Genomic DNA, 144179 nt, shown 5'->3' on the forward strand with positions numbered 1-144179 from the left:
CATTTAAAATTTAAGGACAAATTGGTCAATTTAAATTTTAAAATAATTAAATAAAAGGTTGAATAATTAAATGGAGATAGAAGGAAGAAAATTGAGTTTTTATGGAGATTTTGGATATTATAGTGTTTTCATGAAAAATTTGGTTATTTAAAAGTTTGCATGGTACACTAGAAATTTTCATTAAAATCTACCGTCTCTTCTCCAGTGATTCTCGACGGCAGCTTGATCAACCCTCATCTCTATTGGACTCGGCCATCATATATATTTTTCACTTTGACAAATTTTAAAGGTAACCTGAATTCCTAAGTTTTATTTCAAATAGAATATGTGTATCTCTATGGCAAATGTAATTTGATCCTCGGTATGTATTGAAATATGTAGAAACCAATCAGTCTAATATATTGGAATATTTTTGGTAGTTCTAATTTTTTTCTCTTTTTCTTTTGCGTAGGAAAGCTCGCTTTCTCTATACTAGATCGAAAAAGAGATAATAATATGTCACAATTGTAAATTGTAGTTGGAAAAAAGTATTCACATATAGGCTGGTATTTTATTTTTCTTTCACATTTTCATGTTCGAATATGTGCTTCCATTTCTCTCTCTGATTTTTCACTGATTTGGATATTACTTAATGATAAATTAACAATTAATTTGTCAAAGTTAGAAATATTTTTCATTCGTATTCATTATTAATATGCTTACGTAACATATCAGTTTTTGATCTGTTTATGTACAACTTTCGCTTTGTTATACATATGTGAACTGAATAGTTTCATGATATATATATATGTTAAATCTCAATCATCCTAGCCGAAGCAAAGCGAGGCTCATTCCTAAGTATACAATTAATAGCCGAAAATATATATAATTTTTTTTTAATTACCTTGGCCTCATTCGAAATTTTTGATAAATTGAAGGTTTGAATGATAAATTAGGCTAGTGGGACCCACAATTTTTCCCCATCGGCCCATCCTCACCTCTTCCTTTATTTTTCTTTTCTCAGCCGTGAGCCATGAGCCGTCCACTCTCTCTCTCTCTCTTTCCAGGCTCCAGCGAATTGAGTTTTCATCTCTCTTTGCAACAAAATCTGAGAATTGTTTTTCTCTTGTCGCTAACAAATTGATGGACTGGCTTGTGCTCTCTTCTCTTTTCCTCTCGGTTGGGTACAACACTTGGGTATCATCTCTCCCTCTCTTTCTCGATTCTGATTATTTTCTCTCTCGTTTTAAGGTTGGGTAACTTGTGACGGACCAAGCAAGCGCGGTATATATTACGGTGAATATGGGGTAGAAAAGCTTACTTCAAAGTTAAAATTGATGAACTTTTGTATTTTGTTTTCTTTCCCTTTTCCGAACTTGATACCGACCATGAATAGCACTGTACTATTGTTTCTTCACTTGCTTGCTGGTTATGATACTCGCGTGAGATCATGGATGAAGTTCTGACCCTGGTACTGATTGGAACCATTAGGTATTACCTACTGTTTTGGTCTCTAGGGATTGAGTCATAAAAACATATAGAAATAAGGGTGAATATGCTAAATATTGGTGGTTTGGTAAAATTCCTCTGTCAGAGGGGTTAAATTGAAAAATGAAAAAGTTAAAATTCGGATGGAAATTTAGAATGGAGATGGAAATTTGGATGGTGGGCTTTTGGGCTTGGTTCATAAATTAAATTGGAATGTGAATTTTTTTTTTTTTTTGATAACCAGGTAGCGTAATGTGAAATTTAAATTGGGCTTTTCGGCCTAGTGAAAATAAATGAATTAAAAGGAAGTAAATTGGACTTGAACTGTTGGATCCGGACTTAATTGAACTTGGTGATTGGACTTGGACTAGAAGCAGCTTTGAACTGTTGGACCAGATTCGAATATGGACGAAATGAAACCAAATTGAAATAAAGAGATTAACAAAATGAATTAAATAATTAATCTAGAGATGTCATTATTTGAAATGGATATTTTTATTAATTAAAAATGATTTGGGTGGGTTATAAAAATATCTTATTATAATTAGATATCTATACTATATATTTAATTTTGGACGGAGAGTTTATTGCTCCTTTCTCGAAAGGGTCTCACTGTCAGAGCACTCCTCTTTTCTTTCTCCTGTCTCGAAACTTCCTCTCGGACGCCTCTCTGGAAATTTCGGAACTTTCTGGGTGCTGATATTCACACAAAAAATATTATTAACACAATAAGATTTAAATATTTTAATAAATAAACAACTTTACTCCTCATTTGTTTCTCAATCAAACTATCATTTATTTTTTATTTTAATTAACAAGCTTCTTAAATATAAACTTTTAAATTTGTTATTCTTCATTCATGTTATCTTCTAATTGCATGCTATATGGTAAAAAGAAGAAATTATCTAGCAAGTTATCAAAACAAATTTTGAAATAATATGTCCCAATTGTCACTTAGATTTGTTTTTTTTTATATGTAATTACTTCCTACTTTTTATTATGTTACTCAATTAATTGAAAATTATTTTGACAGTAATTTTTGTTAATTTTATATTTTATTATTTAACTAAATATCTAGATAATTTTATTTTTAAATTTGATCATTTCAATTAATAAAATCTACAATTTGTTATTTATTAATTTAACTATAAGTTTTCTTTTTTTTTTTATTGGTAAATTGATTTTTTATCTTTTTAATTATGAGTTTTAATTTTTGTGTTCCGTTTTTTAAGAAAGAAATGCATATAAAGGGAGATGTTCTGATTTTGGAAACAAAGTGATCATAATTTTAAAATAAAGAAAGTGTTGATTGCATAATCAAATAAGACAAACTATAGCAACAATAAAGTAGGGATAAAGTTGTCTATACACTTGAAAATTTTGAAACCGTTGTGTTAATAAAAAATATAGTTGTGTTAAAATCATTACCCTGTCACACCCCGCGGCAACGGGTTGCAACAGTACCCTGCCGTAAGCATACAACACTGTGTATGCTTACAAGGCAATTAACAATTCAATCAAAACAATAAGCAATATAAAACAAGGTTCTAAGTATAATCAGAGTACACAGTCTGGTCAGAGTATAATACAACCAAGTATCTCACCCGGATACCAACTAAAAGGCTAAACCTAGGATTATACAACAAAATATCTCTAGGGTCATATAAGGTAAACTACCAACGGCCTGCTACTCGCGTGCCTCCCCAGGATCGGATGCACCAGAACCTGTAAGGTAACCCGAAGGGTGGGGGTGAGAATAAATTCTCAGTGCGAAATTTGCCACAGTTAGATTATTGGACTTGCAATCAAGCTCCATATTCAGAAATGAAATCCATACAACAGCAATTCAAACAGATATATATATATTCATAAATAAAAGAATACATATGCTCGACAACAATTCAACTAGATGAATCACAATTAACGGAATTTCCAAGATGAATTTCAAACACAATACATATTTGGCTTAACTCGACTCATTAGGGCTTGTAACAACTACATATGTTCTTTCGAGCTGGACCCTTTATCAAACCCTCGTCTGTAGGGTTACTAACAACTACAGACGTTCCACCGAACTGGACCCTTTATCTAACACCCATCTGTAATTGCTTGGCTTAACCGTTTACTAAGGTCTGGTTCAAGTCATATAAAGAAAATCCTCTTTGGAATCATTCCAATGTTCGAAACATTCAATTGACTGTCCAAATGCATTAACACGTAGGAGAATGTCACCGAGCCACAGACGTTACACATGTCACCCACGACTCCAAATCACACATCAATACAATAACCCACCCCTCGTCCCAACCGGTACTGGAAAAACTGAGGGCCATTCACCTAAAGCGCTAGAAGGATTCCGGGCTCAAAGTCAGCTTATACAGCTCAACTTTGCAAATTCGTTGGATCCAAGTGCTTAACTTCGTAAATCCATTCACTTATACATTCTCAATCAACAAGTTCGTGGTGATTCTCAATCAAAATCATATCATAATAGATCGACACAACCGACAACCATACCAGCATGCAAATCACTCAAGTCACATCAATTCGAGTTTACTTTGATCGGGCTATGCACATGATTTACACAATTCAATGATGCAATCAATCAGATATTCAACATGACAAACGAATAAACAGTTTAATTCCTGAAGATGAAATATGAAACAAGTCCATGAATCTCGCACCTGTTTACGACGAGCGTATCGCGTACTTATCGATCATACGTCTCGAAGTGTCCCGCAAAGTCTTGCTCAACCGAGCCTACGCCTATATTACACATATAGTTGGTTTAACATTGGTTCTCATAACAATTCGATTTACCGATTGGTTAAACCCTAATTTTGTCAAAACAGCAAATTAGCCGTTAATTGATCTAGAAATTCAAGATCAAGAGGTAACACTACCGATTACAATTTACAAGTCTAATCGGCTGGATTAAACTAATCAATTCACGATTATACCCAATTTCAATTTTTGGCACCAAACCCTAGAAATCGATATCTGAAATCGAGATGAAATCGGGAAAGAATCGGTAAATAAACAATCAAAGAAGTTCAAGGAGCTAGTCTACAAGCAATTCGAATACAAATCTCGGGTTTAAAACGAAAACCCGAGAAATTGAGAAAATTCGAGGTTTCGAGAGAGAGAAGGAGAGAAAGAAATACCGAATAGGAGGGCTAGGAGAGATCTATGGCCGCTTGCTCGGTTCCAACTTCGATTTCTCGCAACAATCGGGAGTTTGAGAGGGAAAGGAAACTCTCTCGCTTTTTTTCTTCTCTCTTGGGTGAAAATCACTAAAAATGAGGAAAGGGGCGGAGGGGAAGAGGGAGAAAGGAAAGAAAATCTGGTGTTGGTTAAAAAGACACCTTCAGTGCGGGTCGGCCACCCGTACTCAGCACTTGGACAGATTTTCAGCAGTTGAAAATACACAGAATTATACACGAGTGCGGACGCACTCATTTTCAGTGCGGGTCAATCACCCGCACTCAACACTTGGGCAGAATTTCAGTAGCTTGGAAAACACATAAAAGAATATCCCAGTGCAGACGCACTCAGTTGAGTGCGGACGCACCCAGGACTTAGTCAAATTTTCATGAAAGCAGCACTGAACAAGGGAAAAGTCTGAGCCTAATGCGGACGCACTCAATTTCAGTGCGGGTCGGTCACCCGCACTCAGGACTTGGTCAGAATTGGAGAAAAAGAGAAATTGGAGTCAGTGCGGATCACCCATCCGCACTCACACCAGTGCGGACGCACTGATGAGAAATTCAGAAAATAATATAAGGCAAACAGAGGCCAGTGCGGGTCAGCCACCCGCACTCACCACCAGTGCGGACGCACTGAGCCTATAAAGTCTCAAATTCTCGAAATTTCAATGCGGTTTCGATTCACACTTGACTTACTTATTTAGAGAGGCATTAATTAAGGTTTAAATTTCTATTTTGTTAGCACGATTTTCGATTCTTGCTTTCAAATCATTCGGAATTTAATTGTTAAAGTTCCGTAACGTAACATACCCGAACTTTGTCCTCTTTCTTCTCAGTAAACTTCGACTAATCCATGCAATTTTTTTTAGGTTCCAATCATCTATCTGTTCAAACAAAATCTGAGCCGTTCATTCAATAGATCTGAGCCACTCATCAACATACATTTCAATCTCAGCCTTTAATCATAAATTTATATTTTATATATCTGTTTCATTTTGTCAAATATATAGAAATCTAAACTTAGTTAGTTTTTTTTTTTGAGAATTGCCCGCAAACCCCCCACACACACACTATTTCCTGCCGGGATCGAACCCACTCTCCCACAAGAGAAGTGGGGTGTCTTATCAAGCTGCTATAAGTAGCGGTGACCTAAACTTAGTTAGTTAGATCCATACTATATACAATGCCGCACACAGAAATTGTATCACCTGAATCTCTTTTTTTTTTTTTCATTCCCCGAGACAGAAAACGCGTAACGCGTCCCTTTTCTTCTTTCTCCTTCCCCACGCACCTGCGCGTGTCCCTCCTTTCCGACGACGCCAAAAGAGACCGCCGAAAACCATCCATCGCTATCTCCTTACCCATCTGGTTTGACCTTACAAAAATTCGCCCTGCTCCTCTCGGAAAAAATTCCCTCCATCGCTATCTCCTCCAAGAAAACACTAACCCTAGCTTGATCGGCGCGCGGCCTGACGACAGCGACGCTGCCACCGCTCCCGTACGAGTACGACGCGCTGGAGCCGGTGATCAGTGGCGAGATCAAGAGGCTCCACCGCCAGAAGCACCATCAGACGCATGTGACCAACTACAACACGGTGCTTGAGCTTCTCGATTCAGCCATGGAGAGGGGTTCTTTCGTTCCAGACTTCGCCGTTCCTTGTCTAGGTTTGAAGTTTTTTGTCAATTCAAAAGAGTAAAACGCATTTAAATTTTCAGCGTTGAGATATCTAATTAATCAACTGAGTTGTGAAGATGTACTGGAAAGAATTGCATAGCTTAATTGCATCATATTTAGCATAGTAAATGTTCAAAAGGGCAGAACGACTATCTTTTTCTTTTTTTTTGAGGTTGAAGCCCATAGGCATAATGGTTTACTCGAAAAAAAGGATCATTACATGGTTCATGATAAAAACTCCTGCCTATTACACGAATTGAACTAAAAAAACAAAGCTGAAAAGAACTAGCTGGTACCGTACCAGTACTGGCAGAACGACTATCTCTAAAGTTTATCCAATGTAAAATTTCATTATGTTAATTCGCATTCATAAATTTATACATAATTGACATTGAATTCTTGGAACACCACTCCTAAAGTAACAAAATGTCATAGTTGCTCATACAAACTATACCTTATTATAATATACTTGCAAAAGCAAAGAGAGTGATTTGTTATTTCAAAGAAGTTAAGAGAGGGAGTTATATGCAATTTTCAATGTTATAGATAATAGATGTTTGGGACTAAAGGCTTGGTTGTTGTTGTTGTTGTTGTATAATAACAGGTGTTTTTCATACTTTTTGCACTGGTACCTTGGTGTTTTGATATTTCTGAGAGGCATATCATCAAGTTCTAATAAATAATACTTCATGTTTTAACTAAACTACAGAGACCACAGCAAGTTCTAAACATGACTGACGTGCCTTGTGATGAGATTGTGTACCTGGCCAAGCTCGTTGAGCAAGCCGAGAGGTATGAAGAGATGGTAGAGCAGATGGAGAAGGTTGTAAAGACAATCCAAGATGAACTGACAGTCGAGGAGCTCAACCTCCTATCAGTGGCCTACAAGAATGTGATTGGCACCCGACGTGCCAGCTGGCGCATCATCTCGTCGATTGAGCGGAAGGAAGAGAGCAGGAGCAACGTGTCACATGTGGGGCTCATCAAGGAGTATCACAGGAAGATCGAGTCTGAGCTGAGCAAGATCTGTGAAGGCATCTTGAAGCTTCTGGAGTCTCACCTTGTGCCGTCAGCTGGCGGGGCCGAGTCGAAAGTGTTCTACCTCAAGATGAAGGGAGAGTACTACATGTAACAAGTACCTCCATGCCAGTATAAAATAACAAATAGTTGGTGAGTTACAAAATTTAAATACTTTTTGCTGGGTATGCTGAAACCTGAAACCAAGTATTGGTCTGTACCTGGTACATGGTACTATAATTCAAAAATAGGTTATTTGTTTTGGTTCGGAATGTATTGTGTGTGTGTCAGAGACCAAGTATCAGGTGTTTCCAGCATTTTTGCCAGACCTTCTACTTATTTTGTGTATTCTGTTTTATTTTTAATGAAATAGGTAGCCTTTTAGTTTCTTTTTTTTTTTTTTTGCAATAGAAAAAAGCAAAATTTCAATATGAATTTAAAGGAACTAATTTAACATTGATGGTGTAAAAATGATTGAATTTAATTTATGATGTTTGATGGTGTAAAATTTCAATTTAAAGGAACTAATTTAACATTTAAAGGAACTTAATTTATGATGTTTGATTTTTTGCTGGGTTGAGGGGTGTGACAGGGGTATAGATGGTTCTTTTAGATTTCATGGGCCTATTGAAATTACCCTAGACTTAGTGTGATATTGTCATATTGTTCTCTCTTTTCAGGAAATTGCATTTTCTGAACTGGCACCAACTCATCCAATCAGGCTTGGTCTGACACTGAATTTCTCAGTGTTCTACTACGAGAATCTCGACGCCCCTGATTGTGCTTGCAATCTTGCCAAGCAGGTTTGCCTTTCTTGTTCTTAGATTCTTCTTTGATTAGTGCTACATTACATTTGCATTGTTCTAATATATAAATGAATTGAATCGATGACGGAGACATCTGCTGTTGCACCATGCTTGCTGCCTCCGCCTCCAGCTGCTTTACTGTTCAAAGAGTCTCTATTAGAGTGCCCATGAGCACCGACAGCTCAATATTGTGTTAATCAATCAATCCATCCATCCATCCAAGACAACGCATCCACTCCCCACGACTACTCGAGGGCCAATAAGGAATTAAAGCAACTCGTCTCTTCTATCCAGTTTATCCAAAACTTACGAGCCAAAAAGGAGGTAAGCTGCTCATTTCCTCTCCTTTATAATTCATCTTCTCACATCTCTTCTTCTATAAAATTTCTATAATTATCGCATCCTAAAAATAGTAGGGCATTTTTCTATAAAATTGCTGAAATAGTGTACACTCTTCATGAAACACGCCAGGTTTTCTTTAAGTTGCAATCTCTAACTATCAGAACTCCTACAATAGCACCTTGATATAAAAGGGACTGAATGGTGTATCTGTCCAGAGACGATCTCGACCCTCCATGCAGCAGATCCAACCATTCTAAACTATTGTATTGAATATAAGATTTTATGCATATATTTTATGTATCCATTTGTGTAGAAGTTTGAAATTAGTTATAAACCAACCTGCTACGTACAAAATCACATGGATTTTTTTCTTCTCCCTTACTCACCAGCGAATATGGATCCTCCTCTCTTCCTCCGTCTTCGCTCCCTCCCTCTTTTCTCTTTTCTCTCTTAATTCGTTGCCTCCCTCCTCTCTTCTCTCTTCACTGGCCAGCCTCCGCCAAATGGCTCCCTCCTTTTCTCCTTTCTCTTCTCTTTTCTCTCTTCACTCCCTCCATCTTTCCTTTTCTCTCTCCGCTGCCCTCCCTCCGCCAGATGGCTCTCCTTCAGCTTTCCTCTCTTCTGTTCCACCTTCCTCCAGGAGATGATCTCCTCCCTCTTTTCTCTCTTGACCTCCCCCTCTTTTCTTTTCTTTCTCCGATCTCCAAATGGAGTAAAAGGTAGTCAGAGGTAAACCCAATCTAGCCACCCCCTTCTATTTTTTCAGCCTCACATTAAATGAACTGTTATGAAGAACAAAGATTTTCCCAAATTAACTGTCTAGCGTGTTAGAATTTCCTGGTCAAAATCAGCGTGTTAGAATTTTCAAAATGGTAGAATTTTTATTCAAGTTTAAAAAAAAATTTGGCAGTCTTATTATTATTTTTTTAATCTTCTTATTTTCAGGTTTACCGTGTTCAGGAATGTTAGAAATTCTTTTATTTTGTAATATATTATTTCTGATTTATTGATAGTTAACTTTTATGTCTTTTGGACAGGTATCCATTACTCCACTTCCAATCCTTCTGCCATGGTCAAAATCGTTTGAAAGGATGAAATCAAACCTCTTGTTTGCTTCTGGATGTCCTCCTTCGATATCTCCTCCAGTGTGGATGAAAAAGGTAAATGTTCCCTCCCATTCGAATTTCAATTTTGTTCAAATATAACAGACCATACTCTCTATATATATCATATCAATGAAATCTCCATTCTTTCAAATTGCAGTTGCTTTATTCCCCTCTTTTCACTCAAAACCACTGGTACTATTCAAAATCGTATAACAACAACAAAATTTTATTTTGATCATAGGAAGTAAGGTTTACTTGATAATTGATATGCATATTACTATTCTACTGTTATATTGTCAGTGACAAACTTTTTCTGCCAATTTTTTTTTTTTTTCATTTTATTATTGTTTGCTCTCAAGAGTGTTATAGGTCACGACATGAGGCTGAAGCCTTTTAGAAATCATGTCACCTAGAATATCCAGTGCCTTCTCAATTTCAGCCGTTTTTTTACCCAATCCATCTATAAGAGTGTTGTAGGGCACCATCTTAGGAGCAGACCCTTTAGCATTTGTTAGGGCGTATTTGTAAATTTCTCTATAACAAGGCAAATACCAATGACCAATTGTTTTGTTGTACCAGTAATAACTCAGTATTGTACTGTGCATCTTAGTTAGTCTCTTCTCAACATGTCTAAATTTGTCTCGCCTTTGATATTGCAATGAAATGAGATGATAAAATTATTTACCTAATAACCATTTATGAGCTCGAAATTTGTCTATATATTGATTTCTATATACCATCTCTAAATATAGTTTCATTCTCTATACCAGATGCAAGAAGAAGCAAAAGCTTCAATTTCAGTAACTATTTGTTTTTCATGATGTATAGTACGTCTTATTGTTTTTATTTATTTTTATTTAGTGGTATAGAAATGATCTTATATGATCCTGAGCAGAATAGTTTGCATATTATGGAGACAAAATATTGACTGTGAACTGGTATGTTTACAAACATGGAAGTTGTATGCTTCTTCTTGCATCTGGTATGCAGTGTATAGTCTTTTCTGGGTATCAGGTGATATGCACACACCTCTCATTCTGATTTTGCATGCTTTAAATCTGCAATTACAATCTATTGAATTTTCACTTTCTGATTTGGTGTCTCAGTTCTCACTTCTGAGCAACAACAGACATTGTTCGTCCGCCAAAATTTGAGATGGGTATGACTAAATCTGAGGCCAATTCAAAACCAGTTCTTTCTTCTGACGATGTTCATATTGTAACCATGTAGTTTTCTCTTGACATAGTCTTCTATTATTTCTGTTTGCTCATAGAGTTCTTAAAAAAATGATATTTTTTTTTATGTAATTGTATTTGTTTCAATTACATAACTGGCAAAAGAATATTATTTTTTATGCATCTTAACATGTCTGGAGTAAGATCTAGACCTCACCATTATTTTCACAGTAGATGTTAAATGAAGGTTGTTTTCAATTATACCGGACTCAAATTTGTCTCTTATTTAGTTTGAGACTAATAGTGTTAACATGCTTTGAAATTTTAGGTAGGATGCTCCTTTGTATGAGAGAGAGGTCTCGGCTGAGATACACAAAATCACTCATCTCTTTGGAGGCAATTCTGCTATAGCAACAGCCAGACAGAAGACAGCACTAATAATGGTACACTAACTAATATCTCGAATTTCATGCCTACATCTCGATGTATTGTTCAATTCTCAAATGGGAAGATAATATTACCATCCGCCTAATTTTTAGGCTTTCCATTACAACAAATTCGGATTCATTTTGTTAGATGATGAAAATAATTCAATGCACGGTCCAAAGTACTAATCTTTAGATAAATATTAGTTGAGACTTGAGAACTCATATATTCTTCCTTCAAATTCTCTTGCATAATAAGCATTTTCAACCACAACAGATTGAATAGCAAACCATAAATAACTTATACATATATTACAGTGAGCCATGTTGTGAACTATTAAAGAACCTGTTTAAATACAACTGATGAGACCAAAAACAGTTTATGAGGATTTGCCCAGGCATTGTTATGTCGAAATTGAAAGTGAGTAGGATGTTACACTAATGTTTATTAGCATTGTTATGTCGAAACTGAAACGAGAAAGTGGGAAGTGCTATGCATACACCAGCTTAGATTATTTCTCATTGTTTACTTCAGCTTGGATTAGCATATTTAATTAAATGGGTTGAATAATTTATTAAATAACTTTACTTTTTCATGAAAAGAATGGTAGTTTTTTATTTGTAAATTTTTTATGTATGTTTGTCGATACATTGAACAAAGGCACAACTATTCTTTTCTGTTAATTTTACAATGCAATATTCATGTTTTATAAGTTTTTTATTTATTTATTGTACTTTCAAATAATTTACTGTTTTGACTGACTTTTGTAATTTAGACACATTTTGTGTTCTTATAAATGAAAAGGTTTGAGAACTAAGAAACTAAAAAAAGAGGAAAAGATAGTTATTAGAAAAGAGGAAGTGAATTAGTAAAGACCTCATAACTTGTAATATGTTATTTTTATTTTCATCTAGGCATATTTTATATTTAACTAATGTGTTTTATATTTAACTTCTTATTGAAATATTTTCATGGATCTAGCACAAGTTAAATCCTGTAGAAAACTAATATAATATTGTCAATTCCCACCGCAATGCGTGGGCACTTGACTAGTCTTTTTACTTCAGATTTAGTTCATAACTCAGGTTAATATTGTCAAATGTTCATTGTTCAATGAAATACGAGAAGAAATTCAACCATCATCACTGGATGAGGAAGCATGCAAAAATGTTTTAGTTAGTTTAATCACGCAAAAATTGTGCTTTGTTCCTCAGGTGGTTAGTTAGGTCCTATTTATTGTATTTTAATAGTAGTTGTAAGCAGGGGTTGTGTTTGGTGTTGCATTATTTGGTTATTCTTTATTAATGATCTGTATTAGTGCTACTAAGTGCTGGTATTGTACCATTTATGTATTGTTTCAGTCCTGTTTTGGTTTTATTAGATGTTTAGTTTTATTAGGTCTTCACTACCAAAGTGACCGGGTTCGATCCAATTTGTTTTGAATTGCAAGGATCACCAATTTCAAATCTTTTTTGTGAAAAAAATAGTGTATCATCTAATCATAAATGTAATTATGTGTAGCCTTTTCTTCGGAACGATGATCGTTTGTTGTGCGGCTCCTTTGTAGAGAGCTGGAATTCATGGGGATCATGGATGAAGATGAAGGTATTCACATTTTATCTCCTCTCTTTTTGTTTGCCTTTTAAAAAATATCAACTTCTGCACCAATGTAAAATTAGTTACCAAGTAATTAGTAAATTTTTTGAGGGTGCAATTTAATTTTGTATCATTATTTCAACCAACATTCTAATTAATTACCAAATTAAGTACCAAATTCATTAAGTACCAAATTAATTGAACTTTGTGGGCCTTAACCTAAGAAGGAGCCGACTACTTGATCATATTTAGCAAAAATCTGTGTTATCATAAATATTGGTATTGCAATCAAACTGTAGATTTGTTCTCCAGCTTTGCTTTGCACATTTTTTTCCTTTTCTTATCTTTTTGGCTATATTTGCTTATTATATGAGCATTAATACATTGTTGCTCCGGTAATGTCAGACTATGGATACACATGGCAGAAGCATGGTCAGATTACATCAAAGAGAAACCAGGAGGTGTCATCCAACCGGTTCCATACCAGACCGAAAGTGATACTTTACGTTCCTAATGCGGTCATTCAAATAACTCTGCAGGATATACATGTAAGAATCAACTAATGGGGGTATAACTTGGAGCTAAGCGCAAGCTACTCAGTTACCGAACCCTAATTCAGGTATTCCTCAATCAATTTGTAGTTCTGGTATCAAAAAGAAATTCAAAATTTCATTTTAATCAGTCGTTAACCTGCCCTTCCCTGGAGGCACTGACAAAATTATGAATCCATGTTTGACTGGTATTAATATTAATAAGTTCGTGTTTCTATTGCTGGTACAAGCAGTTGCAAGAACATGTATAATCTTCACTAGCACCAGGTGAATTGTGTCATGTCTAGATAACCGAACAAATCTTCTAATCGGCTGTTAATCGAACAGTTCCAGGGAGAATTGATTTACCAGAACCAAACACCAACATTCAAAAATCTCTATCAGCAGAATCTTTGAGCACAAAAGCCCTCCTGCACGTAACAATGATTTCTTATCATACATCACAGTGTAGCCATAATATTGAAAACATATTAATGAAAACAAATGTTTCTTTAAGTTCTTATTGAGAATGCATAAATTTTCATTTTTTTAATTAAACTAATAACTTAAGCTTCAAATAATTGGAGAAAAGTATTGTGCACTGAAAAAAGATGACACAAATCATAAAAAAGGAAGATGAAAATAATGTCTACTCATTGTAGAAAAAAGTTGCCTTAACTGTATACGCTAAATGTGGTTCTGACCCCAGTCCAAACATTCTCCCGAGTTTTATTATACTTCTTATTCAACTCATATTATAAATATTGATTCTAAGCCTTGTGTTATAGTCAGCTCAAATTAGAACTACATGAATTGCTGATTGATTTTGATCAAGTCCAGTTGACTCAAACAAAATAATGTATTATATTCTCATTTCTGCAGCGGTGACGATAGCAAGACAAAAGAAGAGAGAGTGACTGCACTATCCCATTATAATTGTACAGTTTTTGTTCACCAAGAGTTAACCATGCTTATATACAGTTTTTGTTCCTTATGTATAGTCTATACAATTATCTAAAATCATGTCCTATATGATCTATACATATTTTATATTGTGGTTCATCCAATATCTAAAGTCATGTTCCATTAAAACCACTTATTTTGTTTTTCTGCATTGTCTCAATCGTCACTGTCGAAGTGAAGCGAGGCTTTCTACTAGTATATATATATACTAATCTTGGACGGGTTTGGTACTGTAGATATACAGTAGTTGCTACAGTATGAATGACAGATGGGACCCACTGCTCGGTGCAATATCACTGTTTTCCAATTTCTCTTGGAACTTCTCTGTTTCTCTCCTCTTCGCTCCATCTCTCTTCTCTCTTCGCAGAAATTGCCCAACTTCTCCATTACAACTTCTGTCTTCGCCATCTCTCCTCTCTTCGCAGAAATCTCAGAAATTGCCCAACTCTCCTGCACGCCGTCTGACATTGCTTTACCTCTCTTTCTCTCTCTCTCTTGGATAAGGGATTGTTCTTTGTTGCTAATTCTCTCTCTTTTTCTCTTGCCACTCCATTTGTGGTTTCGTTGATTATGCGACTGACCTAACCGATTTAAGGTTTAGGGTTTGTCTTCTTTTCTCAGAAAAATTGGAACCATAAAACTAAATTTGTACTTTTTTGGTCGTATAATGCCAGGTTGGTCAGTAGCAGAGCTTCAATTTTTGGTTGTCTCTTGCTGTCTGTATGTCTGTCTTTGGCTTCAAAGAGGTATATTACTGTCTTTCCGTTTCTTCTTTTATTGTTCTTTATCAATTGATTTACTGCTTAATTTGTTTTAGGCAACAACGGAGCATGCAATCTGTTTTTATTTCTTTTCGTATTTGACTGACTACTTGACTGATTTTTAATGGCTTTTTGTGGGTTTTGATTAACCCTGCGATTTAGAATTGGGGATTGTAAAAAACCCAAAAACAAATACAATAATAAATCGGATGTTAGTTTTGGTTTTGTTATCAATAATTGATTGTATGTTTTGCGCTGCTCTTTTTAAAATAAATAAATAAATAAACCAATCTATATTATACTGAAATTTTAAAAATACTCCAGGTAAAGTACAAAAACATTGACACCAAAAGCAGCATTTGAGCATGTCAAAATAATACTCCCGTGTGTATTACTCGCTCTGTCTCGGTGGAAGGTGCATAATATCTAAACATCTAAACAAAATATGTACTGTATTACTATAGGTGTGCCTAATAACCAACAGTTTCTCATACTTGCCAATGATCAGTGATATATTTTATTACATGGTTATAGGGAACAAACACTCGATAATTATTTCTATTTTTCTTTATAAGACAATTGAATTCCATTTATGGATTTTCTCTTCTTTTGAAATTGACAGCTCATGGATTGCCTCGACTAGAGAATTTCAAGTGAGATTGACAGCATCTTATCAGTGAGTTGCACTTCTTTAAACTTTTCTAAAGGGAACAACTTTGTTTAGTGTTTAGTGTGTGAGAGGCCACACTTTCTGATGCCACCATTAGATAAAATAAAATAAAGATATTGGTCAATGGGAAGGCCTAACTGTTTATGTACTTGATATGCTATTTAAATTTATAAAATTTTATTCTACAAATTCTATTATAAAGTTCCGTCTCAGATATTTGTTGCATGTTTATTGCATCTTATAATGGTGTGGTAATGGTTTGATCTGGAACTTTTTTCTGTTCTGTTATGGTTTTCTTCAGTAGATACCATAGTGGTCAAATCTGGTAGAAAACTGATTTTCTTTGTTTATGATATGTGTGTTAGAGAAGCCACATTATAATATTTCTGTGAAACCGATTGGATATGGATTGGTAAGTGATTAGACCATATCTATGTCCATTTTTTATTTTTCAGATACGAATCAAATAATATCCAATCCATTTTCATCCCACACATTATAATTTGCAGCTGTGATCATTTTTTCTTTCAGTTTTTCCTCTTTGCACAGAAACCTATTGTAATGGTTGACTTGTACCGATCTTATCGGGATTCACAACTGGTTGGAATGTCAGGATATTCAAAAGAGGTAAATTTTCTATGCTTGATTAAATTTAGTTAAACCCAAATTTGTAGTCAATGACCATCGGGGACATTGTACTGTTATTTCCAATAACACCTGACTATCATAGTTTATAGTATTCAGATGCATGCAATTAACATAAAGCCAAGAGGGAGTTTTTGAAAAGACTTTCACTCTTATTGTCTTCTTAATTGCAGAGTTTATTGGAGAGAAAGGGGTTACATGCAATTAACAGAAATAATGATAATAATGACGACGACATGATGATGGTTGTACAGGTTACATACTTTTGTTATTTTTTGTCCAGTTGATTTTGAATTAGACAAGAAAATCCATGTATTACCTTTGGATTCCATCTCAGCCTCTGCGAAGATTTAAAAAACCTTCGGATTCCATCATGGTATTATGTGCAATTACTTCATTGTTTATTCTTGACTGATTTCTACCATCTTCTCTAAACTTTATCATTTATCAGATCACACTAAAATCATTTTTGAGTATCTTGATTTCAAAATCACTCTTGCTTTTATGTTCTACATTGCTTTTGGATCCTTCGTGCTTGCTCTGCTTATTACCTATTTCAAAGCGTATGGCTTCTGATATGAAGAAGCGCATGCTGGATCTAAACAGATGGCTGATCAGGAGCTCAAAAGGCACACAATTCCAGCTAGCCATGACTTATGTGGATACTAATCTTGGAAGGGGTTCGTACAATAGCTGTTACAAAACTCACAATACCGTCCTTTTTACAATTTCAAACTAATATATAGTACAATCATAAATAATGGGTACAAGTCCGTTATATTTGTGAACCACTATTTAATCTCAACATTCAAGTAGTTGTTTGTGTTTTAATTTTGTGTTTACTGGCACATAAAACACATAAAACTCACAATACATAGACATATCATTTTGAATTTTAATTGTGCATTTACTGGCACATCAACCTATACTTAAAATGTATGTATTGCATTAGTCAATTCATTTTTACCAATCTCAACAGTTTTTCTACTTCAGTTTTACTAATATACTAGAAAATAATGTTACATTCTAATTTTACACAAATCATATTTTCATTTGAAAAGTTTTCATAGAGGTCCAGGGATGGAGCCATGGAGGGGGAAATGACCCGATGGCAGGGAGAGCAGCAGCATCAAACAGTCATCTAAAGGATGAATTTGTGAGGACACTCGCTTCTTGAAAGCATTAAGGCTGTCTGATATATATATATATATTATCACAGGGTTATCAAGAAAATGTATATGCGATGGCATTTATATTTATATACTATTTTAATAATTTAGGTTTGATCAAACTAGAGAATTTTAAAAAAAATGTATATATTATTGTTGGATTTGCAACGTACACCTCTGGGCTACTTCACCATATGTAAGCTCATACTCTCCTGATATGTACTTGTTGTTTTGTTATGTCACCATAAACTCATGCAACATAAATTAATTGTCTTTGCCGAGGCAAAACGAGGCACACCTATAGTAACATCTAAACAAAATATAATATTAATTATGAACGCCATAATTTCAAATGAAATGTAAATAAAACACTACTAAATGCTTATGAGAAGTATGAGAGTGCATAAATTATCATAGTACATAAATTGTTATGTTATATTAAATAATTGCAAGTATTATGAGAGAATATATATATATATACACAATTGCATAAATTATCGGAGTAAATAAATTGTTATGTTATATTTAATTGTTAATAAGTATTATGAGAATATATATATATATAGAGAGAGAGAGAGCTTTTGGCAGTCACTATCAAGTTTTTCAAAAAAAAAAGAGAGAAAGAGGGGGCTACCATGCTTTGCTGCAAATTAAAGTGAGTGTTTTAATTTGTGTTTATATCTCTAGTTTCAAAGTTCAAATAGTCAATTTGAACTTCTCAACATGTTCTTCATATTGAAATGTGCTTAGAGACCAAATTTTACATTATTTGGAAATTTTTTACTATTTTTTTAGAATTTTTTACTATTTTTAAAAAATAATATATTTTTTTGAAATAATGTAAAATTTGGCTTCTAAGCACATTTCAATATGAAGAACATGTTGAGAAATTTGAATTGACTATTTAAATTTTGAAACAAGTGATATGAGCGCAAATTGAAACACCCACTTTAATTTACAAAGCACGGTAGCCTCTCTCTATACACACACACACAAAATTACCAAAGAAATTGATGAAACATTGTTCAGGAAGAATATGCTACTAGTGATCTCATTTGTTGCTCTACAATATCAGGTGCGGGGTTGTTAGATTTGTTTGAGGTTCATGATTTGGATTTAAATCGTAACTTGTTTGTATGTTGAATGATTGATTGACTGCATGTTGAACTGTCACGATATAATTGAAACTAAATATCAAAGGTAAGTTTGTTGATTTGTCATTTTGGTATAGTTTATCGATTATTTGTTTTTGTTCTAATAATTGATAGAGACTATAGATATGAATTTATTGATCTCTAAATTAAATAAGATTAATTATGAACACCATAAACTTTTTTTTGAGTAAAGAATACCATAAACTTCAAACGAAATGTAAATAAAACACTAATGAATGCTTATTAGAAGTATCAAAATAAATAAATTGTTATGTTATAACTAATTGTTATAAGTATTTATCAGAATATCTCTCTTTCTCTCTCTTTATCTGATATAGACATAATTACGAAAGAAGCTGATGAGATATTGTTCAAGAAGAATAGACTGCTGGTGACTTTACTTATTGTCTTACAATATCAGGTACATGATTATTTGGTTCATCTAAGGTTCATGCTTAGGAATTAAATATTAACTCGCTTTGCATGTTGAATGATTGATTGACTATATTGTTGAACTGATGCACTATATGCATACCACAATATAACTAAAACTGGATTTCATAGGTTAGTCTGTCGACCTATCATTTGGTATAGTTTATCGATTGTTTATGTTCTAATGATTGAGTGAGACTATAATAACTGAATTTATTGACATCTAATCTAAATATAAGATTAATTATGAGCACCATAAACTTCAAAAGAAATGTAAATAAAAGACTAATTAATGCTTATTAGATAAATCAAAGTACATAAATTGTTATATTATACTTCATTGTTATAAGTATTGATCCGAATATATATAGGCATAATTATGAAATAAACTAATGAGACATTTTTAAGGAAGAATAGACTGCTAGTGACCTCACTTGTTGCTCTACAATATCATGAGCGAGGTTATTTAATTCGTTTGAGGTTCATGACTAAGACTTAAATCATAATTCGTTTTGCATGTTAATTGATTAATTGATTGCATTGTTGAACTGATGGATTATATGCATACCACAATATAATTGAAACTGAATATCAAAGGTAAGTTTGCTGACCTGTCATTTTGGTACAATTTATCCATTGTATGTTTATGTTATAATGTTGAACTGATGCATTATATACATACCACAATATAATTGAAACTGAATTTCATAGGTAGTCTGTCGGCCTATCATTTGGTATAGTTTATCGATTATTTGTTTATGTTCTAATGATTGGGTGAGACCACAGTGACTAAATTTATTGACATCTAATCTAAATATAAGATTAATTATGAACACCATAAACTTCTAAAGAAATATAAATAAAACACTAATGAATGCTTATTAGATGAAGCAAAGTACATAAATTGTTTGTTATACTTAATTGTTACAAGTATTGATCCGAATATATATATATATATTTCTGATATAGGCATAATTACAAAAGAAACTGATGAGACATTGTTAAGGAAGAATAGATTACTAGTGACCTCACTTGTTGCCCTACAATATCAGGTGCGAGGTTATTTAATTCGTCTGAGGTTCATGACTAGGAATTAAACCATAATTCGCTTTGCATGTTAACTGATTGATTGACTTTATTGTTGAGTGCGAGGTTATTTAATTCGTCTGAGGTTCATGACTAGGAATTAAACCATAATTCGCTTTGCATGTTAACTGATTGATTGACTTTATTGTTGAACTGATGCATTATATGCATACCACAATATAATTGAAACTGAATATCAAAAGTCTGCTGACCTATTATTTTGGTACAATTTATCCATTATATGTTTTTGTTATAATGTTGAACTGGTGCATTATATGCATACAACAATATAATTAAAACTGAATTTCATAGGTTAGTCTGTCGACCTATCATTTGGTATAGTTTATCAATTGTTTGTTTATGTTCTAATGATTGAGTGAGGCCACAGTGACTGAATTTATTGACATCTAATCTAAATATAAGATTAATTATGAACACCATAAACTTCAAAAGAAATATAAATAAAACACTAATGAATGCTTATTAGATGAATCAAAATATATAAATTGTTATGTTATACTTAATTGTTATAAGTATTGATCCGAATATATATATATATATATAGAGAGAGAGAGAGAGAGAGAGATGAGCTATGGTGCATTGCAATGTATGGAGGGGTTTGTGCATCGGACCATAAATCTAAAATTCAAAATCCAAATGACCGATCCAAACTGTTCATCTTGTTCTCCATATTAATATGTACTTGAAGACTAAATTTTACATTTTTCTGAATTTTTTTACTATTTATGAAGTATTTTACAAAATTGTTGATCCAACGGTGGCTTAACAAAACAGTAAAATCAGCAGCCACCATTGGATCAACAATTTTGTAAAATACTTGATAAATAGTAAAAAAATTTAGAAAAATATAAAATTTGGTCTCCAAGCACATATTAATATGGAGAACAAGATGAACGGTTTGTATCGGCCATTTGGATTTTGAATTTTAGATTTATGGTCCAATGCACAAACCCCTCGATGCATTGCAATGCATCATAGCCCATTTCTCTCTCTCTCTCTCTCTCTCTTTCTCTCTCTCTCTCTCTCTCTCTCTATATATATATATTTCTGATATATGCATAATTACGAAAGAAACTGATGAGACATTGTTAAGGAAGAATATACTGCTAGTGACTTCACTTGTTGCCCTACAATATCAGGTGCGAAGTTATTTAATTCGTTTGAGATTCATGACTAGGAATTAAACCATAATTCTCTTTGCATGTTAATTGATTGATTGACTTTATTGTTGAACTGATGCATTATATGCATACCACAATATAATTGAAACTGAATATGAAAAGTAAGTCTGCTGACCTGTCATTTTGGTACAATTTATCCATTATATGTTTCTGTTATAATGTTGAACTAGTGCATTATATGCATACCACAATATAATTGAAATTGAATTTCATAGGTTAGTCTGTCGACCTATCATTTGGTATAGTTTATCGATTGTTTGTTTATGTTCTAATGATTGAGTGAGACCACAATGACTGAATTTATTGACATCTAATTTCAATATAAGATTAATTATGAACATCATAAACTTCAAAAGAAATGTAAATAAAATACTAATGAATGCTTATTAGATGAATCAAAATACATAAATTGTTATGTTATACTTAATTGTTATAAGTATTGATCCTAATATATATATATATATAGGGTCTGTCTAAATTGCTGCTGGCAGCATTTCAGCAGAGGTGCTGCCGGGGCTATATTTAGCCGTGTGATGTCCAAACAACAAATCCAAATCGTTAGATGTTTAATCTATATTATAATATACTTGAAGACCAAATTTTACATTTTTTGAAATTTTTTTACTATATATTAAGCTGGTTTGAAAACCGCTGATTTCAGTAAATTTCTGCAGCATTGAAATCAGCGGTTTTCAAACCAGCTTAATATATAGTAAAAAAATTCCAAAAAATGTAAAATTTGGTCTCCAAGTAGATTATAATATAGATTAAACATCTAATTGTTTGGATTTGTTGTTTGGACATCACAAAATAGAAAAATGGGCGGCAGCAAATTAGCCACAGCCTATATTTCTGATATAGGCATAATTACGAAAGAAACTGATGAGACATTGTTAAGGAAGAATAGACTGCTAGTGACTTCACTTGTTGCCCTACAATATCAAGTGCGAAGTTATTTAATTCGTTTGAGGTTCATGACTAGGAATTAAACCATAATTCGTTTTGCATGTTAATTGATTAATTGACTGCATTGTTGAAATGATGCATTATATGCATACGACAATATATTTGAAACTGAATTTCATATGTTAGTCTGTCGACCTATCATTTGGTATAGTTTATCGATTGTTTGTTTATGTTCTAATGATTGAGTGAGAACACAATGAATGAATTTATTGACATCTAATTTAAATATAAGATTAATTATGAACACCATAAACTTCAAAAGAAATGTAAATAAAACACTAATGAATGCTTATTAGATGAATCAAAATACATAAATTGTTATGTTATACTTAATTGTTATAAGTATTGATCCCAATATATATATATATATAGGGTCTGTCTAAATTGCTGCTGGCAGCATTTCAGCAGAGGTGCTGCCGGGGCTATATTTAGCCGTGTGATGTCCAAACAACAAATCCAAATCGTTAGATGTTTAATCTATATTATAATATACTTGAAGACCAAATTTTACATTTTTTGAAATTTTTTTACTATATATTAAGCTGGTTTGAAAACCGCTGATTTCAGTAAATTTCTGCAGCATTGAAATCAGCGGTTTTCAAAACAGCTTAATATATAGTAAAAAAATTCCAAAAAATGTAAAATTTGGTCTCCAAGTAGATTATAATATAGATTAAACATCTAATTGTTTGGATTTGTTGTTTGGACATCACAAAATAGAAAAATGGGCGGCATCAAATTAGCCACAGCCTATATTTCTGATATAGGCATAATTACGAAAGAAACTGATGAGACATTGTTAAGGAAGAATAGACTGCTAGTGACTTCACTTGTTGCCCTACAATATCAAGTGCGAAGTTATTTAATTCGTTTGAGGTTCATGACTAGGAATTAAACAATAATTCGTTTTGCATGTTAATTGATTAATTGACTGCATTGTTGAAATGATGCATTATATGCATACCACAATATATTTGAAACTGAATTTCATATGTTAGTCTGTCGACCTATCATTTGGTATAGTTTATCGATTGTTTGTTTATGTTCTAATGATTGAGTGAGAACACAATGACTGAATTTATTGACATCTAATTTAAATATAAGATTAATTATGAACACCATAAATTTCAAAAGAAATGTAAATAAAACACTAATGATTGCTTATTAGATGAATCAAAATACATAAATTGTTATGTTATACTTAATTGTTATAAGTATTGATTCGAATATATATATATATATATATATATATAGAGTTAGGCTGGGGTGCTATGGATAGCATAGTGGCATCTATGCTACGGCTCAATATTCGAGTTTTCAAAATCCAAACGGTCGATCCGAACCGTTCATTTTATTCTCCATATTAATATCTTCTTGGAGACCAAATTTTATAATTTTCTGAATTTTTTTACTATTTATTAAGCCACTTTGAAAATCGCTAATCCAACGGTTTTACTGTTTTGTGCAGCCACCGTTGGATCAACAATTTTGTAAAATACTTAATAAATAGTAAAAAAATTCAGAAAAATGTAAAATTTGGTCTCCAAGCAGATATTAATATGGAGAATAAGATGAACGGTTCGGATCGACCATTTGGATTTTGAAAACTCGAATATTGAGCCGTAGCATAGAGGCATCTATGCTATCCATAGCACCCCAGCCTAACTCTATATATATATATTTCTGATATAGGCATAATTACGAAAGAAACTGATGAGACATTGTTAAGGAAGAATAGACTGCTAGTGACGTCACTTGTTGCCCTACAATATCAGGTACGAGGTTATTTAATTCGTTTGAGGATAATGACTATGAATTAAATCATAATTCGATTTGCATTGTTGAACTGATGCATTATATGCATACCACAATATAATTGAAACTGAATATGAAAGGTAAGTCTGCTGATCTGTCATTTTGATACAATTTATCCATTGTATGTTTCTGTTATAATGTTGAACTGATGCATTATATGCATACCACAATATAATTGAAACTGAATTTCATAGGTTAGTCTGTCGACCTATCATTTGGTATAGTTTATCGATTGTTTGTTTATGTTCTAATGATTGAGTGAGGCCACAGTGACTGAATTTATTGACATCTAATCTAAATATAAGATTAATTATGAACACCATAAACTTCAAAAGAAATATAAATAAAACACTAATGAATGCTTGTTAGATGAATCAAAGTACATAAATTGTTATGTTATACTTAATTGTTATAAGTATTGATCTGAATATATATAGAGGTTGGTTAAGATCAAAGTGGTAGTTCCTGAGCTTTGGTGCTACCAATTTTTTTTTCAATTTCTAAAGTTCAAAACGTCAATCCGAACCGTTCAAGTTGTTGTCCATATTAAATTGTGCTTTGAGACCAAATTTTATATTTTTCTGAATTTTTTTACTATTTATTAAGTCACTTTGAAATCGTTGATCCAACGGTGGCTTAACCTAAACAGTAAAATCAGAAGCCACTTTTAGATCAGCTGTTTTCAAAGTGGCTTAATAAATATTAAAAAAATTTAGAAAAATATAAAATTTGGTATCCAAGCACAATTTAATATGGAAAACAACTTGAACAGTTCGGATCGACGTTTGGAAATTTAAAATTGAAAAATGAATTGGTAGCACTAAAGCTCAAGAACTACCACTTTGATCTTAGCCAACCCCTCTCTCTCTCTCTATATATATATATAGAGAGAGAGAGAGAGAGAGATGGGCTATGGTGCATTGCAATGCATGAACCCTTTTGTGCATTGGACCATAAATCACCGATTCAAAGTCCAAACGACCAATCCGAACCGTTCATCTTGTTCTTCATATTAATATGTGCTTGGGGACCAAATTTTACATTTTTTGGAATTTGTTTACTATTTATTAAGCAATTTTGAAAGTCGTTGATCTGATGGTCCAGAAAAATTTACTGTTTTTTACTGTTCACAGCAAAACAGCAATTTTCAAAAATGCTTAATAAGTAGTAAAAAAATTCCAAAAAATATAAAATTTGGTCTCCAAGCATATATATATATATATATATATATATATATATATATATATATATAGAGATAGGCTAATATACAATCGATTGCACCACGCCTCTCGTGCAACCAAGTGGTTTTCCGATTTTTAAAGTCCAAATGATCGATTCGAACCGTTAGATGTGTTCTCCATATTAAAATCTGCTTGGAGACCAAATTTTACATTTTTTGGAATTTTTTTACTATTTATTAAGCCACTTTGAAAATCGCTGATCCAACGGTAGCTTCTGATTTTTACTGTTTGGCAAGCCACCGTTGGATCAGCGATTTTCAAAGTGGCTTAATAAATAGTAAAAAAATTCCAAAAAATTTAAAATTTGGTCTCCAAGCAGATTTTAATATGGAGAACACATCTAACGGTTCGGATCGATCATTTGGACTTTAAAAATCGGAAAACCACTTGGTTGCACGAGAGGCGTGGTGCAATCGATTGTATATTAGCCTATCTCTATATATATATATATATATATATAGATGGGCTATGGTGCATTGCAATGCATGAACCCCTTATGCATTGCACTATAATCACGGATTTAAAGTCCAAAAGACCGATCCGAACCGTTAAATGTTTAATCCATATTGAAATGTGCTTGGAGACCAAATTTTACATTTTTTGGAATTTTTTTACTATTTATTAAGCATTTTTGAAAATTGCTGTTTTGCTGTGAACAGTAAATTTTTCTGGACCATCAGATCAGCGACTTTCAAAATTGCTTAATAAATAGTAAACAAATTCCAAAAAATGTAAAATTTGGTCCCCAAGCACATATTAATATGAAGAACAAGATGAACGGTTCGGATTGGTCGTTTGGACTTTGAATCGGTGATTTATGGTCCAATGCACACCATGGCCTATGCATTGCAATGCACCATAGCCCATCTCTCTATATATATATATTTCTGATATAGGCATAATTACGAAAGAAACTGAGGAGACATTGTTAAGTAAGAATAGATTGCTAGTGACCTCACTTGTTGCCCTACATAATTCTCTAAGGATTATGACTAGGAATTAAATCATAATTCGCTTTGCATGTTAACTGATTAATTGACTTCATTGTTGAACTAATGCATTATATGCATACCACAATATAATTGAAACTGAATATCAAAGGTAAGTCTGCTGACCTGTCATTTTGGTAAATTTATTCATTGTATGTTTCTATTATAATGTTGAACTGGTGCATTATATGCATACCACGATATAATTGAAACTGAACTTCAAAGGTAAGTTTGCTGACCTGACATTTTGCACAATTTATCTATTGTCTGTTTCTGTTCTAATGATTGATTGAGGCCACAATGACTGAATTTATTGAAATATTGAACCTTATGCACATATGGTGAATGGCATCAACTGTATCCAGCACCAGTTGGGTAGAGGATATTGTAAATAAATATAGGATTGTAAAACTGTTGTACATGTATATACACTGGTCACTACCTATAAGGTGTGACAATATTGATATTCTATTGAATCACATCACTGTAAACTGAATGATTGAATTGAAGTGTCTGATTATGAATGTCTAAGCCTAATACAACAAATAAATGATATGAGTAAAGGCAGATGTGGGTTGATGATGGACGTCTGCACATGCAAGCAAGGTGTTATATGTTAGTGTTACTTGACTTAGTGGTTGTAAAGATTATGTCTTAAATGTTTTTATTTATATTTATTTGATTTTTTATTAATGTTATATTTGTTGATTGCCGATTGATTATTATTATTGAGCATTTACATTCGTCATTATAGAATGAACTATTAGTTTCTCATACGGAGATTTCATTATGAATATGGATTTCTTTCAAATCAATAATATGAGTTGAATTTCATTATTTTATTACTCACTCATTCTCCTCTTGTGGGTTTGCAGGTTTATTAGATGCTAAGACAAAGAAACACTAAAAGATTATAATTGATAGCAGACCACCTAAAGGTATGGGATTTGGGATTATTATATCTTGCTGGAAATGAGTTCATCTAATAGGTGCATCTAAATGGGTTCATCTAATGGGTTAAACATATTGTGCTGAATGAATTATGCGGTATCGAATAAGTGCATCTAAATGGGTTCACCTAATGGGTGCTACTAGATTGATTCATCTGAATAGATGCAATCACCTGGTGCGTAGTATTATAAATATATGTGCAATAGTTCATTTTATGTTATCCATTCTGCTCATACTTCTTCAGAAAATCAAGAGATACTAAGAAAGATAAAATTGGGGGTTATGTGTTTGGTGCTATCACACCAACCATGGTTGTTGTTTAATTTTTCGTGTGGATACCGGTAGACATGTGACTGATGTTATTGTTATGTTCATTTGACATGAGAACGAAGAAGGTCATTACTTCTACAACTATATGAAGATCTTCGCTGCGCATTTAGTGGTAAATTTTATCTTGGATTAAGTTTCGGGTAGTAATCAATTGACCAAACTGAATTGAAATTGTTGCACCTATAATCTACTTGAATTCCCTGTAGTGATATTAGAGTCGCTTATGTTAATGTGATAAACGTCTGAATTGAATCAATCAAATTGATATGGTATACGAACGGTGTGATGAATTTATATTGGATTATGGAAAATGAATCAATGGGAACCGCCATGGGGGGGGGGGGGGGGGGGGGGGGGGGGAGGGGGGGGGGCTCTGCCCTACTTGGACCTCCTAGATTCGTAACGCCTTATACATGAGTTCATTGTTTAGAATTGGATTCTATGTCTAACTTTTTTTTGCAGTTACATATTATGTTAATAGTATGACCCAATTGCCTTGTGTTTTTTTTTAATGAATGCATGGATGATGTGCATAATTGCATTCTATGGTGCCTCGTGAATTAATTTATTTTAATAATTAAAAGTGACTTGCATATTGCTTATATGTATCATTTATGCGGTCTGCGAGCCGTTATTCTTAGGACTTGAATGTAATTTATTTATTGCAATTGGAGTGGTAGTTTGGTTAGAATTAAAGAAGATTACATGAAGGATGGATGACGACTATTGTCAAGTGAAGACCATCGTGCAATGGGTCATACTATTTCACTTATGCTTCGGGCTCGTGTTATTAATTTGATTGTTTATATTATTGCATGTTCTTAAAATAAACACTAAATCTCTTAAGAAAAATCAAGTAATTTTCATGTCTTTCTAAATATCCCTTACATATCAAGGATTCGATCACTAATTAATGGACTTACCCAAAAGAATGCATCATTACTCATTAGTCATCTTAATGAACTAGGATATAAATGTTAAACACTTATACATAGAGGATTGGTTTGACTTAACAAATTTATCAAAATAGTTTTGGGTCTTGAGGCATAAAGATTGAGGAGCTGGGATATGAGAAGTCACCTCAACAACCAAGAATTATATTAGATGTAATTAGAAAATTACTGCTCCTACTTGTCGAAGATCTTCGCTGCGAGTCTAATGGTAAAATTCTATCCTGGATTTAATTTTACACTTGAATTTTGTTTCTGGTAGTAATCAATTGACTGATTGAAATTGTTGCATCGATAATCTACTCGAATTATTGACAGATTAAAATTGTTGCATCGATGAGATGTAGAGAGTGTCTCTAACATCATCCACTATAAAATATCAAAATTTTCTTGTGCATAATTTGAAAATATTGCAAGTGTAAATTAGTGAAATTGGCAATGCATACAAAATATCCATACTTTACGTGACTTGTTGGGATTATACACGGTAGGTTATTATGCCCCCGGTATCCGGAGTGTGACAAAAACAATCAATACTAAATTTTCTACTTAAAATTTTATAATATACAACCAAACTAATTCATTCTTTTCATAAATAGAAAACTTGAAATGACTACCGACTATTAAATTTAGCTTACCAAATGCATGTAACTTGGAATTCGTTTAATATAAGGTAGACACAGTCCATCTACATAGTAGCGTACTACATATGTTTAATTCTTTTTGTACGAAAACCATGTGGCATGTGTTTCTTGAGGCTCGGTGCATGGACGGTTGAACAATAAATTCACAATTGCTCTGTCTATTTCATTAGTCTCCTTCTCCTCTGTCTCTATTTTGTATAGCCTGAAGTTAGCAATACATAATTAAATTAAAGACCAATGGCACACCAGTACTGAGAATCAATGAGAAATTGTTACAAAAAAAATAATGCTTTTGATACCTCGAACTAGTACTGAAGGATGGCTCAAAATGATTTTCAAGTGATTCATTCTTGCTTTCATCAAGTAGCAACCTTGAGTCATTAGCCAGCCTGTAGCAAGCATCTCTAAAACAAATCCGTGTCCTTCCATTTATCTAGAAAAAACCCAAAAAAAAGAAAAAAATATTTCAATTACTCATGTTTCTGATGGGTACCTGTTAGGCCTTCATTATTAAAAAATGAATGCAATCTCAGATTCCGGTAATGCACTGGTAAAAGACCATACTGGATCCAGGTCTATCAGTACCAAACCGAACAGTTACAGTAAAACCTGCCAGTGATTGAACATGATAACAGAGTCATTTGGTTTATACCAGATTCAAATTGATTTATGGCCTTGGGTAATTCGAGTTTGGTAATCTTGAGTTGTTCAGTTTGGCGCATTTCCATTATGCAGGCAGTCGATCTTGGGAAATTTGGTTCATAATCCAGTTTATTTCTAGAAAATTAACTCAGGTTTGGTCAAATTTGGATCGGTTCTGACAGGTAAAGTAACATATATTTTACTAGGTCAGGATACAACTTACCCTCGATAATATAGACTCAAGCTTGCGGAGAGCTGTTGCTTCAAAAATCTTTGATTTTTCCATGTCAGCAACTAATATGCTGCTCTGTGTGATGCTTCCTCTGGGCTTCATAAATAAAAAGAAACAAAATCCTCTTGGAGACAATTTAGAGAATAATTAAGTGACTTGCACTAGACAAATCAACATATTATTTAAAAATAGAAAACCATCTTAAATAAACTCTTACATTTACCAAGGTTGAGGAATCTAATGCCATAGACGCTTGTGACATCATTGAAGAATTTATTGGTAGGTCACCTGGAAGTTGGGAAATGCTCAAAGCATCCAGACCATTTTTAGCCTCTGTCCCAATTTGACAAAAGATGTTGTTTATAGGATCATTAAGCAATTTTGTCAATATATCATCTAAAGGCTCTGTCTTGTTGCATGGATCTAAAACCTGTTGAGATGGTTCGACTGTATGTAGCATAGCTCTTATGTCTTCATCTGATAGCGAATCCCTATAATAAGTCATTATATTCATTCAATTAAAAAATGTATCTTGTGGGAAACCAATCAAATGCTGCAATTTTGACGGACATCAAGTTTTACCAAGAGGTCTTACACTAATTTAACCTTATTTTAGCTATAATACCTTGATTACATTTGTCACCACCAAGCCTTCTTAAAAATCCAATAACCTATACTAGTAAAAATTGTTTAAAACTTAATACACTATCTCTGTGGATTGACACAATTAATACTACACGATAGGATCATACACTTGTGATTTGAACGTAAATTGAAATTAGAATTTAAAAATATTTAAAAGTAGTAGTTTCATTTGGACTCATCAAACACCCACTCAGTTTGAACTGGTAATCCATTTAGCAATTATGTTAAGCATGTCGCTAAACTTCTACTTATCGACTATTTTTGAATTTTTCATCAGGATAAAGATCCAATAAAACTGCTAAGTTTGAAAATGTCGACCAATCAGATTTCCCCAACCTGACCCAACCCAATTACTAGATCCACTTATAAATGTAGAATGCAGATCAAGGTTAAATTTCTTCTAACAAACCCATTGTCACCTTTAATTTGTACAATTGTACCTAAGAGCAATAACTGCCACTGGTAATTTCTATAAACACAAGTTCATGCACTAACATGAAATTCTCATCGAGTTGATCCAATCCGAGCAACCTACAATCTGGCACATCTTGAATGTGCTCCTCGAGGCAGAGAGAATCTGGGTCTTCACAACCTGACCCATTATCCAGCTGACACAAGCCCTTTTCCAGAGTATCCAATTTTGCGCCATCAAAGGTAAGGTCCTCTGACAAAGTCGGTACAGGATTGTAAGACGTGTCCATCAATGTCCAGTTGTCAAAGCTGGGATCCTCCAATGCAGTTGGTATGAAATTGTAAGACGAAAATGGGTCGAAGCTGGTTGATGTGGTGCCATTCCATTGGTTCAAGTTGCATGCCGTTAGTGGCTGTGCTGTGTCGAAACTTAGATTTACCAATGCGCCAGGATTGCTTGGGAACCTATAATTGCTTTCGATCTCTTTTTGGAGATTCCACTCCATTTTTCAATCTGAAACTAAGAAAAAAAAAAAGCAAGAAATTTGTTGGAAACTGGTATGTTTGCTTCAGCTAAGCATAGCAAGTATTGGAAGAACCGATTTATAAACAGCAGAGCTTAGAGAAAGAGCTTACTAGTAAATACGATTGATGGGTAAGTCGCAACTTAATTGATTTCTTTGGTTAACTTAAACAATTTATGATGCAACTTAATTGACAAAAAAATAATAAGAGCACATAATTAAAGACAATAATATACCTCTTTGAAGCTTGACACAGACGGATAGACAGTAAGAGAAGCAATCAGAAGCTGAAACTCTGCTATTAACCAACCTTGTATTAGACAGGAAAAAAAAGTAAAAGAGTAGTTTAGTTGTAAGGTTTCAATTTTTTCTGACAAAAGCGTAAATGCAAAATGTAGTTTCAAGATTCAATTTTTTTTTTACTTTACAAAAGACAAATGTTAAATGCTACAAATAAAAAAGATGAAAGGGGAAAAAGATTTAACTTTTTTATCAGTAATGTGTAAAATATAATTATGACGCAATTCCATCAAAATACAGAAAAATAAGGCACTGTATATTACATTTGCATATCCTTTTTTTAACTAATTAGAAGCTGATCTTGAATAATGTTTATAAGAAATTTTGAGAAATTGTCTGATGAAGTGTGAAGTTAGAAAAATATGTTTATTTCTTCTTAGGGGTTCTAGCATCTGACTGGTACAATACATTCTCATGCTGACTGGTATGAGATTAACCAGAAACAATATAACAAGGAAGCTTTGAGGTTCTTAGCATTTAATTAGACCATATTGCAGCTCATGATGAAACGCTGACCTCCTGTCATACAATTTACTGGAGCTCAATCTAATGTAATCAAGAAGTTACTGAAACCCTAAATCCTAAATTAGCAAGTAGATGGAAAAGAGAAGAGATAAAAAACAGTGTCTGAGCAACAAAATCAATAAAGTATTAAACCCAGCCGTAAAAGAGAGCAAAAGACTAAAAGATGATATCATACCTTGACTAATTAGTTGAATGCACCAAGTCAGAAAAGCGGTTTCCTTGGCAGCAAATGACCTTTGACAGAAATTGGAAGAACTTAAGATTAGGTCAGAGATTGCTTAGTCAGAAATCATGTGTGGCCTTGAAACAACAATGTTTTGAGGTTTTCAGTTTGTGTGATAAGTTGGGATTATGGAAGTGCCAAGTTGAAAAGGAGCGTTCTTGTCCCAAGATTTTAAGACTAACTTATCGCAGGGGGCTGGAGGGTTGCAAGGTTCTCACGGTTTAGTTCAGAGCAGAAAAAATAGTCGAACAGAAAAGAGGAACAAACCTCGCCTGGAAGATGAAGATTGTGTGAGAAGATACTTCACAAATGATAAAATTATTTCTTAAGAGCCAAACCCAAATATTTTAGTAATTGGCATGGATTCCATACTCTAACAGAATGACCAGATCAGAAGAAAGTGACATTTTAGTCTAATTACAAATTAGGCTTACATGGTGATTTCAATATCATGTGTATGAATCAAACATAACAACAAAAAAAAATACATAATTTTGTAGGGAAAATTCTAGTATGCCCATACAAACTTTTGAAATAGCCAATATCCCCATCAAAACAACATAATATTCAAAATCCCCATACAAACTTCATGTTATTTCTTATATCCCCTTTTATCTATTTATTTTTTTATTTAATAATTTTAAATATCAAATTTACAGGTATACCCTTCTCTCTATTAAGGAGGAGGTGTCCAGTGCTCTCCCCAGTTAATTTTTCCTTGTCCTCCCCCCCTCTCAATCACCCATGTCTATTCTCGCCATGGCTCTCTCTTCCTTCTCTCTTATAAGTAAAAAATCTTTTGTCCTACCTCTTCTCCATCGACTACTTTAAACATTTCCATTTCTTCATTGAACGACAACTTTATTAAGAACAGACAGAGAGAGAGAATGAATAGGTTTGCTTGGATCAAAATTTTGACTTGAAGACATCGCTCATTTGTTTCTTTTCAACAACAATAATGAAGTGACTACATTTTGCTGCTCCCCTCCATTTGAATCCAATGGAGAAGGATTGTGATGGTGAAGCAGTAGGTTTTCAAGAAAAGAGTTAGATAACAAGATATGTCTCTGTATTTTTTTTTTTTTCAAAATTGCCAGTTAATGAAGATTTTTTATTTTTAAGGTTTAATGAAGAATTATTTACACAAAAAACATTTCGTCTACTGCATCGAGAAAAACTTGTAATGCGTGCCTGCTTCAGCTGCCAACATTTTTCAGTTTAGTGCCTCGACCCTTGATGATAATCAGAGAGGAGATTCCTATCCATCGATTGCTACTCCCCTTCTTTAAAAGTCTATTATCCCTGGAACCAAAAAGAAAAGACATCCGGCCTCCCTTAATTAATTCTCTTTATATGTGTGTATGTGTGTGTTTCCCATCGTCACAGTCAAGAATTTTTGAAGAGTAGAATAAGAACAAGGAAAGTGTTAATTTGGACTGATTTAGCAATTGAATGCACAAGAAAGGGTTAATTTGGACTAACGAAGGTGAAGTGAGGAATCTTGCCAAACAGATTGTAAACGAAGCGAACTCAAAAGGGAAACGCACCAAAGCCATATAAAGGGTATATTTGTCATTGTAATATTTAAAATAATTAAACAAAAAGTAAAATAGATAAAAGGGTAAATAAGAAATAATATCAAGTTTTTATGGGCATATTGGCTATTATTCTGTTTTGATGGGTACACCAGAAATTTTCCCTTTTGTAGGGAAAATTCTAGTATGCCCATACAAACTTTTGAAATAGCCAATATCCCCATCAAAACAACATAATATTCAAACCAACAATATATGACATGTGTTGGAGTTTTACACTGCATGACCATGTCGGACAGCTACTGTTACAATTTTATTTTATTTATTTATTCTTAATTAAAACTGCAATTATATAATAGAGAGTTGAAGAACATACCTGGAATCAATCACTTGCACAAACAATTTCTTCAAAATCCTAAACAATAAAATTGAAGCATAATTAAAAACCCTGAACCCTATAATCGAACAAAGCTGCAATCAATTAATATTCAGTGGTATATGTAAAGAAGGGATATCTACAGTTTGATATCTTACCTTAAGAGAAATGCAACTGTGAACGATCAGGAAAGGGGTAATCGTGCCAAAGAAGTGGGTTTTTTTGGTTGTGCGAACTGTAGAGAAGAGAGAGCGATGGAGGCTAATCGCACCAAAGAAGTTGTTTTTTTTTTCACGATGGAGAGCAGAGACCGACGGAGGCTAAACCCGATGAAGTTGTTTTTTTTTTGTCGGACGGACGAAGTCTTCTGTCGCGATGAAGAGCAGAAATCGTAGGAGAAAGCCGACAATTTTGGTGGTGACGGAGAAGGAGAGAGAGATTTGGGAAGAGTACAGTAATTTGGAGATTTTTGGAGAAGCTGCGCAAGGAGCAAGGAGCAAGGAGGATAGAAGGATCTGGAAGGAGAGAGGGAAGAAGAGTTTTGTAGAGAGAAAGTTGATCCGGGTCGCCACTTGTCGAGGGGAGCTATACCTTTAGTTGCTCGCCACCTGTTGAGGGAAGAGAAGAGTGCCACTTGTTGCTCGCCAAAGCTAGGGGAGCATTTCTGAATATTAATTGTAGTTGGATAAAACCCAACAGATCATTGGGATATTTTCCAATACGACAGCTTTGTACAGATCATTGGGGTATTTTTTTATGAGGCCTGGCCACACTGCATTGACATTTGGAATAAAGAATATTTTAATTCAACAATATGGTTAAGGCCTTAATAAGAGGGTAAACATATTACAGCGTAGTTTTGACTTTATGCATCCAATGAAAACTGTCACACTAAGATAAATCTCGTGCGACTCTTTTTCTGATTTGGTGTTGATTATATTGTTTACTATAAGTTATATAAGATGATTAACATGGGCATCCTTCTATTTCGATTTTTTAATGATTTCTATCTACAGAAGCAATGAAATAGGGAAAATGTGTATTGACATTCTTTTAATTATTTGCGATTGGATAAACAACTGTGATGCTATGGTACTATGTCTAGTGCAGATTCGTCCGTACTATATATCAATATTTTTTTTTAAAAGTCTAAATAGTTAATCTAAAGCATTCAACTAGATTTTCATATGAAAATGAAGTTGAACTTGAAGACTAAATTTTAAATTCTATAATTTTTTTTCTATTTTTTATAGGTAAAAAATCACTATTTTTGAATGGTCTATAATTTTTAGATCAATTGATTTTCTACCTATCTAAAAAAGTAGAAAAAAATATAAAAAAATATATAAATTTTGATCTACAAGTACATTTTATATGAAGATAATGTTAAATGGTTTAGATCGATTGTTTGAATTTTAAAAATGAAAATATTGATTCATAAACGGATCATTATGCACTAATACCGAAGATTGACGGTGTTTGCTAAGTATACATAGTGTCATAGCCTCGTTTGTAATCATCATAATATTTGACAACTAATACCGAAGATTCAAACATGACTTGGTTGTTGCATCAACAGAAAAGTCCAATTATTTTGTTATATGATCAGTTAAAATTAAAAGTTTGGCATATTAAATGTGTAAATAAAATTTAAAGTTTGTCAAAAGAAGGATACTGAGTTCGAAACATGATCGAATTAATAGAAAAAATTATAAAAATATGCTGAAATCCAGAAAAAAAAATTATGTCATAGTGACAAATCAAGGTCCTGAAAGAAACAATTAGGATACAAGAATTCTCTTCCTTCATCGGAAATCCAATCATTTCTTTTAATGAAAATTTGTGATTTCTTTTAAATTGATAAAAAATATTAATTGTTCGAAGGACATTAAAAAAAAAATATGGCAAGCGGTACTTAGTAAATATAATTAAATGGCATGAAAAAATAATTTATTGAACCATACGTAAAAATCATTTTTTATTAGACTAGTTTTATCAGAATGAGACGCATGGTAGTTGGAATATTTGTATAGAGGTCTGCTAATAATTAATTGTCCAAGAAAATACTTGTCCAACAGTGCATTTTATATAAAATTAAGTATGAATTATATAAAAACTATTTTAATAAAATATGAATTTTATAAAAATTTAAGTTCATACATATTTGATTATTTATTTTAACTTGTTGTGCACTAACATGATGATTTTATTTTACTGATAAAGCAAAATTACTGCGTGAGTTAAACCTTTTGTTTAATGAGTAAAACATATTTCCTATTTCTTCAAGCTTCGACCATGTACTAAAAAAAAAAAAAAAAAAAAAAAAAAAAGGATAGAAGCGAAGAAAACCCGAATTCATATTGCCTAAGGTAACTCAAATTTTGGGCTTGGGTCTAGGCTCGGTTTTTAGGTGTGAGTCACTAGAAGAACTGATGTTGGATGTGCCTTACCCAGGAATTGAGCCTATACCAGCTCTCAGGCCCAAGTCGATAAATGGGCCCCTAAAAGCCTGTAAAAATAGTGAGATTAAAATTTGCTCATTCTTTTGGATTTGGTAAAGCCCGTTAAAACAACTTTACACATTACGACTCGTTTACAGTTAATTCCGTCTTGAACAGTTGAACTCTTGATTTTCCTTATAAATTATATCCCGAATGATAACTTCCAATCCGGTTAGGTAGGAAATGAACAAATTAAAAATGTTGTGTTGCCAAAACAGGGTTCTAGGCCTCATGTAGTAAAACCCTTCTGTTGAGGTTTTTTGTTTCTATCCTTACCAACCATCGTATATCCATCCAATTTTAAGTGCCTTTTTGTTCCTATAAATACCCTATTAACCCTCACTTCCTACTCCCATCCCAGAATTAAGTGTAGTAGTTACATAGAAATCAAATACAGATATGGCAGCTCCCTCTTTCATTTGCCTTTCCTTATGTCTGTTAGTACTGTGCCAAGGTTCTCTTGCACAGTTCAGCTTTGGTGGCCAGAGCGCATGGTCTAGTCAGCGTAGTTCTGCAGAACCAAGATGTCGATTTGACAGGCTCGATGCGCTCAACCCATCTCGACGCATGCAGTTTGAAGCAGGTGTTACTGAATACTATGAATGGGATAATGAGATGATGCGGTGCGCAGGTGTGGCTGCCAACCGCCATATTCTCGAGCCGAGGGGCCTACTTTTGCCTCATTACAACAATGCACCATCCCTTATGTACATAGTCCAAGGTAATATTTAGCTTATTATATTGATAATTACATTTGTAACTTCACTTTGTTATCTTTTTGTAAAAGAAAATAATTTTGTAAGAAAATTCTAAGTTTCTAACGGTGTTGATTTGGGTATAGGACGAGGTGTCATGGGAACAGTATTTCCAGGCTGTCCTGAGACTTTCCAATCCTTCCAACAACAGTCAGAACCAGAGCAATACATGATGGAAAGTGAAACCCAAAGGCAAAAAATGATGCGAGACGAACACCAGAAGGTGCACAGATTTAGAGAGGGAGATGTCATCGCATTACCAGCTGGTGTCACCTATTGGTGCTACAACGATGGCGATGTGCAGATGGTATCAGTACAAGTTTATGACGCAAGTAATGCCGCCAACCAGCTCGAACATAGAGAAAGAGTACGTCGCAATTTCATTTTAGGAAACTGGAAACACTCTATTACTAATTTCATTTTAAAAGTACGTCGCAATTCCATAATTTACTAATGTCTTAACATTAAAAACCAGAGGTTTTTCCTAGCTGGAAGGCATGAGAGCCCTCGTACAGGGATGTACGAATCCGAACAACAGCCTATTGGAATGAGGCAGCCCATGGGCAACAATATTTTCGATGGATTCGACACTCCAATGCTAGCTGAGGCTCTTGGTGTGAACCCAGAATTAGCAAGGAGACTCCAAAGCCATAACGATCCTAGAGGTGAGATGGTGTTTGTAAAAGAGGGACTTAAGATGCTGATGCCCACAAGAACAACTCAAGAGATGCAGCAGCAAAAATTCGAGGAGAGCATGCAAGAACCGAGTATGCAAAGACAATACAACATGACCAACGGCTTGGATGAGGCCTTCTGCACAATGAAGATAAGAAGCAACATAGATATGCCGTCCCGTGCTGACTATTTCAATCAAAGAGGCAGTAGGGTTGCAATACTCAACAGCCAGAAGCTTCCTATTATGAACATTGTGCAAATGAGTGCCGTAAGAGTTGTGCTCCAAAGGGTAATGACAAACCTTTAAAAACTAAATTTTCAAATAGGATACAAAGATTACTAATTCATCGCATTTACTCATGTTCTTAATTTAAAATTGTTTTTGCAGAATACCATGATTACACCATACTGGCAAATGAATTGCCACAGCATGATGTATGTAACCGGTGGACAAGGACGGGTCCAAGTAGTTAACCATCGTGGAAAGACTGTATTTGACGGTCTGGTTAAACAGGGCCAGATATTACTCATTCCTCAGAACTATGCTGTTTTAAAGAAAGCTGAGCACGAAATGTTCCAATGGGTATCTTTTAATACCAACCAGAATGCTATGATAAGTCAAATGGTTGGAAAGAACTCGATATTCCGAGGCATGCCGCTGCAAGTCCTGATGAACTCTTACCGTCTCTCCATGGAGCAAGCTAGGAGGCTCAAGTTTAGCAGACGAAATGAGATGACTATCCTTACCCCTATGTATCAAATGAAATCTGTTGAGTGATGAATTAGGAGAGTTAGCAGCATAAAAAATTCCACTGATAGGCTTTATTCAGTGGTGATTGTGGCATTATGATTTGAATAAATGTAAGAGCGTCGTTGTAGACCTTTAATAAAAAATAAAATTTTATTACTATATCTGCCTTTATTTTATTAAAACAATCTTTTTATGCCTTGTTATTAAAAATAGTAACTAGATCGTCATTTATAAGAGTTGTCTGGCTCAGTACAAATGAAACAGGCATTCGATCATGTTGGATCAAGTTTAGAAAAAATTGCAGAGAGGCTAAATGGGGGTAAAGATTTTAACAGAGTAGTTTTGGCTTCATGCAGTGCACGGACTATAAAATAAAAGAACATTGCATATGATTTGTGCGCTGCATAGAATGAAAACTACTCTGTTAATATATTTACCCTCTTATTAAGGCCTTAATTGTTGAATTAAAATATTCTTTATTCCAAATGTCTATGCAGTGTGGACAGGTGTCATCCTTCCAAAAAATGGTCATCCCCAATTTATGCCTTTGTTTATCATCCCCACCCCGCCCCCCACCCCCACACGCACACACACGGGGTTTGGTTCCTGCATATGAAGTGCTCCCAATTGGAAAAATAACCATGATATTTTCAAGTGGGTCTCATCATATTGTCCTGAAAGAGAAGTTTTGTCCTAAAAGAAAATTTATACTAAGATCAGGAATTATGTCGAATTACCGTATAATACAATGTCAACTTCTCCAAATTGGGAGTGCGCTTGAGAAATCCTGCAATTGGATAAAACGTATCGTCGGTCCAACAGTACAAGCTTCTCAGGTTTTCAAAGAAGGGGCAGTTAAGTATCTCCTTTTGGAAGAAAGCCTACACGAACAGGAACAAATAAGAACCTTACAACTGGTTCTATCAATTCGCATTGCAAAATTTTTAGTTTTTGCAACTTGATCAATATATGAAACTAGACATTAAACAAGATAAGTAAGATTGGATAGTGAAAAAAAATATGAACAGAAGTCACCTGCACCGCCTCTCCATGCAATTCAAGCTGTCTAACATTTGAAAGGGCTCCGAGCACATCGACATTATCCCAGGGATCGCCCCAGAGATAATCATGTTTATCCAAGAAACCTTGAAATTAGATCTTTGCTGTGACCAAGGATGCCATATCCTTGAATGTAAATCCACCTAACAAAGCCCCGTACAATTCTAAAGACAAAAGATTGGGGGTGTGAATGCAAATCATGTCACTGTGGTCACATGATCCGATTAATAAGCGCTTGAGCACATCAGAAGGAATCACAGAGAACTCCAATTTGCAGAATTCCAGGCTCAACTCCTCCAGCAATGCACAACCAGACATTAATTTAACCATGAAATCATCATCCAGTGTTACCACGCATTAATAACTAACCGCCTGAGGCGAGAAAGGCTTATCGACTTGGGCCTGAGAGCTGGTATAGGCTCAATTCCTGGGTAAGGCACATCCAACATCAGTTCTTCTAGTGACTCGCACCTAAAAACCGAGACTGGCAGTGCCACGGGAAGAATGCTTGACACCACAGAGAGAGATCTAGGCCGCAATGCCAGCACATGAAGTAACCATGGTTTCAAAATTTTCGGCCCGGCATTGCATGAGATTTTGAAAGAATCAATGTGTGAGTACTCTCTGAGGCAAAACAAACGATTAACAAAGTGCTCAAATTTAGATTCATTGCCTTTTGAGTCCAATACCAGAGAGGGGAGAGAAGCCCAGAGGTTGACCCAGCGCTTGGCCAATACACAGGTCCTGACAGCTTCTCTTGTGCTCAGAAAAGAGAGGATGTGATGAAGAATGGGATCTGGTAGGTTGTTTAATCGGTCTATCTTGTTCATGGCTGTTATATGTGTTGTTAGTATTTGGTGATCTTCCTCTTATATATGAAATCGGGGGCGGTCCAATAGATGTCATGTCAGAGCCGTCCAATTTGCATCAAGATTCGCACAGACAATATTAAGATTTGTGCAGCACGGATCTTGATACGGATCAGACGGCATGATCCCACCAGACCGCCCCTTACTCCCTTTTATATATTATATGCGTTTATACTATATATACAGAGAGAGAGAGGGGGGCTACCGTTGGATCAACAATTTGGTAAAATACTTAATAAATAGTCAAAAAATTCAGAAAAATATAAAATTTGGTCTCCAAGCACATATTAATATGGAGAACAAGATGAACGGTTCAGATTGACCGTTTGGATTTTGAAAAATCAAATTTGGACCGTAAGCACTTCGGTCCATATGCAACCGAATGCATATTAGCCACTCTCTCTCTCTCTCTATATATATAGAGAGAGAGAGAGTAAGGCTTGGGTGATAGCATAGAAGGCTACGGTACTACGGCTCAATATTTGAGTTTTCAAAATCCTAACGGTTGATCCAAACCGTTCATCTTGTTCTCCATATTAATATGTGTTTGGAGACCAAATTTTATATTTTTTGAAATTTTTTTACTATTTGTTTAGCTAGGTAGAAAATCACTTGATCTAAAAAATTCTGCACCATTCAGATATTTGATTTTCTACCTATCTAAAAAAATAGTAAAAAACTTCCAAAAAATGTAAAATTTGGTCTCCAAATACATATTAATATGGAGAACAAGATGAACGGTTTGGATCGACCGTTAGAATTTTTAAAACTCGAATATTGAGTCATAGCACCGTAGCCTTCTATGCTATCCATAGCACCCAAGCCTTACTCTATATATATATATATAGAGAGAGAGAGAGAGAGAGATTGACTAATATGCTTTCGGTAGCATATGAGCCGAAGTGCTACCGGTCCAAATTTGAAATTTCAAAATCCAAAAAGTCGATCTGAACCGTTCATCTTGTTCTCCATATCAATATGTGCTTGGAGACCAAATTTTACATTTTTCTGATTTTTTTTACTATTTATTAAGCCACTTTGAAAATCGCTGATCCAACGGTAGCACTGTTTTGTTAAGCCACCGTTGGATCAGCGATTTTCAAAGTGACTTAATATATAGTAAAAAAATTCAGAAAAATATAAAATTTGGTCTCCAAGCACATATTAATATGGAGAACAAGATGAACGGTTCATATCGACTTTTTGAATTTTGAAATTTCAAATTTGGACCGGTAGCACTTCGGCTGAAGTGCTACCGAAAGCATATTAGTCAATCTCTCTATATATATATAGGAATATGCTAGCATGTTATGCATAGCATAGAGCCTCTCCATGCAACGCTTTGGATTTCGACTTTTCAAAATCCTAACGATCGATCCGAACCGTTCATCTTGTTCTCCATATTAATATATGTTTGGGGACCAAATTTTACATTTTTTGGAATTTTTTTACTATTTCTTTAGATTTATTGAAAATCGCTGTTTTCAGCAAATCTGGACCATAAAAAACAGCGATTTTCAATAAATCTAAAGAAATAGTAAAAAAATTCCAAACAATATAAAATTTGGTCCCCAAACACATATTAATATGGAGAACAAGATGGACGGTTCGGATCGACCGTTAGGATTTTGAAAAGTCAAAATCCAAGGCGTTGCATGGAGGGGCTCTATGCTATGCATAGCATGCTAGCATATTCCTATATATATATATATAGAGAGAGAGAGAGAGAGAGAGATGGGCTATGGTGCATTGCAATGCATGGAGGGGTTTGTGCATTGGACCATAAATCTAAAATTCAAAATCCAAATGACCAATCCAAACTGTTCATCTTGTTCTCCATATTAATATGTGCTTGGAGACCAAATTTTACATTTTTTCTGAATTTTTTTACTATTTATTAAATATTTTACAAAATTGTTGATCCAACGGTGGCTTAACAAAACAGTAAAATATGCAGCCACCGTTGGATCAACAATTTTGTAAAAGGCCGTTATGGGGCATCACAGGCATAGGCCGTTATGGAGCATCACGGACATAGGCCGTTTTACCCCATAACGGACATGTTTTTTTCGGTTTTTTGTCCGTCCGGTTCAGTTAGATATTAACAGTTATTAATTAAGGTCTAAACCTGGCCGTGATAAACCATAACGGCCATTAGCCGTGATTTCCCGTCCCGTTTTCCTTATTTCTGAAAAAAATTCAAAAGTTTTCTTCAATCTCGGTATTTAATTAATATTTTTCCTATTAATAAAAATTTCGGGTCAAAAAATATTTCCTATTTCTTCAAGCTTCCAGACTAAAAATAAATAAAGAACAACTTAATTGACAAGGAAAGAAAAAGGACAAGCGAAAACCCGAATTTAAATGACCTAAGGTAACTCAAATTTTGAGTTTGGATCCGGACCGTTTGATCTGCTTTGGCACGAAGATTTAAGGGCCCTGCACCTCGAGCAGGATTGGCCCGGATTATGAATTCAAATTTGAGTTACCTCAGAGAATTCGGACTCCGAAGAACCCTTCTCCTCTCTTGCGCCTCTCTCCGTCCCTTGTTGGAAACGATTTAGTCGCCAGATACAATGAATTATCAGCGACCTTTTCCGTGAGAAAATTCTCTCTTCTCAGTCACTACCTAGTCTCTCACTCGCCACTAGTTAACCACTTGTAAGTTTATACCTCTTATTTACTATAGTTGTACTTACTATAGTTGTACCTGTAGTTTATACTGCTGTCTCCAATGGTTATAATCAACCCATCCACCTCTTAGTTCTTTCCCCATGTCTGCCTTCTTCTCTTTTTCTTCGTTTCTTTATTTTTTATTTATTTAATTTTATTGTGTTATATGTTTTCTATTGTATTTCTAGTATACTGATTCTTCTGGGGATCCAATGACAAATGTGGGCCACAACTTAAGCTCTTAGTATTTTTAGATGGTTGAAACAAATTATGTTGTGTTTTTACAATGAATTTAGATAATTAGGTAAGCATCTGGCTTCAGATCATAATAACACTGTTTTATATTTTCTATCTTCACAGGAATCATGCAAATCCTGATACCTGTGAGATTGCATGAATACTAAGAAACATATAGTCATGATTAGCACTGACTTACATGAACGGCGTCTTCTCCACATTTTATATATTTGTGAGGACAAAAGAAGCTATCAAAACATGCCGATTGGCCAAACTCTGGGCTTCTCTACCCTTGACTTGGAGTCATTTCACAAGGAACAGAATACTGTCAAGTGTCGATTTCTTCTGATGTGTTTGAGATTTTGTGGGTTTATGGGTTTTTCCCGGGCCCGTCTTCTTCAGAAGAATATGTTGTCCCTGGTCGAGGCAGGGATTATATTTTGTGGTTATTACTTTGAGGGTGCTTATCTGGCTAGCAAGACCAAACCTTAATATTGTTGCCCTTTCAAGGGTTGCAGACCTCACTTTTGATTTGGATGGAAGACCGAGGTATTTTATCTCTTTTGTTGTCTATTTATTTCCTTTACTTTTTAATTATTAGAGACTATTGACCTAGTACAAAAGAGAAATTTTAGCTCTTAAGGTAATTTGATTCCTCGTGATACTCTTTAGAAAGACTTATATTGAAGGAAGCTTGGTATTAAAAGAGGTCAGTTGATATTAGCATTTAATGTTCTCTTGTGAACCAGTAATAACAAAAGGTTACAAATATTAATAACAAACAACCACAACTAGTTCCAAACTAGCCAGAAAATGTAGAGCAGTACCTTGTTAGCAAGAAAGATACAGTAAGTTCAAGAATTGTACTACTGACTAAATAAGTTGTGGTAGTGCCGATTTTGTTCCTGAAATTATTTTAAAATAAGTAGTTGCCAAAATCTCGATTGACCAAGACACGAGAGTATTTTCGACATGTACCTGTTCTTTTCAACTGACACTTCACATAGAAAATCTGCATCATTCATGACATGCAAGCTTTTATTCATTTTAATGGCAGTTCAGAACTTTTGAGCTGAAATTGTTACTCGTTGAGAACTTGGATAGCAAAGAGTCTCATGGGGAAAATTATAGGGCACCTTGCTGTCTGCCTTGAGCATTTAATTTGTATGTTGGTTGTGGTGTTGTATTACCGGAAGTTTCATTTAATGCTTTTGGCAATTTTCTATAAATTAAACTACAATATTCCTACTGATTAATGCTAATTAATTGTATCCCTGGCTTTTATGAATAACTTACGCCTAATACTGTGAAATACAATGTTCCTACTGATACTTGCTACTTAATTATCACTATATCATTCACTGTATCAGGTCTCATACTATTGTTTGAGTTATTGTTTCCATTTATTTTAGAATATGCATAACTTCGGTTTGTTGCTGGATCTGACATGTCAGTTTCCACCCACTTTCGCTTTTATTTCCTTCTAGAATTGTTATTGTGGTTGTGACATAAATAAGATTTTCCCAATTTCACTTTTACGTCCTCCTAGACTCATTGTTTGTCCTTCTGCCTTTTTGGGTAATTACTTCTTCTGTTTTAGAGCAAATTCAGTGTATCACTAGGTTCCACCTGTTAGCACAAGTTTATATACTTCAGTTTTTATTTTATTTCTTTTTTGAATTTTTTTGGAGATATTTAGCGTCTTGTGTCCTTCCAAATGTGAGTATACTGAAAACCCTAGCCTCCTTTTTTTCTTTGTGGTCTCTCTCTCCTCTCTTTTGAAAACCTAGGCAGCGGCTGCCAAGTGAAAATCTCTCTCCCTCTCCCTCTCTCTCCATCTATCTATTGATATATATCTCTCTCTGTTCCTCCCTACAACCCCCACCTCACCCCTTTCTCCAGTTCACGTGAGCATATTTATATATATCTTTTGTATGTTTGGTTTGGTGGCTTATGATCTATATGCTCAAAATTATATTATTTGCTTAATTATTTTTTTCCAATTGTGAGTCCTTTTTTGTTCAATCTGATTTTTAAAGTTTTGAACAGGATCTGAGTCATAACTAACAGACATATAATTAGGTTTTTTTTAAAGAATTTCTCCTTAGGTCAATAGAATATTTGATTTTTGACAGCTTAATGAATAATTGAATTATTAATCATCAAATGACAATTTTTTTTAGGAGTAACAGATTAATGGGGGAATGTGAAGCTACAGATGTTGCTAATATGGTTAGAGAACTTCAAATAACAACTTTTGAAGGAAGTAAAGGGGCGGGTTTGCATTCTAATGACCATGAAGATCAAATCCAGTCTCAAGTTGCTTCTGCTGCTAATTACTTCGAAAAAAGTATATATATATATATATATATATGATGTGTTGCAATAATTTTTTTATTTATATTAGTCACTTTATCTTATTTTCCAAATTGTTTCCTTACAACAGGAGCTAGTAAGAAAAAGAAGAATAAATCCAAGTGAGCTTCCTTCTTTACTTCTCCTTTACTTTCCTTGTTAGTATAGGGATTGAGGCTCACTTGAGCCTATGTAAATATTTTTCTTATCAATGAAAATCCGTAAGATGGCAAATTGCCACCTTACCCTCAAAAAAATACTTTCCTTGTTAGTAGTCTTTGATTAGTTTGATCAACACTGGCAGATTTAACTGTATCAAATGATATCCAATTGACCGCCCAAACGTTTGAGAAATATACAGAATAAAAATATAATAATTCAAGTTTTACTCGTATATTTTACTCGTGTAATTTTGTAAAATTGAATACTCCATCGCAATTGTGATTTGCGGATGATAATACATTTTGTGAGATACCATGAAAAAAGTTTCCATATCCACATCTGCTGATCCATGTATAAGATTTTTATATATATTAGTCTATATATAATAAAACATAAAGTTATATCTACGATTACTATAGGAGGAAGAAAGGTCCTCTTGGGCAGACAGATCCACCATCAATCCCTGTTGATGAACTCTTTCCTTCTGGAGATTTTCCTGAAGGTGAAATCCAACAATACAATGATGAGTATGTTTCTCTTCTCTTCATACTCTTATTTCATTATTTTATTGAAGATTTTTTGCAAATTGCAAATTAATATTGTATTTGCACATAGCACCTGATGTTTTTCTTGCTTACAACTGAATCTTTATAGTAATTGGTAATTTGCAAATATGTTTTTTATAAAATTTGAAAATCTTTCTCCTACTTCATGAGCTTCTCTTTCAAGTATGTTGGATGGCATTTGCAAATGTCAGTTGCTGGTGTGATCTGGAACCTGATAAAACCATTACTTATATTTTAAAAGAAAAAATTGCTCCAAGGTCGTGATAAGAAGTTCAGTATTAATACTCTTCTTTTTAACATCAATCAATAGTAACTTGTGGAGAGTGACATCTGAAGAAAAGAAGGAATTGGAACGCCTTCATAAATCTATTTATAATTCTGTTCGCCGGGCTGCTGAAGTCCATAGACAGGTTCTGTAACTTTACTAAATCTATTGTCTCCTCTTAATGAACTTGTTTCTCTCATGCATCAATTGCGACACAAATTTGATACTCTTTTTATGTTACTTTTAGGAAACTAAATTTTCCGAAGACATCTTTTGCGACACTACAATAAATTCCTTAAAAATTTCTGAATTGAACTAAATTTATCGAAGACATCTTTTGCAACACTAATGGATCCTTTAAATTTTGAAGGTGAGGAAGTATGTTACAAGCATATGTAAGCCTGGAATATTAATGGTAGATTTGTGCGAGACTTTAGAGAGTACACTGAGAAAGCTTATTAAAGAGAATGGGCTTAAAGCTGGCATTGCCTTCCCCACTGGCTGTTCCCTAAATTGGTATTACATTTCTTCAATTTAGTATTATTTTTGCTTAAAATTGTTGTGTTCAATCCAATTTGTATGACTTCATCTTCTTTTCTTTGTTAGTGTGGCAGCGCACTGGACTCCTAACACTGGTGATAAAACTGTATTACAGTATGATGATGTCATGAAATTAGATTTTGGAACACATGTCGATGGTAAATATTATATTATTACTATCACTTTCAAGTTATCATTATTGTGATGATAACTAATACTCATTTGTCCTCTTGCAGGATATATTATTGACTCTGCATTTACAGTTGCATTCAACCCCACATTCAATCCACTGCTTGAGGCTTCCAAAGAAGCAACAAACACAGGAATCAAGGCAAGAAGTTCAATTTAGATTTACTCCCAATTTTGACCCTTTAATATAAGTTTGCTTCCTTCACTTGTGTGCTATTGTTGTTTAAAATCTAAAGATAGATATTTTACTTATTTTATAGGAAGCGGGGATAGATGTGAGGCTATGTGATGTAGGTGCAGCAATCCAAGAGGTCATGGAATCCTACGAGGTTGAAATCAATGGCAAGGTTTTTCAAGGTTAGTTTTTCATTCTTCCTTTCCACTTTTGTCCTTCTTTAGTGACTTGCAATAGCAGCTTAGCTATTGCATTTATGATGGTTTATTCTTTCAGTATTTTTATTTTATTTACTTTTGAAAAATAATATGCTTTCAAGAAGTCAGCATTTTTTATCATGTAGTGAAAAGTGTCAGAAACCTGCATGGGCACAACATCAGACCGTACAAGGTACATGCTGGTATAACAGTTCCAAGTGTCAAATGTGACAGCCAAATAAAGATGGAAGAAGGGGAGTTTTATGCTATTGAAACTTTTGGTTCTACAGGTTAACTTTTTAATATTTACTGTAACATATGTTCTGTTGTACAGAGAGTTAATTGATCATTTTCTTCTAGGAAAATCTACTGAAAGAAAAAGTTATATATAGGAAAAATTAAGTTTAGTTTGAGAGAAATGGAGAAACATATATAACTACAATGTCTCATTTGAGGGAAAGACAAATTAATGGTGGAGGGTTGGTCTTGCATCTCTCTGCCTCCTACAAAAAAGTAGAGACATCCATCAATTCAATGCAATTCGCATTATTGAATGGTTCATCTTAGCCACAGTATTGGTTCATTTTATACTAATTATTATACAGGATCATTTAATTTGTATGAATATAGTGGTATGATAACAATTTATGGATGTCTCCATATTTAATAGAAATGAGTAAAGCCATAGCTTGTAGAGAACAACTTCAGAAAAACCAATAAAAATAATTTAGAAAGGTTTGTTCCATAATCTGTGTTCCTTCTCGGTACTAATTCATCAATTTCCTTTTAGGCAAAGGGGCTGTTAGGGAGGATCTAGAGTGCAGCCATTATATGAAGAATTTTGATGTGGGTTATGTAAACCTTCGTTGGGCAAGAGAAAAACAACTCCTTACCACAATTAACAAAAACTTCTCTACTCTGGCTTTTTGCCGACGCTACTTGGATTATATCGGTGAGACAAAGTACCACATGGCTCTAAAAAATCTATGTGATGTTGGCATTCTCAAGGTATCTAGTTTTAGATTAGTTTTGCTGTTTTGTTTTTTCTTTTATATCTCTTTGCAAAGTTAGATCCAGGCTTTATGCACATTTGCAAAGAAGGTAACATCTTTACTTATTTGCAAATTAGTTTTTTTTTTTTTTGTTTTTAGTCCAAGGTTTTACAAGGTAAATATGAGTTGTACTGTTCAAACATTAATTCCAGTAAGTTTGCTTGGTACTACTACATATGTGTTCTGCTCGACACCTATGTCAGTCTTTTTTGCTTGTGGTTGTGTCAATTTAGGCTAGTGGATAGATTGACTATAATTAGGTATAGGGAAAAATTACAAGCATATATAGTGATGCATCTTGTAAACCATAATTATAATCCTACTTGTTCTAGTTATAGAGTTACTGAAGATGTTAGGAGTTTTTAGCCAATAGATAAACATAGGTGTTATTATTGCATTTTTTTCCTAAAATTCCTGTTATAAACTTTAGCATACTGAATGTCTAACACAGACTACTTTTTCATGTTATTGCAGGCCTTACCTCCTCTGTCTGATGCGGAAGGAAGCTATGTGTCACAGTTTGAGCACACAATCCTTCTTAGGCCTACTTGCAAGGAAGTTATATCCCGTGGTGATGACTACTGATCTTGTGGTATGTAATGTGGTTGTCCTAAAAACGAGAAGCTTAATTTGGTGGTCCGTGATGTTGATGAATTGTAGAAACTTTCAGATGTTTTATCGGTACTTTGAAATCAGTGTGTGTGACTTGTGTTTGCAATTGTTAGCTTTTGTGATGATTGAAGCTACTTCATTGTTCATAGCTATTCCACATTTCCACCCATATATTTTGTACAGGTATCAAATAGTGCTGTTGGAATTGGATTAGATTTGCTTTTGGTGCCTTTGTAGAGTAAAATAAAAATTGTCTGGTCAGGCTGTTTCGTGTTTCGGTTGCATCAAGGCCTACTTCCATAGGTGTCACTGGTTGTTAAGTTGGCTTAGACTGACTTTGGTTTGGATTAGAGTATTGAGGCAGCATAGTCTACTAGTAATGAGTGCACCGCTCAGATCTTCTTTCCTTGCTCAGAGGTTCATAAAGTGGTGGTGTTTTTTTTCCCTTCATTCGTTACATTTCTTTTCTGGTGTTTTATGCTTCTAACTAAGTACTTTTGAGTTTAATTTTTTCCTGATTTTCCCTTCAAAAAAGTTTTGATGACAAGTGTAAGACGCCAGCAAGTGTCTGTCCTTGTCTTCCTCTTTCAAGCTTGCACTGTATCGGATAGAGATTAGAGAGCAAAGTTAGTGTGTTGTGTTTTTCAAGAGAGTTTGGTAAGTACAACTTTAAAAATTTATTGAATTGGTTTTAAATGATGAGTTTAAATCATTGAAATCTATCTATTTCATGAGTGAGCGATGCATGTACATACAAAAATTTAAAAATTTATTAAGTACAAAGTGAGTGGTAAAAATAATGATGAAAAATAAATACGTAAAATAACTTGTAAAAAGTTTATTTTTTACTGCTTAACTTTGTATTAAATAAATTTAAATACTTCTAAAATTTTGTATGTATATACATCACTCGTGAAATATATGAGTTTGAACGGTTTAAATTTATCATTTGAAGCCAATTTGATAGATATTTGATAATGTACTTACCAAGTCCTCTTGAGAAGCACAACACACTACCTTTGCTCGAGATTAGATATTAAAAATAGATAAATTATGAACTACATCGAACTATTACCATATTACCACATGGGTCACATTTATATTAGTACATCCGTACTTGTTAGCAAGGCAACATAAACAATTGAAGAATGCACAGAGAGTAATATTATTTACTAATATATGAAAATAAAAGCCTGTAGTTGCCTGGAGTTCACTGAGAAACCAACTCAAATTATGAGGTATGATATGATAATAGGACTCGTACTCTGGTACTGGTTAATGTGATTTTGTCTAATTGATTTGTTATTTTAACATTGTTATAGATTAGGATCAAGGGAAAAGAATTTCTGTCTTTCTGATGTGTATTTAACCATAATCCATATAGTGTGCTCCGCCTATGGCTTCAAGCTTGATTTATAATGAATATACACAAATCTTGAATCTTAATATTCAGAAAACATTTTGTTCTTCGTTTTTTATTCGTCCTGAAGCAGACGATCAGAATTGCATGTGGGGGCAGTGGTGGTATTTTAAAACCTCAATCTCTCATACTAATTAGACTGTTATGTTATCTTGGGTTTCAATTGGTGCCTATTGTTTACCGGTCCTATAGCATTAGGCCTTTATGTGGAACAACTTGAATGCATGGCTTCTTCTCTGAGTCTCTTTTCTGCAGTAATTCTATCAGAATATTTGCATTATATATTATTCTATCAAAGACCATATGACCAAGTATTTAATGGTCTCGATTGGAACAAAAAAAACAACTCTTCTTCAATGGTCTACCAACTGTCAAGCGGGTCCGGATCCCCTAAACTCAATTTTTGGGTTTTGGATCGGGACCGTCCAATTCGAATCCATGGCTCAGGATCATTTGAGGATTCGAATCTGTCGCTCATAATGTATGCGCTCCACTTCAGAATGGATTGTCGTAAATTCAAATCGGGCAGTCCCGATCTAAAACTATAAAATTGGGTTACTTCACTGGATCTAAATTCCTGTCAAGCTGTACCAATGGCAATAATCAGAGAATTCCCTTTTCACTTTGCACTTTTCTGGTTGCGTACCTGCGGTATACCTTTTATGAAACATTGATATCTTCGACTGATTATATATTTATGTGAATTTGCCTTGTGAAAACTATTCACCGCTGTTTGTAATATCGACGGAAAGTAACTGATACTAGAACACTGCTACTTTAAAATTGCCCTAAAGCCCAAGAAAAAAACTAGTTTTGGAACTAACATTACACAATGAAGCACCACAAGATGCATATCAATGGATACCAACATACAAATCAATTTCTTTATTACAATGGACTAATATCACACAATTTCTTTATCAATTACTGCCAAGTGTGGCATATCAATGAATACCAACACAAATCAATTTTTTCCCAGTGGCTCTTGAAATTTTTTCTCTATTGATAAACATATTAAGTTTCCCTATGCTCTTCACATAAGTACGCAAAGTTTTCACCAGCTGATCTACTCTTTTATGATCCTCCTTGTATATGATCTCAACTAATGGAACGTATTCACAATGTGAATCTCCTGTCTTTATCTCAGTCTTTGAAGTATTCTTTTGAGCAGCATCTGGTAGTGGATGTGGCTTAAGCAAGAAAATAAGAAGAGCAACTAATTAAATTAGGGTAAAAAAAACTAGACAACATTGGTTCTTGGTGATAATTTCTATTTTTAAGAATAAGTTTCAACTTTTAAACCTACTTTTACCAATAGTATGTGCCTTACCAGGTTTAGTCACAAAATGGGACTAAGCTTGGTTTAGGTCGGTCCCAAATGCAAATTTGATTGTTGGGGAAAAAAGTAAAGCCAAGTTCTTCACAAAGGAGGTGATCAGTAACTAAAAGACTTAAAAGGAAGTTGAAAATGTCAAGTATTCCTTACCTCACGATGAGTCAAAGTGAGCTTCTCCAAATTAGGTGCATGTTGGAGGAAAAGAACTATCAATTCAAAGTCGCTAATCATATAACTATCAAAATGCAACCTCTTCAAATTCTTAAAGGTCGGGCAATTCGACAATTCTTTCTTTAGAATAACCTTCAGAAGGAAACATCAGAAAAATCAATAGTTAGTAGACTTTCTTTACCATGATAAAGTCCTCTTAATCATAGATATAATCCCCTAGCTTATATTAATAAAAATTGAGATTGTTAAAGAAATCACCTTAGCACCGTGTCCGGTCAAAACAAATTCTAGATTTGTGGCATTTGAAAGGCCATTCAAAATCCCATAAACTTGATTACCAATATTATGACTGTAAGAAAACAAGACCAAGCGAGCCTTCACAAGAGAAGACATGTTTTTTAATACAACACACCCCTTGCCAGAATCAATGACCAAAGATGAGAGACTCGGGATAGAAATCTGAATCTCCCTTTTAGATCTAAAATCATCTATGGACAAATGCTTCAAAACGTTGGAAGAAATAATCTGTGTCCATAACACAACGGCTCAGAATAAGCTCCTCGAGGACGGGACACCCCGACATAAGTTTATTCATGAAATAATCATCAATTATCCAAGCAGAAAGTTCTAATTTTTTAATAGAAGGAAGATTTATGGTTTTAGAAACATTCTTATAGGGAAGAAGAGCCTCAACCCGCAGCGTCATCTTCTCTAGCGATTTGCAGTTGAAAAGCATATCAGGTAAATCTATCTCATCATATCTGTCGACTTCGAAATATAGCACTCGAGGCTTGCAATTCAATGCATAAAGAATCCACTCTGTAATAGCCTCAGATTTACCATCGTAATCAAAAACAAGTTTAAAACTATCTAAAATTGAGGTGTCTCGATTTTGCAATACAGCACTAACAAATTGTTCGAACTTTATTTCGTACTCTTTGAGGTCATCATGATCAACATCATTAGGAAGAAAATCATCAAAATCAAAGTGTAGACTCGGTACGAAGGACCATAAATTTCTCCATCGTTGTGATAACACACATGTTTGCACAGCCTCTTTTGTCTTCAGAAATGACAGGATGTGAATTAGAAGCACATCAGGTAAATCACTTATCCTGTCATTCTGGATTATAGTATTCTCCATCCTCCACCCTTTGGAGAAAGGAGATCCGTTCAGAAATTGATGCAAGAGTCCTGGAAAAAATGTAACATCTTTTTTTAGGAAAAACAATTCACACAAATGCGCAAATGATTTATGAAAGATACATATATAAAATTAGGTGACAAACGCAGAGCTAAGCATACTATCTGTGGAGTTGTAGCAGATCATCAATGTAAGAAGCAAGTTGGACTATTTTGGCCTTTTTATACTTAAAGGTAAAATTTGCATCCTTTTTTCTGAAGTATTTTCTAAGTTGTTCTATGAATATAGACTTCCACAAAAGTTGTGCAGTTGAGACTGGAAATGTGCATCTACCTCAAATTAAAATCCCAAATTCCATGATCATCTTTCTCCTTGAAATGATGAGAAGAACTTTCCCTTGACCTTTTCAATTCAGTAGTGATAGCGGTAATCTTAAGAGGAGGTTTAAGTTCACTGAATTATGAAAAGTGGTCCTCTCTCTACTCCAAAATCAACGATTTGCATTTGAATGGAGGGAAGGGTTAGTGAGAATAGTGAGCTAATCTCAAAATTGAGAATAGAGCTAATCCAACTTTTGTTGGGTTAGTAGAATAGTGAGCTAACCCACAAAAGACAAACAAATTATAGTTGGTAGCTCTTGATCCAAATGTGGGTTTAGCTCAAAAGAATAGTGCTATTCTCGGGTTAGCTTTATTCTTGCTCCAACTAAAAGCACCCTAAGATAAATTGTAGTAATAATACTTTTTTATGAATAATTAAACAAATACTTTACTTCTGAATCTGGAAAACTCAATCTACAATCAGTAATTTGGCCGTCAAAACAAAAGCTACAAAAAAGACAAAGATCTTTTCACGATCTCAATTGGCGAGTGCTGATTTAGGGGTTACTTTAAGAAGAATTGAATCAGTCAACATTCAAAAGGAAGGAGATGGAAGCTGGGCAGGACGGTTAAATCAACCAACAGGGAGGAAATTAAAACAAAACGCAGGATGCAACCGACCACCTGTAATCAATGAAATTAGCAAGTCTGCTTCAACAGACAACCAGGGTCAAGGTCAAGTGGCCGGTACCGGCAAGAACATGAATTCTGGTACAAGGTCCCATAATGAATGAAGATCACATGAAGAGTAAAAAGGGTTTAATAGATAAGACTAAGGTAAACCCAAATGATGTTAATATTGCTGTTGAATCTCATAAAAAGGTTGTTGTTGCAGCAGCTTCCAGCAATTTCAAAGAGGTGAGGAATCAAGACTCAGGCACACAAAAGTATAAGGGTAATTTGTCAATGATAGATGTCCCTATTTTCAATAAGAGGAGGGATCCAATTACACCTTTTTTGGTGATACCGAATTACACTCTTGATTTTCAAAGTTTTCAAAGTTCAAATAGTCGATCCAAACCGTTCAACATGATTGATATGTTAAAATGTGCTTGCAGATCAAATTTTACATTTTTTGGAATTTTTTTTACTATTTATTAAGATGGGTGCAAAAATTCAATGCTCTGAATATAGCGATTTTGTTAAATACTTAATAAATAGTAAAAAAAATTCCAAAAAATGTAAAATTTGATCTGCAAGCACATTTTAACATATCCATCATGTTGAACGGTTTGGATTGACTATTTGAACTTTAAAAATATAGAGTGTAATCCGGTGTCACCAAAGAAAGGTGTAATTGGATCCCTCCTCTTTCAATAATACTGAAGTTCTTGAATGGGTACGAAACTATTTATTCTGTCTTCATCTGTACCAAACTCATGAGATATACAAAACAAATTTGGTAATTCTTAATTTTACTGGTGATGATACCGGTGAAATTCAAATTGCCACTTGGTTTGAAAGAAAGAGAATCAACAATATCTCTTGTTACTAAGATAAACAAAACCCTTAGCAGCAACGGGGCAGTTAGGCGGTTCCGACCCATTTCACATCTCAAATCTGCAATCTGAGATGGTAAGCACTCAAGCACCTTCACTATATGGGTCAACTTTTGGTTCAGAATAGGATTACTAAGCGCTCAAACTGGATGAGTACGACAAATGAGAAAATCTATGAAATTAGAAGGAAGAGACTTGAACAATTCATCTCACCATATATAAGACTCTCAACAAGTGTTCATGATCTGATTGAATCGTTCGTGAAACGCCAGTGATAGGAGCGGGAGGGAGAGAGAGAATTACCTGAAACCGAAACGTAGAAAACTAGAAATTGATCTAGAGACGCAGTTAATCGGCGAGAGGCGAGGTAAATCGGGATTTACCAACTCCGGGAAAGCTTTCCAAAATCGAGAGGGGGTGAAGATGAGCAAGCGAGCGGGGTTTATTAAAGTTGTAATTTTGCAGGAAGAAGAAAGGAAATCCCACAAATCGACAAACGGCGATCTCCGCAGGACTTCCTTGCGTTGTCAACAAAGGCGGCATAAGCTCGAATCTTAATGCCGACGAACGTCTGAGATTATTGTCAGATACTGACGGGGCAAAATGCTGGGAAAGTATCTCTGCGGATTTTTTCCGTGCGGAGCTTTTAATCTGGTCCGTTCGTTTCGAATCAGACGAATCAGATCAGATCTTGCCCGAATTTTAAAAAAAACTCAAAATTTGGTGAATCCTTAATCTAGTCCGTCCGATTCGAAACGAACGGGCCAGATTAAAAGCTCCGCACGGAAAAACTCCGTAGAGGATAGCGTTCCGCAAAATGCTTGAAGTAATGAATTATTACCGATGAGGGTTCAGATGTGTGAGTTCATAAGCTCTATTGCAGAGGATCACCTCACTTTACGGTTCATGCCAAGTTAAAATTGAGTGCATATCCTCTGAGATATCTCAACTTTTGCGTGATCGATGTGTCCGGTGCCTATTCGGGGGTGATGTAGGGGTCAGTATTATGTGTGCTTTGAGGTTCGTGCAGAACGTATTTAAACGGTTGGGATTTTTCATAAAGTCACGCCAAGTTTGAGATATCTCAGAGGATTCGAATTTGTTAAAATTCGGGTCACGATAGGGGCCAGTATTATTGGGCTTTGAGATTCGTGCCAAGTTAAAAAGAACGGTCCAGATCTAGCAATTGTAAAAGATTCTCCTATAAAATCTTCTAATTGGAGTTACTTGTTGTTAAGTTGGTTTAGATCTGTTTTGGTTGGATAATTGAATTAGATTAGGCTATTGAGGGGCAGCATATATAGTCTACTAGTAATGACTGCAGACCAGTTTTTTTTTTTTTTTATTGCTCGGAGGTTCATAAAGTGATTTAATTTATTTTTTAATTCATTATATTTGTTTTCTGGGTTTTATGCTTCTAATTTAGTACTTAAGTTTAAATTTTTTCGGATTTTCCCTTCAATAAAATTTTCATGCGAATTGTAAGAAACCACCAACAGCATTTGTTTTTCTTCTTTCATGCATGGCACCGTATCAGAGAGAAATTAGACATCGAGAAAGATAAATTATGAACTACATCGAACCATTTCCACACGGGTCGTATTGATATCATTACACCCATGATTGTTTACAAGTCGACATAACCAATTGAAGACATGCACGGAGAAAGAGGAATTTCTTTTATAAATCATAATTAAAAAAAAAAGTATTTTTATGAAATCAATATGATTAATTTTTTTTTTTGAAAAAAAAAATCATAATAACTGAAATGTCATTTCAGTTCGCTATTTTTTTTTCAGAACCGAAATGACATTTCAGTCTCTAATAATTTCATAGCTCTCCAGACTAGCGGCCACAAAAAATCTGCAAATGTCTCCGGACTGAAATGCCAATTCGATCCCGTGTTATTATTATTATATTTTTTTTGCCGATACAGCGGCCTCTCTTTAGTGTAAGTTTTGTTTTGTGTATGTTTTGTTTGAAAACTAGTGTATTTTGTATATATTTTGTTATTTAGCTTATTTAGTGTAGTTGTTTTATCATTTAGTGTACTTGAAAAACTCTCTGTTTCCTCACTCAAGAAAACGACTCGACGGCAAAAACAAAAGTAGTTATGCAGAAATTAGTTCCTGGCCAAAACAGGAATAGTTCTTGGCCGAAATAGAGGCACATAAGAAAAATAGTTCATGGCCAAAACAAGAATAGTTCCTAGCCGAAACAGAGGCACATAAACAAAAATAGTTATGTAGAAAGCAATTCCTGGACAAAACAAGAATAGTTCCGAACAAAAACAGAGCTGTAGAAACAAAAATAAAAATTATATGGGACCGAAATACCAATTCAATCTTGGATAAAAAAAAAACAATGGAATGAAATGGCATCTCGGTCCAAGGTATTACACCAACTACTACACCATTTTTTTTGAAAAATTGTGAAATCATTCGAGACTGAAATGTCATGTCAGTTTAGAAAAAAAAATGGTAGACTAAAGTAACATTTCAGTTCTTATGATTTTTTTCAGTTCTTATAGTTTTTTTTTTAAAAAAGAAAAAAAAGTAAGTTGGTTTCATAATTTTTTTTTAATTATGGTTTATTAAAAAAAGCGAGAAAAAGATATCTTGTTTACCATTTACCAATATATGAAAATAAAAGGCAATATCAGAGCAATCCATTTTCACGGTATACTTTTTTTTATATATATAATATTGGCACTTTGTAACTGATTATATATTTATGTGAATTTGACTTGAGAAAGAACTAATCATGCTATTTGTAATAGAGGAGGGATCTACTTGCATCTTTTTTGGTGACACCCAATGATATTTTATATTTTCAAAATTTTTAAAATCTGAACAATCGATCCAAATTGTTCAACATGATAGATATATTAAAATGTGCTTGCAGATCAAATTTTACATTTTTTTTTTAAAATTACTATTTATTAAGTAGTTTACAAAATCGTTGTTTTCAAACCATTGAATTTTTGTACCCATCTTAATAAATAGTAAAAAAATAAAAAAAATGTAAAATTTGATATGCAAGCACATTTTAATATATCCATCATGTTGAACGATTTGAATTGACTGTTTGAACTTCAAATATCCATCATGTTGAACGATTTGAATTGACTGTTTGAACTTTAAAAATGTAGAGTGGATCCCTCCTCTTTGTAACATTGAAGAAAAGGAACTGATGCTAGAACAATGTTCTAGTAAAATTGCTCTCTTCACCATCAATATCTTTCATATTAACTCAATTTCACAAAACATGAAGACTAATTATACTATCGTCTATATATGATTATATGATTGCAATAACTACTTTTGAAAAAAAAAAATCTAATAACAACAATAACAGGCAGACCAACCCTAAACCTTAAGCCCTAAGCCCAAGAAAAACCTATTTTTAGAATTAATATTACCCAATGAAGTACCAGAAGATGCATTATCAAATTGATACCAAGCATGCATATCAATGGATATTCCAACACCCATATTATTTCTTCCCAATGGCTCTTACAATTCTGTTGCTGAATTCATATACATATTAAGTTTTCCTATGCTCTTCACATAAGTATGCAAAGTTTTCACCAGCTGATCTACTCTTTCATGATCTGCCTTGGATATGATCTCAACTAATGGAACGTATTCACACTGTGAATCTCTCGTCTCCGTCTTTGAAGTATTCTTTCGATAAGCATCTGCTGGTGGTAGCTATACCCAGAAAATAAGACAGAGCAACTAATTAAATGAGGCAAAAAAGTGCTAGACAACATGGCTTTGGTGAGATGTTCACTTTTAAGAATAAGTTTCAACTTGCAAGCCTAGTCCCCTAGGGACAGAGTGTGCATAAGAACCATCCATGATTTTAAACTTAACTTTACCAATAGGATGTGCCTTTAGCCCTTTACCAGGTTTAGTCACAAAAACAGGACTGAGCTGGTTTCAGGCCAGTCCCAAATGCATATTTGATTATTGGGCCAAAAAGCAAAACCAGTTCTTTACAAAGGAGGTAATCAGCAACTAAAACACTTGAAGTTAAGTTGATAAAATATTAAGTATTCTTTACCTCATAATGAGTCAAAGTGAGCTTCTCCAAATTAGGTGCATGCTGGAGGAAAAGAGCTATCAAGTGAAAGTTGCCAATCACATAACCATCAAAATGCAAGCTCTTCAAATTCTTAAAGGTCGGGCAATTTAACAATTCTTTCTCTAGAATAACCTTCAAAAATAAACATCAGAAAAATCAGGAGTTAGTAGAATTTCTCGAGCCTGATTAATTCCTCTTAATCATAGAGATAATCCCTAGTCCTTTGCACCTCATATTATAGAATAGATTTGTAAATTGTTAAAGAAAATACCATAAAGCCCTGCCCAGTAAAATCAAACTCTAGATTTGTGGCATTCGAAAGGCCGTTCAGAATCTCCTGATTAGCAATATTAGCATCATAGGATAAGACCAAGTGAGCCTTCACAAGAGAAGACATGTTTTTTAATAAAATAAGCCCCCTGCTAGAATGAATGACCAAAGATGTGAGACTTGGAATAGAAATCTGAATCTCTCCTTGTGAAAGAAAATCATCTATGAACAAATGCTTCAGCTGGTTGGAAGAAATAATATGCGTGCCAACATTACACCAGCGCAGACTAAGGTCTTCAAGGACAGGGCACCCCGACGTAAGTTTATTCATGACATAATCATCAATTATCCAAGCAGAGAGTTCTAGTGTTTTAAGAGAAGGAAGACTTATGGTTTTAAGATTTTTATAACTAAGAAAGTCAAGCCACAGATCCATCTTCTCTAGCGATTTGCAGGCGAAAAGCAAATCAGGTAAATCTATCTCTTTATATCTATAGACATATAAAAATAGCTCCCGAGGTTTGTGATGCAATGAGTAAAGAATCCACTCTGTAATAGCATCAGAGTTACCATATGAGTTATTATAATGAAGTTTAAAACTGTCTAAATTTGAGGTGCCTCGATTTCGCAATGCAGTACTAACAAATTGTTCAAACTTTATTTCGTACTCCTTGAGGTCACCATCATCTAAATCTAAATCTAAATCTAAATCTAAATCATCAGGAAGAAAACCATCAAAATCAAAGTGCAGACTCGGTACGAATGTCCATAAGTTTCTCCATCGTTGTGATAACACACATGTTTGCATGGCCTCTTTTGTCTTCAGAAATGACAGGACGTGAATTAGAAGCTCATCAGGTAGATCGCTTATCCTGTCATTGTGGATTTTAGTGTTCTTCATCCTCCAACCTTTAGAGAAAGGAGATTTGTTCACAGATTGATGCAAAACTCCTGACAAAAATGTAATTAACCTTTTTAAAAAAAATCAATTTTGGCAAATGCACAAAGTTATTAAAGATTAAAAAAATATATAAAAATAGGTAACAAATTTCAGAGCTAAGCATACTTTCTGTAAGTTGTGAAGTTGTAAAGTTGGGAAAATGTTGGACTTTTAGTGCTTACTGGTAAATTTTGCATCTATTTTCTGAAGTATTTTCTTAATTTGTTCTATGAATATAGACTTCCACACACTCTATTGTGCAGTTCAGACAAGAAATGTGCATCTACATTCAAATTAAAATCCTGAATTCCATGATCATCTGTCTCCCTGAAATGATGAGAAGGAACTTCTCCTTGACATTTTGAATTCAGTATTGATAGAACGTGGTAATCTTAAGAGGAGGTTTCAGTTCACTGAATTATGAAAAATGGACCCCTCTCTGCTCCAAATTTAACCATTACAGATTTCAATACTAATAAATTGTAATAACAATAGTCTTTTTTTAAAAGAATCATTAATTAAACAAATATTTCTGAATCTGGAAATCTCAATCTTCAAATCAGTTAACTTGTCTGACAAAACAAAAGCTACATAAAAACAAAGATCTCACGGATCAGAAAGACTAGAACAATTCCTCTTACCATATATACGACTCTCAACAAGTGCTTATGATCTGATGCACAACAAATTGGTTCAATTTCTTTGCAGAAAATCTAAAACAATTGATTGAAATCGTTCGTGAAACACCAGTGATAGAAGCGGTAGGGAGAGAGACAGAATTACTTGAAACTGAAGCGTAGAAAATGATCCAGAGACGCAGTTAATTTGGCGAGAACCGATCGAGGTAATTCGTTATTTACCACCTAATAACCACCTCTGGGGGAGTGCGTATCCTCTGACATATCTAATATTTTGCGTGACCGACGTGTCCGGTGTCTATTCGGAGGTGATGTAGGGGCCCGTATTATTTGAGCTTTGAGATTCGCGCAGAACGTATTTCAACGGTTGAGATTTCCCAAAAAAGTCACGCAAAATATGAGATACCTCAGAGGACGCTGATTCCCTCTGGGGAGGGTTTTCTACGCGAGTCCGCATAGTGTGCAAGAGCATCTTTTGAGTTAATACATATCAGACCGTCCGATTGTAAACGGAACCCATCCGGCCCTCGCCTAAAACATAGGGTGTCTTTAATATTCGTGCGGATTTAATTGACACGAATCTTGAATCTGATCGGACAGTCAAGATGCATTACTCAAAATATTCCTTTTTAAGTCAATGCAGAGGATAAGAGCTCTTTCTACGCAGGACTACTGACGCCGTCTACAAAGGGCGGCGAACGAACGTCTGAGATAATCGTCTGTATGTACGAAAAGTACGAATCTTAAGGCAGACGATAGATCTGGGATAATTGTCAGGCGGTCAGGCACTAACAGAAGATTGGGAAAATGTTTCTCTCAAGCCCAAAAAAACTAGGGTAAGCCCAAGCCCAAGCCCAACAAAAAGAGTCTGTCCTAACTCTAGCCACCTATTTGTGTACCTGTACAAACCAACCGTTTCACATATTGAGAAATCATCTATTATATCATGTTTTCTACTATTATCTCTATAGTTATTTAACATATACAATGTAAAAGCAAGAAAGCAATGGAATATGAACTAAATTCAGTACTTCTATTGTTATTTGGAGGATAAAAATAAGTTTAGGTGAGTGTATGTTGTGTGCATTTGTTTTTTTTTAATTAATTGTGATCATATTTACTGTAGCATAAACAACAAAAGTTAAAATATATTATAATATTATCATGTACATTCTTGTCAATTTTTTTGTACAAAATAAAAATGGTACATGGAAACACACAAAAGTCTACTTAAATGCATCTATAACATGTTGCGTGCATTCATACAATGTTTTAAGGGTAAGGCTTGAATGCTATTGATAGCATAAGGTCATCCGTACTACGGTCTTAAAAATCTATTGTATAAACTTTAAACTTTGATTTAAGTAGTTTATTAAATTAGTTATATAATAAACTTGTAGAATATTAATTTTTACTGTTTTTGAATTCTTTTTTTACTATTTTTTATTATTTATAAAATGACAAAAGATGCCCTGAAATATTTGCAATTTTCTTTTATACGGAAGTATGGTGGTTTTATCTGGTTTTAAGAGTTTACTATGACGTACATTCTATACATTATGGAGAGTATTTAATTCATACAATTAATCAATAAAAATCGAATGTTATGCCTAAAAATTTATTGGAATGCATTTACTATGACGTACATGCTCAAGATTCTTTTAGAGCATGTCGTGTGCATCCATTCGATATTTAAATTCATGGGGGCAACATTAATTCATATAATCACTTGAACAATCACAATATACTTAAAATATTATCATATATAATTAAGCTCGTGATTTAAATTTGTAATAAATAAAAAAAGACGAGTTAAAATTAATGTCTTTTGTGTCTCATTGTGCCTCGCATCATTTATCTATGTTTTCGAAGTTCAAACAGTCGATCTGAATTGCTCAATATGATATCCAAAAACAATAATATTGTACCTATCTAAAAAAAAAAAAAATTTCAAAAAAAATTAATATCCAGACATATTTTAATATGGAGACTATGTTGAACGATTCAGATCAACTGTTTAAATTTTAAAAACAAAGATAAAATAATATGTAAGGCACTATAAAGCATGGACATGAAGACGTAATTTGAACCATGCATCCTCGTAAAAAAATACATCAAATATTAATTATGTCCACAAACATGTCGGAAATGCATTTAGAGCATACTGCATGCATATGTCCAAGTTTTTAACTAATGGAAGCTACAGTTAGATCATAATGCATGCATCTTGTGTGTTCTCATGAAGCTTTTTTTTCGCACAAAACAGAAAAGAAATATCCAATAGATCGAATGCATGAAAATCTTGTCATAGGTGTTATACTGGTTGTTAAGTTGATTTACATCTCTTTTGGTTTGGATTAGGTTATTGAGGCAGCATAGTCTACTAGTAATGATTAATGCTACCCATAGGTTCATGAAGTGATTCAATTATTTTTTATTCGTTATATATATTTCTTTTCTGACTATTTTATATGCTTCTAATTAACTGCTTGAGTTCAAATTTTTTTTATTTTCCCCATTAAAAGTTTTCATGCGAAGTGTAAGAAACCAGCAAGCGCCTTTCTTTGTGTCTTCCTCTTTCATGAACTACATCGAACTATTACCACAAGGGTCACTTTGATATCACATTATCACTACATCGATCCATACTTGTTAGCAAGTTGGCATAACCAACTGAAGAAATGCACAGAGAAAGAGAGATTATTTACCAATATATGAAAATAAAAGGCAATATTTAGAGCATTCCATTTTCACGGCACACTTTTTTTTTATATATAATATTGTCACTTTCGACTGATTATGTATTTAAGTGAATTTGACTTGAGAAAGAACTAATCATGCTATTTGTAAGATCAAAGAAAAGAAACGGATGCTAGAACAAATAATGTTCCTTAAAATTGCTCTCTTCGCCATTAATCTTTTTCATATTAACTCAATTTCACAAAATATGAAGAGTGTAAGCATATTATCGTCTCCGTATGATTGCAATAACTTATTTTGAAAAAAAAAACCCAACAATAATAACAAGCAGTCCAATCCTAAACCCTAAATCCTAAGCCCAAGAAAAACCTAGTTTTAGAACTAATATTACCCAATGAAATACCAGAAGATGCATTATAAACTTAATACCAAGTATGCATATATATCAATGGATTCCAACGTACACCCATCTCAATTCTCCCCACTGGCTCTTAAAATTATGTTGCTCTATTGATATATATACATATTAAGTTTCCCTATGCTCTTCACATATGTATGCAAAGTTTTCACCAGCTGATCTACTACTACATGATCCTTCTTGTATATGATCTCAACTAATGGAATGTATTCACACTGTGAATCTCCTGTCTCTGTCTTTGAAGTATTCTTTCGATAATCATCTGCTGGTGATCGCTATATACCCAGAATATAAAACAGAGTAATTAATTAATTAAATTAGGCTCAAAAGTGCTGGAGAACATGGCTTTAGTGAGAAGTTCACTTTCAAGCCGAGTGGCTCTAGGGACTGAGTGTGCATAAGAACCATCCACCATTTTAAACATAACTTTACCAGAAGGATGCGCCTTTACCAGGTATAATCCCAAAAATGGGACCGAGCTGGATTTAGGCCGGTCCCAAATGCAAATTTGTTTATTGGGCCGAAAAGCAAAACCAGTTCTTTACAAAGGACCTGATCAGTAAATAATGACTTGAAGCAAGTTGATAAAATATTAAGTATATATTCTATACCTCACAATGAGTCAAAGTGAGCTTCTCCAAATGAGGTGCATGCTGGAGGAAAAGAGCTATCAAGTCAAAGTTATTAATCACATACCCATCAAAATGCAAGCTCTTCAAATTCTTAAAGGTCGGGCAATTTGACAATTCTTTCGCTAGAATAACCTTCAAAAAGAAATATCAGAAAAATCAGCAGTTAGTAGAATTTCTTGAGCCTGATAAAGTCCTTCATAGAGATAATCCCCTAGTCCTTTGCACCTTATATTAAAGAATAGATTTGTAAATTGTTAAAGAAATCACCATTGAGCCTTGTCCGACGAAAACAAACTCTAGATTAGTGGCATTTGAAAGGCCGTTCAAAATCTCATTATTACCAGTATTATTAGCAGTGTAAGACAAGACCAAGCGAGCCTTCACAAGAGAAGACATGTTTTTTAATAAAATACACCCCATGCTAGAATGAATGACCAAAGATGTGAGACTTGGGATAGAAATCTGAATCTCCCCTCGGGCCCCTCGTGGCATAAAATCATGTATGACTAAATGCTTCTACTGGTTGGAAGAAATAATATGTGTGCCAGCATTACACCAGCACAGAGTAAGTTCTTCAAGGACAGGGCATCCCGACATAAATTTATTCATGACATAATCATCAATTATCCAAGCAGAAAGTTCTAATGTTTTAAGAGAAGGGAGATTTATGGTTTTAAGATCTTTATAACATAGAAAGCCAAGCGACAGATTCATCTTCTCTATCGATTTGCAGACAAAAAAGTAAATCAGGTAAATCTCTCTCCTTGTATCTATTAACATAAAAAACTAGCTCCTGAGGTTTGCAATTAAATGAGTAAAGAATCCACTCTGTAATACTATCAGATTTACCGTATCGATTATTATATGAAAGTTTAAAACTGCCTAAATTTGAGGTGCCTTGATTTCGCAATTCAGCACTAACAAATTGTTCAAACTTTGTTTCGTACTCCTTGAGGTCATCATCATGAAAAGCTAAATCATCGGGAAGAAAATCTAAATGATCGGGAAGAAAATCATCAAAATCAAAGTATAGACATGGTACAGAGGTCCATAAGTTTCTCCATCGTTGTGATAACACACATGTTTGCACAGCCTCTTTTGTCTTCAGAAATGACAGGATGTGAATTAAAAGCTCATCAGGTAAATCACTTATCCTGTCATTGTGGATTTTAGTATTCTTCATCATCCAACCTTTGGAGAAAGGAGATTCGTTCACAGATTGATGCAAAACACCTGACAAATATGTAACACCTTTTTTAACAATAACAAAAAAAAAAAATCAATTCCGGCAAATACACAAAGTGATTAATGAAAGATAATAATATAAAAATAGGTGACAAATTGCAGAGCTAAGCATACTTTCTGTGAAGTTGTAGCAGTCCACGTTGTAAAGTTGGACTATTTTGGCCTTTTTGTGCTTACTGGTAAATTCTGCATCCTTTTTTCTAAAGTATTTTCTAAATTGTTCTATGAACATAGACTTCCACAAACTCTATTGTGCAGTTGAAACAGGAAATGTTCATCTACATCTAAATATGAAATCCCCAATTCCATGATCATCTGTCTCCCTGAAATGATGAGAAGGAACTTCTTCTTGACATTTTGAATTCAGTATTGATAGTAGTAATCTTAAGAGGAGGTTTCAGTTCACTGAACTATGAAAACTGGTCCCCTCTCTTGCTCCAAAATCAGTGATTACAGAATTCAATGCTTACGTTAAATTGTAAAAATAATAGTCAATTTTTAAGAATAACTAAACAAATTGAAATCACAATGTTCAAATCAGTAAAATCGGGCGTCAAAACAAAAGCTATATGAAAACAAAGATCTCATTGATCAGAGAGACTCGAACAATTCCTCTTACCATATATATGATTCTCAACAAGTGCCCATGATCTGATGGACGACAAATTGGTTTGTTTTTGTTTTTAATAATTGGGAAATCTAATTGAAATTGTTCGTGAAACACCATTGATAGAAGCGGGATGGAGAGAGAATTACCTGAAACTGAATAGTAGAAATTGATCCAGAGACGACAGTTAATTTGGCGAGAGCAGAGGTAATTCGTTACTTATCACCTCTAGATTATTAATAATAAATTTTAATCCTGTTTTGTATTATATTTAGAAAACTGCTATTTTCAGGGTCCTATTTTTAAATATGAGAGCATAAGCAAATATTTTTGTTTGTTATACCGTTTTACCCCTATCTAAATTACGTTGTTCTTTTTCTAAATGTTAGTTGCTAAATGTACCTAAAAATAGTTAACTGGCACAAAAAATTTCCTGTATATGAATCCATCTTTGAAACTATGATTGTATTTTAGGCTTCTCACATGCTATAGTTTTTTTTTTATTTAAGCAAAGTGCATTTCATCATGTTTGCAGACGTATTTGATATATATTTTCATTTAATACAAGCAAATTTATAGAAAAAACCACGCTAAAAAAAAAGAACAATTATATTACTCCCCCCCATTCCATCCCCCCACCATCCCCCCACTCTATCTCTCTCCAAATTAGTTTGATCTCATTTCGATCTCGTTCGTATTTCTCACGATTTATGAAAAATTTTGCGAATCTAAAATCACGAACGTTTTCTACGTAATTTTCTCTTTCAAATGAGATCCATGATGACATACTTTCGGACAACTCGTTACAGAAGTATTTATCCCTCATCATACAAGTATTTATATCTATACAGACATATGAAAATATTACTATCAATTATTATAAGTATTTATACTGACATATGAAAGTATTAATATCATGTATTATAAGTATTTATACTGACATATGAAAGTATTAATATCATGTATTATAAGTATTTATACTGACATATGAAAGTATTACTATCAATTATTATAAGTATTTATACTGACATATGAAAGTATTAATATCAATTATTATAAGTATTTATACTGACATATGAAAGTATTAATATCATGTATTATAAGTTTTTATACTGATATATGAAAGTATTAATATCATGTATTATAAGTATTATATGCAAAAAAATACTTTCAAGTATAGATATAAATACTTACACGATGAGGGATAAATACTTCTGTAACGACTTGCTCGAAAGTATGTCATCATGGATCTCATTTGAAAGAGAAAATTACGTAGAAAACGTTCGTGGTTTTAGATTCGCAAAATTTTTCATAGATTGTGAGAAATGTGAACGAGATTGAAATGAGATAAAAAAACTCACCTCTAAAAACGTGCATGGTCCCCCCATGTGATTTGAGATTCCCCCCACCCTCCATGAAAAAAATGTGCATGGTCCCTTAAATACTTTCGTACTTAGAGATAAATACTTTCGTTCTTAGAGATAAATACTTCTGTACGTAAGTATTAATACCTTATGAAAAAAAAAATGACAGCTGGAGTTTTTTGGCATTTTGTGCGGGGTTAATTGCGGGGTGGAAGGTGCGGGGTTAATTATCAGCCTCCAAAAAAAAATAGGCTGGGCTCAAACCCAGCGAAAGACCAAAAAATTTAAATATATCATTTGGAAAAAAAAATGATAAATAAAAAAACTACGAATTTTGAGGAATTTCATAGTTATTAATAGATTTTTATTAATTTTCAAAAATACGTGAAGCAACTTATAATTTGACTGCACTAGAAGGAACATCAAACAAAATAGATAAAACATCTTTTAATTTAGATGTACTAAAAGTACTACAAAATATTTTTCAGATAGGATTTTTTGCGGATGTAAAAAAAATAAAGTTTTTTTTGAAGTGTTACGGGAAAAAAATCCTTAGAATTTGAATGTACTAGAAAGTACAAAACTCACTTCTGGGTAAATAAAAAATATCGTGGTCCTTCTGGTACATTCAAATTCTAAGGTACTTCATCTATTTTTGAAAATTTCTTTTGTTAATTTTGAAAATAGATAGAGTACCTTAGAATTTGAATGTACTATAATGACCATGATAATTTCTTTATTTTCCCAAAAGTGATTTTTAAACCGGGATCAATAAATAACTCAGATCCAAAACATTTTTATTTTTGTCCAGTAACACGTCAATAAATAGTTTAATTTTTTTAACAATCGCAAAAAATCTTGCTTGAAAAATATTTCGTAGTACTTCTAGTACATCTAAATTAAAATATTTGTTTATCTATTTTGTTTGAAGTTCCTTCTAGTACATTCAAATTATAAGTTGCTTCATCTATTTTTGAAAATTAATAAGAAAGCCGAAGTATTTTGCTCCATTCCATATTGGACGCAACCTCAAGTTGCATCCACCAAATTTTTGGACACGACGTGATGTTGCGTCTATGGTAAATATGGAATTCCACATAATTCATGGTTTTTTTTATGAATGATACATTTAAAAGTTTCGAGCAAAAGACGCATGTGTTTATCCTAATTCTAGAAATATATTTGTCTTCCCGTACAAGCTAGTCGCAATCAATTACTAGTATCATATCCGTGCATTGCAACGGGAATATATTTTAAAAAAATCTCATACAAAATGATATATTTTCATTAAAAAAATAATTTGACAAAATGACAAATAACATCCCTTAAATGACATACATATTTTTCAATCTTTTTGACATATTTTCATACAAAAATCTTATACAAAGTGACATATTAAATGACAAATAACATTCCTTAAATAATATAAAAATAAAAAGAAATAAAGACATAACCAATTAAATATCAATCAATCTAAAATTTTCTTGACTGTCATTTAACATGTACTCGTTTTTTTAAATGATAACACTAAAGGAATGCCGCCGTTTCTTAACTGTCATTTAAGGACTTCTATATTTGATTGGTCATGTCGATATTTGATTGGTCATGTCTGTATAAATCTAAAATTGTAGCATGCGAGTACATGTCTATATAAATTTAGACTTTTACACGTAGAAAATTTTTTTAAAATATGTATATAGAATCAAAAGAAGACAAACTATTTGATTGGAGGGCTGGTATTCAATCCGAAATTTCATCTTTTAATTATAACTGTTGGTGGATCAGGACTTCTATGTACTTAATATAAGAATGGAGATATCATGTTTTCTATTTTCGTCTCTCTCGTTATTAACATATGCAATGTAATAAACAAGTAATGAAATATGAATTAAATTCAATACTTCTATTGTTATTTGTAGAATAAAAATAAGTTTTGGTAATGTTACATTAAATGTTACATGAAATATGATCCTACACGAATAAAAAAAACATGGTTTAAATGTTTCAGAATATTTATTGCATGTTGTGTACATTTGTTCCTTTTTTTAATCAATTTGCATGGATAATTACACGCACACCAAGGTAAGCAATCATAGTAACGGTACCTTAGCAAATTTCTTATATCCTTTATTTATCTTTATTTTTGGGCCTAGAACTAATGGGCTCGAACTGAGTGCAATAGGCTGCATATTCTAACACCACAAAAAGATTTAGAGGCCCAATTTAAATCTAGCCCAAGTTAAAAAAAGGCCTGTTGTTAGTTATCATCACAAACGAGTGACGACTTCCAACCAAAACCCTTCGGCTCAGCCACTCTCTCATCTCCTCCTTCAGCCTCGCCATGTGGAGATCTCTGCTCCGTCGGGGTTACTTCAGAGAAAGACGGTTGTTTCTAGAAACATCGCTTCTTTTTTCGAGCTTTCGTGGTGGCGATGCATTTGTAACCGGGATAACACATCGCGCCTTTGCTTTTAGAAAAGCTGAAGCTGGAGCGTTCTTCTCTTCCAGCCCCGCAAGTTCCGATCAACCGTTAAGGGATTGTAACCGGTATGCATATCTCTCTCTCTCTTTGTTTATCTCTCTATGAATTAGTAGTTACTAATCCTTAAATGCAAAAGGATAGTAATCATATAGGATATATTTGTTGAATTACCATGCTTGGTGCAGTAAAATATTCTGTGCACTTGAGATTTGACTGTAACGGGTTTCTCTTGAAGAAGCTTCTTTTTAGGATTGAAATAGAAGAGGAGGCTTCTCATTTTGACTTAGATGCTACTAGGAGTGCCTTAACTGGAGAGACGGCATCAACATCTACATGGGATTCATCGTCCAGAATTAATTCTTTTAGAAATTTTCTTCTTTGTTATCCAGGTATGATACCAGTTTATGTGAAGGTTACCAATTTATGGATCCCAAATTTAATTTTAGGCTAATAAATTAGTTCTGTTACCTTAAAACCTAATTATTGCATCTATAATATATTGTAGAATGTGTATCTGTTGATGAAAATGAAAACCGCATATTCATTTCGGACAGTTATCATAATCGCATCCTAATTACTGATATTGATGGGAAGATTTTAGATTGCGTAAGTACAATCTTGTCCTCCAATTGTCTTCTGTTTTTCTTAAATATTAATCATTTTAAATTGGAAATCCAATTAAATTTCAAGTTTTCTCAGATTGGCAGTTCATCTCCTGGGTTTGAAGATGGTGAATTTGAATCAACCAAGTTGTCATGTCCTGCTGCATCATACTATTTTGACACAACTGATTGCCTTTATTTTGTTGATTCAGAGGTAGAACTGAAGTTTTGTTATCACAAAAGCAACATGGTATCATGCCCTTTGACTGTGGTACTGATTTTTGTTTCTTTTTATCCTTCTGAAACTTTTGGTAGAATCATGCACTCCGAAGGGCTGATTTAGAAAATAGACTGGTGGAGACGGTTCATCCTTCATATGTAAAAAGATCATCCGGCACATGGAATTGGATATTAGGCAAGCTTGGATTTGGAAAAGAAGTACCTCTAACAACTCAGGTACTTGGTTCCTCTGCAATCAAATCTCCTTGGCATGTTATAGAGATTGAGGATGATAACCTTTTAGTCATGGATCGTAGGTACACTTCTGCTTTTACCGTTCTTTTTGTACCTTTTTCAGTTTATATTATATGTTTAATAAGAAATATATCATGATATGGCATCCATGGATATGCAGTTTTGAGATTGCCTGGGTCATTGGAGCCAATGATGGTTCGATAAGAGAATCTATAAGAGGTTTTTATTATTTAAAATTATAGTTATTTTACATAATTCTCAATTCAATATATTGCTAAAATGATCCTTATTGTTTGGAAGGTACCCCGAGTATTATAAATTTGTGTGACAATGCAATAAAAGAACGAATGGCTCTTCTTAAAGAGTTGCATGCAAATTTAGCTATCAAGAAAGGCAAAAATGCGCTTTCTCTTTTTTCGTCCATTGCAAGTGTTGATAAGCATGCTATCTTTGCTGACACAGGTACACTTTTTCCAGTACAGCACATTATTATCATATCATATTAGAATTGTAGAGTATACTCTAACCCCCAAGGAATAGAAAATAGAGTAAAAGAAATAAAAGAACAAGGAAAATGCCGAATTGGAAACCCTAAGATTAAGCACAACTTAACATAAGAACAGTGATCCACTTACAAAAAAGGGACCTCAGTAATGAATATATTCATTTGAAACTTTTACGACTAAATGACAAATTATATTATGAACATGATGTCTAGGATTTTGGTGAAAACTTTTGTTTAACCTCTTTTCTTTTCTTTTTATTGAGAAGACAGCCAAAGGGTTATGAAATACAATCTGGAGTCGAAGTCTATGTCGTGTCTTTGTTTTTCAAATTTTGGGTTACTTGGTTTGCCCAGCTGGCTTATTTGTCCCCTTGAGAGAGTTTTTACCAGGTTAGGTTCTTATTATTCTTCATATGCGGTCTTCATATCATTTTATTTAGCATTTGCAAGGGAAAAGAGAAAGAACCTTTTATTTGGTTTATACAGGGATATTTGTTGAAAATGTCAAAATTGGAAACTGCATCCTGCAAATTTACCTAACTTTTTCGGGTGTTTCTATTTTATAAAGACAATTTTTTTAGGAGTTTTTCAAGGGCATACTTTGGGTGTTGCTTAATATTAATAGCGTGTTTATTATTCTTGTTATTTATTTGTTATATGTTTTAATGTAGTTATTTTTCTTTGCAGTGGCTCAATTGAAAAGGTCAGAGAGCATGTCAGTGATGTAAAAGTGCTCCCTGGTACTCCACAGTACTCTTCTTCTTGTTATAAATAAAATAAAAACTTCCGTAATTTGTATAATTCTGTTAACATACCATTTTTTTCAAATAGCGCCAATTTTGTGATTTGAATTAACTTGTGAACAGGTAGATGCAATTTAAGGGTGTTTGTTGAGGTACCAGGTGGTACTGAACTATTATCACCTCTAGATGAGAATTGTATATGGTGCCAAGTCAGAGGGTCTGGTTCAGAGATTTCTGTGTTATCACAAGGTCAAGGTCAAATAACAAACCCTGAAAAGGTACCATATTTACTTTTTTACTTTTTTAGAGTATATTGCATGAATGGTCCTTGAAGTTGAAGCAAATCCAAGTTTTGATTGCCATCAAAGTATGTATGTATATTTGCTCCTTAAAAGTGACCTATTGAGTTGTTTTATCATTTCATCACATTCAAAACTTATCACTGTCATGTCAACATTGTATTGGCATGGGTTTTGAGAAATTAGTCGAGAGATTTGATTGAGGAAAATAGCTTATGTTGCCTGCTCCTAGATCTTACGAGTGCTATAATAATTAAAATGCAGACACCTACACTCTGAGGTATTACATGATGCTTTTCACTATTTATCCTGACAAATTAATACAGGAAATGCTTATTTTTGGGACCCAATTGATAAATTTAAACAGATCAGTCTTATAGAAGAATGTACATGATCCCTAAAATCAACCTCAGGGACCAAATTGATAAACTCAATGCGAACAGAGATTCTGTTTGAACATGGATGCAACTCGAGAAACTAATAGGAGGGAGAGAGGTAAAGAGAGAAAGAGGGGAATTTGATGCTCTATGACTTACCTCAAATTTCATTACTCAAATCTGAGTGCAAGAGAGTCATAATATTGAAAGAATTAGCATTTGATCTAGTGACAAACACTCTTTTCAAACTCATGATCCTAGACTTGCCATGAGTCGGAAAGTAATCACGATGAAGTAAACTTAATCTGGATTACTGAGCATAATAAAACCAATCAGATGCCAGTTTCAATACTTCAACCCAAAGGACAATTTATGAAATTTACTCATTTTTTGTGCCTTTTAAATAAATATCGCAACTATTGAGCACCCCACTTCTATCTTTTGCTTACCAAATTTTTGGGTTTAGGTTGGTGTGACGCAACAGTGGTTTGATGAGTTGGATAATCTCGCATTTGTTGAAGTTGATGATGATAAAACCCACAATAGGAGAGAAGAATTAATTTCGGAAATTGCTATAGACAAAAGGAAGGCACAGTTTGATTGTGCTGTCCAAACTAGTCCTGGCACATGCGAGGTACATTAATCTTGTTTTCTGTTTTACTTGCTCAAATTTTTCAGACTTTCAAATAAGCTCTAAATTATTTTCAATAAATACAAATGACATTTTGAAGTCCTTCAGCAAACAATATTAAGTGATTATAACAAGGTGAAGTCGAAAAAAGTGGACTCAATGTGCCTGATTTATGCATACGAATTAATTGGTAAGGCCCTTGGTACTTAATTGAATGACAGCAAGTTAGTATTTTTCAATCCAGACTGTTCAATCAAAATCAAATAATCCAGATTGTCCCTTGATATTTTCCTGATCGTAGAGATTTCATGCATACTGGTACATCTGCTGCCATTATTTATAAGCAGATGTGGAGTTGTGCTTAAAGATAAAAATGCTTGATTTAGATAAAAATACTTGAACTGACTTTATCTAATTGTTGTTTGGCGTTTCATTTCGAAAGAAAGGTACTATTGTCAACATAATTTAATGTTTTTTCGTCATAACAATCTAACAGTTCATGCTGTGTGCCAATAGTTAAAAAAAGAGGTCGGATGTAATACATCTATTCAGTGAAATTTTCAATGAAACCCCATTAATGTTTGTTCCTTACCTCTATTTTTACTGATCCTTTATTTATAATGGGTTTGCTCAGGTGGTTGTTAGTGCTGTCTTGTATTTATCAATCAACAATGCATGTGAAAATCGTGAAGAACAAAAATTGATTGGTTCAAGACTTCTCTTAGACATGTGCTCAACTTCTCAACCGAAGGTAATCGACTCATTTTTAGAGAACTGTGAGGATTTACGGGATTTAATATTTGTCTGCCCTGTGCACCTTAGAATAAAGTTGGAATGCGGGGATTACCCAGCAACCGACTTGAATAAAGGGATTGTTCCCACGGATTCAAGCATAAATATAAATATTGTATTATGATGGTATGTTTGTTAGCGTGCTAATTTATGCCGTGTATTTATTTTGCCGGATGTGATGTCCTAATGGCCATCAAATATTTTTGAAGCAGTAGACAAGAAAATAAACACTAAGCGTTATATTCGTGTAATAGTCCTTTCTTTTTTTAGTTAGGATAAGCACTTCCCAATGAACATGAAATAGATGCTTTTATTTAGTAATAATTGTTTTCAAGTGCCCTCTTTTGGTCTTTTGATTTACTTCAAAAAAGATATCATGGATAACAAGTGCTGATTGCTGTCTTTTGAGGTTTAAATTACTGATTTGCTGTACTAGGAGATGCGAAATTAATGAAAAGTTATCTCAAGTGTTTCAATTTTTCCTTGAGCTTCTAATTTTTAACAAAGCTGAAAAATACAATTTACTTCACTTTTTAAGCGTGCTTATAATCAACGTGTCATTTACATTTTGATGGACATCAGAACAGCGACATACGAAAACCATTGGTGCCACTAGATCTTTACAAATCTCGTGTTAAAATTATCACTATTTTACAGGGACTATCGTGTGATATTCGTGTAAAATTCGCCAGATGAAACTAAAATAGAGAACGACTGTGTATTAAAATCTTGTTAAATTTAGGTGCAGATTAATGATCATTTAGTCAGGATTTAATATTGGTAGGACCAAATTGTTAATATATAGAAACGCTTAAGGAATATTTTTTTTTTGTTGCACCAAACTTGATACATGGCCTATTTAAACCACCGAGAATAACTTCATTTTATTAGTTTTTTGTTGTCATATTTGTCAAAGAATTGTGTTATTAATATTTGTTAAAGTATTTAAAACGATATAGTCATTGAAAGAACTAGCATTTGATCTAGTGGCAAAAACTCGTGTTCTCTGATGTGAGAGATCACGGCATGGATTCAAAACCCTGATAAAAGAAATGTAATAACAAGAGTTTGAAAAGAGTGTTTGATGGCTTGATCTCTAACCCTCTCATTAAAAAAAATAATAATAAAGTCATTGGAACATTTCTTAATGGAAAATAAGCAGAGCCTTATATATATTATTAACTATTGTTATTGTTAAACTCGATTATCTGGAAAATATACACTAAGCTAAAGAGATGGAAAGAAGAGAGTGCAAAATTTTATACAACTGTAAAAACAGCATACTAACATATATTTTTTTTTACTTTTCCTTTAAAACAAAGAAATACATTGAGCCTAACTAATTTGCACGATCCAACCAGTCTAGAACGGAAGCAATTGGCCATCTTAATTCAACTCCTGGATTGAATTATCAAAATAATTTATAAGATGAAAAGAATACAGTATTGTTCTTCAATTATCACTCAAACTCTTTAATAAAAAGGGAAAAATTAGATATTAAAAATATTAACTAATACCTTCGGAGATGTAGAAGATGGTGCATCCAAGTTTCTTGCCTCAGACTTCTCATTGGATAACCTGCAACGAAAGTTGATATATTGTTATAAATATTAACCTAAATTTGTTGTTGCTGGCCTTTCCTTGTTGTAAAGTGTATTATGGTGTGTGCACGCGTGCGCATGTGTGTGTGTGTGTGTGTGTGTTGGTAGGGAAGAGGGTGCTCACGTGGAGAGAATGGTGACCCAAATCAGCTCAACACAGTCAACCCACAAGAGTCTTTGCTCAACCGGGATAACACCATAAGTAATTAGGTGCGCAAATGGCCACAGCTTCCAACCAGCCTGCATTGATTATTTTAAGAAGATAAATAACTAAAACAAAAACTCGTGTAATGCAAATTAAAAATGAAAAATATTGAAGTGATGCAATGTGTGCAGTGCAAAATCTCAAAATCAGGGACAGAATTTAAGAGCGAGTCAAGAACACACCCACCACAAAGTAAAACACGGAAATAGAAAAAAAAAAAAAATGTATGTTCCCCAGGCTAACCCAGTTTCACTGTTACTTTATACAAAACTTAAAGACGGAAAAAGGGCCTAGTTTGAGCAATGAAGTTTCGTCTCTGATGTTTACCAGAACAACTATGCATATTCAACCAACTAGACAGGCTACTTTAAAGCACTCCTTATGGGGACACATTCCATGATAATTACAAAAATTGACAGTTCAGAGTATTTAGTTCATACCGTAAGCATAGGCCAGAAGGTGGCCCTTAGTTCAGTGAAAGTTGTGACAGGTGATTCAAAGCGAAGTAATCCCAACACCAAGAAATAAATGCTGTTCCATAAAGCAGACCATGCTGTCTGATCGAATGCTACTTTGACCGGGACCACCCACCAGTCATCATAAGGAAATAACGCCTGCATATCCATATAAAAAAATTATACATGAACTAGTTAGAAAATCATTTTTAACTGCCCTTGGGACTTTTCGATTTCTTTGATTAGGCCCATCATTGGTTTGTAATAGATTATGCATGAAGTGGTATGGTACCTACAGTTGATATATCATATTATTGCCTCACTGTCACCAATAGAGGTAACTAATACGTGCCAATCAGTTATAATACTAAACAATGTTCTGCTCGTTTTTTATATGATTTGGCTGTTTGTGGACGATGCTAAATGGTCCTTAAAACTAGACAAACTGTAAAATAAAATCAACTCATCAAACTAAACTTAAATCTATTATTAGAAAGACAAAAAATCAAGAAATTCTTCTTAATTAACAAAAACAGTGTAATTGTACTAGGGACCCATTATTATATTCACTTAGTCACCTGGCCTAGCAGTGAGAAATATAAAACAAATTGGTTCAAATGTGGTACCTCACAGAAATGATAGTAGTAGTGAGAAAGAGAGCCATGAAGCGCAAATCCAACAATGCCAGATCGAAACATTCTAGTGCGGTCAAAGTCAAAAAGAGGTTTCCCTTCATAGCACTGCTCAATAAATATTATTTCAATGGATTAATCAAATTGAATTGACTGAGTAAAAAAATTCAATTCGAAATAATATAATAAAGTTCTACCTGCGCAATCCAATCACCAATTGAGTAGACAATTCCACTGATCATCATTTTGGCAAGAACAGGATTTGTTTTTAAGGCTTCTTCATATGCAGTCCAGTTATGTAGAGGTGCATATTTCACAATCTCGAATATTGTCCATCCCTGAAATTTTCTCATTTGTATCAATCATCTGGTCAGGTTTTATATCTCCTAACTTAGCCTAACATTCTATTGGCTCCTTTGTCAAATTTACCAGAGAAATTTCCTGTGTCTATTTCCACTCTTAATAAAAAAAATACACAGTAGCTAAAAAGACTAATTAGCATATTATTTGCAAATAGGTATCTGATTTGTCCTCTTTCATGATCAACTAATGTTTTGACCAGTACTGTCCTGAAATTTACACAATTTCCAATACCAGCTTCTGGAACTTAGAGAAAAGGAAATCAATATAACAAACTTACATGCCAATAATCGTGATCAATTGTAAGAAGTTTCGTAACCGCAAAAGTACCAGCCGCAAGTACAATCGCAGCATTAATTGCTCGATCGGCCATCTTCCCCATCTCCTCGCCTCCTTCAATAGACGAACCAGAGCCGGATGTACTCAATCCACCTCCTCCAGCTAGACCAAGCTGTTGCGTAGCACTTGCGCTGGTGCTAGTCGAACCTCCTTCGTTGATAATTATCGCTCCTTGGAGCTGCACCTCATCCATCTGCTCTTCCATATGAGCTACCATGGCCGAGAGGACGCCACCGTCTTGCTGATCAGTGGAGTCGGTGCTCTGTACGGGGATGACATCGGCGTCATCGGTAGTGACCAGCGCCACCACACCACCGCCGCGTCGCCGGAGAAGAGGGAGGTGGAGTGACTTGGGCTTGGAGATGGCGAATCTGGCGAGAGAGGGTAAGAACCTCCTTGGTGGAGAGGTTACACTGTGTAGAGCAGTCGCCATGGCTTAATACTCCTGTGTGAGGAGAGAGAAAGAGAGAGAGATTGGTAGAATTCCTATTTTTTGAGGATTCCACGAGAAGAGAAACTATGATGCTACTTAAGCAAAGGTTTTCTTAAATATACCCCTAAATAAAAGCCTGTTTTACAAGCAAACCCTGCAGAAGGACACGAAGAGAGGAGTCCGGATCCTCAGAAATAACTCAAATATTGAGATTAGATCTTGACTGTCCGATCAGAATCCGGATCAATCCAACTCGAGATGAAATGCTTGGGACTCCTTTAATATTCGTGCCGAAACAGATCTGACGGTTCTAATTTAAACTCAAAATTTCAGTCAACATAGGTAATATGAATTCCGAAAAGAGGCGCTTCGCCGCTTCCCAGTTCCCACTCGATCAAGATAGTCGGCAAGGTATGAAAATTACAGGATTAGAGGGTATATTTGAAAAATACGCCAAGTGGACCTGGGAAGATTTACAAATTACAACGATTTTTGTGATCATCGTTTTTTTTTTTGCACAAGTAATCAGTTGATATTAATTGTGGATGATGTTCGAATGAATGGTGGCCTGGTGGGTGACGTGTCTGAATTCTAGTGGTTGTAATCGGTCGGCTGGTAAAATGTATCCCTTCCACAAGTTGCAATTGGACTTGGATTGTACATTTGTACTACTTCATGTCACATTTGTACTACTACATCTCCATTTTTCGAAATAAGAAACAATCGCCGCCGGAGTCCGCATCGCCTATAACGCATCTCGGCCGTATAATGCAGAGGTCCTCTAATATTAGTGTGATTTAGTCAGCGTGAATCTTAAAGCATATCGGACGTTCCAGATGTATTGACTCAAAAATTATTTTACGAGTTGATGCAGAGGATACGAATTCATCGCGACAGCTGGGAGATGATCAAATGGACACGTCCAATTAATAGTTGACTTGAGATAAAATGCTAATTGAGTTTTCTTTCGGAAGATTATTGTTTGGTCTGTGTGGGAGCCAGCTTCAGGGTCTTCTAGGCCAGCCAGGTCAGCCTCTTCCACGTGTGCTCTTTTTTCTTTGTATCTGACGTGGATCAATTTCTTGTGGTAATTACATGCACACAGAATCTGAGGTATTGATTTGAGCGCAGATTAGAATCTCTCACTTTATATTGATTTTGATTTGAGTTTGTTTGGAATCATCATGACTTAAATCGACACAAGTAACAAACTCATCGGATCAGCAGATTTGTTTTGTTTATAGAAAATATTTAAAAATAATACCGAGTAATAGACATATAGGTTTCAGATTTTTATTTTATAGAAAGAACCGAAACAAATTTGATTTCTTTAAACAATTCTAAATCTAAAGTAGTGGATTGATTTTACCCCAGTCGGGTATACCCGCCCGTACCCGCCGCCCGGGGTACCCGTGCCCGAGCTCGGGTATGGGTCGGGTACTCGGGTACGCGGGTACGGGCAAAAACCGGACCGGACCCATTATTTTGGACCAATACCCGACCATACCCTATCCGAGTTTACCCGTACCCGACTACCCGAGTACCCGTACCCGTATACCCGACCACTGTTCATCCCATTTCAAAATTCAAAAAATCTGATTTTTTTCCCCCCCCAAACCAACAAAAAAAACCAGAAAAAAATAGGAAAAAACCAGAAAAAAAACCAAAAAAAACCAACAAAAAAACCAGAAAAAAAAAACAGCAAAAAAAAAAAAAATACCCGTACCCGCCCTACCCGTACCCGTACCCGCCTTACCCGTCAAGGGTACACGGGTAAGGGTATAGGACGGGTAGGGTATGGGTTTTAAAAATTATATCCGCCATACCCGTACCCGAATACCCTTGTACCCGAGTATACCCGTACCCGAGACGGGTATACCCGGGGTACCCGTACCCGCCCGAGTTGCAAACCACTAATCTAAAGGAACCGAAATTTTTATTTATTTTAGTTTAGGGAAAACTTTTTTGTGGCATGAGGTGAGCGCTACAATAAGTCTGACGATTCATCCATTATTCTATTTTATTCTTATATTATTTCCATAAATAAAAAATTCTGTCAGATCAGCCTTCTTTGTTTTAATCAAAAACAGGAACAATTAATCACCTAAAAGTAAGAACTGTAAACTTTATCAGAAGAATGATTGTTAAATCAACCATCTCCTAAAAATTAGAACTAAAGCATTTTGTTGGGAATGCCATAATTCTCCTGAAAAATTGTGAAAGAATTGATGCTCTTGGAATAATGGACATGGCATGTTAGCATTGTTCATTTCGGCTGAAACCTTCAGATATTTGTACATGAGTGAGTCTATGGTACTATGCATATTACGATTTGTTATCGTGCTATGGCTATGTTCGAGTTTTCAAATTCTAACGGTCGATCCGAACCGTTTATCTTGTTCTCCATATTAATATGTGTTTAGAGACCAAATTTTACATTTTTTGAAATTTTTTTTACTATTTTTTTAGATTTATTGAAAATCACTGTTTTTGGATGGTCCAGAATTTTCAGATCAAGTGATTTTCTAAATATCTAAAAAAATAGTAAAAATTTTTCAGAAAATGTAAAATTTGGTCTCCAAACACATTAATATGGAGAACAAGATGAACAGTTCGGATCGACCGTTAGGATTTGAAAACTCGAATATAGAGCCGTAGCACAGTAACAACCCGTGATATGCATAGTACCATAGACTCACTTTTTGTATATTTACAAAGTATCACACTGCACTCCAAAATTTTAATTTTGCATATTAATCCAAATTATTGCTATTAAAATCGGACCACTGATTTAGGTTCATGATTTGCATGGGACCATCCAATGTTTTACAAGAGGGATCCACTTACACTTAAAAAAAAAGTGACATCAAATTACACCCTACATTTTTAAAGTCTTCAAAGTCTAAATAATCGATCCAAACCGTTCAACATGATAGATATATTAAAATGTGCTTGCATGTCAAATTTTATATATTTTTTTGAATTTTTTACTATTTATTAAGTATTTTATAAAATCATTGTTTCGAACCATTGAGTTTTTGTACCCATCTTAATAAATATTAAAAAAATTGAAAAAAATAAAAATTTTGATTTGCAAGGACATTTTAATATATCATCATATTGAATGGTTTAAATCGACTGTTTAGACTTTGAAAACATAAAGTGTAATATGGTGTCATCAAAAAAAGATGTAACTGAATTCCTCATTTTATAAAAGATCTAAGAGCTGAAGTATTTGCCTCCGCATTCAAATTGAGGTGTTATATTGACCAGCTTAAATCATTTTTTTTATTTGTTTTATCTCAACTTCAATGGTGTTGTATGTTATCTAATTTACATTAGCATCTTAATATATTTTACTTTTTTTTTATCAATATTCACAAGTTTTGCTTCTTTTATTTATATTACTTATGCGTTCATACTGTTTTCAAAATCTTGAATCAGTGAAGTTTACATTTGCAAGAATGGAGAGTGAAGGTCTTACTTCAAATTAATCCTGCCAAACATAAATAGCCTTGCTTGAAGGATTAAAATTTTATTTTACTCACCAAATTAATTACATCACTTAAAAAAAATGCATTAATTTACTTCATAAAAAACTTGATTCTTGAAGATTTAATACCCTTAGTTATTACCTTATTTTTAGAAGTTGATTTAAAAAAATAATAGACAGATTGTACATTAGAGCATCTACATTCGTGAAACTCTTGGAATTTCTAAATAACTGTTAACTAATTTTTATAAATTTTATCTCTGAAAGTTTCTAAACCCCACATCCCTAAAACTAAAATTAGAGTTTCTTAATTGCCACATCAGCAAATAAATTACAGGAGAATAGAATTTCAGCAAATTATTTGACCACGTCAGAGTTTATAAAAAGCTTCTTATTAAGAAACTTTGAAGCAAAATTGCTAAATAAGAAACTTATCTGCATCCCTGAAACTAATTTAGAAACTGCCACATCATATTAGAAACTCCAAGAGTTTCAGGAATGTAGATGCTCTTACAATTACATCATCAGTATAACTTTCTTAGAAACACACCAGTCAGTCACATATGGTTAATACTGACAGTACCAACAGACCAGAAACAAGCCACTTCATATCATTTAATTCCTCCCCTTCCCCACAAACCCAACTCATACCAGACCTAAATAAATAGCAGGCTTCTGCTATTCATCCAGACCGTCTGATCAATCCCATCAACGACCAAGATTAGAAACAAGCAACCTATATCTGTCTGGTTTAAATCTGACGGCCAATATTCAATTATTGCATGATCCTGCTATATATATATGATGCATCCAACCATCCAAAAATGATTTGAAGTTTGCACAAGGACCACAAGCACATGCTTTATTACTTCCTCCATGTGGACCTTTTATTACAGAATTAACTCAGCTTGTCAACTGAGATATCAAATGGCCAGTTGGAACAAATTTATCTTTTTTTGCATAATTTTGGTAAAACGACCTGTAGCCTCCAATTGCCAGTACAGTACATCTTAACTAGAAATATTCACAAAAATATACATTTCTACAGTTCCACTTCTCCAAAATTAAATGTCATTTATTACTGAATGACAAACACCACCAGTACAGAAGGCCCATGCAATGATGCAATGCTATTCTTCAATGTAAACAATGAAGACACTCTGCTTCCAGAGTTTTCCTTTTTCATGCAACTCATATTTCGCCAGTCTCTGTTAAATTAAATAAGAACTACAGTCTACAGTGCTATTAAAAATGAAGTGAGGACCCAAATTACAACTCAATATCAGAATGATTGAACAATTGATCTCCCGTTAGTAGCTACTTCACAAAAATCAGAAGTGATTGACAGCACAAAATAATTGACATAAAAACCAACCAAAAGAAAAGCTACACTGATCGATAACATATTACCTTACCGATCATAGTGAATTTTAGTTATAAGAACTAAAAAATCAAAGAAAGATGAAGCACTCCAAAGACACCGAAGGATTATCCAAAGATTCCTTCCCTTCGTTGCCGGGCCCACCACCTACCTCTGACAACTGGGGAACCGCCTTGTTCGGCAGCAATGGCGGTACTCTCCTTATGGGTACCCCGCGATTGGCCCCCAATCTCTCCCCCGGCCCACTTGTCCCGGCCACCTCTCTCCTCTTTGCACCAGGAGACAATGATCTCCTCCCAGATCTCTCCCCTAAATCTCTCTTTACCCCATTTCCATGACCACTCAATGACCGATTATTTCTCAAAGGTGGACCTGGCGAAGAACGGCCGCTCCGACAACCTAATCCGGCGACCACCGCGGGCGACGACCTCTCTCTTCTGGCCCCTCCTACAAGCTCCCCTGAGTAGGACCTCCTATTGTAGCCGTTAGCATTCCCTCTTGGAATTCTGGGAATTGAAGAGGTAGCAGTAGTAGTACTTATCTCTTCTCTCTCCCTTTCTCTTGTCGTCACGCTAGTAGCGTTGCTAGTGGCCTCGCTGAGACTACATGCGTCATCAGACGGCTGGGGCTGCTCCGATCTGTCATCGGACGGTGGGATCTCGCTTGGTTTTGGCTTCAGGTTCTTCTCCAGTTCATCCTTGCTGGTTTCTTTCCCTTCTGGCTTGTGAACAGGAGAGGAAGGGGCAGGAGGCGGCTTCGGCTTCAGTTTAGGCTTAGTTTTAGGGGTTTCTGACAGAACCTCCTTCACTGTCTCCTCCTCCGGTGGCGGCGGAGGCGGGTCCCACCGTGGTTTTTTCAAGGCCTTTTCTTTTTCATTTTCCTTCTCCTCGGCTTCTTTCTTGCTACAGCAACAACCCATTGGCAAAGAAAGACTCACGAGCTCTCTTTTCTTCTCCTGTAATTTCTGTTTTTCCCCTTGTTTTAGCTAGAAGCTTAGAACAGCTGCATTGGTTTTTTCTTCTTTTTCTTTGGCCTCACTCAGACTCAAGAGCAGTCTGTCCCCTATCTGACTCTCTCTCTCCTCTCGATCAATCAATCAAATCTATTGACGCATGTAGATATCAGTATTAAATATGCCTAAGCTGTCTGCCATTGACGTGCGCGCTCTCTCTCTCTCTCTTCCTCTGTTTCTCGGTTTTGGCGATAAGAGGGTTTTGGAAGCGGGAATTCGGTCAAAAAATACAAAGAGAGATTTTATTCGGATCTTCTGATTCTATTTTCATATCTATAATGTAGCGGGTCTAAATGTGCATCAAAATATCATCAAAATATCATCCGTTACACGGAAATTCAGGTGAGTAAAATCCACAGGTTTAGTTCAAGCATTAATTTACTGTTAAGTTGCAACACAAAAGTAGGTCGCGCATGCTTGTTAATTACGTGCAATGCCACTGCCTTGCTATGTCATTCCGTGATTCGCGATAGTGCCCTCCTACTGACAATGGACCTCGCTGATTTGTCTGCTGTGGTTTCTAGTCGTGAGAAATTGTATTTTTGTATTTTACATCACTAATTACTAATTGAGTGCCTCCGTGGCAGCCACCTGGAGGCACTAATATACAGTTTACGGTTGATGCACCAATCCATGCATGTTCTTCCCGCGCTAATTCAGCGGCTATAGCATGTGATGTGGTTCCTACTACGAATTAGTGATTGGTAAACGGGCCGGGCCGGGCGGTCCGGGCAAAACCCGGGCACGGGCACGGGTAGCCACGGTCACGGGCGTCACGGGCACACGGGTACAACGGGCCGGGCGTCACGGGTTTTTTTTTTCAAAAATCCTGCCCTGCCCGTTTAATACCCGTGCCCGTCACGGGTTCGGGGGCAGGACGGTCCGGGTACCGGGGGCCGGGCGGTCCGGTCCGGTCCGGTCCGGGTCCGGACCGGCTTTTTTTTTTTTTTTTCTGTTTTTTGTTTCTGTTTTTCTGTTCTGTTTTTTTTCTTCTGGTTTTTTTTTCGGTTTTTTTGTTCTGTTTTTTTGGTTCTGCTTCTTTGGTTCTGTTTTTTTGGTTCTGTTTTTTTTTCGGTTTTTTTTCTGTTTTTTGTTTCTGTTTGTTTTCGGTTTTTTTGTTCAGTTTTTCGGTTCAGTTTTTTTTGTTCTGTTTTTTTTTCGTTTTTTTGTTCTGTTTTTTTGTTCTTTTTTTTTTTTGTTCTGTTTTTTGTTCTGTTTTATTTTGCTGTTTTTTTTTGCTGTTTTTTTGCTGTTTTATTTTTGCTGTATTTTTTTTGCTGTTTTGTTTTGCTGTTTTTTTTTTTTGAAAACCAATATATTATAAATCCAAATTCATACCAATTTAAACTCATTGGACATGGTTGTATATTTGAACTCAATAATTTTTGTTATAATAAAATATATTGGGGCATGGGGGGAATGAGGGGGAGAATTTGAGTTTAAATTTTGAATTTTACACCAAAAGTAAAAAAAAAAAAAAAATTCTGCCACGGGCTCACGGTCACGGGCACGGGCGCACGGGCTCACGGGCACGGGCGCACGGGCTCACGGGCACGGGTTACGGGTACGGGGGTCCGGGTTCTCACGGGCATTTTTTCAAAAAACCGGGTCCGGCCCGTTTAATACCCGTGCCCGTGTGCCCGTGTACCCGTGCATACCCGTGGCACGGGCACGGTCCGGTCCGGGCACGGGCACGGGCGGACCGGTCCGGGTTGGGTCCCCGGGGGCATTTACCAAACACTACTACGAATAGAACCCAAACATAAAATGACGAAAATGCCCTTCCAGTTCGGATTCAATTGACAGGGACAACACCTTGCATAGAAAGTATCATTGGATTCTTGGAGAGGTGCAATACGTACAAATTACTGCCATTGGAGATTCTCTCTTTCTGACAAATGATCCTCAGAAAAAAAAAAAAAAAAATTCAAAATTTGCAAGTTAATACGAGCTTGAATAAAACAAGATGATAAATTGTCGTACATGTTATTAGATCTTGATTTGCAGTTATCTTTTATTTACATGACATCTTGTCGGTAACATTAAATAATCCGAATTTTTTTCTAGTATTAAACCATCATTGTTTAGGGAAAACCGGAAAAGTAAGAAAAAATAATAATAAACAACATAATCTCACTTAAGTTATGTCTGGTTGCGAAACAAGAGTTGAAATAAATCATTTACTTCACATATAATTTGTAAAACAAGATTTAAAATAGAAGGCATCCAGTGCCTGTTTCATATATGAAACATAAGATGTAAATTACAAGGTGCTACTAGAGTGTGCAGTTAACGATGACAAAACGCAAAACATAACAATTACAGAGCAAAAAATAAATGCTCTACGCTTAACAATACACCAGAAGACAGTAATTGAGAAATGTTATAATGATAAGCCTCCATCTATGGGGCTAAAAGGTAACTGGTCCTGACATTGGATTTATGCAAAACTGAGAGTGTCTTCATTTCTTCACTCTGCTGGCTTTCCACCCCGGTAAGGCACTATCTGTCTGACTGCAGGGCCCCACACCCGCAATGGGATGATATTGATATCTTCTGGCAATATTCAAATACAGAGATAGATAGTAGAAGAATAGATCTCATAGGTTTTAGTGGGGCATTTTGGAAAATAACTTCATTTCTGCGGCCATTTTTATTAATATCCTTAAAAAAAAAATTAATTTTAAAAATACCTCCACATTGAATTTCTTTTTAAAAATGCCCCAACCGCCAGGCCCACGGGTGGCCCAAAACAAAAGCGGACCGCCCGTCCTACTGGCGGGTCACTTTAACTAGCGGGGCGCCCGTGGCACGGGCGGTTCACTGTTCTCATTTTTTTTTTCTTTTTTTTTTTAGTATTTTGATTTGATTAATTTTGTGAAAAAAAAGTTTTCTTATTTATAGTGTATGCCAAAAAATAAAATATTTGATATAAGTGATGTCGTCAATTTTTATAACTTTAATTTTTTATTTTTATTTTTTTGGTGAACTTTGATTTTATTTGTCAGTTGGATATCACAAGTCTAAATATAAAACTAATTAAGGACTTGACCTTTATTCTGGTTTTTATAATATATGTATAATATACACATATAAACATATACACATATACACATATAAACATATACACATATACACATATATACAAATTTTTTTTATAAACTCATTTATTTATAATATATATATATATATATATATATATATATATCTATATATGAGTTAGGCTGGGGTGCTATGGATAGCATAGTGGCCTCTATGCTATGGCTCAATATTCGAGTTTTCAAAATCCAAACGGTCGATCCGAACCGTTCATCTTATTCTCCATATTAATATCTGCTTGGAGACCAAATTTTATAATTTTCTGAATTTTTTTACTATTTATTAAGCCACTTTGAAAATCGCTAATCCAACGGTTTTACTGTTTTGTGCAGCCACCGTTGGATCAACAATTTTGTAAAATACTTAATAAATAGTAAAAAAATTCAGAAAAATGTAAAATTTGGTCTCCAAGCAGATATTAATATGGAGAATAAGATGAACGGTTCGGATCGACAGTTTGGATTTTGAAAACTCGAATATTGAGCCGTAGCATAGATGCCTCTATGCTATCCATAGCACCCCAACCTAACTCTATATATATATATATATATATATATATATAAAATAAATATATATACATATATATATATATATATAAAATAAATATATACATATATATATACATATATAATAAATATATACATATACATATATTATATATATAATATACATATATATACATGTAGAGTAAGGCTACGCTACTTCATGAATTAAACGGAGCACTAGTGGAGCGCCCGTGGGATGGACGGTTCTCTAATTTTGAAGTTCAAATAGCCGATCCAAACCGTTAGATGTTTAATCTACATTAAAATGTGATTGGAAACCAAATTTTACATTTTTTTGAATTTTTTTACTATTTATTAAGATGGTTTGAAAATCGCTGTTTTTTAAAGCCTACCATCGAACGAAAACTTAAACTAAATTTTTGAGATCCTAAACGACATTTTTTTGAAATTATGATGCTTCCGATACGACAATGCCCGGTGTTCCACCGGGGCAAAACGGATCCGTCTCGTTCTCCCCTTTCCGAAAAGTGCTCATACGCGTAAATCTGAGTTTCCTAGCCAAAGTTACAGCTGTTTAAAGTTTTTTCAAAAATTAAACTTTGAAAATTCTTAACTAATTGTAAAACAATGCAAATAAGTTGAAATTTATATCAATTATGTGTATATGTGTATATTATACATATATTATAAAAACCATAATAAAGGCCAAGTCCTTAATTATTGTTATATTTAGACTTGTGATATCCAACTGACAAATAAAATCAAAGTTCACCAAAAAAATAAAAATAAAGAAAATCAAAGTTATAAAGATTTACGACGTCACTTCGTAAATATATCAAATATTTTATTTTTTGGCATACACTCTAAATAAGAAAAAAAAAATTCACAAAATTATTCAAATCAAAATACTAAGATCTAAAATTAAAAAAAAAAAAAAATGTGAACGGTGAACCGCCCGTGCCACGGGCGCCCCACTAGTTAAAGTGACCCGCCAGTGGCACGGGCGGTCCGCTTTTGTTTTGGGCCGCCCGTGGGCCTGGCGGTTGGGGTATTTTTAAAATTAATTTTTTTTTAAGGATATTAATAAAAATGGCCGTCATTTCTGTGTTTCCACAAAGTCCAGCTCAGAACACTAAATATCATCCAAAATGCAATTTTTTGTTGGTGATTCAAGGTCCCTGCAAATTTAAAAATGTCCCTACAAGTTTTCCATTGTTTAAAGCAAGGTTCTAAATAGCGTTTATCGCGTCATAGCGGGGAGCCTCCAAAAAAAACTATAGTGAAAGCTATGTCACATAGCGTTTTTTTTATTTTTATAAAAATTATATTATATATTTGTACTAAATATCAACATTATTTAGTCTCATAAAACAATAAATAATACCAAATTGATTAAAAAATTATAATATTCATATTGAACCAATACAAAGTCCAAATTGCGACTCAAAATATCCATAGTAATACTAATATCATAAATTATCGATCTTTTTCTATTCAAAATATCTTCAACATGATAACATAATTTATATTTTTTTCTATTTAAATTTCAAAATAACCTAGAAATTGAAAAGAAAAAAAAATTCATACTTCTAGTAAAATAAACAGATGATCCTTGAAGAAATTCTTGTTAGTCCCTAAAATTTCCATAATTTAGCAATTATTTATTTGATTTATCATCAGTTAAAAAAAACCAAGAGCAAAATAAAAAAAATTACTATAGCGGACCTGAATTTGATATAATGTAATATTCATCAAAATTAAACAATATCTTCACCATTTATTTATTTTAAAACTCATATAAATTGAAAAAAAAAAACAGCTCATGTTGCATAGCGCGCGCTATAGCGGACCGCTATTACCACTATAGCGTCCGTAGCTCAAATAGCGTGTTTTAATGTTATAGCGCGCTATTTAGAACATTGGTTTAAAGTATTGTTGGCTTATACCTAAGAAAACCAACACTGTTGAACTGAGGGGCACCTAAGTAATTATAAGTGGCTACTAATTTCTTTTTTCTTACCAAATTGGCAAGTTAAGGCCCTGTTCGGCCACGTTACTGTTTTTTCCACGAAAACAGTATTTTTCAGTTCAATTCTTGTGCCCATGTCCATTCCCAAATTCCAATTAGAGACCGAACGGGGCCTAAGTTTCCTTTCCATCTCCTTTTGGCCACGTTGGTTTTTGTTAATATTCTATTGTGCATTACTAACCACATAAAGATTATAATCTTTGAAGGTAGAGGAAGTTCCCACCAAACTATAAATTAAACTATCCTATCAAGTGAAATAATTTATTTGGCGCTCACTCCATTTAGGCCCTGTTCGGTTGCACCAGTGAGAATAGGAATGGGTACGGGAATGAAAAATTTTGAACTGAAAATTACTGTTCACGTGGGAAAAAAAAATTCAGTATGAGTGAATTTTCATTTTCCCACGTGAACAGTGATTTTCACGGTGCAGCCGAACAGGCCCTTACTGGATACTTATTTCACTTGTAAAACTCGCTATACTGAAAATCACTTTCTTACTCTGAAGTCTGAACAAATTAATTTAAGCTATTGTATAAAAGTGGCTATCATAGAGAATGAAAATCATTTTCTTACTCTGGACAGATTAATTTAAGCTATTACTTAAGCTGTCCAAACCAACTTCCATTGTCAGAAGAACTACCCGCTTAACTCTTTGAGGGCCTGTTCGACGGGCCTAAGGGAATGAGAATAGGATTAGGTTGCAAAAATTTTGAATTGATTTGTACTGTTCACATTAGAAAAAAGAAATTCAGTCAGACTAAATTTTTTTTTTCCACGTAAACAGTAAAACTTTTTTACTTCCGTTGAACAGGCCCTGAGTTTGTATAATGTATGGTAACATAAACTTTAAAGTTAAAATTTGAACTAATTTAATATTGAGTGAGTCTATGGTACTATGCATATTACGATTTGGCACCGTGCTACGGCTCTATATTCGAGTTTTCAAATCCTAACGGTCGATCCGAACCGTTCATCCTTTTCTCCATATTAATATGTGTTTGGAGACCAAATTTTACATTTTTTGAAATTTTTTTACTATTTTTTTAAATTTATTGAAAATCACTGTTTTTGGATGGTCCAGAATTTTCAGATCAAGTGATTTTCTAAATATCTAAAAAAATAGTAAAAAAAATTAAAAAAATGTAAAATTTGGTCTCCAAACACATATTAATATGGAGAACAAGATGAACGGTTTGGATCGACCGTTAGGATTTAAAAACTCGAATATAGAGCCGTAGCACGGTGTCAAATCGTAATATGCATAGTACCATAGACTCGCTCTTTAATATTCACACAAAAAAAATATTATTCATATCAATTCGAAATGAACAGTCCGAAAATTTAATACGGTGACTTAAAATTTGAATTTTGTACGTAATGCGGGACGAGACGACAAATCATAGATGACATCAGATCTTATGAAAATGTGATTCATGTGTATGACGAATTATAGATGAGGTTGAAAGTATATTGTGGTAAATTAATAGATGAGATCAAATATGAAAAATGTGATTGAAATATTTGAACAGTGTGAATGAATAACATTGTCAACAGATCGAGTTCATTCATTCATAATTTGAACAGACGTAATTGAAATATAGATGAACACAATATATCTAGAGAAGGGTTCAAATGCCGAAATTTTTAAATATACCATCATTCCAAAAAAAATAAACCCAAACACCCTGGTTTTGAAAATTTTCTAATTTTGACATCACCGCATCGCCCAGATGCGGCCACTTTTCTGCGGGCCGCATCTAGGGGCAGCGGCCCATTTTTTTTTTTTTTTTTTTTTTTTTTTCCTCATGTGACTTTGAACTGAAAACAGGGTGGCCGCTCCCTTGGGATGCGGCCCGAAATAAGGTGGCCGCTTTCTCGGGATGCGGCCGTGTCAAAATTCGAAATTTTTCAAAAAAATGGTGTTTGGGTTTATCTTTTTTTGAACCATGGTATATTTAAAAATTTCGGGTTCAAATGCCTCCATTTTTTGTGTCTCCATCATGCATGTCTCCATTTTTAAAAATTTAAATAATTCAAAATTTAAAACTTAAAATTCAAAATAAAATCATTGGATATGAACTACATCATTTTATCTATGCACATCTAAAAAATTATGGCATTTTAACTTTGTTTTGGTTGTCATCTTGAGCTTATAAAAATGTATACTAATGTGGATAATTTATATACGTTGATTTTTAAACTTATTGATTCATATAAAAGTAAACTCGAAATGTAATATTTTTTTTATGGGCACATAGAGAAAATAACATAGATCACATCTAGCGGTTTTATTTTAACGTTTAAGTTTTAAATTTTGAGTTATTTAAGTTTTTAAAAATGGAGACATAATGAAGACACAAAAAATGAAGACATTTGAACCCTCTCACTGAATATTTCCTATAAATTTTTGGATATTGGATAATTGCACTAGTAGACTTTATTTTGTTATTACTTATCCATTAAAGGAACTTTTTTGTGTCCATGTAGACTAATGTACATTTACATTTTACAGTGCATCCGATGTACAAATGTTTGCTTTTTTTTTTTCTTATCTGTGCTTACACGTGGGAATTTTTTATTGGTAGTAATTGATAGAAAAGAAGAGAGAGAAACAGAAAGAGTACAGCTGTTTTTTTATGAGTAGTAAGATCAGTACTGTTCAAATAGCTTTAAGATACGTGTCGATCAAGTTTGAATAAATTTTAACGCATATTGGACGGCTCCGAGTTTGATCCGATATCCTTTTAACCGCCCCAACTCCTATATAAAATCTGGAAAAAATACTCGAAAAAATACTTCTTATCTTGAATGTTGAATTTCCATGTTATATAGACCAGTTTCAGTGTTTTAAATAAAGAGTCTTAAAATATACTTAGATTCGCCTTTAAAATCCGGCCGCAAATTGAAAAGTCAAATTCAAGTTTATGTAAAATATCAAAATTGGAATTTAAAAATGTGTGGCGGATGTGCGTAACAGGTACGGATAAAATTGACTTTCATTATTTATTATTAAAGCAGCTGTTCCATATATATTTTATATTTTTCATGCAAATTTTGTAGAGGAATTTTAAACTGATCCTCATAATTATATGAAATTTATCCGTTGATGATTTCCATATATACGGCCATTTCTATTAATATCCTTAAAAAAAAATTAATTTTAAAAATGCCCTCACATTGAATTTCTTTTTAAAAATGCCCCAACCGCCAGGCCCACGGGCGGCCCAAAACAAAAGCGGACCGCCCGTCCCACTGGCGGGTCACTTTAACTAGCGGGGCGCCTGTGGCACGGGCGGTTCACTGTTCACATTTTTTTTTTTTTGAATAATTTTGTGAAATTTTTTTTTTCTTATTTATAGTGTATGCCAAAAAATAAAATATTTGATATAAGTGATGTCGTAAATTTTTATAACTTTGATTTTTTTTATTTTTATTTTTTTGGTGAACTTTGATTTTATTTGTCAGTTGGATATCACAAGTCTAAATATAACACTAATTAAGGACTCGACCTTTATTCTCGTTTTTATAATATATGTATAATATACACATATACATATACACATATAAACATATACACATATACACATATATACAATTTTTTTTTATAAACTCATTTATTTATAATATATATATATATATATATGAGATGGGCTATGGTGAGTTGTGATTATATATATATATGAGATGGGCTACGGTGAGTTGTGAAGTAAAGCGACTATTTTACTTCATGCTCATATTTTGTGATTTTAAAGTTCAAAATATCGATCCGAACCGTTCATCTTGTTCTCCATATTGAAATGTGCTTGGAGACCAAATTTTACATTTTTTGGAATTTTTTTACTATTTATTAAGCAATTTGAAAGTCACTGATCTCATGGTCCAGAAAATTTACTGTTTTTCACTGTTCACAGCACAACAGCAATTTTAAAAAATGCTTAATAAATAGTAAAAAAATTCAAAAAAATGTAAAATTTGGTCTCCAAGCACATTTCAATATGGATTAAACATCTAACGGTTCGGATCGGTCGTTTGGACTTTCAAAATAAAAATACGGCGTGAAGTAGAAACACGTTTTACTTCGCAACTCACTGTAGCCCATCTCTCTCTCTCTCTCTCTCTATATATATATATATATATATAATAAATATATACATATACATATATTATATATATAATATACATATATATACATGTAGAGTAAGGCTACGCTACTTCATGAATTAAACGGAGCACTAGTGGAGCGCCCGTGGGATGGACGGTTCTCTAGTTTTGAAGTTCAAATAGCCGATCCAAACCGTTAGATGTTTAATCTATATTAAAATGTGCTTGGAAACCAAATTTTACATTTTTTTTAATTTTTTTACTATTTATTAAGATGGTTTGAAAATCGCTGTTTTTTAATGCCTACCATCGAACGAAAACTTAAACTAAATTTTTGAGATCCTAAACGACATTTTTTTGAAATTCTGATGCTTTTGATACGACGATGCCCGGTGTTCCACCGGGGCAAAACAGATCCGTATCGTTCTCCCCTTTCCGAAAAGTGCTCATACGTAAATCCGAGTTTCCTAGCCAAAGTTACAGCTGTTTAAAGTTTTTTCAAAAATTAAACTTTGAAAATTCTTAACTAATTGTAGAAAAATGCAAATAAGTTGAAATTTATATCAATTATGTGTATTTTTGAATGCTCTACATGTGTATATGTGTATATTATACATATATTATAAAAACCAGAATAAAGACCAAGTACTTAATTATTGTTATATTTAGACTTGTGATATCCAACTGACAAATAAAATCAAAGTTATAAAGATTTACGACATCACTTCGTAAATATATCAAAATATTTTATTTTTTGGCATACACTCTAAATAAGAAAACTTTTTTTCACAAAATTATTCAAATCAAAATACTAAGATCTCTCTAAAAAAAAAAAAAAAAAATTGTGAACAGTGAACCGCCCGTGCCACGGGTGCCCCGCTAGTTAAAGTGACCCGCCAGTGGCACGGGCGGTCCGCTTTTGTTTTGGGCCGCCTGTGGGCCTGGCGGTTGGGGCATTTTTAAAAAGAAATTCAATGTGAGGGTATTTTTAAAATTAATTTTTTTTTAAGGATATTAATAAAAATGGCCGCCATATATATACAGATAATAAATCTATACAGTAATAATGGCTCGTAATACATAGTCAAATTACTGATATGTAGGCCTTGTTCGACGTAAACCAAGATGTTACTGTTCATGTGAGAAAAAAAAATTCACTCAGATTGAATTTTTTTTTTCCACGTGAACAATAAAAATGAGTTCAAATTTTCACCAATTATATTCCTACACCCATTCCCCTCAGTGAGCTGAACAGGGCCGTATTGAATAAATATCTACCTTCATCCCTGATAATATTGTTCTAATATTAAAATTGATGCTAAAATTTCAAATTAGAATTCTTCAATTTTCCTTAGTACGTCTATTTAACTTACACGGGTTAATATAATGGATTTTCGTTTTGAAATAAAATGTTTCGAATTTGGCACGAGCTGAAATTCACCGGCACTGCATGATTAATCTAGTTAAATGATATCACTTTATTAGACCTATTATTTCGACTTGTTTCCATACAAAAATCTATGTTTTGAACCAACAAATGGTGCCTTTTACATTGAATATCCATAGAATGTGGTACTGCTATGTTTTGGTTCTTACTTTGCAGGAATCAGGCGAAAACGGGCAAAATCAGGGAAGTTACTGAAATCTGAGACATCTGATGCGACCCTCATCACATCCGATGCGACCCTCATCAGAGCCGATGCGACCCTCATCAGAGCCGATGCGACCCTCATCAGAGTCGATGCGACCCTCATCAGAGTCGATGCAGGTTGCATCAGACCTGATGCAGGTCGCATCGCGAGTTTCCAGAGCAGACAGCAAAGGCCCAGAATTGAAGCACTCGTTTTAAAAAGCCTATAAATAGGCCACCCCTGCTACCAGAGAGGGGGTTCCGAAATTTAAAGATTCAAAGCCTCAAGGAGAGAGAAAAGATCAAGAGAGAAGAGAGAGATTGAAGATCGCTTGGAGAAGAAGAGAAGATTGCAAGATCCTCTCCAATCCACCTTGGATCTTTGAGCTTCATCATGATCTGCCTATTCTCTCTCTCTTTTATGCTTTCTTTTGCTATGCTTGAGTAGATCTCTAGTTCTTAGGGTTAAGATATAATCTCCAAACCTTTTCTTTGAGTTGAATGATGTTTTGATCTAATGTTGAACTTGTGTGATTGTTGTTTGAGTATTCATTGTTTGCTTGATTGTGATTTCTTGATTGATTCTTGATTGTCTACTGTTAGATGTCTATAGCATCTCTTCTAGTAATTAGGCCTTGATGTATCTTGTAATTGTAATTGAGCACTTGAAGTAGATCTAAGATCAATAGTAACCGAGAGGTGAAATTTCTATTATCGAGAGGTTATAGATACTTCTAGTTAACCAGACAATCAATCTAGGTTAGATACCAGTAGGCGAGAGCCACAGGTCGAAGCCTCGCACAAGAAATCAACTTAGATACGAACTCATGTCGCTCTGCTCGAGGGCCATGCGACCCGCATCAGAGATGATGCGAGTCGCATCACACAGGTCGCATCAGAGATGATGCGAGTTGTATGATAGGTCCAGAGAAGGAAAAGTTTGGAGATGAAGTCTGAAACCCTAAGAACACCTTTTATAATTGATTCAAAACCAAACCTTTTAATCACTTTCATTTACCTTTAATTGAATTGTCTTTTGAAATTTAGAAATTGAAACAAATCAAACCCAATTCTTCAAACTTCTAGTACCTAACTTGGATTTGTGAAAGTCTAGAATTGAGTTTAACCGTCCCTGAGGATCGATACCTTATTTTACTACACGGATAGGATTGTACACTTGCAATCCTAGACGTGAGTGGATTCAAGGTTTAAAACAAGTACAATTAGTTGTATTTGGAACTTTGTAAGCACACTCTGAGAAGCGAACATTAAACATGTTTGGTTGTGAAATAAGCAGTGAATTAAATCTTTCACTTCACATTTAAGCAGCTAAATAAGTAGTAAAATAGAAGGAGCAAAATGGAGTAAGAGGTAACTTAGTCTAGAATAACTTATTCTATCTATCTAGATGGATTAACTTATTCCACACTTACTTTACTTGTATGACTCACTGTCACAAAAAAACACATTTATAAGCATTTTACTCTATCAAGTGGGTTAATTTAAGTCATAACTCCAACTATCAAACAAGATGTAAAATATAAGAAGTGATATGTGGAGTAAGAAATTTAATCTTCGTTGATGTTACTTCACAACCAAACATGACCGAAAAAATTCATCTAACTTTGAGTAAATATTTTAACTACATGCAGCGCTGTTTTGATTTTATAGTATTTGTGTTGAATGAAATAAAAAATGTCCTGTTAAAATCTATACTTTTAGCTTTTCTATTCACTTGATACTTACGAACACTGATTTTTTAACAAAGATTAAGATCACCTCTTTAATCGCATTTTACTTGAAATTTTGATTCCTGCTCAAGTCTTAAGGCACCTTTATCTACTAATTAAACTTCCTTAGTCTCTTCTACGTACGGATTAAGATAACTCAAGCTAAAGCTCTTAGTGCGGATTAAAATTTAATTATAGTTTAATACGGTAAGCCTGGAATCTGGTAAATTAATCCTCTGTCTAGTGAAATATTTACTCGTATATTGGTTTTGTGAGATGAGCAGTGGGGAAGTTTTAAATTATTTTCTGGGACCAATGAGATCGGACCACAGTAAAATTTTCAAGTTATTTTTGTTTTCTTTCGGCACAAAAAAAAAATTAATGCGAACGCACTAGTAGCAGTATTATTAATTTTTGAATAAATTAAATAAATATTTATTTATCATCCTAATTCATAGTTTCAAAAAATAACAACTGGCACTTAAATTTTTTTAATTTATATCAAATTAGTCATATATGAAACAACTAGTTGAAAAAATATTTTGTTCGTTGTATGTATTATTTTTTGACATTGAAATTAGTGGGGTGTAGTCGTCAAATAATACAAATAAATGAAAACTAATATAATTTATGACATCAAATATATCAATTTAGAAAATGGATCAAGTTACAACATTTTTTGAGTTACAACAAGCATTTTCTACATTTTGAAAGTCCAAATCGTCGATCCAAACCGTTAGATGTGATCTCTACAATAAAATGTGCTTGGAGACCAAATTTTACATTTTTTTAATTTTGTTTACTATTTATTAAGATGGGTACAAAATTCAATGGTCTGAATTTGACTAGTTTTTGTACCCATCTTAATAAATAGTAAAAAAATTTCAAAAAATGTAAAATTTGGTCTCCAAGCACATTTTATTGTAGAGATCACATCTAACGGTTTGGATCGATGATTTGGAATTTTAAAATGTAGAAAATACTTGTTGTAACTTGATCCGTCCTCATCAATTTATTACATTGTAAATTAATAAAAAAAATATTATTAGAAACATTTTACCATAAATATGTCATTATAATGTGGATAGGAACGTGAATCTTTAGTAGGACTCATGTATTATAAATTATAATACTTAAGGACTAAAATGATAAACGTGTGATGCTTTTAGGACCGTTGGTATAATTTAACTACTCTTAATTTTTGTCGTCTTAAATTTTTTAATCATAAAACACAAAAATTTAACGGCTAAAGGTGTCATGATCATACAACTTTTCTCGTCAAATATAATAAAAACTATTAAAAAAGAGCGTTGAAATAGTGCACTTTTCTTGCTTTGCTACTTCAATGAAAAACTTGAAAAGCAAGAGAGCAACAAGAGAGGAGAGAGAGAGAAAAACACTCCTTACGCTGTTATTTCCTCTTTGATTCAGTTGTCAAATTGATCTCTATTTTAAATAAGAGACTTTCGCAGCGTTTTCAATTAATACTCCTCTCATGCTCTGTCAACTATCATATTATAATACCATGCATCATGTAATTTGCAAATGCTCCCGAAAGTATGCTATAAAAATTATTATTCACATATAGACAAAAAAATATGTATATAATAGAGTTTGGCTAGTATAACATCAGTGTCATTTCAATCTATATAACACTAACTTTAAAACTTATCAAATCGACTTCAAACGGTGAATCCAAACCGTTCAAACCGATCTACTTCATTAGTTGTGCGTTTACATGCAAAATTTATAACTTTTCAAATTTATTTAATATTAAGTCAAGCGGTCAAATGTATGCGTTTTTAAGTTAATTTTAATACATTAATTTTTCAATATTTTTACCGCTTGATTTGATATTAAAATAACTCAAAAATATAAAAAAATTGTATGTAAACGCATCACTCATAGTGTAAAATGGTTTGGATTAGTTGTTCGAAGTCAATTTGATAAGTTTTAAAGTTGGTGTTATATAAGCTGAAATGACACTAATGTTATACTAGCCAAACTTTATATAACATTAGCAAGGTGAAGGAGAAGGTAGGAAATAAATATGCTGTTATCCTCAAGAAATAGCAGTTCCTTGTTATTTTAATTCTAACCATTGATATTTTTTAAGATTGGTACATAATTTTTTTTTTTTTTAAATTTGTACATGAAAAAGTTTGAACAGATTCCTGTTATTCCTCAAGAATAACAACAGATTCATTTCCGGAAAGGTATGCATAGGACGAGTAAGAGGATCTACATCCCTAAAACTCAAAAGAATTTCTAAATAACTGTTAACTACTTTTTATAAATTATAATATTTAAAGTTTCTAACTCTTACATCCCTGAAACTCATTTTAGAGTTTCTATTAAGCCACGTCAGCAACAAATTAAAAAGGAGAAACAATTTGAGCCAATTATTTGACCAACATAGAGTTTATAAACCGTTTTTTAATAATAAACTTTTCAGAATAATTTCTAAATAAGAAACTCTTTCACATTCTTGAAACTGGATTAAAAACTGTCACGTCAGATTAGAAACTCTAATAGTTTCAGGGATGTAGATGCTCTAAGTATATCTAAAGTATCTGACTGTGTAGAATATTCAGAGTCTCAAAATTAATTCAATCTCGAATGAGTAAGAATAATGGAATATAAATATTTTTTTACTACGCTTCAAGCATGTAAGAGGAAAATAGGATGAGAAAAGTGTTTTACTATGCTTTATGTTGTTCAGATATCGAAGTTTAAGAAGAAAACATACCTTTTTATATGATGCAAATTGAATAATTCGAAAAATGATATATATATATCCATTTTTTGATTTTACAATAAACATGCATTTTGTTTTTCCATAAATTGAGGTTTACGCAAACTTATGTATAAAACATTTTTTTTTTCCAAAACTGCATATCGTGAAATGAAGATTTTTATCTATATATAATTTGTACAATAGAGAGTAATTATTTTGTTTTTTATTTTTATATTTCAAGATAAATGCTTTTATAGTAAAATAAATATTTTTATATTACAAGAATATATCACTATCTGTTAGTTTTTTGTTTTTTTTTTAATTCCGAGAAAGAAGGTGTCAAGAATTTGTCACCATCTGTGAGGACTTACATGCAAAAGGGTGGCTCAAAGGAGATTTTGCGGCTATTTTTATTAATATCCCTAAAACAAATCAAAATTTTAAAAATGTCCCTGCTCCCAATTTTTTTTTAAAAGTGCCCTGACCGCTTGGGCTTCGGGCGGCCCAAAAAAGCCTGTGAGGCGCCGGCCCAAATGGCGGCCCACAACACCAGTGAGGCGCCCCCCCATCTGGCGCCCCATAAGCCAAGTGAGGCGCCCCCCCATCTGGCGCCCCATAAGCCAAGTGAGGCGCCCCCCCATCTGGCGCCCCACTGCCCATCTATAACCCCCCCATCTGAGCCGCCCCTCCTCTCTCTCCCCCATTGTTTCTGCCGAAAAAAAGAGGAAAAAAAGAGAAAAAGAGAGAAGAAAGAAGAAGAAAGAAGCCGTTCCGAGCCGACCCCTCTCTGCCTCGCGCCTCGATTCGCTTCTCTCTCGATCGAACAAGTGAGTTTTCTTTTTTTCGATTTGATTAGGGTTTAGGGTTTCGGTTAAATGTGATTAAATGATGTAATGTGATTCGGTTTTGTTTGATTCGATGTTTAGGGTGAAATGTTAGTAATTAGTTGAATTGATTGAATTGGTCGAATTGGTTCGATTGGATGGTTGAATTAGATGATTGAATTGCTTGATTGCTTGAATTGCTTGATTGCTTGAATTAGATGGTTGAATTGCTTGATTGCTTGAATTGGATGCTTGAATTGCTTGAATTGGTGCAATTGCTCGAATTTAGGATTATGATTTATGGTAAAATTGCTTGAATGACATATGGTTGAATTTAGGGTTTGTAGTTGTGAATTGTGAATTTTTTTTTAAATTTAGGGTTTATAGTTAAATTTAGGGTTTATGGTTGTCAATTGTGAATTACTTACAAATTTAGGGTTTACACTTCAATTTAGGGTTTATGATTTAAAAATATGCATATTTATTTTTTGAAAATTATTTTTGTGATAGTTTATAAAAAACATGTATATATGAATATAAAAGATTTGAAGTAAAACTAATTATTTTGAAGTATATCAATATTTGTTTAAAAATGATATATATTTTTTTTTATTGTAAGTAAATTGCATCTATATCTCATTTTTTTTATTGTAAGTAAATTGCATGCATTTGTTTACCAAAAAAAAATGCATGTACATGCAAAATTAATTTTGTAAACAAATTGCATATACACCCATATTTAGCATAAATGAGCTGGACCCGGCAGATACAGATGCAGAGGCGTATGGCTCCCACAGACCACGATATGGAGTGGAGATGGAGCATGACTTTGAGGCTGGTGGGAGTTCATCTCAGACTGCAGATGGCTTTGTCTCTTCATTATTTGGCGCACCGCCTCCTTCCACGTATTCTGCAAGCTGGGAGCAAGATCCATGGGAGCTGCGTACACAGCCCGCCAATGCAGAGTCAGCTGCTGGATTTGATCCACGGGCAGCCAGGACAGGTACGCAGCACATGTATACGGGGGACGAGGATGAGGATATGGGGGACGATGAGGAGGATTTGGGAGAGGATGCACTCCGAGATGTGAGTCCGCAGAGGCGCGTGCAGCCGCACAGGCATGGCAAGGGCGTAGCGGCTCCTAGGTTGTCTCTATCCGGAAGGAGACGAAGATGATGATTGTAGAGTTTTTGTTTATTGTGATATATTTCTGACTGTAGTATTTTGACTATGGGACTGCTGTATTATGTTGACATTACGTTTTTTTATTTTATGTTCATGTTGGTATTATGTTGTTTGCACTTTACATTTCATTATTATAACACAGTTCAACAATACAATTAAAGTTCAACAATACAATTAAAGTTCCACAATATAATTAAAAGCAGCACATGTATACTTCAAGTAATTACATTCAAACTAAGAAATTATATTCAAGTAATTACAATTTCTTCACTATTTGCGACCCACACTCCCAGCAAACCGCCTGTGACAGGGGCGGTTTGCTAGGGTCCTGACCGCCTGGGCCACGGGCGGTCCACTAGGGATGCCTATTTATTCGTTTTTTCTCTCTCTCTCTTCTCACTCCAACATCAGTCTACCTTCCACCTCAAAGGCAGAAAGAAGGGAGAAAGCGCTCAAGGCGATTTCGGGCGATTTTCTGGGCGACTACAGCCACAGGTAATTTAAATAATTTTTTAATAATTTTTTAAATATTTTTTGTAATTATTTTTTAAATATTTCTTTTAATTATTTTTAAAATATTTATTTCAATTATTTTATATATTTTCTAATTATTTTCTAATTAGCCGTTGATTACTGTACAGTTAGTATTTAATTACGCACATAATTAGCCTTCCTAATCAATTGCTGTCACTTGAAACCCTAGTTATAATGGCACCCAAAGTTGGAAAAAATAGAGGAAGAACTAAAACCGAACGCGAAGCAAAAAGAGCACTCATTAATAATTTTTGGACGGCTGAAGCCTACGCGATGAGGAATTTGGAAAGATTGTTTTCACCCAAAAATTATGAAGAATTTCTGAGCACTCTTGATCCATCAATTAGAAAAATGCTGATGGAAGGCTGGGTGGACAGAGTCCCTCCACCTGGATGGGGACAGTGCTGCTTATGTGAGCTGAACGGAGATATGGTGGATATGTTCTTCTGTTATAAATGTGGCAAAGCTGTTCATCCCAATTGCATGGACCCGCATGCAGATCTGCTGAACGACGCTCGTCTCACTACGTGGGAGTGTCCTGCGTGCGTCCGTCGGGCTGAGGAAAAAAAGGGAGCAAGCTCCTCGTCTCGTAAGGCTTAGACCCTAATTGTATGTTGTTGTAGTATTTTATGTTTTAACTGTAACGGTTTGTATAATTGATATTTGAACTGGTTGTTGCTGTATGAATTTTATGTTACCTTATTCTATGGACTCGACGGTACTGTATTATTTAGTAATGTATTTGAATTTTAAATTCCTGGATTTATTATGAATTTTAATCCGTTTTTCTTCACAAAATTATTCAAATCAAAATACTAACATTTCTCTATAAAAAAAAAAAAAAAAACACACACACACACACCCATGAGGCGCCCTGCTGTGTGGCGCCTCACTTGTGCTTTGGGCCGCCCCAGGGGGTGGCGCCTCACAGGCTTTTTTGGGCCGCCCGAAGCCCAGGCGGTCAGGGCATTTTTAAAAAAAAATTGGGAGCAGGGGCATTTTTAAAATTTTGATTTGTTTTAGGGATATTAATAAAAATCGCCGGAGATTTTGGGTGAAAGAGAGAGAAGAAAGAGTGTGAAATTTTGAAGTGAGTTTTCAAATTTTAGAAAGTCTACCGTTGCCAACTATAAGGGCATTTCCCAAATTTTTTTTCACCACTGGAAAATTTGAAATTTCTTATTTTCTTTCGGATATGAATGAATTTTTTGGATATAATTGGACCTTTTTATGTACAAATTTGAATTTGTACGAAGCTTCATATTTTTTTATTCTTGGGATCGTGAAAATGTTGTTACATTAATTGTTGTGAAAAAACATTAATTTAAGATTTAAAACATTTTTGGTAAAATATTTCAAAAAATGTAATTCATATCTATGATTTAAATATTACTTTTATAATATTTTATATTTTAAAAATAAAATGATAAACTTAGCGAGCTGACGCGAACCTTCCAAACTCGTATAACCGTTAAGAAAAAAACATTTTTATTTAGAGCAAATTGGATTTATCTTTTTTTTTTTTTTTTTTTTTTTTCTGTACAACACACGGTGGGAGTTTTTTGACCCATGTTTTTATTGTCAGCTAGTGCACCGAATACCATAATAATTGTCGGTGAAACCGGTGTTTCTTGTTCCCACGAACCAAAGGTAAATTCAAATAAAAAGTACGTCTGGTCGGTGGATCCCACACCTTTGCCAGCTACACGTGGTAATTAGTCTCGACGCGTGGTCCATGATTGTGCGGTTCACCTCCCATGTTTATTTTATTATTTTTTGTTAGCACGTAAATAATAAAATCAGATTATTCTGGTGATTGTTCTGATGACGTGGCGATAATCGGGAGGAATTGTGATAAGAATCCAACCGTAGGTTGGTCACATGGATTTAGTCCTTGGCCTCTTCTCTGCTTCTCCAAAATGAGTCCATATCCCCCAGGTACCTGAGGTAAAATATATATAGAAGGACGGTCGAAATTAATCCCAGCCGGGACAAACTCAACCCGATGGCATGGACGGTCGCTTTAAGATTCGTGCTAAGTTAAAAGAACGACTTGGATTTAATTATTTGAATCTCAGGTACCTGGGGAAACTGATTTCCTCCTAAGCGACGTGCCGACGTCTCACCTCTCTATTCCCAATTTCCTACTCATCTTTTTATTCTCTCTTTTCCACAATTTATTAAAAGACGAAGAGAATTGTTCGATAGACCAAGATCACGAAATAAACAAGTACCAACTCAGTAAAAGAAACGGGTCCCATGAGTTAATATTGAGGAGAACATTGTCGGACTGGTGAACCGGGACGAGGGTCACATACTCCAGTTCATCCAGGCAAAAGGTATATTTTTGAGAAAGGATGTGTTTTACGATCTACCACGGATTGCTGACAAGGCGTCATATTATTGAACATAGTTAACAACTCTTGGGAAAGTGAAAATTAGTAGAAAATCGAGGCTCTGCCAAATAAAAAGGAACCTGCTTCTTTCCGAGTCAGAAAAGCTTTGATTTTGTACTAATTTTTACATACACTCTCCCTCTCCTTTGTCGAGGCTCTCAGTTCGAAGTTCGAGCGAGCAAGTAAGAACAAGCGTGGAGTTCTTACAAAGAAAGGAAGAACAGAATTAAAAACGAGATTACAATACCATTTGGACAAGGGATAATTTGGAGAGGAAGAGAGGGCTTCGATCTGATTTGCGTAGAAAAATAGCTGAGAAGAGATTTGAATGGAGAAACGTGGCTATATGCTTCGTATCCTTTGATTGATCTGCTAGTTCTATTGTTTTAGTTTGGGATTTATGTTTGATTAACTGGAGTAATTTTCTCGGAGTAGACATTTTAAGCCAAATTTTGACATGTTGAGTCCAGTTGAATATATTGGTTTGATTAGGAACAACACAATGCAAATTGCTTTAGATGAAGGTTTCCAATATGGGAGATTCACTTTTCTATTACTAGTATTCTATTGTATTTTTTGTTTGATCAGTGCATTTCCAATTCTAGTGATTAAACGAAACGGGATGTTGTTTTTGATATATTTAAATTTAACAACCCATTTGTTTTATTTTATTACTTATTTTTTATTTTTATTTTTGTAAAATAGGTAGGCCTGAGTGGCCTACCAGCTAGGCAGCTACCACTATCAGAAAACAGAAACAAAGTACCACCATTAGTAGAACTTTCTCCTGTGTTTTTTTTCTTCTGTTTGAATAGTTGATCCTTGACCAGTTGTTAACAAAGACGAGTTTGTGGCACACTCGTCAGATGTGAATTGTTTATCAATTGGGAAGAAATCAAATCGGGTGTTCATCACAGGTAGCGAGGATCGGAAGGTGAATCTTTGGTCAATTGGCAATACGACCCCTTTACAGGTTGGTTGTTAATTTTATTTTCTCTTTTATCATTTATGCTTTCCTTTACTGATTATTACTGGAATATATGCTTTGTGTTAGTTTGGAAAAGGAGAGCTTTAGGTCAATACTTCTATTTGCATTTTAAAACTTTTTCTTTTTTTCTTTTTATTTTTTCAGTCAATTTGGCTGTTTTTAAAGTTTCCTACTATCTTTTCTTTTATAATGTGAACAACTCTAAGTGGTTGATTGCATTAATTTTTAATTAGTCTTAGTTGAATGAGATTGTACAACTATCTGTATTTTATATTATTATTTTTCTTAATATTTTTTTGAGGAAGATAACTTGTTAGTCGATACTGTCACTGTTGCCAACTTAGCTGTAGTCTAACAAGAAAATATAGTTATAGTCTTAATCACTTCAAATTTAGTTAACTTGTCTTCATAGAATTCATGGGTAATTATTTGATTCATAAAAGACTTTGCAAGGTCATACAAGTGCGGTAGATTCAGTGGCATTTGATTCTGGCGAGGTCTTGGTTCTTGGTGGAGCTGCTAATGGTGCGATTAAGCTTTGGGACTTAGAAGAGGCCAAGAGTATGTACTAATTAATGCAAATTCCTATTTCCCTGTGTGAGCAATTTAAATTATGACTTTTTTGACCAAGGTTCACAACGTATAAACCCAATGGAAACTCGGGTTTGTATAAAATATCAGCAATTGTTTACCTTATTTAAATTGCATCCTGTTGCATTAGCATGTCACCATCTATGTTCATATACTAACCAAATGGTAGATATTTATGCCATTGATATGCTAAGCAGAATAAGAGTAAGTTCAATATTTATTTTTGTCATATTAAATTGGAGAGTAGTTCCCTCTTTCTTTAATTATATCCGAACCCAACATATACAAAAGTGGAATCCAACATATATATCGTTCATAACTCAAATCACTTCTGTTTGATAGTAGGAGTCAAAATCATCACTGTGTTTCCTTTGCGAATAAGATGAAGAGTTTGGTTTTGGTTATACAAACTCAGAGAAATCACAAACAATAATGTTTTCCTTTTTTTTTTTTATAAAAATGAAAGTGTAGTTGTGAGAACTCTGACGGGACACAGGTCAAGCTGTACGTCAGTGGAATTCCACCCATTCGGCGAGTTCTTTGCCTCAGGATCGGAGGATACAGATCTCAAGATATGGGATATAAGAAAAAAAGGGTGCATTCACACTTACACAGGCCACACACGCGCCATTCGAAACATTAAATTTACTCCCGATGGCCGCTGGGTTGTTACTGGAGGTGAAGACAGTATCGTCAAGGTACTTAATCTTGTGTATTTGGCATTTTGTGCACCTCCTTTTTTATGGTACATGCCGATGCTCTCAGCACTTCTTTTATATGTCAAATTGCAAATCGTAAATACGAGAAATACCATTTGTTTGCAAATACAACTAAGTAGCTGACATTATCTGCAAAGACACCCGTTATGCTCTATGCTCTTTCAACTTTTTTTCAAATGAAGTCTGATAATATTTAAAAGAAAAAAGATAAAAGCTAACACCCCCTTTGGGCTATTCTTGTCTCAGATATGGGATCTTACGGCAGGAAAGCTGCTCCATGAATTCAAGTATCACAGTGGCCCCATTCGTTGCATCAACTTCCATCCACAGGAGTTCTTACTTGCAACTGGTAACCCAGGCCCCATTTCCATTACATACACACAAACACACGCTGACATGCACACATATAGAAGAAAAGTTGGTTGTTTGTATTATAATTTCTCGGGCGTTCACCACGTTGATTAATATCTAATTGCCTCTTTATCTTTATTAAATACGACAGGCTCGGCAGATAGAACAGTAAAGTTTTGGGACTTGGAAACATTTGAAATAATCGGTTCTGCAGGACCTGAGGTACTTGAAGCTTTTCTTTTTGTAGCTCCATTTTTTTTTAATATAAACAACCTACATAGTGGACTTATTCCAAGCGAATCAACCTTGTATCCTTATTGTTTTTGTCAGGCTGGAGGTGTCCATGCCATGACTTTTCACCCAGATGGGCGAACCCTTTTCTGTGGGCTGGATTCTACTTTAAAGGTATGTATTGGGACTTTATTCTAATGTGTTTTTTTTTTTTTTTTGCTAATATTAAGTGGTTAATTTGCGATAAATAGGTTTATTCTTGGGAGCCAATTAGGTGCCATGATGTGGTGGATATAGGCTGGAGCAACTTAGCTGATTTAAGCATTTATGAAGGGAAACTCCTAGGTTTTTCATATCAGGATAGCAGAGTTGGAGTTTGGCTCGCTGACATTTCTGTGAGTTTCTCTTCTTTTATTCCAAGTTCTATTTAATTAGGAGTTTCTTTATTTATCTTTCTTATGTTTTCATTCACAGCTAATTGGGCCTTACGCACTTGGTGTATTGCCAAAAGCAAGCGATTTGACCGAGCCTATTGCTTCTTTCAGTCAGGTCAAAGATGAGTTAGTCAGGCCACCTTTACTAAGTCAGGATTTGGCTTCCAAATCTAAGTCATCAGATAAAACAAGTATGCACTGATTTTCAAGGACAATTTGTTCATTTTCCTGACGAATTTGCTGTCCCTTTCTCTCAACTGTTTTTTTTTCTTGAACAACATTTTAGTAACCGAAGAACACTTTTCAAGACAAGGTGCCACTTCGATTCGTGTGCCAAAATTGAGCCCAATGAGTGCAGATAGATCTAAAAGGGATAGTAGAATTTCAAGGCTGTCTACACCTACTCAAACTAGAACCACCCGTTCCAGCTTAGCAATGAGGGGTACAAAAATAAGTTCCTCTCCTGTACCTTCCAAGTCGAGTTCCTCTCCAGTTGTCTTGAACACTCCTACTTCTCTGAAGAGGGTTCCTGCCATGTCAGAGTCTCCTCCTATTAAGGATATCCATGCAATCTCTACATCTCTTTCTGTGCCACGTGTTGCCCCTAGACAAAATGTAGACTATGAAAGAATCAAAAGTGTGCCTATTAAAGATGTAGTGAATGAGAGTACACTCTACAGCTCAGCCAAATCTCAAAAGTACCCTTTGTTAGATAATGAGAAAGAATCTACGCCAACTGAACCTACACCATGTTTAATTTCATTCAGCAACATTGGTTCTACTACTGGGAATGTTACAGAGAGACTTGAGAAGAACTTGTCGTTAGATAAGAGTAAGTGCCTCTTGTAATTGAATATGTTTTTTTTTTTATCATGAAATCTTGCTCATTTTCAGAAAAGATTTGAGTTATGTACTTTGATTCTAGATGATGAAATGCCTTGCTCAACAGCTGAAATGGGACACGTCAAATTTGTTAGAGGAGGTGCATTTTCTTATGCTACACTACTTATAATACTAATTCTATTCTTTTATTTGTGAAATTTTCATATTTGGTGAACTTAATTTTGAGCTACTTTTCCTTCTTGATATACTTATCTGCAATTTATTATGGCAGTTGCTATACAATTAGGGAAGACAAAATCACTAGTTCAAAGATGGGAGAAGAGAGATGGTGGGTTCACTGCTGATTTACCTTGTACCGACCGGCCTTCAAGTTGTGAAACTTCCTTAGCTGTTTCCGTATGTTTTATCTCACATCCATTCTATAAATATTCTATTGAATGAATACCCATGGTAAAACATTGGATATCTGCTGTAAAGTTCTTACAGTGAGATAAAAGGCAAATGGATATGCATGTTGCATTTTTGTCATTTCAGTAATGTTATACTTCTGATATTCAGCTGATCTGCGCACACCAAAAACCTCATGAATTATATATGATTTTAGAAAAATGAAAATTTAAACAAATTATAAATTTGTGCAGGAAGTCTGAAATGGTACTTGTGCAAATACTTGTGGATTTATCTTACTTGACAAATCAAGCAATTATAATATGTGTCTTATTGGTATGGAGCCAATAAACAGTATTTTGGAACTTTTTATTGTCTTCAGGAGGAGAAATTGACTGTCGATGAGGACACATTGATATGTAATGCTTTGGTGCAAAGCCATGATTTTTTCATTAATTCTGTCAAATCTCGCGTCACAAAATTAGAGGTGAGTTTGCCTCTTCCCCCCCAAAATAAGTCGATATCCTTTATTTTACTTTAAGAAAACTTGTACTGACATAAACTGCGCAGGTGGTGCGGCATTTCTTTGAGAAAAATGGCATTAGAGGTGCAATTGATGCAGTTACAAAATTACCTGACCATGCTGTATGTTATCCTTTAATCTTATTTTATTTCTTTCATTTCTGTTTTTGCAAATAACCGATGTTGTGTTGTCCGGTGACCAAAAACATGAGTTAATTGCCCTTATTTCTTTCTCACATATAAACTAAAAATGTTCATAGAACTTGTATCCTAGTGTGTATAATGTTATATGCTTTGTTTGTTCTTAGTTCACCCGGGATTGAAGAAATAACAGGGCCACAGTTCCAGTTTGGGATAAACTTGTAAATATAATTGAATGTGCCAACCATCAACTATTTTAGATTGTCTTTTGTAAATATCTAACAGGGTACTTGGTGTTAAATGCAAATGTCTGAAATAGTAGGTGTAGTTTTTAGATTGCGAAAATGGCATATATAATTTAAAAAGGAAAAACAAACAACAAGTAATATTTTATATTTTTTTAATTCAAATGCGGCATTTCAATGTAGGTCCAAGTTGATCTAGTCAGTGCACTGAAGGAGAAAAGGGAAATATTCGACCTTGAACTATTTTCAGGCTTACTCCCTGTCCTTGTCGGTTTGCTAAGTAGCAGAACTGAGAGACATGTAATGGTATCAATTGAAATGATGCTTGAGCTAATAAAGATTTTTGGGACAGTTATAAAATCTACTTTATCTGCCACTTCACGTGCCAAAGTCGACCTTCAAGGTGAACAAAGGTGAATTATATACAACTCTGTTCTTTTGGCTTTTATATCTAGTTTGTGTGTGCGTGTGTGTGTGTGCGAGTGTGTGTGTGTGCAAAGTGTTGCAAAAGTTCCTGGAGTTTATGGTACTTAGCAAAAGATTTCCATAACTAAATAAGCAAGCACTCTGCATGTACTTCTAAAATATAGGAAATGGTGAATTTGCCCTTGATTCTACTGGGTCCAATGGTTTTTTATCCATCTTTTACTTGGATTAATAGCACTATAGCGGTTATAAATAATACCTCTGTAAATGGGATTTTATACTTACCTTTTTATTTACTTTTTCTAAAACAACGCCCCTGTTAATCATTTGCCCACCAGGCCCGGGGAAATATTTAAATAGTAAAGTGAATTTGCTGTTAAATTTAGAATACTATAGTAGTTTTTTTTTTTTAAAATCATTGATCTTTTACAAAAAAACAGTCATTGCTGCTGCTTGCAGACATGATTCCCTGTCATATGCTTTTACAAAAAAACATCCCTGTCATATGCTTTCTGTTTGAGTTTATGTAAATTGTGTGCTGTATTTAACCCAAAATACTTGGTTTTACAGATTGAAACGGTGCAAAAGTTGCTTTGGCCATTTGCAGAGGACACAACCTTTACTTGAACCTATTACTCGGTACGGCTTTCGCTTGTAATTTTCTTATTAAAAATTGTGGAAAAGTCATCTTTCTATCAATTGTTCATTTTTAGTACTTTGAATTCTTGTTTGTCTTTCTTGATTCATTCATCTCACATATTGAAATTAAATGCAGGAGGGGAGGTGACTTGGCTAGGCTAGCTCAGGAATTGACTTTAGCTTTACAAAATTTGAAACCTTGACTGAACATCAGTTCTTGTACCTGACATTGGATCTATCATGAAAGAAAGTTCTTTTTTGCGTTCAAAAGAAAGTATAGAGTGGGAATGGAACAGATATCCTTTTTATTTCTTGAAGTATAGAAGTTCGTTACGTTTGCATCTTCTAGTAATATTAGCGTTCATTGGCAACTATGGTAGCGTGACTTTTTCTGATGGTATAATTATGACAATCTAGAAAATTTGGGCTTGCGTAAATATCTTTAAATTAAGCGTAGAAAACAAAATTATAGGATTCTCAGTTTGACCGGTATACGGATTAGTGGGTCTCGACCGGATTGGCCACCGAGTAGGTCGCCTTCTTAGAATAATTCAAAATTTTGTTGTGTTGACTTGTAGTTTTATAATTTTAAAAAAAATATTCAATTGTATTGGAAGGCATAGCATCGTTTTTAAAACATGGATGATCTTTGTACGGTAGGTTTTACATATTTATTTATGCTAAAAGGTAAATCATTTGTCATGTTGTTATTTGTTTACCAATGATATAGTAATTGGAATTTTTTTTATAAACCATAATTACAAAAAAGATTTTTATGAAATCAACATGATTACATTTTTTTTGTTATAAAAATCATAAGAATTGAAATGTCAATTCAGTTTTGGCTATTTTTACAATTTTTCAATGTATTTTTTTCTTGAAATATGTGAAAACAGTTGGGATTGAAATGACAATTCGGTTGAAAAAAAAAGTTTGGTAATTTTTTATTTTTTTATTTATGGTTTCTAAAAAAAATTCTAGTAACTGACCTACCTGCTCTACAATTATGCATGTATATTCAAAATCTTGTATCATTTGTTCTGTCACATTGCATTAGGTGATTTTTTAATGGACTTAATATGAATTCTTACCTCACTTACGAAGACCTAATGGGTCCCACCCAGATCAAATCCGTATGCATTAACTGAAATTATTATTGCCATTAATATAATATGATAATTTAATTCGTAGACAATACAACCATTGAATGAATCATTGAATGCTTTATTTTGCTTAGCTTTAAATCATTGAATGCTTTTAATCTTCAATGAGGTAACTAATCAGAGAAATTTTGCCTCATAGGCTCCTATGCGTCAGAATGTTAATTACGTACAAATTATTTAATAAGAATCTTAAATAAATTTATATTTGAACCTGATTCACACTTTTTGATTTGTTATGCTTAGTGTGTACCCATTATCTGACAAATCGAAATCGAAATTTTCCTGATAAAAAAAAATGAAATCTTTTCTTCAACTAAGGTGTTCCGGCTTTGGATCAGGGGCAGATTTAATGGGACGAAAGGGGGGAAGCCCCTATGATTAAAAAAATTGTAAATTTATGTGTAATTTTTTTTTTTTTTGATATTTTTAACAATTTTTTTTATTTGTCTATGTTAATAAAAATTTATTTAATTATAGTAACAATTATACATCGTTATTTTTTTTTATCAAATTCAACTCCCTCTATGATAAATTTTTGTCGCTCCTCCCTTACCCATGTTATCCAGCTCAACATTGAATTTATATAATTTGATTGATTCAAATGGTTTAGTTCAGGAAAAATAATAATTAAAAGTTCGTTAGATGCATTCTCCATGTCAGATTTTTTTTTTTTAGATCTCATAGTTAAGAATTCATTAATTCATAAGCAATACTCTTAACCTTTGACTATGTTACATAATTATTATCATTCAATATAGAATTTAATATGAAATTTAAGTTTATATTTAAAAAATTAATGCAATATCAAATTTGGTTATATTTTAGGAAGAAAACTTTTGGTACATGGGTAAAAAAGATAGATCATTTGAGTAAACATCAGACATAACCTACTATATGGTTAAAGTAAAAAAAAATATAAGTATCACTTTCTATTGACATCATAATCTCAATTTGTTATATGACAACTGAAAGGTACTTGCATTACCGACCCCACCGTTATAAAAGTTGATTATAATTATATATGACATAGTGGAGTAGAATTAGCTCATCAACCTCTTTGATGAGTTTAATTTCAAAATTTATCAGAATAACTTCAAATAATAAAAAACTGTGGACTTAGTACAGTGGTACGAGCTCACGTCTCTTTACGTAGAAACACATATTCAATTATCAAAAATAACATCTAAAAGATGCTGGAATGTATCGGTGTCTTTAATAAAAAATGACTTCAACAACAAATTCAAACAGTTGAAACCGATTTATCCCATGAGTGATGCATTTACTTGTTAAATTATAATTTTTCTAACTAATTTAGTACAAGTCAAGCGATAAAAACAATAAAAAATTAATGTATTAAATTAACTTATAAACTTTATTTTGATAGCTTGATTTTATACTGAATTAATTCGAAAATTTATAAATTTGACATATAATCACATCACTCTTGAAATAAAATAGATTTCAACTTTAGTTCTACTCTCTATTTAGTGTAGATTTAAAATTAAAATGCTCTAAATTAGTTATTTTAAATTAGGTTGTTCTAAGTTAATTTTGTTTGATGGAAGTCTAAAATAAAGAAGGTCCAAATAAAGCAAGATTATAAACTTTTTTTCACTAACAATGGATTCTACAAAATAAATAAATTAAAATGACATATGACTAAATATATAATTTATCTTGGAAACAAATCTACTGAAATTCTCAATTCAACCATCTATATATTTCGAAATTTGTGCATATACTTTGAGATTTCTGTATAAAAAAATTTAGATGGTTGGATTTTGAATTTCAAGATCCCTGAAATTCTCAGGATTTCAGCAGATTTAATTCCATTTATCTTAAACGGATCAGATTGGTCTAACTATTCTGTATTTAACTACCCAACTGATAAGTGATAACTAAACGCCCCTTCATTTAATGAACTTAATTAAATAAATAAATCTTTGTCGGTGAGCTTCTAGACCAAGGCAAACAGGCCGAGAGAACAACTAAAGGAATTCAATTCAACGAAAAACAATTCTCGTGATAATAAAAAACAGTTGTTAACTTGTTTTCTTCTTCAACGACTTCTCTCTGCTCTCATACGCGGCGCGAGATTTACACCTCTTCTATTTCTCTTTTCTCTCTCTTATCTCTACCGTTCTCTGTCTCTTTTGTTTTGTTCTCTCTTTGTTTCTTGCTCTTCTAGCATTGAATCATGGCGAATCGATACGACAAGAACCCCTTCGATGAAGAAGAAGAGGAGGTCAACCCCTTTGCGGTTCGTTTTTTCATCTCTTTTGAACTCGATTCTAATTTGTGGAGTTCGTATAAGTAGGGGGATAAACCCTAGGGTACCATTGTCGGATTAAGATCCGACTTCTGATTCAATTGATCTTGTACTTTGCTTCGTCTGCAAGCATACAACTTATGTACGCTTCTCGTGATAAATAATTTTGGAAGAATTTGAGTGTACTGTTGTGATAATTGTTCTGGTAAAATTGAAGTGATTTCTCAGTGGAATTGGTAGATTCCAATTATTATTTTTAATTAAATTGTTCTGGTAAATTCCAATTGAATTAGACTTCAATTGATTTCTGTACCGATTCAAGTAAGAACTAAGAAGCTGATTTAATTTCTTTCTTTTGACAGAATAATTCAAGACCACCTCCGCAATCAGGTGCAGGTCCTTTCTACATGCCTGTAAGTTACCAATTAAAAAAAAGTATAGTTACTCTCTCAGTTAATTTGATATGTATTTGATGAATTAGACTTAATAATGAACAGAATCCAACTGCAAGAATGTCACCCCTTCCACATGAGCCAGCTGGTTTCTACAATGACCATAGTGTTGATATTCCTCTAGGAAATAGTCAGGTATTATTTTTTAATCCAATTTTTGTTTTAAATAGATCATGCATGTGTGTCATTTTAAGCTTTTGTTATGATGTTATCTTATGTTTTTTTATGAATTCCCGTTTAGGATGCAAAGAGTAAAGAGAGAGAACTGAAAGCAAAGGAAGCTGAACTTAACAGGAGAGAAAAGGTACTATATTTTTAATTTAATTTCACTTTTAAGATTATAAGTTAGTATTTTTTTTGTCCAAGTTGAATGATATTGGTTGCATTCAAGATGATTTTTATTTAATAATTTGATGTAAATGTGCCACATAGGAAATTAAAAGGAGGGAAGATGCAGCAGCTAGAGGTATAGTTTTTTTCCTCCATATTATTTCATTTATGTGAAGCATTGTGTAACACCTGCACAACTAGTATGTAGACTCTTACAAAACAGTTAATAATAAGGCCTATTTATACTCCTCTTTAAGGTGCCCAAAACGCTTCTTCTCCTAAAGTAAATGAGGATGGAAGAAGGTTATTTAGGTACCTAATAAATGTAGAAGAAGGGTACAAGTAATATATTCATCCTTTTAGAGGTTTACATGACTTCTCGTTCAAGCAGAGATATACATGATAATTTGATATTTTATAAATTTTAATTGTAAGGTCTCTTATTTAAGCAGGGATATACATGGTAATTTCATAATTTATAAATTTTAATTGTAAGGCTTGTATGAAATTATTCCTTAAACATTAAGATGCCCAAATGCTCTCCTCCTAATGCAAGCGAGTATGGAAGAAGGTTTATTTAGACGCCTAATAAATGTAGAAGGGCACAAGTGATATATTCAACATATTAGAGGGTTACATAACATCTCGTTTAAACAGGGATATACATGATTATTGGATGTTTTATAAATATAGTTTTAAGGCATGCATGAAATTATTCCTGAAATATGTTTACATGTTTTCTTTTGTTACTCAGCTGGTATAGTACTGGAGGAGAAAAACTTCCCTCCATTTTTCCCAATAATACACCATGACATACCGAAAGACATACCTGTTCACTTGCAACGGATGCAGTACATGGCCTTTGCCTCTTTTCTAGGTATGTTATTTTTGTTTGTTGAAAAAATTAGCAGCAGATTGTTTTACTGTTCTCAGTTCTTTCTATTAATTTGAAATCTCAAGATCTGAATTTAAGCTTTAAATCACATTTAATTACTGCTACACCTTAATAATGGTTAAAAATTCAGAACTCGGGTAGTAAAATTGCATAATTTTTTGTTTGAAGATTATAGTAATCTACTCAACAACTGTTCTTATAGTCATCTATTGCAAAGTGAATTTAAAGGTTGAGGCTGAGATTCAATTTTGACTTGTGCAGGAATAGTTACATGTCTCTTTTGGAATATAATATCTGTCACTGCAGCTTGGATCAAGGGAGGAGGTATTCTTGTTCCTTTCTAGAACTTTTAACTCCCACATATATGCACTAAATGTGGTTTTGCATAATAGCCCTCCAGAATGTTTTTTGGTCCTTGAATATTACAGATAAAAGCCTTATCTAACGTTCATTTTTCCGAGAGATCATACCACTTATTGTAAATATAATGTGTGTACTTATTACATCTTTTTCCCTCTTTTTTAATAGGCGTGGGCATATGGCTCCTTGCTGTAATATACTTTTTAGCTGGTACGCCAGGGGCTTTTGTTTTGTGGTATAGGCCTCTTTATAATGCCATGAGGTACTAAAAGTTTTTGTCTGCTTAAATTTAATATTTGTTCTTTTAGTTACAATTCTATAAGTACTTGTCTTTTATGTCCAATATTGTAGGACTGACAGTGCTTTGAAATTTGGATGGTTTTTCCTGTTCTACTTGGTAAGTTCTAGTTAGTAACAAAGCTACGGAAGCAGTTTTTTCTATTATATTTGATTTTAACTTGAGGGGATGATATATTTTTTTTTTCTCATTTCCCCTTCTATTTTAGGTTCACATCGCGTTCTGCATTTATGCAGCAGTTGCACCAACTTTCATTTTCAAGGGGAAATCTCTGACGTAAGCTACTTTCTTTGCTAAAGTTAAATTTTTGGGTGGTTTTCAACACCCTTACTGTTGTGTAATAGTTCTGCTTCTCTTATGTTCTGCAGTGGAATTTTGTCGGCAATTGATCTCATTGATAATAGTATTGTTGTCGGGGTAAGAATTTTTGTGATTTCTTTTTTGAAATTAGAACTGAGCAGATTTTTATTTTTTCCTTGTCTTTTAGGTAACTTATTATATTTAATTTCATGCAGATATTCTATTTTATTGGGTTCGGGTTTTTCTGTATCGAAGTACTTGTTAGCATTTCCGTTATTCAGGTCAGTTCTCTTTGTTAAATTTTTTTAGATCGTGGTCTTTCAAATTCTGGTAAATAATGTGAAAGAGAAGTATCAATATATAATTTGATTTGTGTTTCACATGAATTATATTTTTCAGCAAGTCTATATGTACTTCAGAGGAAGTGGGAAGGAGGCTGAGATGAGACGTCAAGCAGCTTCGGGTGCTTTGAGAGCTGCATTTTAAATTGAATAAATAATGACTACGTTGTGATTTTCATATCATGTACATGTTTTTGGAAATTTTACTAGTTTTACTGGGGGAGTTGTACAGCTTGATATAGGCATCATTTCTTCCTTCAGTTGTTCAATTTCTTTTTTGTTTGTTTTTAGTGCTGCTGCTTTTATTATTGATCAGTTATGACTGAGAAAAGTAGATTTTTTTTTTTCATTAATTGATGAGTTGTCGTTTGAGTTGGGTCATAGTCTCTACCTCGTGCCTTATTTTTTTGTTTTGTTTAATCTTATCATTTTTTGAAATTCCAGATTTATCCTCACAGTACCCCAGTTCAAGTTAAGATGAGACGCTCCTGTGCCAAAAACCCTGAAATCCCAAGAAGAAAAAAAAAAAATCCTTTCTTTTGATCTTCTCGCATTGAATTTTATTAATATACTTGAATCTCCATTTTCTGGGAAGTTCATACAGCTCACGTATAGCTGGCGGCTGGTACAATGCCTCGGTACAGCAGCTTGCTTAACTGTTTTAACTACCTCTGTTTGACCTGGTCAACACCCTTAATCAATCTGATTTAATATTTAATATTGACACAGCGAATTGAGATCTATAAAACCAATTGCATGTCTGGTTGTTGGGAGGAAAAAACAAAAATTGGATAACAAGTGGGTCATCTAATAATAAAAGCCTATGGAAAGTGCATGGACACAAATAAGAAGAAAAAAGATTTTGTAATTTAATTACTAAGCCACATATTCACATTTGGTTCACCATGCAGCTATTTTTTTTTTTCTTCTTTTAGTTATTTATTTATTTATTTTCATTGAGTTAAAATATATAGTGGTATGAAGCTACCACTATCAACTTTAATATTAGAGCAACTTATTTTACTAACCAAAAACAAAGCAATAAACTTAATCACCTTTCACGCTTGTAGCAACTACCATGCTTCTCAAATAAAAAAACTTAAGAATAACCTAATTTCAAAATCTAAGCCAATTTTTACTTAACCATATTCGTCAAGTACGAATGCAATGAATCGATTTGGGAAAAAAGGAAAAGGAAAAATATATAATTGAAGGAGCACAAAATCATAGCATATATTAACCAATTACACAAACATCCCCTACATAATTTTAAGAACCCAAAACCTGATCACTTATTGTAATTACTCTATTAATACATAATTAGTTAAGAATTACCCTGCTAATCTCTGCAAATCAATGAACAAACTAGCACTAAAATTAAATCTAAACCTCATCTTTCTGCTCTCTTTGTGCAGGCAGTGCTTTAGCAACCGTTATTAACCCAAAATTCTTGCAAGAAATCAATTTCCAATTTTTCTTGGCCTCCTTTGCTTTTTCAACCCTCTTACTCAGCTTCTTCAGAATTTCTTCATATTTTCTGTGTAGCTTCAACTTCTGCCAGTATAAACCCCACCTTCTTACATTATCGATTTCGGTTCCAGTTCCTGTTCCAGTTTCAGTTACCAGTTCTGTTTCGCTCAAGGTTTCGGTTTCAGTTCCGGGTGCTTCGAGTGACGTCTTGAGGTGGAGCAGTTCAATAAAGAGCACCTTGACCACAAATCTAAGAGGGAGCTTCTCATTCGGTGCCACATCTCGGCACACCTCTCGAGACAGCTTTTGAATGTCGATTATTTCGCACAGGTTCTCCTTTTGTTGCTCTGATAGACCGGGATGGTACTGCATATATGTACCAGTAGTACATCAAGGTTAGCAAATGTATTTTTTTTAGCAATGTTTTATTTTTTTTATATGTATAAAAATGTACCTGTTGACAAAATTTTACATTTTTTATAAATATTTTATTTTATTTTTAAATTGGTAGAAAATCACTACTTTTGAATGGTCCAGAATTTTTAGATTAAGTGATTTTCTACCTATCTAAAGAGATAGCAAAAAAATTCTGAAAAAATGTAAAATTTGATCTACATGTATATTTTCATATTGAGATCATGTTGCGTTGTTCAGATCAATTGTTTGGACTTTAAAAACAGAGATATTGATCCATAGTACATACCAATCCGCGCTATGCATATTACCATAGCGGCGGCATAGCCTCACTCTTTTCTTATTGTTATATGTACACATCAAATGTACATGTTGATTTTTGTGTGGTACACACAGAAAGTTTCAGTAATTAAATTTGGAAAAGAAAAGAAAAAGATGAGCATTCATACCTGAAGATAAACATCAATTGCATAATAAAGGTCATCGTTAGAAGATCTTGCACTTGCAGGAATCGCACCTGCGAGGGACTGGAACTGCCGGAAGTTCAAATTTGCATCAGTAGCAATCATTATCAAATACTCATCAACCAATTTTGCAACTGCTGCAACTTTATCAAACTCCTCCTCATCATCTTGCAAATCGCTTGTAGTCTTAGTTACATGCAAATTCTCTTCCACAAATTGCTCAATGATCCTCTGGATGCAATCTATGTCATACTTCGATTCATTTTTCTTTGAAGAAGAAGCATGCTTCGGCTCGTACGGGCCTTGCAAATTTGGCACCAATAGATCCTCTAAAATAGATTCGTCTAATTGCGCACCAATCATTTTCTCCAAGTTTTGAATGCATGAAACATTTGCATTATACATTAGACTCGTGCTGAGCATGCTAAGAAGCGTTTTAGTTGGAGTTACGCCTTTCTTTTCCGGCAATAAGGCAACCATTTCTTCAAGCAACATCCTCACATCATCCAACCATATGCCAGTGGAGTTAGGGTTTAACCCCGGGTGAACTTTATTCCAATAATAAATTACCGCACTCGAAATATTCGCCGGATCATGCCCTTTTACGCTCAATAAACCTATGAATCTTTTGAAAAGAGGTAGACTCATAGAGGAAACCTCATCATGCCACCAATTTGAACCTGAACCCTTTACTTTCAGAGGAGTCACATCTGCATAGTTAATTCCGTTCCAAGTCGGCTTTTGTGGTGGGCCATATGTTGCCATGCTGGCAAGTGAGTCGAGGCATTTCGAGATGATATCTATATCTTCGGCAAAGTGCAAAAGAGATTCGCACGAGAGTAGAGCAGTGATCGAGTCTTTCCAATTGGAAAGGACTTTATTTGAGAGGAAATCTTCCGCTCGAGAGATTAAATTCCCGGCCATATAATCTTCGTTCATTTCTAAATAATGTGCGGCACATAGGACCGGGACCACATTTGATGATGTCAGCTCGAATTTCTCGCTGTAGCAGAATTTTGCTATGAGCTCAAAGGTGTGGGGTCCGCCGGGAATTCCATGAAGACCAAAGTTGCAAAGATTGTGTTCATCACAGGAATATTTGCCGATAAGGTTTCGCAGGAAGGGGCTTGCATTTATTAGAGGAAACTGCAAATAAAAGTGGTATTACTTAGTAATTACTTTTGTTAATCTGAAAAAAAAAATTGATAGTAGCATTGTTGTGCATATTTATACCATAATTTTATGTCTAAATCTCAGCCATGTTTTATGATCAGGCTTAGCCATGTTTTTCAGACAAATCTAGACCATAAAAAACAGCAATTTTCAATAAATCTAAAAAAATAGTAATAAATTTGGTCTCCAAACACATATTAATATGGAGAACAAGATGAACGGTTTGGATTGGTTATTTGGACTTTGAATCTGGTGATATATAGTCCAATATACAAAAATGCTTATTATATATCTTCATTCTATTATTAAGCACGTTGGGTGTCTGATCCGCCAACGGCTACGATTGAAAGTTGAAATTTCAGATTTAATCTCAGCCATTAAATTACATAATATGTCTTTTTTGATTAAATGCATATGAATAATGTGTAAAAGTCTAAATTTAATTAAAAATATACTCGCCACACGTACCGCCACATGATACATTACAATTAAAATTAAATAAACTATGAAATTTAGCAATATAATATATTTCCTTATTTCATTCATTCCTTATTTCTTCCTTTCCAATTTAGTGATATAATTATGTTTCCTTATTTCTTTCATTCCTTATTTCTCTTCTATGTTTCTATAACTATTGCCGTGAAAAATCTAGAAATATTTTCAATTTTGTTTCTATACATATAAGGATATTTGATAACAAGTTATTTGGCTTTTAGCGATTTTTTTCTTTATTTTCTTGTTTTTCCTCTTCAGATATCTACATGCATCTTTTGTATCTTTTATTTGTATAAGAATACGTTGGCATATTCTTTTATTGTTAAATAATTATTTTTTATTAGTCTATTTTTCATGAAAACATGTTATTTTGTATGATTTTTTTTTCTCTTATAATATATTCCGTTGCAACGCACGGGAATGATACTACTATATATATAATTACCTTATGTAGGAAAAATGAGAAATCCTCCACCTCTATCAATACATCACTTTCAAGCTCCGTTCTACATGTCCTACAAATGAGATCAAGAAACAATACCAAGTTGAAATTGAAGTTTGCAACTGAAATTCACAATTCAAAGAAGATAGTATCAATTTAAAGATAAAGAAAGAAAGAAAAGAGGTACGTACCAAGCGGTTTTGTTCAAATGAAAGACGCCAGCTTTAGAACCAATCATCATTGTCGCCATCTCTTCTCTTTCAAAAACTTCCCCCTTAATTATTTCTGAAGAACTCCGAAAGGATTTATCTTTATATAAGAATAGCGCGGGAAACTATAAACGGATGGTATACTATTTGGAGAAGAGGCAAAAAAAACAAAGATACTGCGTTTAGAAATAGGTGAGATATGTTTAGATACAAAAGAAAATCAAGAGGTAAAAAAAGATTGCTCAGAAATAATAAAAGCCATTTCCGACATTTTCTATTTTTAGCATTTAAAAATAATTTATAGTACGGAAATAGAAAAATCTCGAATCGTAACAGAAATGTAATTTGTGCCTGTGTTTCTGTCTGTATATATTTTTAATTGTGATATTATTATATTTCTCTATGATGTTCTTTTATCATAAATGTAATGAATAATGTTCAATACGTAATTGATTAATTTAAAAATATCAAAATAAAAAAATATACATAAATAGAAACACAACCTGTGCTTGCATTTTTTTTTTCACAAGAGACATAAGTACATAATATAATTTTTCTATGAAAAAAAATATAAGCACAGGTTGCATGTGTTATAATTTGAGATTCTTTCTAAGTTCGTGCTATAGATATTTTTTTTTAAATCCTAAAAATAAAAAAAAATTCGGTCCAGATCATAGTCACAAGATTCACAAATTAAACCCAAATAATTCATTTTTTTTGGTGATGCCGAACTGATCGCAGAATTATTCGGTTGATTGAACTTTGACCAAATTAAACCCAAATAATTCACGAATTTTACAATTTTTTTTTTCTGAATTTTACGAATTATTCGCTAATTTTTTCCGAATTTTTCCTAGAACATTTTTTGTTTTTGTTTTTTGCTCTCATGCAGGATTGAAATCTCTGATCCGTTCTGAATTATTTCCGACCACAAATTTTTGAATACACACATCCCAACAACAACAATTGATTCTGTTGTTGTATGCATAAAAAAAATCCTAATATGCTTGAATTGCATGGAATTTCCGGTAATTTCATGTTTTAATAAAGTAGACTAGTTAAAACCACATTTTCTATCTAGAATTCAAACTATTGAGTTGCTGTTGAAGTTGCAGGTAATTTAATTTAATTACTATATATTTTGCAGGAAATTTACATAAATATATGTGATTAATTGAATATCATTCATTTATATTCAAAGTAAGAAATAATGTTCAATATTACAGGGAATTTCCTTCATATAATAAAATTGAAAATTCACAGGCAATGAATCCAGAATTGTTTTCCATTAAGAGAGTGACACTAAAACAATATAAACTATCACATGACACAACTTCTTAATGCTCTGTATATGGTTGGTGGTTACTCAAATGGATCAAGAAGTTTGATTAATGCATAGCGAAGTTGAACTATTCAAATAAAAATAAAAATAAAGCCTTGGAATATGGTTTCATGAAATATATATATTCCACTCTATCTAATTAATGACATCTATGATAATTTCTCTGAGAATTGCTCTGAGAATTTCTCTAGTCAAACATATAGAAATCAAACTTCTTGTTACTTTATCTTTTTTATCTTCTTTGATTAAAAATATTTACTAAATCTGGACTTAAATTCTATCAAACCCGAAATCAAGTGGATGTCCGGACCATCAATCATAACAAAACTAACTTGAAATTGAGATATTAATTGCTGAGGGACCTCCATTTGGATAATAAACTCTGTTGGTTTGACCTTTCCGTTTTCATCTATCGCTTATTTTTGAATATCTCTTAGTAATTATTTCTATACTTAGATCAAAGTATAATGAGATATAGTATGATGTTTTTTCCCCTTAATTTCACATTACCAGGTTGACAGCCTGTTATTCTGTGCAAAATATATATATTAGTACCCTTTTACCTTCAATTATTTTTTATTTTAGATTAAAGTGTTCTTGTGATAACATGCATGGTATGCATCACAAGTATAACTTCAAAATTAAAAGTGGAACAGTTTCTCATATTATATAGCCTAAAATACGTATAGAGACTGATGATATATCATTTCACAAAAAACAGAGTAATTTAAAACATTATGATAAGTTCCCATTAAATGAAATTTTACAATGGAAGTTCATAAAAAAAAAAAATTTACAGAGATAAAATCAAATATACAGATGCCATCAACCAATATAATACATAACTTGCACAAACTAGACATAGAAACCAATACAAATTAAGGAATTAACAATGGACGGCCAAACCTTTTGTACAACAACGACATATATAAATGCAAGAATTGTGATTGAAATAACCAATAAAATTAGCAATATACTTGTATCTTGCATTTTGAATCTGATTATGTAGCAGTTTCAAACTTTCGGGGCAGGGGGTGGTGGGGGTTTGGGACATGGACAGTTCGAAAGAGAACAATTAGGATATCGACAAAGCGGGTGACTCTGCAAGAAAAATAAAAATAAACAAACAACAAATTAGGGTTTAATATTAAATTACACTTATTTCGATGAATAAAATGTATCAGAGGAGAGTGTGCAAAAATAATATAGATTGGAACTACTGATGATATTAAGAGAGAAATTTTTGTTACGTTCTTCTAATGTAAGGAGAAAATGAAACTGAACAAACCTTTTTAGGTGGTTGACGCTTATCAGGGGAACTCATATCTTCTATATTTTTCGTCTTCTTAGGTGGTCGACGCTTATCAGGGGAACTCATATCTTCTATATTTTTCGTCTTCTTAGAAGTAGGTAAAGTAATGAAGTTTATTGAGCTATGAGGTAAGAGTCTTTATGCAAACTAGTAGTATTTATATAGAATGATAGGTCGGTAATTAATAGATGTTACTACAATGATCAAATTTTCTTTTTCGTTAAACTTCCTCATTCTGGAATTTTGATGGGTATTTCTCCAATCATAAGTTTCAATGTTTTTTTTATGTCCTTTGTAATAAGGAATCATCATGGATACAATGTATCTTATGCGAATTAGCTAGGGAAATTATCTGAATATTTCAAATGGAGGAGCATTCCTTTTGGTAAGTTTAAGGAAAAATCTCCTTGGTTTCAATGAAATGAGTCATTAATTTCACATAATTTCATGGGTTTTCTGGCCAAGTTTTATGTATACTTTCACATATCAAAACTAATAACTTCATTATTTTGAAGTTCTAATTTACATGACACTTTCATGCAAATCATATCTTTCATGGAAAATCCTACCAAGGGACTGTTTCAACCCCCCTCGTTACCTCGTTAAATTGCATGCAATTAATTAATTGAGCAGTCTCCATGTGGCATTCGCTGTGTGACTATATGATATATGTGTATCAATTTCAAAGGTTCAATTCTAATTCCGAAGAATTACAATAACCTATAGTATTTTCTAATGTTAGATTAAGATTTTTTTTTTAATTTTATAAAACAAATAATGCTAATTCTTAAATTAAATCAGTAAAATTCACTGGTCTTTGTGTGTGCTAGGCTTTTTTTGTCCAACAATTTAAAAAAAAAATATATATGTTCTGATAAAAGTAATCACTAGGTAACTCAATTCATCAAAAGTAGGGATTTGGAATATGAGGAGGGATCAAGTTACAACAATTTTTGAGTTACAACAAGTTATAACAAGCATTTTCTACATTTTTAAAGTCCAAATCGTCGATCCAAACCGTTAGATGTGATCTCTACAATAAAATGTGCTTGGAGACCAAATTTTACATTTTTTGGAATTTTTTTACTATTTATTAAGATGGGTACAAAAACTAGTCAAATTCAGACCATTGAATTTTGTACCCATCTTAATAAATAGTAAAAAAATTTCAAAAAATGTAAAATTTGGTATGGAAGCACATTTTATTGTGGAGATCACATCTAACGGTTTGGATCGACGATTTGGACTTTGAAAATGTAAAAAATAGTTGTTGTAACTTGATCCCTCCTCTTGGAATATATGGTCAAGCTTTATTTTGTAAAACAGAGGGGCAGATGTTGGGGCAGCTTAATCAAATAGGCTAGATGTTGCAGCGTTTCTCATCTTAATGCTCTGTATTTGGTTGGTAATTAATCGAATGGGTTGTGAAGTTTGATTAATGCATAGCGAAGTTGAACTATTTTAAATAAATAAAAAATAAGCCTTCAAATATGATATCATGATATATATATATATATATATATATATAGAGTCCGGCTAAATTGCTGCTGGCAGCAGTTCTGCCCAAGTGCTGCTGGGGTTATATTTAGCCGTGTAATGTCCAAACAACAAATTCAAACCGTTAGATGTTTAATCTATATTATAATCTACTTGGAGACCAAATTTTACATTTTTTGGAATTTTCTTACTATTTATTAAGCTGGTTTGAAAACCGCTGTTTTCAATGCTGCAGAAATTTACTCAAAAAACGGTTTTCAAACCAGCTTAATAAATAGTAAAAAAATTCCAAAAAATGTAAAATTTGGTCTCCAAGTAGATTATAATATAGATTAAACATCTAACGGTTTGGATTTGTAGTTTGGATATCACACGGCTAAATATAGCCCCGACAGCACTTGGGCAGAATTGCTGCCAGCAGCAATTTAGCCGGACTCTATATATATATAGGGTCTGTCTAAATTGTTGCTGACAGCATTTCAGCAGAGGTGCTGCCGGGGCTATATTTAGCCGTGTGATGTCCAAACAACAAATCCAAACCGTTAGATGTTTAATTTATATTATAATCTACCTGGAGACCAAATTTTACATTTTTTAGAATTTTTTTACTATATATTAAGCTGGTTTGAAAACCGCTGATTTCAGTAAATTTCTGCAGCATTGAAATCAGCGGTTTTCAAACCAGCTTAATATATAGTAAAAAAATTCCAAAAAATATAAAATTTGGTCTCCAAGTAGATTATAATATAGATTAAACATCTAACGGTTTGGATTTATTGTTTGGACATCCCAAAATAAAAAAAGCAGCGGCAGCACTGCCGACAGAAATGCTGCCGGCAGCAAATTAGCCACAGCCTATATATATATATATATATATATATATATATATATATATATATATAGGAATATGCTAGCATGCTATGCATAGCATAGAACCCCTCCATGCAACGGCTCGGATTTCGAGTTTTAAAAATCCTAACGGTCGATCTGAACCGTTCATCTTGTTCTCCATATTAATATGTGTTTGGAGACCAAATTTTACATTTTTTTAATTTTTTTTACTATTTCTTTACATTTATTGAAAATCGCTGTTTTCAGCAAATCTGGACCATAAAAAAACAGCGATTTTCAATAAATCTAAAGAAATAGTAAAAAAATTCCAAAAAATGTAAAATTTGGTCCCCAAACACATATTAATATGGAGAACAAGATGAACGGTTCGGATCGACCGTTAGGATTTTGAAAAGTCGAAATCTAAGCCGTTGCACGGACGGGCTCTATGCTATGCATAGCATGCTAGCATATTCCTATATATATATATATATATATTTCACTTTATCTAATGGCATCTACGAGAATTACTATGAGAATTTCTCTGGTCAAATATACAGAATTCAAACTTCTTGTTACTTCATTCGTTTCATCTTCTTTGATTAGAAATATTTACTAAATCTGGACTTGAATTCTATCAAGCCCGAAATCAAGTGGATATTCAGACCATCAATCATAACAAAATTAACTTGAAATTGAGATAACCTCCATTTGGATAATAAACTATATATGTTGGTTGGACCTTTCCGTTTTCATCTATCCCTTAATTTTGAATATCTCTTCGGAATTATTTCTATAGTTATTTTAAATTATAATGAGATATAGTATGATGTTTTTCCCCCTTATCTTCAAGTTGCCTGATTGATTGCTTGTTATTCTGTGCAAAAATATATATCAGCACTCTTTTACCTTCAAAATCAAAAGTTGAATTGTTTCTCATTTTATATAGCCTAAAATATGTATAGAGACTAATGAATACCTCATTTCACAAAAACAAAGTAATTTAAAACATTCTGATAAGTTCCCATTAAATGGAATTTTACAATGGAAATTCATAAATACAAGAAACAAATTTACAGAGATAAAATCAAATATACAGATGCCATCAACCAATATAATACATAGCTTGCATAGACCAGACATAGAAACCAATATAAATTAAGCAATTAACAATGGACGGCCAAACCTTTTGTAAAAGAACGACATATATAAATGCAAGCATTGTGATTGAAATAACCAATAAAATCAGCAATATTTTCTGATACAACTTTTTATAAATTAAATGTACTAGAAAGATCACAATATTTTCTGGATTACCTAGAAGTGACTTTTGAACCGGGATCAATAACTTAGAATCTAAACATTTTTATTTTTTTCCAACAACACATAAAGAAATATATTAATTTTTCTTACAGCCGCGAAAAATCCGGCCTGAAAAATATTGATCCGGGTTATTTGTTGCAGTCTTTCTAATAAATCAAATTATATTGTATTCCATCTATTTTCAAAGAAATATATTCAACATTTCTAATATTTTAATACAAAAAATAAAAAAAATTAGAAATTTCTGTTTTTTTTTAAAAAAAAAAAAATAACTTTCCGGTTAGTGATTAACCGGTTAAAGAAAAAAAAACACAACTTTCCGGTTAGTGATTAACCGGTTATAAATCCGGTTATTGGATAACCGGTTTGGGTAAATTTCGAATTTCACTCGGGATTTGAATATTTTTTTTAATTTTATTTATTTTTTGGATATAAATAAAAAAATCGGAGAAAATTACTTTATCTGTATTCTAGACCATCCAAAAACATTAATTTTCTACTCATTCAAAAAATAGTAAAAAAATAAAAAAAAAATAATTTATAAGTACATATTCATATAGAAACTGTATTAAATGGTTCAGATCAACCATTAAAATTTTGTTAACAAAAATATCGATCCATAATACAGATCAATCCGCAGTATGTATAGTACCATAACATCACTCAAATTAATTTTATCATAAGTCACTTTCCTTCATATTCACGTGTAGTCATTCAACTTTAATTTATCTAAGTCAAGTTACCAAATTTTACTGCTCATTTCATTAAATTCACTCTTGTTACTATTTATAGATAATTCTTTTTCCTGCTCAAACCTAGTGTATGGTATGGTATAATACTATAATATGAGCCCCAGCTTTGATCACCACGTTTTAAATTCAATTATCAGTATTTTACACATGACATGATATTTAGAGTTTGAATATATGTGTTCATGGAAGTTTACACATTCATCTATGAGTTTCTCACAATTATATATACTTAACGCATCAGTTTCTACACAAGGTTCTGAATTGACTGACAATTTTACCCTTTTCTGATAGCCCATCTTTGAAAAATGATTGTAGTTAATTGACTAAATAGAAATTTTGGTTTTTTATATGAGAATGATTGTCAGGTCATAAATTGTATGCTAACAAATTATCAAAAATTATAAAGGTCCAGAACTCAGTGGAATCTACTGTTTTGTGAAGGTCAGATTTGTGCCAGCTCACTATTTTTTCTGTAGTTTGATCTCTAGTGAAATTTAATTAATTTTATATGAAACAGATGATTCGCATGAAAGTGCCATGTAAATTTCAACTTTAGAAAATGAAGATATTAGTTTTGATTTGTGAAAGTATACATAAAAATTTGGTCAGGAAACTATGAAATTATGTGAAATTAATGACTCATTTCATTGAAACCAAGGAGATTTTTCCCTTAAACAAAAAAGGATTGTTTTCTTGGTTTGGAACATTGAGAGAATTTCCCTAGCTAATTCGCATAAGACATGCTGTAACTGGATATTTCCTTGTTACAAATCACATGAAAAATCTTACGATTGGAGAAATACCTGCATAACTCCATAGTGAGGAAGTTTAACGTAAAATAAAATTTGATCATTAATTAATTGTACAACAATCTATAAATCACCGACCTATCATTCTATATAAACACTACTAGTTTTCATAAAGACTCTTACCACATAACTCAATAAACATCATTACTTTATCAACTTCTAAGAAGAAGAAAAATATAGAAGATATGAGTTCCCCTGATAAGCGTCGTCCTCCTAAAAAGGTTTGTTCGGTTTCATTTTTTCCTTACATTAGAAGAACTTAACAAAAATTTCTCTCTTAATATCATCAGTAGTTCCAACATATATTATTTTTACGCATTCTTCTCTGATACATTTCATTCATCGAAATAAGTGTAATCTAATATTAAACCCTAATTTGTTGTTTGTTTATTTTTATTTTTCCTGCAGAGGCACCCGCTTTGTCGATATCCTAATTGTTCTCTTTCGAACTGTCCATGTTCCAAACCCCCACCACCCCCACCCCCTGCCCCGAAAGTTTGAAACTGCTACATAATCATATTCAAAATGCAAGATACAAGTATATTGCTGATTTTATTGGTTATTTCAATCACAATGCTTGCATTTATATATGTCGTTCTTGTACAAAAGGTTTGGCCGTCCATTGTTAATTGCTTAATTTATATTGGTTTCTATGTCTGGTCTATGCAAGCTCTGTATTATATTGGTTGATGGCATCTGTATATTTGATTTTATCTCTGTAAATTTGTTTCTTGTATTTATGAATTTCCATTGTAAAATTCCATTTAATGGGAACTTATCATAATGTTTTAAATTACTTTGTTTTTGTGAAATGAGGTATTCATTAGTCTCTATACATATTTAGGCTATATAAAATGAGAAACAATTCAACTTTTGATTTTGAAGGTAAAAGGGTGCTGATATATATTTTTGCACAATATAGCAGGCAATCAATCAGGCAACTTGAAGATAAGGGGGGAAAACATCATACTATATCTCATTATAATTTAAAAAAACTATAGAAATAATTCTAAAGAGATATTCAAAATTAAGTGATAGATGAAAACAGAAAGGTCAAACCAACATAGTTTATTATCCAAATGGAGGTTATCTCAATTTCAAGTTAGTTTTGTTATGATTGATGGTCTGGATATCCACTTGATTTCGGGCTTGATAGAATTCAAGTCCAGGTTTAGTAAATATTTCTAATCAAAGAAGATAAAACGAATGAAGTAACAAGAAGTTTGAATTATGTATGTTTGACCAGAGAAATTCTCAGAACAATTCTCATAGAAATTCTCGTAGATGTCATGAGATAGAGTGAAATATATATATATTTCATGATATCATATTCGAAGGCTTATTTTTTATTATTTAATTGGGAATAATCGGTCATAATAGGAAATAATTAACCGATTAGTCAAAAAAATCTATGATGGTTTGATCACCGCCAACAACTAATCAGTCGATTAATCGGCCAAAAAGGACCTTTTTTCACAACACTAGCATACAACATGCTTTGCTTTCACCCATAATACCAAAACAGAATGAGCTTATATGCACGCCAATTATTCTTCATAGGGATTAGAGGTAGTATTTATAAATTTCACAACACCTATATATCTACCTTATTGAAATTATCCTTTTAATATAAATTAAAAATTGAGTTTAATATTTTTATAAAAAAAATAGTACAAGTTAGGATACAATAAAAAAAATTAATACTAGATGATCTCCAATGAAATTTTCTGTAACCAATTTTCTATGAAACAAATGATTTGTATGAAAGTGTCATGTATATTACAACTTCCGAAGAGTTAAGTTGTTCTTAGTTTTGATTTGTGAAACCCATAAAATTATGCCAAATTAATGATTCATTTCATTCAAACCAAGGAGATTTTTCAGTAAATTACCAAAATGAAAGTTTCCTAGATTTGAAACATTCAGAGAATTTCCCTGGCTAATTCACATAAAATACATTGTATCCTCCATAATTCTTTATTACAAATCATATGAAAAATCTTTGAAACTTGCTATTGGAATATCGCATGTAAAATCCGCCCATTCTCTTAGTAAATTTCCTCAATAATCGATTATAATTTTCCTATAAATCAGTAGGCAACCCCTAATATCTCATCATATACTCAAATTAACCACATTGCTCAAGCTCATCAAAAACAAAGAAACTCCTCTTAATTACGACTCTGCATTCAAATCTGCTAAACAATGAGCTCTCCTGATATAAGAGGAACCAAGAAACCTAAGCGGCACCCGGCATGTCCGGGAAAGAGCCGATGCCAATTTCCAAGCTGCAGCTGCAGTTACAATACACAAAATTCAAGGTTCTCGACTGATCATGATGAAACTTCCGGCGATTTATACGAAGTTAATGGCGTGCTTGATGCTTCTCAGCTACTCGGTGCTGCTTCTGAATTAGTAACCAATGTTAGGGATGGAGTTTGATGATGAACTAAAAGCAAACAAAGGTTAGGGAGGTGTTTGGCATTATAATAGACAGGATCAGGTCTTGCTAGAATTCTGAAATGCCAGGGTAGGTTGTAAACTTGTCCATTCATGTGTAGGATATATGTTATTATATTATATATATATATATATATATTTTTTTTTTTTTTGTGTCTGGTGGATTAAATAGTGAACTTTAATAATTAGCTCGTGTAAAAATATCATGTAATATTCTTTCTGTTGATCAATAAAAATAATTATATTTCTGAAAATAGCACAACTTGTGTTAATACTAGGCTTGTAGTTGTCTTTGATAAACTTCATTCGTTGGTCAATATGAGCACACAGTATTATAGGAAACAATATGAGATTAATTGTAGATCCACACAAATAAGAATGCTTTGTTACAGTCATGGTTCTTATTACAAGTTCCCTTAAACTAATTTCTTTCGTTTTCTCTAAAAATATTCTGCACTTGATTAGGTTTTCAATTAGTTTGATGAAAATGTCATCTAAAGGAACAAAGATTGTTTTAATTCTTTGAAGCAGAGGTACTGATAACAGGATGGTGACAGCATCTTCTGTTTTTTAAAAATGATGAACCATTTTCCAGCGTAAACAACACAAAAAATCAATTAAAAATGATAACAGGGCATAGTAATGTTTTATTTTCATGATTCGTTTCCTCCAGTTTTTCTGAACGGTAGCGAGTCGATTCAAAACATATAAAAAGAATGTTCTATATGTAAGAGAAATAAGATGTGTTCTGACCGACCTGACAGAAGGACTGAGATAGTGGTTTGCTTGCTGACTGGATTAGAGTGTAATAAACGCGTCGTGCTGTGCCGTATCGTGTCATGACTTTGGTCTCGTGCTGTATCATGCCGTGCCGTGACTAAAATGTCAAGGGTTGGTCATGGCACGCGAATGGTCACGCTGTGCCTAAATGTGTCATGACTAAACGTGACTCCCGTAGCTATTTAATCATAATTTAGATTAGTTTATTCAAGATTCACCATTTGATCAAGATATAATGGTCCTAATTACATGTGACTTACGTGAATATGTGCCGTGCCCTAAATCTTTCACGAGCCGTGTCGTGCCGTGCCAAATTTTCTAAAATAGTCACAGCACGGGATACATGAGTCACGGCTCATAACCGACACACATACCATTCCGTACCGTAACCGTGTCGTTCTGTGACAGAGCCGGCTCCGCCGTGCCATTTTTTCCACTCTAGACAGGATGGACAATAGGTCTGACCTCACTGCCCTGCCTGCTCGAAGCCCGAAGAGAAACGCAGCAACATCTGGCCTATTTGATTATGCTGCTCCAATATCTAAGCCCAGATGTTCGGGCAGCTCTTTTATTTGTAAATTACGGTTCAGATGTTGGGGCAGCTCTTCTAATTTACAAATTACAATTTGGCTATATGTTCACTCATTCTAAATCCTTACTTATTAATTAATTAATTTACCTTGTGATACTTGTATCAAACTAATACATATTTAAAATAAAATGCTGCACAAAAAAAATCTAGCACACATAAAGACCATTAGACCAGTGAATTTTACTGATTTAATTTAAGATATCGGAAAAACTTAAAAGAATAATATTTCCAAGTAAACATTTCGTAAAAGAAAACAATTATTATATAATAGTATGTTTTAACCCATATTACCACAGAAAAGATCTGTACACTAATTATTCTTCATAGGAATTAGGGATGTATTTAATAGTTGGATTTCGTATTTACCTAATTGAACTTTTTTCTTTTAATAAAAATTAAAAATTGAGTTTAATATTTTATGAAAAAAAAAATCAAAGTTAGGAGACAATCAAAATTTGAATACTCATTGATCTCTGGTGAAATTTACAAGGCAATGATGCAACAATTTTAGAGACCAATTAATTTTCTATGAAACAGATGATTCGCACGAAAGTGCCATATAAATTTCAACTTCAGAAAAATGAAGTTATTAGTTTTGATTTGTGAAAGTATACATAAAACTTGGTCAGGAACCCATGAAATTATGTGAAATTAATGATTCATTTCATCGAAACCAAGGAGATTTTTCCTTAAAACCAAGAGGATTGTTTTCTCAATTTGAAACATTCAGAGAATTTCCCTAGCTAATTCGCATAAGAAACACTGTAATTGGATAATTCCTTATTACAAATCACATGAAATATCTTTAAAACTTACGATTGGAGAAATACCTGCCATAACTTCATAGTGAGGAAGTTTAACCTAAAATAAAATTTGAGCATTAATTAATTGTAGTACAATCTATAAATCACCGACCTATCATTCTATATAAACACTACTAGTTTGCATAAAGACTCTTACCTCATAACTAAATAAAGTTCATTACTTTACCTACTTCTAAGAAGAAGAAGAAAACATATAAGATATGAGTTCCATTACTAAGCCGCCTCCTCCACCTGAAAAGGTTTGTTCGGTTTCATTTTCTCCTTACATTAGAAGAATTTAATGAAACAAATTCTCGTAATATCATCAGTAGTTCTAATCTATATTATTTTTACGCATTCTCCTCTGATACATTTCATTCATCAAAATAAGTGTGATCTAATATTAGACCCTAATTTGTTGTTTGTTTTATTTTTTTTTGTTTCCCGCAGAGGCACCCGCGTTGTCCATTTCCGAATGGTAAATGTTCTTTTCCGAAGTGTCCATGTCCCAAACCCCCACCCCCCGCCCCGACAGTTTGAAACTACGACATAATTAGATTCAAAATGCAAGATACAAGTATATCGCTGATTTTATTGGCTAGTTCAATCACAATGTTTGCATTTATATATGTCGTTGTTGTAGAAAGAGTTTGGTCGTCCATTGTTAATTCCTTAATTTGTATTGGTTTCTATGTCTGGTTTGTGCAAGTTCTGTATTATATTGGTTGATGGCATCTGTATATTTGATTTTATCTCTGTAAATTTGTTTCTTGTATTTATGAACTTCCATTGTAAAATTCCATTTAATGGGGACTTATCATAATGTTTTAAATTACTCTATTTTTGTGAAATGATATATCATCAGTCTCTATACGTATTTTAGGCTATATAAAATGAGAAGATGTTCAACTTTTGATTTTGAAGTTTTCTTGTGATGCATAGCATGCATGTTATACATCACAAGGAAACTTTAAAATAAAATAAAAAATTGAAGGTAAAAGGGTACTGGTATATATTTTTGCACATAATAACCAAGGAACAAATTCCGAAGAGATAAGGGAAAAAAAAACATCATACTATTTCTCATTATAATTTGAACTAAGTATAGAAATAATTCCAAAGAGATATTCAGTAGATGAAAACGTGCGCGAAAGGTCAAACCAACAGAGTTTATTATCCAAATGGAGATCCCTCAGCAATTAACTACAATATAAACCAACAGAGTTTATTATCCAACAAAATTTATGACCTGACAATCATTCTCATATAAAAAACCAAAATTTCTATTTAGTCAATTAACTACAATCATTTTTCAAAGATGGGCTATCAGAAAAGGGTAAAATTGTCAGTCAATTCAGAACCTTGTGTAGAAACTGATGCGTTAAGTATATATGATTGTGAGAAACTCATAGATGAATGTGTAAACCTCCATGAACACATATATTCAAACTCTAAATATCATGTCATGTGTAAAATACTGATAATTGAATTTAAAACGTGGTGATCAAAGCTGGGGCTCATATTATAGTATTATACCATACCATACACTAGGTTTGAGCAGGAAAAAGAATTATCTATAAATAGTAACAAGAGTGAATTTAATGAAATAAGCAGTAACAGAGTGACTAAATTTGAATAAATAGTAAAATTTGGTAACTTGAGTTAGATAAATTAAAGTTGAATGACACGTGAATATGAAGGAAAGTGACTTGTGATAAAATTAATAGAGTGAGTCTATGGTACTATGCATATTACGATTTGTTACTTCAGATCTAGTGATTTTCTAAATATCTAAAAAATAGTAAAAAAATTTCAAAAAATGTAAAATTTGGTCTCCAAACACATATTAATATGGAGAACAAGATGAATGGTTCGGATCGATCGTTAGAATTTGAAAACTCGAATATAGAGCCGTAGCACGGCAACAACCCGTGATATGCATAGTACCATAGACTCACTCAAATTAATATGAGTGAGGCTATGGTACTATATACATAGTGCGGATTGATCCGTATTATGGATCGATATTTTTGTTTACAAAATTTTAATGGTTGATCTGAATCATTTAACACAGTTTTTATATATGAATATATATGTACTAATAAATTATTTTATTATTATTTTTTGAATGAATAGAAAATTAATGTTTTTGGATGGTCTAGAATACATATAAAGTAATTTTCTACTCATTTAAAAATATAGTGAAAAATTCTAAACATTTTAAAATTTAGTTTACAAGTACATATGCACATGAAAATTATATTAAATGGTTCGAACCGATCGTTAGAACTTTTAAACCGAAAATTTAAGTTCATTGCACGGGCCAATATGCACTATACATATTACCGTAGCCTCACTCATAAATATCTGAACTTTAGTTATCTTTAGCTTATTTGAAGATTACATCAAGAGTTGGCACGTAAAGTTATGAATAACATAAAAAGTAAAATAAAAATATGAACTTTTCTTATGAATAAGACTGAGAAGTATGGTCAAAATTAAATTTGAATTCTTGATAAAAAATAAAATAATAAGTATATGGTCATCAAAAGTATACATATTAAATACTTTCCACTTAATAATGGTACATTTTATGTGACAAATTAACAATCACAACTCATAATATTTCTGTGATATGATCATTATTTATATTTTAACTATTGCTTTGTCTATTTAATGCACATAAAATAAAGATTATTATTTAATAATTTCAACAAACGATATGTATTGTAATTCGATTTTCCTTTCCTCTCTCTTGTCATGTCTCTCTTTCTCGTTCGTTTTTTCTCGTTGTCTTCCACTCTCTCTTGTAAGTATTCAAAATAATAGACTCAAGCCAGCCTTTAATTTTAGGGGGGATTTCACGTATACCCCTCAAAAACTTCAAAATTACAAATTTTTTTGTCTAAACTTTAAAATTACATATTCCCCCTCTAAACTTAAAAAACTTACAAATTTACCCATTTTCTTGTCTTTAATATTAAAACTCATTCCAAAGTTCTAAAATTCTAAAATATCCATTTTACCCTTTATTAAAGCATAAAATGGCCCATCGGACTCAAATTTGAATCTGAAGGGTTCCTCTACCTTTCAATTCGCGCTCATTGCATTAAGATCTGTGTGTGTCGTTTCAATATATGTGCGTGTTTGCTTCAAGATTTGTGTTGATCTAGCATGCATGGATCCTAAAGCAATTCCGATCCGCGCACATCACATTAAGATATGTGCATGTTGCTTCAATATTCGTGAGTGTTTGCTTCAAGATTTGTGCTGATCGAGAGCGCACATATCTTAAAGTAGTTCGGACGGTAAATGCACCCTTCATATTCAAATTTGTATATGATGGGAATTTTATGCTTTCAATAAAAAGGGTAAAATGGGTATTTTATAATTTAGAATGAATTTTAATATAAAAGGCAATAAAATAGGGAAATTCGTGAGTTAATGAAATTAAGAGGGGGGAATATGTAATTTTAAAGTTCAAAGGGGGAATACGTAATTTTGAAGTTTTTTAGGGGTATACGTGAAATTCTCCCTTAATTTTATACATTACTTCTCAAGGCTGGCTCTGTATTTGGTGGTTGAACTATTCAAATAAAAGGAAAAAGCTTGGGAATATGTTACCATGCAATATATTCAAAAAAAAAAATTATTAACTATTTAAAAATTAGGATGTTACATCTAATGACATCTACGAGAATTTCTTTGAGATTTGCTATGAGAATTAATTTCTCTGGTCAAACTTAAATACATAATTCAAACTTCTTGCTACTTCGTCCTTTTATCTTCTTTGATTAAAAAGGTGTATTTTTTATCACAAAATTAAGCACCAGTAGAAAATTCAATAACAGTATCCATTACAGAGTTACATTGAAAACAAAAATTGCAATAAGATCCCCCAAACCCTTTGTAATAACATGAACTACGATACCAGTATAACCCATGTAGTCCCATTCTATACGAGTATCACATTTGAAAACAACAAAATTGTAGTAAGATCCCTCAAACCCTTTGTAATTACATGAACTACTTAAAAAAAACTAGGATTTAAAATGACTTGAAAATGAGATATTGCTGAGTGACCTCCATTTACTAAATCTGTACTTAAATTCTATCAAACCCGAAATCAAGTGGATGTCCGGACAATCAATCATAACAAAACTAACTTGAAATTGAGATATTAATTGCAGAGGGACCTCCATTTAGATAATAAACTCTGTTGGTTTGATCTTTCCGTTTTCATCTATCGCTTATTTTTGAATATCTCTACGTAATTATTTCTATACTTATCTAATTTTTGACATCTACGAATTTCTCTGGTCAAACATACAAAAATCAAACTTCTTGTTACTTCAAGTTAGTTTTGTTATGCCTGTTATTATGTGCAAAAATATATATCAGCACCCTTTTACCTTCAATTTTTTATTTTATTTTAAAGTTTCCTTGTCATGTATAACATGCATGCTATACATCACAAAGTAAACTTCAAAATAAAAAGTTGAACTGTTTCTCATTTTATATTGCCTAAAATATGTATAGAGATTGATGATATCTTATTTCACAAAAACATAGTAATTTAAAACATTCTTATAAGTTCCCATTAAATGAAATTTTACAATGGTAGTTCATAAATACAAGAAACAAATTTACAGAGATAAAATCAAATATACAAATACCAACAACCAATATAATACAGAACTTGCACAGACTAGATATAGAAATCAATACAAATTAAGGAATTAACAATGGACGGCCAAAACTTTTGTACAACAACAACATATATAAATAGAAACATTGTGATTGAAATAACCAATGAAATCAGTGATATACTTGTATCTTTCATTTTGAATCTAATTATGTAGCAGTTTCAAACTTTCAGGGGGTGGGGGCTTAATTAGAACGCTTTTTGTGACATGGACACTTCGAATTAGAACATTTACCTCGACAACTCGGGCGCCTCTACAAGAAACAAAAAAAATAAAACAAACAACAAATTAGGGTTTAATATTAGATCACACTTATTTCGATGAATGAAATGTATCAGAGGAGAATGTGTAAAAATAATATAAATTAGAACTACTGATGATATTAAGAGATAAACTTTTGTTAAGTTCTTCTAATGTAAGGAGAAAATAAAGCCGAACAAACCATTTCAGGATTAGATGGAGGAGGCTTAGGAGGGGAACTCATATCTTCTATATTTTTCTTCTTCTTAGAAGTTGGTAAAGTAATGAAGTTTATTGAGTTATGTGGTAAGAGTCCTTATGCAACTAGTAGTGTTTATATAGAATGATAGGTCGATGATTAATAAATTGTACTACAATTAATGATCAAATTTTATTTTACGTTAAACTTCCTCACTTTGGAATTATGGTGGGTATTCCTCCAATAGTAAGTTTCAAAGATTTTTCATATGATTTGTAATAAAGAATTATGGAGGATACAATGTATTTTATGTGAATTAGCCTGAGAAATTCTCTGAATGTTTCAAATCTAGGAAACTTTCCTTTTGGTAATTTAAGGAAAAATCTCCTTGGTTTGAATAAAATGGATCATTAATTTCACATAATTTCATGGGTTTCCTGACCAAATTTTGTGTATAGCCTTTCACAAATCAAAACTAAGAACAACTTCATTTTTGTGAAGTTGTAATTTACACGACATTTTAATGCAAATCTTCTGTTTCATAGAAAATGGGCCTCGGAAATTTTTTATTGGAGATCATGTGTTTCATCATTGCCTGATAAATGTCATTAATTGGAGGTCAACTAGTATTATTTATTTTATTGTATCCTAACTTGTAGTTTTTTTTTTCATAAAATATTAAACTCAATTTTTAATTTATATTAAAAGGATAATTTCAATAAGGTAGATATATAGGTGTTGTGAAATTTATAAATAATACGACCCCTAATCCCTATGAAGAATAATTGGCGTGCAAATAAGCTCATTCTGTTTTGGTAATATTGGTGAAAGCAAAGCATGTTGTATACTAGTGTTGTAACAAACGTCCATTTAGGCCAATTAGTCGGCCGATTAGTCGTTGGCGGTGACCAAACCGTTACATATTTTTCTGACTAATCGGACGATTATTTCTGATTATAACCGATTATTCCAGATTAATCGTTTGACGGTATCCTGTTCGTACGACAACCACATACTGTTATTTATAATACTGGTGTATAGTACTATATAATATTAGTTTTTTGTGCAAAGAGTTAACTTGGATTTTCTAATAAATGGTCTCTGTGTGTGCTAGGTTTTTTTTGTCCAACAACTTATTTTTTAATAAATGTTGTCTGATAAAAAATATTACTAGCTAGGTAAATCAATTAATCAAAAGTTGGGATTTTGAATATATAGCCAAATTGTAATTTATAAAACAAAGGAGCTATTCCAACATCTGGCTCAGATATTGGGGCTCCCCTAACAGAGTGAATATATAGCCAAACTATAATTTGTAAAACAGAGGAGCTACCCAACGTCTGACTCAGATCATTGGGCATTAATTAAAAGTTTTTGAACTTATCTTTTTTTTTTTTTTAATTTTGAATTATTTCAACTGCAAAAGATCGTTTGGCATTATTTGAGAATTATAAAATTAAAAGTAACTTTTATATTTTTTCGTTCTGTTTAAGGTGCTAACTTTTATAATTTAACCCCCCACCCAGCAACAACAATTGATTGTCTGTTGTTGTATGCATAGAAAAATCCTAATATGCTTGAATTGCATGGAATTCCCGGTAATATCATCTTTTAATAAAAGTATATAGGCCAGTTAAAACCACATTTCCTATCCAGAATTCAAACTATTGAGATGCTGTTGAAGGTGCAGGTAATTTAATTACTATATATTTTGTTGGAAATTTACATAAATATATGTGATTAATTAGAATCGTTCATTTCTATTCAAAGTAAGAAATAATGTTCAACATTACAGGGAATTTCCTTACAGACGGTATACTTCATATAATGAAATTGAAAATTCACAGGCAATGAATCCAGAATTGTTTTCCATGAAGAGAGTGATACTAAAACAAGAGTATGGCTCAATTGCTACCGGTGGCACTTCGATCTAAGTGCTTACGGGATCATATCTTCATATTTGATGTTCAAACAACAAATTCAAACTGTTAGATGTTCAATCTATATTAAAATTTGCTTGTAGACCAAATTTTACATTTTTTGGAATTTGTTTACTATTCATTAAGATGGTTTGAAAATCGTTGTTTTTATTAAAATTATGCGCCATTAAAAAATAGTTATTTCAAACCATCTTAATAAAT

At 33.4% G+C, this 144179-nt stretch overlaps 12 protein-coding genes, 1 long non-coding RNA gene and 2 pseudogenes across 26 annotated transcripts; 8 read left to right on the top strand and 7 right to left on the bottom strand.

The window, feature by feature from the left end:
• The first annotated feature begins 5922 nt into the window (after nt 1–5922).
• Nucleotides 5923–7762, top strand: LOC144544361 (14-3-3-like protein GF14-C pseudogene; annotated as a pseudogene). The gene is made up of 2 exons (XR_013508207.1): nt 5923–6338; nt 7058–7762. The product of XR_013508207.1 is annotated as a 14-3-3-like protein GF14-C pseudogene (transcript).
• A 432-nt stretch (nt 7763–8194) lies between these two features.
• On the top strand, nt 8195–17772 carry LOC144544362 (uncharacterized). 8 transcript variants are annotated; one of them, XM_078292862.1, is made up of 10 exons: nt 8195–8495; nt 12742–12825; nt 13222–13435; nt 14229–14284; nt 14984–15055; nt 15693–15746; nt 16272–16367; nt 16559–16639; nt 16948–17080; nt 17458–17772. In XM_078292862.1, the coding sequence occupies exons 7-10, from the start codon at nt 16302–16304 to the stop codon at nt 17487–17489; spliced, it is 312 nt and encodes a 103-aa protein (XP_078148988.1). In that variant the 5' UTR covers nt 8195–8495; nt 12742–12825; nt 13222–13435; nt 14229–14284; nt 14984–15055; nt 15693–15746; nt 16272–16301; the 3' UTR covers nt 17490–17772. The 8 variants fall into 8 exon arrangements, with proteins under 8 accessions (XP_078148988.1, XP_078148990.1, XP_078148986.1 ...); XM_078292860.1 differs by having other exon boundaries at nt 8197–8495; nt 16290–16367; XM_078292864.1 differs by lacking the exons at nt 14229–14284; nt 14984–15055 and having other exon boundaries at nt 8196–8495.
• Nucleotides 17773–19154: 1382 nt separating this feature from the next.
• On the top strand, nt 19155–33607 carry LOC144544365 (uncharacterized). Of its 2 annotated transcripts, XR_013508210.1 has the most exons (8): nt 19155–20192; nt 22290–22372; nt 23162–23244; nt 24087–24169; nt 27004–27054; nt 27315–27832; nt 28751–28881; nt 33476–33607. It is a non-coding gene; the product is annotated as an uncharacterized LOC144544365 (long non-coding RNA). The 2 variants fall into 2 exon arrangements; XR_013508209.1 differs by lacking the exons at nt 19155–20192; nt 22290–22372; nt 23162–23244; nt 24087–24169 and having other exon boundaries at nt 25695–27054.
• On the bottom strand, nt 29110–35312 carry LOC144544359 (uncharacterized). Of its 2 annotated transcripts, none has more exons than XM_078292854.1 (9): nt 34886–35312; nt 34728–34766; nt 32769–32827; nt 32005–32078; nt 31329–31764; nt 30406–30679; nt 30180–30284; nt 29614–29747; nt 29110–29516 (listed from the first exon to the last, which is right to left on the bottom strand). In XM_078292854.1, the coding sequence occupies exons 5-9, from the start codon at nt 31748–31750 to the stop codon at nt 29384–29386; spliced, it is 1068 nt and encodes a 355-aa protein (XP_078148980.1). In that variant the 5' UTR covers nt 31751–31764; nt 32005–32078; nt 32769–32827; nt 34728–34766; nt 34886–35312; the 3' UTR covers nt 29110–29383. The 2 variants fall into 2 exon arrangements, with proteins under 2 accessions (XP_078148980.1, XP_078148979.1); XM_078292853.1 differs by having other exon boundaries at nt 34728–34806.
• Nucleotides 35313–37383: 2071 nt separating this feature from the next.
• Nucleotides 37384–39558, top strand: LOC144544357 (cocosin 1-like). Its single transcript, XM_078292851.1, has 4 exons — nt 37384–37949; nt 38070–38350; nt 38459–38947; nt 39047–39558. The coding sequence occupies exons 1-4, from the start codon at nt 37628–37630 to the stop codon at nt 39434–39436; spliced, it is 1482 nt and encodes a 493-aa protein (XP_078148977.1). The 5' UTR covers nt 37384–37627; the 3' UTR covers nt 39437–39558.
• A 1257-nt stretch (nt 39559–40815) lies between these two features.
• LOC144544068 (F-box/FBD/LRR-repeat protein At1g16930-like) lies at nt 40816–41298 on the bottom strand. Its single transcript, XM_078292482.1, has one exon. It carries the CDS (start codon nt 41296–41298, stop codon nt 40816–40818), a length of 483 nt encoding a protein of 160 aa, XP_078148608.1.
• A 5401-nt stretch (nt 41299–46699) lies between these two features.
• On the top strand, nt 46700–50488 carry LOC144544360 (methionine aminopeptidase 2B-like). 2 transcript variants are annotated; one of them, XM_078292855.1, is made up of 10 exons: nt 46700–46724; nt 47184–47291; nt 47641–47740; nt 47966–48111; nt 48202–48293; nt 48372–48466; nt 48585–48681; nt 48843–48986; nt 49487–49704; nt 50223–50488. In XM_078292855.1, the coding sequence occupies exons 4-10, from the start codon at nt 48008–48010 to the stop codon at nt 50331–50333; spliced, it is 861 nt and encodes a 286-aa protein (XP_078148981.1). In that variant the 5' UTR covers nt 46700–46724; nt 47184–47291; nt 47641–47740; nt 47966–48007; the 3' UTR covers nt 50334–50488. The 2 variants fall into 2 exon arrangements, with proteins under 2 accessions (XP_078148981.1, XP_078148982.1); XM_078292856.1 differs by lacking the exons at nt 46700–46724; nt 47184–47291; nt 47641–47740 and having other exon boundaries at nt 48022–48111; nt 48210–48293.
• Nucleotides 50489–52638: 2150 nt separating this feature from the next.
• Nucleotides 52639–62407, bottom strand: LOC144544358 (F-box/LRR-repeat protein At3g26922-like; annotated as a pseudogene). The gene is made up of 4 exons (XR_013508206.1): nt 62393–62407; nt 53546–54481; nt 53267–53419; nt 52639–52970 (listed from the first exon to the last, which is right to left on the bottom strand). The product of XR_013508206.1 is annotated as an F-box/LRR-repeat protein At3g26922-like (transcript).
• On the bottom strand, nt 59826–67228 carry LOC144544072 (F-box/LRR-repeat protein At4g14103-like). The gene is made up of 6 exons (XM_078292486.1): nt 66785–67228; nt 66293–66375; nt 61423–61640; nt 60671–61368; nt 60379–60531; nt 59826–60023 (listed from the first exon to the last, which is right to left on the bottom strand). The coding sequence occupies exons 1-6, from the start codon at nt 67181–67183 to the stop codon at nt 59826–59828; spliced, it is 1749 nt and encodes a 582-aa protein (XP_078148612.1). The 5' UTR covers nt 67184–67228.
• Nucleotides 67229–71506: 4278 nt separating this feature from the next.
• Nucleotides 71507–76458, top strand: EMB1974 (NHL domain-containing protein). Its single transcript, XM_078292701.1, has 12 exons — nt 71507–71760; nt 71945–72084; nt 72201–72301; nt 72395–72511; nt 72613–72833; nt 72932–72990; nt 73072–73233; nt 73543–73666; nt 73964–74016; nt 74143–74297; nt 75162–75329; nt 75961–76458. The coding sequence occupies exons 1-12, from the start codon at nt 71555–71557 to the stop codon at nt 76240–76242; spliced, it is 1788 nt and encodes a 595-aa protein (XP_078148827.1). The 5' UTR covers nt 71507–71554; the 3' UTR covers nt 76243–76458.
• Nucleotides 76459–77198: 740 nt separating this feature from the next.
• On the bottom strand, nt 77199–80309 carry LOC144544366 (Peroxisomal membrane 22 kDa (Mpv17/PMP22) family protein). Its single transcript, XM_078292866.1, has 7 exons — nt 79652–80309; nt 79209–79349; nt 79006–79119; nt 78365–78538; nt 77844–77959; nt 77636–77696; nt 77199–77516 (listed from the first exon to the last, which is right to left on the bottom strand). Exons 1-7 carry the CDS (start codon nt 80141–80143, stop codon nt 77505–77507), a joined length of 1110 nt encoding a protein of 369 aa, XP_078148992.1. The 5' UTR covers nt 80144–80309; the 3' UTR covers nt 77199–77504.
• Nucleotides 80310–84883: 4574 nt separating this feature from the next.
• Nucleotides 84884–86227, bottom strand: LOC144544603 (uncharacterized). The gene has a single exon (XM_078293143.1). The coding sequence runs from the start codon at nt 85934–85936 to the stop codon at nt 85088–85090; it is 849 nt and encodes a 282-aa protein (XP_078149269.1). The 5' UTR covers nt 85937–86227; the 3' UTR covers nt 84884–85087.
• A 20699-nt stretch (nt 86228–106926) lies between these two features.
• LOC144544193 (katanin p80 WD40 repeat-containing subunit B1 homolog KTN80.4-like) lies at nt 106927–113649 on the top strand. Its single transcript, XM_078292612.1, has 17 exons — nt 106927–107153; nt 107643–107773; nt 108232–108349; nt 108851–109077; nt 109345–109447; nt 109601–109671; nt 109780–109854; nt 109932–110075; nt 110155–110305; nt 110401–110946; nt 111040–111096; nt 111229–111353; nt 111727–111831; nt 111915–111989; nt 112436–112665; nt 113249–113317; nt 113454–113649. Exons 1-17 carry the CDS (start codon nt 107129–107131, stop codon nt 113518–113520), a joined length of 2319 nt encoding a protein of 772 aa, XP_078148738.1. The 5' UTR covers nt 106927–107128; the 3' UTR covers nt 113521–113649.
• Nucleotides 113650–116425: 2776 nt separating this feature from the next.
• LOC144544247 (secretory carrier-associated membrane protein 3-like) lies at nt 116426–120106 on the top strand. Of its 2 annotated transcripts, none has more exons than XM_078292696.1 (13): nt 116426–116740; nt 117112–117162; nt 117247–117336; nt 117443–117505; nt 117634–117667; nt 118286–118408; nt 118688–118750; nt 118955–119048; nt 119138–119183; nt 119293–119360; nt 119453–119501; nt 119600–119665; nt 119784–120106. In XM_078292696.1, the coding sequence occupies exons 1-13, from the start codon at nt 116678–116680 to the stop codon at nt 119868–119870; spliced, it is 897 nt and encodes a 298-aa protein (XP_078148822.1). In that variant the 5' UTR covers nt 116426–116677; the 3' UTR covers nt 119871–120106. The 2 variants fall into 2 exon arrangements, with proteins under 2 accessions (XP_078148822.1, XP_078148823.1); XM_078292697.1 differs by having other exon boundaries at nt 117452–117505.
• An 836-nt stretch (nt 120107–120942) lies between these two features.
• On the bottom strand, nt 120943–124423 carry LOC144544248 (BTB/POZ domain-containing protein At5g03250-like). Its single transcript, XM_078292698.1, has 4 exons — nt 124375–124423; nt 124187–124256; nt 122059–123219; nt 120943–121561 (listed from the first exon to the last, which is right to left on the bottom strand). The coding sequence occupies exons 1-4, from the start codon at nt 124419–124421 to the stop codon at nt 121109–121111; spliced, it is 1731 nt and encodes a 576-aa protein (XP_078148824.1). The 5' UTR covers nt 124422–124423; the 3' UTR covers nt 120943–121108.
• Nucleotides 124424–144179: the final 19756 nt, after the last annotated feature.

This window comes from Carex rostrata, chromosome 26 (genome assembly GCF_964058835.1).
Source record: "Carex rostrata chromosome 26, lpCarRost1.2, whole genome shotgun sequence".
Lineage (NCBI taxonomy): Eukaryota > Viridiplantae > Streptophyta > Magnoliopsida > Poales > Cyperaceae > Carex > Carex rostrata.

Coding starts and splice junctions, on each gene's coding strand:
- LOC144544072 (XM_078292486.1), bottom strand. CDS start 67,183: ATGATGAAGAATACTAAAATCCACAATGACAGGATAAGTGATTTACCT. Junction 66,376..66,784: donor ATTGCAAACCTCAGGAGCTA/GTTTTTTATGTT, acceptor TCTCTTGTGAAG/GCTCGCTTGGTCTTGTCTTA. Junction 61,369..61,422: donor CTTATGGACATTCGTACCGA/GTCTGCACTTTG, acceptor ATTTAGATTTAG/ATTTAGATTTAGATGATGGT.
- LOC144544068 (XM_078292482.1), bottom strand. CDS start 41,298: ATGAACAAGATAGACCGATTAAACAACCTACCAGATCCCATTCTTCAT.
- EMB1974 (XM_078292701.1), top strand. CDS start 71,555: ATGTGGAGATCTCTGCTCCGTCGGGGTTACTTCAGAGAAAGACGGTTG. Junction 72,302..72,394: donor ATGGGAAGATTTTAGATTGC/GTAAGTACAATC, acceptor AAGTTTTCTCAG/ATTGGCAGTTCATCTCCTGG. Junction 72,512..72,612: donor TTTATTTTGTTGATTCAGAG/GTAGAACTGAAG, acceptor AACTTTTGGTAG/AATCATGCACTCCGAAGGGC.
- LOC144544357 (XM_078292851.1), top strand. CDS start 37,628: ATGGCAGCTCCCTCTTTCATTTGCCTTTCCTTATGTCTGTTAGTACTG. Junction 37,950..38,069: donor CCTTATGTACATAGTCCAAG/GTAATATTTAGC, acceptor ATTTGGGTATAG/GACGAGGTGTCATGGGAACA. Junction 38,948..39,046: donor TAAGAGTTGTGCTCCAAAGG/GTAATGACAAAC, acceptor TTGTTTTTGCAG/AATACCATGATTACACCATA.
- LOC144544193 (XM_078292612.1), top strand. CDS start 107,129: ATGGAGAAACGTGGCTATATGCTTC. Junction 110,306..110,400: donor TAAGTCATCAGATAAAACAA/GTATGCACTGAT, acceptor ACAACATTTTAG/TAACCGAAGAACACTTTTCA. Junction 111,832..111,914: donor CTCGCGTCACAAAATTAGAG/GTGAGTTTGCCT, acceptor TAAACTGCGCAG/GTGGTGCGGCATTTCTTTGA.
- LOC144544366 (XM_078292866.1), bottom strand. CDS start 80,143: ATGGCGACTGCTCTACACAGTGTAACCTCTCCACCAAGGAGGTTCTTA. Junction 79,350..79,651: donor TTGATCACGATTATTGGCAT/GTAAGTTTGTTA, acceptor AGAAAATTTCAG/GGATGGACAATATTCGAGAT. Junction 77,960..78,364: donor CCTTCTGGCCTATGCTTACG/GTATGAACTAAA, acceptor TAATCAATGCAG/GCTGGTTGGAAGCTGTGGCC.
- LOC144544247 (XM_078292696.1), top strand. CDS start 116,678: ATGGCGAATCGATACGACAAGAACCCCTTCGATGAAGAAGAAGAGGAG. Junction 117,337..117,442: donor TTCCTCTAGGAAATAGTCAG/GTATTATTTTTT, acceptor ATTCCCGTTTAG/GATGCAAAGAGTAAAGAGAG. Junction 119,184..119,292: donor GGTTTTTCCTGTTCTACTTG/GTAAGTTCTAGT, acceptor CTTCTATTTTAG/GTTCACATCGCGTTCTGCAT.
- LOC144544248 (XM_078292698.1), bottom strand. CDS start 124,421: ATGATTGGTTCTAAAGCTGGCGTCTTTCATTTGAACAAAACCGCTTG. Junction 124,257..124,374: donor CATTTGAACAAAACCGCTTG/GTACGTACCTCT, acceptor TCTCATTTGTAG/GACATGTAGAACGGAGCTTG. Junction 123,220..124,186: donor TCTCATTTTTCCTACATAAG/GTAATTATATAT, acceptor TTTTATTTGCAG/TTTCCTCTAATAAATGCAAG.
- LOC144544362 (XM_078292857.1), top strand. CDS start 16,090: ATGATATGTGTGTTAGAGAAGCCACATTATAATATTTCTGTGAAACCG. Junction 16,640..16,947: donor ACATGATGATGGTTGTACAG/GTTACATACTTT, acceptor CCTATTTCAAAG/CGTATGGCTTCTGATATGAA. Junction 17,081..17,457: donor AAGGGGTTCGTACAATAGCT/GTTACAAAACTC, acceptor GTTTTCATAGAG/GTCCAGGGATGGAGCCATGG.
- LOC144544603 (XM_078293143.1), bottom strand. CDS start 85,936: ATGGGTTGTTGCTGTAGCAAGAAAGAAGCCGAGGAGAAGGAAAATGAA.
- LOC144544359 (XM_078292854.1), bottom strand. CDS start 31,750: ATGGAGTGGAATCTCCAAAAAGAGATCGAAAGCAATTATAGGTTCCCA. Junction 30,680..31,328: donor CAACTCGATGAGAATTTCAT/GTTAGTGCATGA, acceptor GACTTATTATAG/GGATTCGCTATCAGATGAAG. Junction 29,748..30,179: donor TTGAGTCTATATTATCGAGG/GTAAGTTGTATC, acceptor GGTTTTTTCTAG/ATAAATGGAAGGACACGGAT.
- LOC144544360 (XM_078292855.1), top strand. CDS start 48,008: ATGGTAGATTTGTGCGAGACTTTAGAGAGTACACTGAGAAAGCTTATT. Junction 48,467..48,584: donor CAACAAACACAGGAATCAAG/GCAAGAAGTTCA, acceptor CTTATTTTATAG/GAAGCGGGGATAGATGTGAG. Junction 48,682..48,842: donor CAATGGCAAGGTTTTTCAAG/GTTAGTTTTTCA, acceptor TTTATCATGTAG/TGAAAAGTGTCAGAAACCTG.